General features: G+C 46.3%; 13 protein-coding genes across 13 annotated transcripts; 7 read left to right on the top strand and 6 right to left on the bottom strand.

Moving 5' to 3' along the window:
• Positions 1–2,286: 2,286 nt before the first annotated feature.
• LOC131289199 (protein lozenge-like) lies at positions 2,287–14,790 on the top strand. Its single transcript, XM_058318410.1, has 6 exons — positions 2,287–2,689; positions 4,012–4,251; positions 7,589–7,702; positions 10,574–10,996; positions 13,788–13,949; positions 14,051–14,790. Exons 1-6 carry the CDS (start codon positions 2,287–2,289, stop codon positions 14,788–14,790), a joined length of 2,082 nt encoding a protein of 693 aa, XP_058174393.1.
• A 2,231-nt stretch (positions 14,791–17,021) lies between these two features.
• Positions 17,022–18,581, top strand: LOC131287028 (peroxisomal biogenesis factor 3). The gene is made up of 2 exons (XM_058316042.1): positions 17,022–17,154; positions 17,233–18,581. Exon 2 carries the CDS (start codon positions 17,248–17,250, stop codon positions 18,379–18,381), a length of 1,134 nt encoding a protein of 377 aa, XP_058172025.1. The 5' UTR covers positions 17,022–17,154; positions 17,233–17,247; the 3' UTR covers positions 18,382–18,581.
• Positions 18,582–19,208: 627 nt separating this feature from the next.
• LOC131286445 (actin-interacting protein 1) lies at positions 19,209–22,623 on the top strand. Its single transcript, XM_058315393.1, has 5 exons — positions 19,209–19,334; positions 20,468–20,589; positions 20,669–22,078; positions 22,228–22,378; positions 22,459–22,623. The coding sequence occupies exons 1-5, from the start codon at positions 19,319–19,321 to the stop codon at positions 22,569–22,571; spliced, it is 1,812 nt and encodes a 603-aa protein (XP_058171376.1). The 5' UTR covers positions 19,209–19,318; the 3' UTR covers positions 22,572–22,623.
• Positions 22,624–24,835: 2,212 nt separating this feature from the next.
• LOC131289197 (uncharacterized) lies at positions 24,836–32,321 on the bottom strand. Its single transcript, XM_058318406.1, has 7 exons — positions 32,201–32,321; positions 30,700–31,800; positions 30,330–30,460; positions 26,891–27,389; positions 26,047–26,820; positions 25,870–25,961; positions 24,836–25,783 (listed from the first exon to the last, which is right to left on the bottom strand). Exons 1-7 carry the CDS (start codon positions 32,319–32,321, stop codon positions 24,836–24,838), a joined length of 3,666 nt encoding a protein of 1,221 aa, XP_058174389.1.
• Positions 27,521–29,290, bottom strand: LOC131288212 (cilia- and flagella-associated protein 157). Its single transcript, XM_058317329.1, has one exon. The coding sequence runs from the start codon at positions 29,288–29,290 to the stop codon at positions 27,521–27,523; it is 1,770 nt and encodes a 589-aa protein (XP_058173312.1).
• Positions 32,322–50,965: 18,644 nt separating the features above from the next.
• LOC131287813 (protein FRG1 homolog) lies at positions 50,966–51,945 on the top strand. Its single transcript, XM_058316897.1, has 3 exons — positions 50,966–51,080; positions 51,148–51,729; positions 51,797–51,945. The coding sequence occupies exons 1-3, from the start codon at positions 51,022–51,024 to the stop codon at positions 51,942–51,944; spliced, it is 789 nt and encodes a 262-aa protein (XP_058172880.1). The 5' UTR covers positions 50,966–51,021; the 3' UTR covers position 51,945.
• Positions 51,946–52,013: 68 nt separating this feature from the next.
• On the bottom strand, positions 52,014–55,149 carry LOC131286428 (DCN1-like protein 4). Its single transcript, XM_058315376.1, has 5 exons — positions 54,704–55,149; positions 53,934–54,031; positions 53,462–53,715; positions 53,169–53,376; positions 52,014–53,093 (listed from the first exon to the last, which is right to left on the bottom strand). The coding sequence occupies exons 1-5, from the start codon at positions 54,793–54,795 to the stop codon at positions 53,026–53,028; spliced, it is 720 nt and encodes a 239-aa protein (XP_058171359.1). The 5' UTR covers positions 54,796–55,149; the 3' UTR covers positions 52,014–53,025.
• Positions 55,150–56,262: 1,113 nt separating this feature from the next.
• Positions 56,263–57,283, top strand: LOC131287802 (uncharacterized). The gene has a single exon (XM_058316886.1). It carries the CDS (start codon positions 56,446–56,448, stop codon positions 57,016–57,018), a length of 573 nt encoding a protein of 190 aa, XP_058172869.1. The 5' UTR covers positions 56,263–56,445; the 3' UTR covers positions 57,019–57,283.
• An 86-nt stretch (positions 57,284–57,369) lies between these two features.
• LOC131289193 (MAPK/MAK/MRK overlapping kinase-like) lies at positions 57,370–58,475 on the top strand. The gene is made up of 4 exons (XM_058318401.1): positions 57,370–57,388; positions 57,462–57,666; positions 57,740–57,956; positions 58,017–58,475. The coding sequence occupies exons 1-4, from the start codon at positions 57,370–57,372 to the stop codon at positions 58,473–58,475; spliced, it is 900 nt and encodes a 299-aa protein (XP_058174384.1).
• Positions 58,476–59,109: 634 nt separating this feature from the next.
• LOC131290034 (uncharacterized) lies at positions 59,110–63,104 on the bottom strand. Its single transcript, XM_058319414.1, has 3 exons — positions 62,844–63,104; positions 59,611–62,764; positions 59,110–59,475 (listed from the first exon to the last, which is right to left on the bottom strand). The coding sequence occupies exons 1-3, from the start codon at positions 62,938–62,940 to the stop codon at positions 59,394–59,396; spliced, it is 3,333 nt and encodes a 1,110-aa protein (XP_058175397.1). The 5' UTR covers positions 62,941–63,104; the 3' UTR covers positions 59,110–59,393.
• Positions 63,105–63,755: 651 nt separating this feature from the next.
• LOC131287844 (nuclear receptor-binding factor 2-like) lies at positions 63,756–64,755 on the top strand. The gene is made up of 2 exons (XM_058316931.1): positions 63,756–63,779; positions 63,849–64,755. The coding sequence occupies exons 1-2, from the start codon at positions 63,756–63,758 to the stop codon at positions 64,548–64,550; spliced, it is 726 nt and encodes a 241-aa protein (XP_058172914.1). The 3' UTR covers positions 64,551–64,755.
• Positions 64,756–65,074: 319 nt separating this feature from the next.
• On the bottom strand, positions 65,075–71,097 carry LOC131287973 (delta-1-pyrroline-5-carboxylate synthase). The gene is made up of 6 exons (XM_058317068.1): positions 71,011–71,097; positions 66,625–67,615; positions 66,307–66,548; positions 65,758–66,241; positions 65,406–65,687; positions 65,075–65,337 (listed from the first exon to the last, which is right to left on the bottom strand). The coding sequence occupies exons 1-6, from the start codon at positions 71,095–71,097 to the stop codon at positions 65,075–65,077; spliced, it is 2,349 nt and encodes a 782-aa protein (XP_058173051.1).
• Positions 71,098–79,804: 8,707 nt separating this feature from the next.
• On the bottom strand, positions 79,805–81,634 carry LOC131289189 (probable G-protein coupled receptor No18). The gene has a single exon (XM_058318398.1). It carries the CDS (start codon positions 81,632–81,634, stop codon positions 79,805–79,807), a length of 1,830 nt encoding a protein of 609 aa, XP_058174381.1.
• Positions 81,635–112,467: the final 30,833 nt, after the last annotated feature.

Raw genomic sequence — 112,467 nt, 5'->3', positions numbered from 1 at the left:
ATGGTTTTTTTCACTTCGCTTTCACTTCGCTGCTCCAATCAATACTCTGGCGAAAAAACCAATATGGCCTTCGCGTGCGGAATTCCGGAGAAAATCTGCCGACGTTAGCAAAAGGGGGCGGGGGGGTGGGGTGTGCAAGCTATAATCTACACCTTTTTCACTTTACACCGCAATAAGACGCCACGACAATCAGCAAATGAAATGAAATTCCGATAATGCAGCGTATTTCAGTACACTAGAAATCGTTCTTTCGTACAGTTTTTCACTCACCAGGGGGATACACTTTTCACTGCGGGTCCCCTCCCTTCCAGCGGTGGAAAACTGTGCACCCACCTCGGTGAAAAGGCAGAGAATTTTCCGTCCGCTCGGCTCGAACACCAGACACAGTTTGGCGCCCGAGAGGCCACACAGCGTTTTGTGTGTCGCGGTCGAGGAAAATCCGAAAATATCCGAACGCGGCACGGGCATGCGCACATCCGGGGGAAATATTGTAAACAAACGAACTTTTCGTGGCAGCGCAACAGATGAAAATAATACAGGGTGGCCCGCGAATTGGGGATACACGCACGTGGCGTCCGGTCTTGTGTGTAGGGTTTTCCCGACCAGGCGCAGCTGCGACACGGAAAGCTACACTGTCAAATGAACTGGGGTGGTTTGGGGGTGTTTTTGTATTGAAGGAAAACAAATGGAATTCGACAAATGCGGTTGAAGGGGGGCACATTAATCAATGTTTTTGTTTCCCTTTATCCTTTGCAAACATCTTATCATCTTTGCTTATGAATGAATGGTCCATGTTGTGCTCGACTTGATTACAAATTCAGCTCTGATGTTGAGGATTTAAAAAGTATAAGAAAAACTTATCAATAATAAAATTAATTCTATGGGTTTGCAGTCATTTGAAGGCATTTTGTATTGTTTAAATTGTTAAAAATAAACTAAAAGACATATAAAAGTAAAGCACAAAAGGGCCAAAAGGGAAATGAGAAATGATGCTTATGCTGATTCCTCGACCAAATAAAATAACGAGGTATTTCTACGATAACAAAAGTATTTTAGTAACTTTATAACTGTTCTTTTTACGTATGATTCCATTGTTTCTGTTTTCCTTGCGTATGGCTATCATATTTTTCCGACACTCCTTCGAATTTCTTGAGCGAATTAGGTGGGAGAGAGGGAGACAACTAGAGTAAACACATTTTCTATCGCCAATTCGATGCCTTTGAATAACCGATTCGGTGACCTTGATCCCCACAAACTACCGATTCCGAATCGGTTCGAACCGGTGCGCTCCAGCCAATCGCAGCGCCCGAGGCGTGTGTTGGTCATTCTGCCAACATAGTGAATTCCCAGAATGAATGAAAGAATGGAATGAACCGTTTTGTTCATGTCATTCATCTCGACACACCGCGGGTTTTTTCGCGCGCTCGTCAGTATCGTGTCGGCTTTGAAGTGATCAACACGTGCTATCGGGAGCTTGATCCTAAAAGATCGTCTCGAGACATCTGATCGATGTTGGTGCGTGTATTTTTAAACTTGCCTCATTCGGTTTGCCGTGTTTTGCGTGTCGATAAAAGTGTGAAGTTGATCAGACGCAAACAAGAGATAAAATAAGTGCGGAACGAAAAGTGCAGCAAACGAGGATAAATATGAGAGCAGCGCTTCACCCGGGATAAGTTTGATCCGTCGACCAAAGGGGGGAAAGCACAACAGCAAGAAAAACTAATCGAATAAATATAATACACCTTGGGAGCGTGTGTTTCTTTGCCTGATTTCGCGCATGACTGGGTAGGTGATCGTTTCTATTTTATTTGTTTGTGCTTTTACGCCCGACTGGGGCGATCAGACGCGAGTGGACATTCCGCGGTGCAGCGAGATATTAAATTCGTCATCGACCGCCAAGCAAAATAAAGGTACCTTGGTGTCTGGCAGATCGAATGATCTTCCGGCACAAGTTCAAAAGAAAAAAAAAGAAGTGTTATTTTACCGTTGATACGAACGCTTGTGGAGTGCGCATTCCGAAAATTTAGAAGAATATGATTTGAATAAACATGTTCAGTTATCTTTCTGCTTAAGCCGTTTGGTAGAATTTGTGTAGTGATTGCATTACTATTTTTCACTGAAATGTTCTCGCTCATTGCAATGTGTTTCAAACGGTTTATTTGAAAAATTGTGTAAAAATAGTGCTTCTAGTGCGTCTTGTAAATTGATAGTGGGAAAATTTGTGATCACTCTGTGTTGTGTGTGTGTTTGTGTGTTGGTGTGGCGTTCGATCGTGTTGGCTCATTGATGAGTTTGGTTACGTGTGCAGCAAGATTGCAGTGCCCGCTACCGGAGTCCGGGGAGGTGGCAGAAAACCCCAAGTGCACGCTCGACGCCGGTGGAGGTCGGTGGCGCAACAGCACGGGGACGTACGGGACCGGCCGAAGGAAGCAGGTGGCGGTGGGGGTGGCGGGAAACATCATGCTGGAAGCCAGTACCGGCGATGGAGCCGGAAACTGTCGCACCAACACTTCGTCGTCGTCGGTGACTTCGACGTCGGTTGCCAACAACGGCAGCAACAGCAACAACAACAACAACAACAACAGTCACTCGAGTAACCTCAACGCCGATGACAGTTCCGTCTCGGCCGATCTTCGCTGGATCGAGCGGATGGTGATGGACGCCGAGCAGCAGTACCCAGGGGAACTAGGTATGAGGGTAGAGGGAGGGTTGGGGGCACGCACACGTACACCAGGCCAGGAAAAGCAGTGTACCGCAATTCGATCCCATCTTATAGGTTAGATTTTCATACTCGAACTCGGGGTTCTCGATCAGATCGAATCCGGCCGGGGAACTCGATCGTGCATTCATGCATAATTTCCTCCCTTACCACTTTTCCACATCCCGCCCGCTTGCATCAACTCTGGCATGCTGCCACTGGCTGTACGTATCATTAGAAACACACACACGCGCGCGTGCACATACCACACACAGGGCAGGTTTCTGATCTCCGTGCTCGAGAAGCCTTAAATATTGTTCTCGGACCGCGTGAAACACTCCAGAGAGCGAACGGTGTGGGATAGGGTTTCTGATTGACGGCGATATTTTTAGTCCGAACTTTTCAATGAACATTTTTTATTACCGTCTTTTTCCCTCTCGATCAAAATTCATGTTTATCATGAGCTCGGCTCTGATAGCCTCCGTTTTTTGGCAGTAGCACCGACCGAATCCTGGGATATTCGGTCGATGACAGACTTCCCTTGCCGACGGATTTGGTTTTTTTTATCCTGGTGATTCATAAAATGTAACTTATACCTCGTCCTCTCATGTGATGCACGAGAGACTTTTTCCGGTGTAAGAAAATGCCATCGTTATCTTTCAGTGAGAAAAAATAATGGTTCCCGCTTTCAAGCTATATGTTCATTCGATAAAATTTAAGTTAAAAAAGAGGTTAAAACGGCTTTCGAATACTTCTTTGCTGATCAAATAAAACATCAATTATTATTTTATACTGCACCTAAAGTAACGGATGTATGGTCAGCGCAGTTTCAGAGTATTATTTTATAATACACAATAATACATTTCACAAAACATTCTTATCTAAAATTCCTTTTACACAATGATAAAATGTTTGTAAAAATGAGAGTTTTAAAAGACAACCTTAATATCTCATAAGTCATAGAAGTTTTTACAAACTCTCACAAGGAATTTCATTTTTCTATGTTCTATAACTAAGATAATTACTCAGAATTTACACCAGCAAACAGCAAATGCCCGATCAAATGTTGGTTTACTGCTTACAAAAGGTACTAATTTTGTATTGAGTATATACCTCGGGGGTGTCTAAGGTTGATCAATGTTCTTTTACAATGGAAATTCAAGAATGGACATGCAGCAAATGAATTAATAATCGACTGGTTGCGACAAATGTGTTGTTTCACAGGCATATTCGAAACCCCTCCAATCGTATTTCGCCACCTCTTATAAATAATGATCGTTTTTTGGCAATGTATTTTTCATTTGTCTTTCCAGTTCGAACCGATAGCCCGTACTTTCTTTGCTCCGCACTGCCTCACCACTGGCGCTCGAACAAAACACTCCCGAGCGCCTTCAAGGTGATCTCCCTGGGGGACGTGAGCGACGGGACGATGGTCACCATACGGGCCGGAAACGACGAGAACTTCTGCGCCGAGCTGCGTAACTGCACGGCCGTGATGCGTAATCAGGTGGCCAAATTCAACGACCTCCGGTTCGTGGGTCGCAGCGGACGAGGTAAGCGGTTCCCTTCTCTTATCCTCCCTTTTTGGAGCGCCCCTTCGAGCGTTCGGTGTTCGTGTCCGTGCGCCGTAACATATGTTCTAGCGACGGTAATTATGCCACCATTCAGCGCAACATTGCAATTATATTTTATTGAACATGGTGAAACTCCCTGGCAGGTCCCTCTAATTCTGGCACTCTCGGGTCATTTTCTGGGGCTTCAGCCCACGGTGTCGAGACTGCGACGCCATGCAAGGATCGCTGCACGAGCTGCATCTGTTATCTGAATCGTGGTCTCATTTCTTCGGGGTGTTTTGTGTCCGGCCGGGACCGATTAGGAAGAGTGTTTCTTTTCAGAAGCACCTTCAGGAACCTGGTGCAAAATTATTGTTCCACTTGCATCAACCACATGTTGGCTGTTATCCATTCGGCAGTAAAGAGACCGTTTCAGAAGCTTCTGTAAAAGATAAAACATAATTGTTTTGCAAGGTATAAAAGACACGTCTTCTTTCTTCGACACGTGCATGAAATAAAGGTACAAAGGACAACACATTTTAGAAATTTGGTTTAATATTGGAAATATCGACCCCGAGTTTCGGTAGGAACTCAACAAGTGATCCGTTCGTTCGTTCCTATGGTTTCCACACTTACCTTCCTTAAGCCGTCAAAGAAGAAGCCAAAAGTGATCACATTACTTGAACACGAGACTTTTATCCCTATGGACAGAAAAAAGAGAACAGGGAAAAAGTAGGCTATGCCGAGGCCGCATTCGCGTAGCGCATTTCAGGAATGCCTTCGCCCAATTTATCAGAGCAATCTAGAAACAAACAGATCGGTTCGAGAGCTCTGGAAGAGCGATGAAGTTGTTCGTGTGTTATTCACCGGGTGATAAATCGCTGCACGCTTCACGAGCCGAGAGCCAATTTAACCCCTTCGTTTGGCCCCGCGGATTTCGGGGCTTTGAAACCCAGGGCTGAGGGGTTTGATGATTTCCAGTATCTCAACAAATACTTCCGACACGCGTCATTAATAAACCTCGCGCCCTTCGTTTCACTTCCCGGCGGCGAATCCCGACGACAACGACGACGATGACGACGACGAGGTTTCAAGTGCTTCATTGCGCTCATTATCGGGTTCTTTGCCCGTGTTCCTCCCTTGCCCAGGAGGATGCTACGAGATTCCCTTCTCCATCGGTCGTTTTTGTGTGATGTTGTTTTGTGAAGATCATGTCATCGCTCATCAGCCGTTGGTTGGTCATTTTTATCTGCATATACATAAATCCGTGAGCGGCAGTCCGCGAGTCCTTGAGCCGATTAGAGAATCACCAGCTTAATATCTGGTTCGCCGTCGGTACAAATCTCCACCAGAGCCGGTGGACACAATGATTCGCCCCAAAGGCAGACTAGCACGGGGCCGACCGATGGACGAAACTCCAGGCATCGTCAAGGCGGTCGATCTCGGGGTCCGTTTCGAGTGCCTGAATAATATTAATGAGCCATTAGGAAGCAAACCTTTCAGACCGAGCGACTTTCGTCTCAGTCCTTTTCTCTGACGTGAAGACGTTGCATCGCCTTCTACGATGGCTTCTTCACGTCTCACTGTGCAATGTGTTGACGAGTCAGGCGAGTGTGTGGTGTTCACCCTTTTTTTCTTCTTTCTTTCCGTTGTTTTGTTCCTTCCACCAATGAGGCGGGGAACACCAGCATAGAACTGATGGACATAGGTGACGGTGTTTGTTGCCGCTGGCTTGCTGCTGGCGGTCAGGCTATACAGCCCCGCCACGATGGCTATAAACGAGTATATTACACAAAATATGTCATAAACCCGTCGGACGATGGATGGGATCGCCTGGAAGAAGTCCCTCCAGAGTCCAGGAGTCCCCCCCACCTTTGGGTAACCACTAAAGTGAGCCACAAACCACCCTCTCTCTCTCTCTGTCTCTTCTTCTCGTACTCTGTTTCTCACTCGTCAACGATTCCGGGCAACATTAAAGGGACAACATTGTTGTGCAGAAAAAGGCCACCCTCCGACGCAGCGCGGAGTCGAAACTGCTGGATTCTCGAGGCACAAGCCTTTGGCTCTTTGGCACAACAGGCTGGAAGCATGCAGCTAAAACATAAATTATAAGCGGTGTGTGGCGAGCGTCAGTTCGGGCGGTGGTAAACCTCTAACCAAAAACCAGATGAAGAACAACACGTAGGGCAACGGAATGGGTTTGAAGAAAATCGTTAAAAACGAAGTGTTAATATGCCTTTAATACATTTAAATTGTCGGTTAAATCATATTTATGACAGCGGCATGCATCATAGGCCCGTAGAGATCGGCTGAGAGAGAGAGGGAAGCCTACGGATCAGCGAAACGCCGAAGGTTCGGCTTGGGATTGAAATGCACAATGCAAATTAATTTCCTCGCATCGTCGTTCGGGTGCATGTGAAATTAGGCAACAAATTAATGATGGGATGAAAGTATGTTATGTTTTCAAAATTGAAAAACAAAAGGTGAATCATATCGATGCGGACTGGGAAACATAATGCCGTACATTTATCGGTCCTAGACGTCAAACATGTTGGACAGTTTTGTCAACGACGAGGTACAGCAGGGCACATTATTAGCATCAACATTTTGCCTTCTCGAAAGGCAATCATTGGCGCAGCTGGACAAAATTTAATTTTATCCTCTCTCGACGCTTCGTTGCGTTCGGATGAGTGGGCGGTTGGACATCGCCATCGCCTAGTTCTTGTTTTAATTGTATCGTCAAACCGATCAGGACACCCCGGTGCGACAGCGCGGGCTCTTTAAGGGCTCACATTCGCAGCCGTGGTTCTTTCTGCACGTGACATCTCTCGGAATGGGCGGAATGTAGGGAGGGGGGAGGGGGCTGAGGACCTTGGGCACTCTTTGGGCGTACGCCCGGTAACATAATCAGTTCATTAACACAGCTTCCACAGGCCACCGGGTCGCTTTAACTTTTCCATAATTTTCCCCGCTTTCGGGACAGTTTTCAGACGGCCGACGGAGGGGAGGCGGAAAAGGGGACAGTTCTTGCGGTGAAGGAATGGAAAAAACAAACAAACAAACAAACGCTCTTAAATACTTATCTCTCATTTGATTTCGAGTTTTGCTACGGGTTGTTCGTAAACCGGTTGACAGTAAATCGGATTACATTTTTGATCTTCGTTTGACTGCCAAGTGTGGTTGCTGGGCAACGGTTTCACAGCCTCTTATGATCGCTTGTAGTTAATAATACATCTCTCATGATTTTGTATTTTGTAGTTCACAAGTATTTTTTTTTATGACTGCACACTGAATTGTTTTACAACATACTACATGGTCATTTCTATTGTCATTCCAGGCAAAAGCTTTACACTTACCATCACCATTTGTACGACCTTGCCGCAAGTGACCACGTACTGCAAGGCGATTAAGGTGACGGTGGACGGACCAAGGGAGCCACGATCTAAAACAAGTAAGTGTAGTACGAGATTGAACTATGAATTTTGAAATTGATATTTAAAATTTAAAATTGAAAAGAATCCAATAAAAATGTTGGCATATGAAGGTAACATAAATTTATGGGAAATTTATATAATTTAATAAATAACCGGATAATGACAGTTTTATGCCTGAATATTAACAAAATTATTACTACTCTGTGTCATTTTAACTTATATTTTTGGAAAACGAAACGTTATTTCCAAATTCATTTACTGCCATACAGTTTTTCGATTTTTAAGCCAAACTGAACTTATCATCCCTCTGGAATAAGGAGTTCTACATAAAAATCCTTAAACAAATAATGTAAAATATGTTTTATTTAAATATGAGGTATCTATTGGAGCAAACAAGCAAATTCCCGTTCCAATGTTCCTAGAACGTTCCTTGTCCAACTAACTCCTGTTTACTGGTACACTTTCGGATTTGTCTCTCGTCTCCCATCATTATCAGCGTAGATCTTAACACACTGTTTAGCGATGCAGTGTGACCACAGAGTGTGTCCGGGATAGGAAACCCCGGGGGCAGACGGAGCGGGGTGGCGGAGAAGTACGGGTAATGCACAGGGCCGCGGCGAAAGCGGTCCCTCGCTTTAGGGACGAATCTGGCGCCCGGAGACGCGACGCGGAGTCGAGCCGAACGCAAGGCAAGACGGAGAACAGATATCGTACGTTTCGTTTCTTATCGTGGTGCGAATGCGTTGCGCTGCGCCTCTCGGCCAAGTGAAGAGTTATCAGTGACGGACGGCGGGATAAGCGCCGGGACGCGCGGAGACTGGAGACTGGACTGGGGTCGAGAGTCGAGCAAACGTGTAAGAACTTGTTTGGCCTTTCGACCGGGACACGACAAAAAAATTCTCACGGTGCAAATCGCATATCACGTCGTCGCCTCTCCACAGACACACGGACTTCGGCGATCTAGGATGGGAAGGTTCGGAACTACATTACGGGGGGCTCTCTGCCATTTTCGTCAAAGTGCCCGGGGGTGTGAAAAGTGTCAACCTCTCCCGGGCACCGGAATATGGTAAGATGGAAACGGAAAACTGAGGATAAGAGAAGCGAAAACTTAATCTTCCAAACCGGCAGGGCCTCTAGTTTATCATAAGAAAATTATTTTAATTATCAACCGATATAGGGCGAGACACGAGGGTTAGAGGCTGGGCACGCATTGTTTTGACAGGTTGTGATTATGATGCCGTGGATGTATGTTGTTGGGGAAGGATAAGCCAGGGAACATATGAGGCGTTTTCAGGAGTGTGAAGAATGACGGCAGAAGGATTGGGGTAATTAACGCATGTAATTAATTTTCAGGGCCTCATCTAGAAGAAACCAGCTGATGCAAGAGGATTTTCCATTTGGCGATATTTTTACCAAACTGATAGCTATTTCCAGCCCCGGATATAAACGTCCTTTTGATGTCTCCTTCTGAACACCAGTGCAATTTCCAATTAAAGTCCAATGTCTCGTACCAGGCCCTGCGTTCGTCTTCGATTTTCTATCGAGTGTTTAAACTAAACATACACTTCCCCTTCCCCGGTGGTGGCCGAGTGCCATAAAAGTATTTATTAGCCTCACGGAACAAACAAAGGCACACGGGGCCCTAGGGCTGCAGGCATAAAAGTCGACACGTTCCTCTGGCCGCCCTGGTCGTTTGCATGTTTAGGCCTTTTGCCAATATGTCTGCTTTGCCTCCGAGCACACACACGCACCATGTGTTGTTGCAACTCGAGAACTCGGTGCATTGCGTGCGGCCAGTTGGAAGATGGCACGAGCCATGAAGTGGCACCCACCGGAACTATCCCGAGTGTTCCATGTCAAAACATTGCGCACCCAATGGCCAATTAGAGACACAATTACATAATCTGCCGTTGTCGTCGTCGTCGTCGTCGTCGAAAACGAAATCGTTAGAAAATTTGTGTTCCGTCCATTCGGGCTTGGAAGATGAGGCCAATTCGAAGCAGCGCTCCCCCGGGTTCCGAAAAAGGGCTCCAATTTAGGACCGAAAAGTAAACGGATAGCCGGGCGACACACGATGTACGAGAGCACGTAAAAATAAATGCGAGTCATCCAATATCGTCATCTCCACGGCATTATTCGGAAGCCTGACCCGGTCCGGCTGCTACTGGTTGCTGGTTCTAGCAACATAACCCTACTTTTCAGAGGGAAGCCCATACCCGAACATGGTCACATTCTTTCGAGCTGCACGTTCAACTGCAGTTGCCTCTGCCGTGCGATGTGGGGAGGGGGATGGGAACTATGCAGAGGTATGAAACCCGGTGGTGGCCGAGTTTTGCCCGAGCTAATGATCCCTTCACTCAGTCCGTTCGTTCACCCACACCCTCCTGGGGTCGTTCCGAGTGATGTTTCTCCTCTTGCGGTTCCCGCAAAAGCGAAACCGCAACCGAATTCCCTTTTATATTCCCATTTCTGCGCTGCTCTGCTGCTGCTGCCATCCACGTGTTGTTGTTGTTGTTGTTGTTGGGTTATTCTACTGGACCGTAGAGCAGTTCGTCGTCGAGCGAGAAGGAATCAGAGGCGATCTCGTCGTCGTCGTCGCCATCATCAGCATCGTCCGAGTCGGCGGGAAAAGTGGACGCGATTGTGCAGTTGGTTCGATATTTTGGGAGGCCGCATGTTCAGAAGGGTTTAAGGGTAACATGAGATCTCTTTATTTTGTGATGACGACTCCCTGCAAGCCCAACGATGCCCCGTGACCCGTGGCTCCTAGTTTGTGTGTGTGTGTGTTAGTTGACTACTGTAAACGCGCGTCCTTTTTTCTGTCCGATTGTTCTTTTCTCGTTTCTACTCGCTTCATTTATTTCTTGTTGTTGTTATCCTTCCGATAGACACTCCACAGATGCGTCCACCGCCGTTGCATCGGTTTTTGGAGCAGCCGGCCTTCAACCATCACCATCACCACTACGCGAGCGCCCGGGCGACGTACGGTGGCTCGAACGGTGGCACGCCCGGGGTGGGCAGTGGTGGTGGTGGTACTGGTGGCGGCGGATCCGGCGGCGGTGGACTCGGCGTGGGAGGAAGCGGCACCAGTAGCGGTGGCGGCGGCGGCGGCGGCGGAAGCAACAGTGGCAATGGCAAATCCTCTTCTGTCAACTACAGTGCGTCGGGCACGGGTCTCCATTCGCATCACCATCATCATCATCAAGCTTCGGGAGGCAGCGTCGGGGGTGGAGGCGTAGGAGCGGGAAATATGACCATCAATACCAGTGCCGAATCGAGCAGTGATTACAAACCTAATCTCGCGCTTTCAGGTAAGTGTGTGTGTGTGTGTGTTTAGGGGGGTTGGGGGTGCACATGTATGTTTTCTTCCAATGCAAAAAGGGGGTTTATTTGAATAAAAAGGGGTGACGGCCGCTTTTGGACGATTTGTTCGAGAGTGTTTTCAACTGGTTGTTTTCTCGGTCTCGGGGCCGAGTTGTTTTCCCGTTTTGGGAGCATACGCAATGGTTTCCGTGTGCGGCATCTTCATCACTCCCTCTATAGGTCGAAATCCGAACCGAAAGGGGGGACGATTTAATTGTGGTGAATTATGATTATGAAGTGAGCAACAGGGTATGTAACGAGTTACAGGTTTTTTTTTTGCCTTCAAATTGAGGATTGTGTTTATCTCTTTTACGGTTTCATATAGAAATTGAGCTGGGTCATTAGTTTTAGAAACTAATGGAACAAAAATGCAAATAAAATGGTTACTTCTTTTCAAACACTCAGTTCAAACTTGGTGGAACTGGCATCCAAATGTGCTTAAAAATTAAAGGTAATTTTCACTGATTACCAAATTTTAAAGCTTTTCTTACAAAATATTACATGATGAACCCATTTTCCAATTGGAAATAAACTTTAGAATTGTTAAGTAAAGGGCTTTGGACACTTGAGACAACCGGGCTTATAAAATATTTTAAATTATCGATAATAACAGAATCATAAATTACATCAGTTTCTTGACTACTCCAAATCCGTAAAGGATGCTCAAAAACTTGCTACAGGCTCTAAGGTCTTTAAAATTTTGAAAGAATTATTACACTTGTTATGTTGAATTAGCTATGCAAGCTTTACAAATTAGATTTTTCCTTTCTTATTTCAAGAATGGTTGAAACTTCCGTCAAGAATGATTTCTCGGGCGCTTGTGAATGGAAGGTAGAGAAAGAATAAACAGTAATTGAAAATCACTTCACAAATGCACAAATGGCAGATCAATAAAGTGCGGAAGAGTATGCAAATCGCACCGGCCGGCGGAAGATGGCGATGATGTGATGATTATGATGAGGTGATGAGGGACCTTTCGGTCCCGCCCGATTATAGGGATTTCTTTCATTTCCTTCAGCTGCAGCCCCCATTTCAGGCTGGGGGATGGGAAAATTACTCTGTGAAACGCACGATTGAGCGAACGAACAGAGAAAACGCTATCGAACAACTACTGTTGGTGTGTGTTGCTGTCCGCGCTGCTAATCATAACGCGTCCGTCGTCCGTCCGTCCGTCCAGGCCGACATCCGTCATCCGAGGCAAATCGATTTCAGGTCCTTCTCGCCCCCCCTTCCCCACCGATCGATGGATTGCCGATGGTAGCATGGGAAGTGAATTTAAAATCGTAACATAATTTTCTTCATCGGTAGGCAGGTTCTTTTCCAGCAGAGCTTTTCCTTCAACTACCGAAGGAATTGGAATTCACTGAATGCTTAAGAACTGTGTGGTGTGTCTGCGTTTGTATCAATAATCGAAATAGCTGGCAACCGAATTTGGGAAAACAATTGAAACACGTGTTACCGAACATATTATTTTGCCCCCAGTTCATTGCACTTCGCGTGGCAAGCGAGTAGATCGCCATCATGGGAAGAATATAGAAAATAAACAGGAACATGATAAATTACAGCAGATTCTCGGCTCGAATAGTTTTACACTCACGAGCGTAATTGCTAGACTCGGTTTCCAAATTAATCTTCCTAATTAATCATCCAACATGCCAACGGAAGCGTGCAAGAATCACAACAACGTGTCCCATCCGAGGCGCACGTGTTTCCGCTTCGTTCCACCGACGACTTTTGTGCGTTGTTTCCGCGACAAAATATTGTCAAAACATTGTCAATCAATTTTGGGGAAAATTACTAATTAATTAGAAGACCTTGGCAGGAGCAGAAGGGGTTGGATAAACGACGGGCTTGGGGTGTGCCAAAGTTTGTCTCCGATGTCTAAAGCAAGCACTCACTACCAACACGCTAGAGACACGCACTTTCCCAACGAGAGTTCATATTTTCCGATTAACTTTTCAATAAATCCCTCCAGCCCGGGCCCGGATCTCCTAGACCCGCGTCTAGGTGCGTGTTTAGGAGTAGAAAAATGCAGGATCGTTCCCATCAGCACCACTGGGAAAATGGGGTTGTCTAAAAAGGGGATCCATTCCGTTGGTACTCCCCGGACCCAGAATAGTGGAGAAGGTTTTCCATTTAGTTTTCTAACCGTTTTTTCCCGCAACCCTTCCAACTCACATTGAGCAATGTGGATTAGATTGTGTGGCGTTTATTGCAAGCCAATGGCACGGCACTGATGCAGATGAATAAGTAAGTCCAAATCAATTTGGAGTGCAGGTGCCCGCCCGGAAGTGCTGCATGTCTGCCCGGAAGTGCCCGACCGGATAGTGTGCGAATGAGGTATGTGTCCTCATCTAGACATTTAGAGGCTTTTGCTAGAAGGCCAACTAGATGCACACCGGTGCATATGATGAGAGTTCGAGCAAACGATTAGTCGGATATTATCGATTTGGAATGTACGATGGCCATTCGTTACATGAACTGGGATGGGGTGCAGTCCTTGAATAAGCCTCAATTTGAAGTGGGATAGCAAAGTGTCAACCGGACGGTTAGAGAATGTCAAAGAACCCTTGGCGAAAAGTGAAGAATTAGATATTGCATTGGCCTATTACAGGTTGCATCGTTGCAGACTGCAATGTCTCATAACTCCCCTACTACCCAGATTGGTCTTTAATGATAGTCTTTCATTTCATGATCTCTTTCTCGGATATTTCTTTCTCCAACACTCCCTTTTTGTAGACTACACCAATACGACCGACTGGACCAACGGACTGGGAGCTCCTTCGAGCACGTCCTATATTAACACGTTTTCTCCGTTGCAAACCAGTCCTCCGTCTTACGTGGCGTACGAGTCCTGCCCGATGGTGGACCACCCGAACTACGGCCTAGCGGCGACCGGAGGTAAGCTTAAGTTGCCGATTTACCGTCATTGGGAATCCAAAGCAGATCCTCTCGCTTTCTTCGAATGGAAACAAATGTCGTTCACTTTAATAACTTTACAGTTCTTATAGATAATACTCAACCGTACCAGGACTACTACGCACTATCCGGCCCACCACCGCCTCCGGTGGCCGCCGTTGTCCCATCGGCTGCCAACTCACAGGCCCAACTGGGCGGCACAGGTCAGTACGTTGGCAAATCCGGAGACCTGATGGAGGCTGGTTCCTACTCCTATCCGCATCATCCGGCACAGTGGACCAACGGGTATCATGGCGGGTATCACCATCACCAGTACCAACACCCGACGGTAGCGACCGCTCCTGGCTGTACGCCATCGTTGACCGTGGCCACCCAACCGGCCGCTAGTTTCCACACCCCGGCCGCACCTCCGCCACCCCCACCACCGATGGTTCTCTGTCCGCAAATGTTTAGCACGGTCAATCAAAACCAGATCCACGTGCACCTGCATGGTTCCGGGAGCGAAAAGTTCGAACACTACTTCGGCTCGACGGACAACGGCTTTACGATTAATTCGTTCCCGGGTACGGGCATTCGCTCAGTGGCGGCACCGGTTGCGTCCTCACTGTCCGACATTGGTATCGGCTCGCATCAGGACAGCGGAGCAGGTGGAGCGGCGTCCGATACGCTTACGGCGCTCCTATCGGCACACCACGAGGACTCGTCCGGAGCGCATCAACATCAACCGCAACAACAGGCATCCGGCCAGGAGCAGCTGCAGGATGAGAGTCGGAGCGAGGAATCGGTGGCCGGAGACCCGAGCAGTGTTTGGCGGCCGTATTGATCTTTACGTCGTGCATTGACAGTTCATCCTGGGTAGTGCGGGAAGTTTGCCCACCACGCGGAAATGGCGGACGACGCGGCCGGAAAGTGACCCGCTATAAATCCTTCTGGATGGAATCGTACATTGTGTATCTTTCCACCAAGGTTTACCGTGCTGGAAACGAGATTCATTCGCGAAGTCGAAAGATTAGGACCAAATCATTTTTCTTACACGCTTTTCCGTTCCGTTTTACACAAGCCAATGCTGTTGCCAATGCTTTTGTTCACGATTTAATACTCTAGCAATTTGATTTTGTGAAAAATGATGTTCATAGTGCCTTAAACCGTTGTTCTCTCGAGTTTGGTCAATCCACCTTGTTCGATTCGATAACCTCTGTGAGTTTCTCAGTAAGTACTAATATCTATCGTGTAATTCCGCTAGAGTAAGTTGTGCTGATTTCAACAACCATCGATCTATGCTGGATGTATCTGTCTCCCATGGTTTATTGTGCTGAATGTGTACATATGGTAAAATTCTCTTCGGTCTACCAAGACAGAATATAAAGAATTCGTAGCTTATTCGTGGCATTATTTATTAATCTGGACGTGCGTGTGTTTAGTGAAATTTCTATAAGCTAAGTAAAAATCATGGTGTTAATAATATTAAACAGAAAAAATTTATCTTTTCATCAATACGGTTGTTTTTGTCAAATTATTATTTCATGCGTGTGACACGACAATCAGTGCAGAAAAAAACATTTACTTAGCACAAAAGAAAACAACTGCACAAACGTTGCGGAAATTACAAGTAAACTTTCTATCAGTTATTTTCGTTTGTTTCGAAAGGCTGTATTAACTCGTTAGGCGCTGATATATCTGAGTGTATATTACGTTTACTATACAACATCAATTTGAGATTCACTTGACTTGCTAAAGGTAACTTATTTTAAATTGAGCATCTAAACGCATTAGAAACTAGATGGTTTAATTAAGAAGAATAAATGAAAATAATGTAGCATTCTCATATCATTCTATTTCTTGAAAGAAATAAAGAAAATATCAATACAATATCACATATGTTCACATGGTAAATTTAATCCCTATGTTAACGAAGATAAAACGAAAATTAAACAGATTTTACATTTGTAGCGTGTTTGTAGTCAAGTTGCAGAACATCAATGCGAAGGACCGCCTACTTTCTTTAACACCTGTTGCCGAATGGCTGGAATATATACCTGTCTGGTGCACACTCTTATCTATAGAATCTACTGAAAGGAGTGGATTTTGGCATGCAGCAAAAGTATGCCGTTCTTGATAAAGATGATTTAACTGTTTTGTATTTTAATAAACCACAAGCTTGGATCGAATATTGATATTACCAACATTCAACATTATTGAAAGTACACCCCACTTCCCTCCACATGGTGCGTAATAACTCTTGATATTTTCCGTTCCTCATCTGAGATTCTGAAAAAATATAGAATTGCAGAGAACGTTTGAACGAATCTTTGTCGCAATCCTTGTGTTTGCTTCACTCTTTCATCTTTTGTGATGATTTATTCTAAGGGATCAACATGTGCGTGTGTTTTGTGTAGTTGAATTACACACTTTCTTATGTTTCATAGATATTTTTTATACTTCATTTTTTATGAATTTATAAAATAATAGTGCTCAGTGTGGTTTATATACTTAATGTAAAAAACAAATCAGAGAACGAACATAAAAATGATTGCTGGAATTCAACTGGCTGACCACGATCCACAACGATTTGTAGCGCTAGTGGTGTTAAAATCAATCATCTTCAGAGACTCGAATCTTTCGAATCAGACCCCTGAAGAATATGAATCTCAATCCTGCGACTGTTTGTCAGTCGCGAGATGATAAAAACTAATCAGTACTGCAAATCTAATATCCAAAGAGGAATCCCCATACAATCAACAAACTGCAACTTAAAATAGACGATCTGATGTTTTTATATCAACTCGTATCGTAACTAATTCCGCTCATCTCGAGTCTGTATCGAATCACATCGTATAAAATGTCTGAACCAAAAGAAGTTAACATAAAATCAAATCGACTCTCAAACGAAATAAATCTGATTCAAATCTCAAACGATTCATATATGATTCGAATCCTTCAAATGGGATCCAATCCCTTAGAATCCGTCAAGGGAGCGAGTCTTTGAATCTTCTGAATCCCGATTCGGTCAACACTACCTGACAGAACTTCATTTTCCAAACATCGCTAATCAGAACAACTTCATTTATTGAAACAGTGAGTTTTTTTGTATGTTCAGGGCAAAAACTTTTCAACTGCGGATATATCGTGACTTTTTTCTAACCTCGTCTGACCTGCTAGGGTCGCGCTTGCACACAGGAACCTCAAAGTAAGAACCATACCATCGGAGCGGAAGATTTTAGAAGTACTGATAAGTAACATTTCTGTGTTTACTTTTATCTTGTAGGGAGCTTCAGTGATAATGTTGTCGAGAATAAAAAGTTTCTTGTGCCGGCACCGCAGAAAATTCGTGACCACAGGCGTCGTCATTGGAGGATGTATGCTTTTGCTGAAATGGACTCAGTACAAGCTGCGCGAAATGCAAGAACGCCAGGCGAAGGAGATTAGTGAAAAGTTGAAGCGCATGCAGCATTTCGAATGTACGGAACGCACCTGCAATCAGACTATTGCCGGAATTGCTCCCGCTTTATCGGAGAAAATTTTCCAGCTACTCGATACGGACAGTTTGTTGGTGAAGCTACGCTCTAATCCCGGAGACAAGCTAATGCTTTGGGAGGACATTAAAATAGTCGCCTTCACGAGGCTGGTTACGCTCGTCTATGCTGCCTCTATGCTGGGAGTCACTATGAAGGTGCAACTGAACCTGCTGGGTGGCTATTTGTACAAGAACACGGTGGAAGTTGATGATCAACAGAAGCAGCAGATTTCAGAAAACATTCAGAAAGCTTATCTCTCCATGATTCAGCACTTCATGGGAGACGGTATCGAAAAACTGATCGATATCGTGCGCCAAAATGTGACTACCGTCATGCAGCGTTACAGCTTGAAGCAACAACTGACCTTGGCAGATGCGGAAGCCCTGCTATGGTCCTTCCAGATGGCGTTGAACAACGAAGAGGAAAGTCCCACGAAATGCATTGCTCGGTATACGCTACCACCTGCATCTGCCGCAGATGACAGTGTGTTCAAGAGATTGTTTGAGGAAACGCTGGACGTGCTGGAAAGTGTCGAATCCTCCGATGTCCTCCTGGCAAACGTGAGCAACGGGTTCTCGCTTATCGTAGATAAGTTGGCCGATTACTACGTGAAGGCGGAGAAAATCAGCGATACTCCAGCGGAAAACTCCAAATCGAACCTGAACGTGGAGAGTCTATCAAATATCAACAATATAAAAATTTCACTTGCCAAACTTATACCGATCGTGAGCGGACTGGCATGCAAAATGATGCAATCGAATGGTGGCTTGGCATCCAACGGTTTGAACATGCCGGATCTCGGCGATGCAGACATGATGTCGTGGTTAATAATTCGATTCTTGCAGTCAGAAAAACTACGAACCCTTGGGGCCAACGTGTACGAAACATTCTGTCAGTAAAGTAGACACACATTCTTTATAATTTAAACTTTTCTCTAGTGATATCCTGTGAGTAGGTTTGGCGGGTAGAATTAATAGATGAACATGTTTGTGAACAATGAATGTAAGAACTCATTAAAGTGGGTTAAAATAGCAGGAGTTAACTTGATAATTTCGTTAATGGTAGCTTTTAAAGTTTTTACTTGCAAGCAGTGCATGGCGTAAGGAGGGGGCTTTCTCCGATAAAATAAAATGGATTTTAAATGGTATTGCGTGATTTTTTTCTTTCAATCATCCTTATCTATAGCCCAACCCAATTGCGATAACGGTGTTGATCTCTGTCGCTACATCGTTTACAACAACTGCTCCATGTGGAATCTGAAAAACATGAAAATCGTATTTCATGAGAAAGAAATCATACCCAAAGAAGTAGAAGAAACATTTTAAAAAATGCGTAAATTGTAAAATGTCACAAATGTACAATTAACTCGAGTTGAACGCAAAGAGTTGCAAATGTTCCAATCCTTTATCAAATCAGAAAGTTATTTGCTGTTTTTAGTGAGTGTTTTATGGACTGATGTTAGATTCAAAATTGAAAATTTGGGATAACATACAGTAACGTTCGTTTTAAAAATTAACTACAACACAAGTTGACAGAACGGAAAAAACTCTGCGCTGTCATCTTCCTTTCGGTCGATTTGTAGGCGAGACAGAGCGAGATACAAGATCAACAATCAGTCAATCGCAAAGGGGCTGGCTATAAGAGAGAAAGAGTAAGCGATAGTTTTGGCCCTTTCAGACTTTATTAACTGACGCACTTGCAGCAAAGTTTGTGCCAGTGGAAGCCGGGGAAGCGCGAGTAAAAGACGTCGTGTAGTTTCTGTGCGTTTGTGCTATTTTTCCTAGTGAATCTGAAGTGTTTGATTGCCCTGCTGGAATATTTTGATTCTGCTAAATCATGGCCTATACGAACAGTGAGTATTGAATGCGGACATCCCGCGGACACGGAAAAGCAAGGCGCAGTGACTCATTTTGGGGCGATCTATTGTTGGTCTCCCGTTGCGTTGAATGCCGATTCACAATCACGCGTTTTACCGTGCCGGGTAACAACGTTACCAAATAAGGAAATGACATGTCTCCAACGGTGGTCACAACGGACGGTTCTAAAACCGGGCTTCGGTTTGCCTTCTATGGGAATGTGGCAAAATGGTTCAGCTTCTCCGCTATCACTTTCGATTGAAAGTGACACGAATCCCGTTCAATTTCACTCGAGTAGGAAGGTTGCAAAATGGCAAATTTCGCAGCACCCCTCCCCAGCCCACTGCCTTTATCGAATAGACCGCCGCCCTTCCTATCAGATGGAAACAACCGGGGGATGATGAGTAATCAGTTGAAGGTGGCAATGAACTCGCTATTTCTCTGCTGATATGAATGTTTTGTTGTTTTTTTGTAATTGCAAAGGAAATGATCTGGCGGAAGTGATATTCTACGATGGGCGAACAGGGTAATTTTTTTTGGATAGTATTTTTCTCACCAGAGACTGTTCGAAGAAAGCACAAAATAACATGGGCATGTGTGTACGAATAGATGAAGGGATTAAAAAAAAAAGATAAATTGCCACTGAGAAGTTAGTTTTATAAATAAAACCGTTCGCAGTGTGTTCAGCCGGAGCCGGTGGTTTGGGACTGCATTGGCAATGGAATCGGGATGCAGTGCTCTCCAACATTGTAAGGGAAAAAGGGTCGTCGGTACGTCGGTCGTATGTAACGCACCGAGGCACACAACACGGTTTACCGTCGATATATTTTTATCTTTACGAACCCAATACAAACCTTCTTTGATAACACAGGAAAGAAGTTTCGATTGAAAGGAAGGAGCGGTCGTTTCAAGGCAAAGCCTGCTTGATGTTTCTATGCTTTACTGTTGCCGTTAGCTGTTGTTCTTTAGGCTGCTCGGACAAAACCATTCACGGTGTGCACTGAAGCGTCTCGAATGTAAACTTTTAAATTTCTTTTGTGTCCATACCACCCCAGTCGCCTTGCACCGTTATATTTATGCATGCTAACTGATGTTTTCACCCACTTTTACATTAATTCGATACATGCAGAATTTATCTACGCGACACTGCCGCGAACACAGCGAGGCCAACCGATCGTGCTGGGCGGAGATCCGAAGGGGAAGAATTTTCTCTACACCAATGGACACTCCGTTATTATTCGCAACATCGAGGTGAGGACCGAAATTCGAGTGCATTTCCAACATTGTTTTTCAACAATTTTCCTCATTGTTTTTTTTCTTTTCTCTCCAGAATCCGGAGATTGCCGATATCTACACGGAGCACTCGTGTGCGGTGAATGTGGCCAAATACTCGCCGAGCGGGTTTTACATCGCGTCCGGCGATCAGTCGGGCAAGATTCGTATATGGGACACGGTGAACAAGGAGCACATACTGAAGAATGAGTTCCAACCGATCGGTGGTCCAATAAAGGACATCTCCTGGTCGCCCGACAGCCAGCGGATCGTGATCGTGGGCGAAGGGCGTGAGCGATTCGGGCATGTGTTCATGGCCGAGACGGGCACATCCGTTGGGGAAATATCGGGCCAGTCAAAACCGATCAACTCGTGCGATTTCCGCCCGGCGCGTCCGTTCCGAATCATTACCGGAAGCGAGGACAACACGATCGGTGTGTTCGAGGGTCCGCCGTTCAAGTTCAAAATGACCAAGCAGGATCATACGCGGTTTGTGCAGGCGGTACGTTACTCGCCGAGTGGCCACCTGTTTGCGTCGGCCGGATTCGACGGAAAGGTGTTTATCTACGACGGTACGACATCGGAGTTGGTCGGTGAGGTCGGTTCGCCGGCGCATAGCGGAGGCGTTTATGGTGTTGCGTGGAAACCGGATGGCACGCAGCTGCTGACCTGCTCCGGTGACAAGTCGTGCAAGCTGTGGGACGTCGAAACGCGTACCCTGATCAGTGAGTTCCCGATGGGCACGACGGTGGACGATCAGCAGGTATCCTGCCTGTGGCAGGGAGAGCACATTCTCTCGGTGTCCCTGTCCGGGTTCATCAACTACCTCGACGTGAACAACCCAACGAAGCCGCTGCGCATCGTGAAGGGCCATAACAAACCGATCACGGTGCTGACCCTTAGCGACGATCGCAGTACGATCTATACCGGCAGCCACGACGGGGCCGTGACGAACTGGAACTCGGGCAGTGGAACGAACGACCGTGTTGGAGGGGCCGGGCACGGCAATCAGATAAACGATATTCGCGCGGCCGGAGACTTTATCTACACGGCTGGCATCGATGATTCGATCAAGCAGATCAGCGTCGAGGGCAACGTGTACACCGACGTGGAAGCGAAGCTCGCTTGTCAACCGCGCGGCATGGACATCCTGAAGGAGAGCAACACGATTGTGGTTGGTTGTGTGAAAGACCTGACCGTGCTGCAGGACAACCGGAAGGTTTCGACGCTGCCGATCAGCTACGAGGCGAGCGGTGTTAGCATCAACCCGGAGACGATGGATGTGGCCGTTGGCGGTGATGACAGTAAGGTGCACGTGTACACGCTGAACGGAAGTCAGCTGACGCACAAGGTCGACCTAGAGCATCTCGGACCGGTGACGGATGTTCGCTATTCGCCGGACAACAAGTTGCTGGTGGCTTCCGATGCCAACCGGAAGGTGATCCTGTACAGTGTGGCAGATTACAAGGTAAGGATGATGTTATTTTCTACCAATTTAGTATAGACAACATTTGATCAGCACCAGTAAATTATAGAAGTAAAATGCCTTCGGTATTTCCGGTGAGAATTTGCTCGATATACATTAACCTTTCCACACAATCGAATGTCGCGTTTTAGCCTCCGCACAACAAGGAATGGGGCTTCCACAATGCTCGCGTGAATTGCGTTGCGTTTTCGCCAAACTCGGAACTCGTGGCCAGCGGGTCGCTTGACACCACTATCATCATTTGGTTTGTGAACAACCCGGCCAAGCATACCATTATTAAGAGTAAGTTTCAAACCCAATGGGCTTTGGGATGAGATTTAGAGACTTTGAGTATCACTTATCAATCCCCAATCACTTTGTAGATGCCCATCCGCAATCGCAAATTACCCGGCTGGTTTGGCTCGACAACGAAACGCTGATCTCGACTGGTCAAGACTGCAACACGAAAGTTTGGAACATTGAGACTGCCGCCTAAGTCGTTGTCGGGTTGCGCCAGGAAAGGCCAGCTTCGAGCTGAAACTGGGAATACAAACAAGTAAACAATTGCGAAAACAAAAAAGGAAGGAAAGTGAGGAAATTGCGATAAGAACGAAACAGTAAGGCAGGGAAAATACTGTACCCACCACCACCAACACCACCTTACCCCTAACCCTTACCCTTTAACTTTAACTCACAAGTCGTATTTATTTCGTTGACCTTTTCTGTTACCTTATTGTTCGCTCCCTTAATCCTGGATGTAAAGGAGAAAGTCAGGACTTTCAGGAAGTCACTAACAACGTGTGCGGTACGGTACAAAGAACCTTATTTTTGTTTGTGAGTGTGTTTGTGTTCTTCTTGCTGTTTATCTGTTTTTAGACAAATGATTGTATTAGAGATTTGTATTACGTTCACATTTACTATAATTATCCTCATCCTAACAACTTACAAACCATTTCTCATTTGCCGTTACATTCGTTAGATTCACAAGTACAGGAGAAACAAAAAAACACTTTCGAAAAATCACCATTGAGCGTCAGCTTTCGTTTTAGTTTTGTCGGTCCAATTTTAGTTTGTGCCTTTTTCTTGTCCAAATGTATCATTCGCGTTTAAAAGGCCAATGATTACCACACAGTAAAAGTCCTCCACAATAAGAGGCTTTGTGCAGCAGGAAATCCAAATAATTACAGATCGAGCGCATGCATTTGCATTTAATTTATTGTTTTGCCAACCATATACACGAACGCATGCTTTTGGCTGCCTTGCGGGGTCTGCTCTACCAGGTGTGGCCAGTAGAAAAACAGAAAACCAGACGTGGCGATGACGATTGAAGTGGGTGGTTTTAGCGGTGGTTTACTACAAAAACGAAGAAAAACAAAAATGTCTACATTAATATACCTTTTTTAAGCGAATAAAGTGTTTTTTTTCCAAGATAAAATCTCATCGAAATTTTTTGCGGTTCACAACGAAACGTTCCCTTTCGTGTTTATTTCCATTTTTAAATTTGCAAAACGAAACCCTGCTGATGATTACATTCACAATAACATAACGAACCTTTTGCCTAGTTTGCATAAGAAGATGTCGAGATTTTGATTGATTCCCAAAGTGATTCACAACGGTCATTGTATACACCGTGTTTTACGCTTGCCACCATTATCGTGTCAAGAGAACCCCGAGCTTGATCGATAACTATGAACTGCTACTTCTATTACCATTTCAGGGAAAGCAACTAAGAGCGAATACACTTACAAATACTTATAGCTAGAGCGTATTTATGTTTTAAGCGCATCGAAGTAAGCCTGGAAATTGCCAAATCCAGAATCCACTAAAGCAAATGGCGTTGGATTTTGATTTTTTTTTTTTCGTTCTCATATTTGCCTAAACTGTTCCCCTAATACAAACAAACACACACGCACACATGTTCGCTCCTATTGATCTATTGACTACTCCTTACTGATTTACAGTTTTCTTGCTCGCGGTGCTACGAACCTACGAAATACCTGAGGCCAAATACGAAAAGAAAGAACAACGCTTTTCCTTGTTGTTGAAACGAAAAATGGCGGTTCAATTCGCGGCAAGGGTAAAATTCACAAGGTAGAGTTCTTAAAACTTCGATAAATCTATACTCTATCTATGTACAGTTGGTCAGTCTCTCGGAAAAATGTCGCTACACAGTTACAGTTTCTATTTCTAACATTCAACCAAAGACGCCCAAGGGGTAGGTTGGATTTTTCCGTTTGCCGGGGAATTGTGGTTCTGGGATGACTTTTAAAATTGGTTTGACGCTTCATGAACAAGATGTTCTGCATTAAATTTAACTGTCTCGTGGGGTTATACAATTCTACAGGAAATACGAATGTTCTATCTATAACTTTCGGGCTTCTAAAATGTATTAAACGGCGACGAGGTGTCCCTCACACAGGATTGGGCGTGATTGGGGAAAACTGGAATGGATTGTACTATTTATTCTGTTCCTTGGATAGGACTAATGGACTAAAGAATGCAAAATCTGTTAAGGAATCCCTATTTCTACAAGAGGTGTTGTTAGTATCCTGCGTGAAGGATCCCGTGGCATTTTGACTAGAACAGTTTTGAATGCATGTTGTGTTGATTCTATCGTCATTTCCGATCGATATGGTTCAGAAGGTATTATATTGTATTGTACTATTTTCTGTAACCCTGGATTTGGTATAGTTGGGAAAATGTCAACCGATATCGTCCTACGGTGTATTGCCTGGATCAGATTCCTTTGCCGCTAGTCATTTATTGAACCAAATGATCACCTTCCCGCCGAAGATCGCTCGCGATAACGACATTCTGATATTTGCTTTCCTCCTTCGACCCTTCGACCATTCGAGCCGATGGCAAAAGTGTGCCACCCTTTGGATGTTCCTCGCCAAACCCACCGCTCTCTGGCGACAGCTTCCCGTTGTCGTCCTCCTCCTCCTCCTCATCTGCCTCGTCATCGGCGAAGGCAATGTCGGCCATTTCGTAGAAATCACTGATCTGCTTATTGTCTACCGGGGACTTTGTGAAGGAAGTTTCCTTCTCTCGCTCCTCGGTCGACTCGTCGGAGGAACTCTTCCGGACGGACGAACCGGAACCGGAACCACCACCGGAATCGCCCTTCCGCCGGACAAGTATCAGCTCGTGTAGCTTCCGTCGGCGCCGCTCGGTCGATAGCTTCGTATCGCCGTCACTTTCGGAACAGACATCGCTCTTAGAGATGCTGTGCGACACGATGATGTAGTCGTTGCGCTTTTGCTCCGCAAGCTGCCGGATAAGTTCGGCACTCGGAGTCACGCTGGCACTACGCGGTTCGCCTTCCCTCTGCTGGTTCGTCAATTCCCTCAGCTCACCGTCTTCGTCGTCGGACAGGTCCTCCCCTTGGGCGCTCTTTGGTGGGCGATCCTCGTTCTCGTCGTCGTCGTCGTCGTCGAGTGGAGGTATCCACACAAGGAACGCCGGATCCATACCAAGGTACGATCCCGGCGCGGCACCGGCGTTAATGACATTATAGTCGTAATAGTCCATCTCCATGTCCTGTTCGGAGGGAGCCCCAAGTGAAAAGTCTGACCCAGCCAGAAGCTTCTGCAGGTTACGCTTCTCTTTGCTCTCTTTTGCATTTCGCGTTCCGCGCATTGATGACGTGCCGGTGTTGCGCCGCGTCAGGGGACTCTGAACACCCGGATCGGGTGGGGAGCAACACTCCTGTGTCAGGGAAAGATTGATAAACAGTTGATGAATTAGATATGGACCATTTTGGTGAACTAAAACACGCCACACCACCAACTCACCACATCCGAGGGACTCACGTTGGTAAGCGTGGCCGTGCTGGTGCTCGAAGTCGTCATCAAACAAGTGGCACTTTTCACCAGGTGCTGATCGCCTGCCGAAAAAGAAAAACAAATGGGGTTTCGTTAGTGCAAATTCCCAAATCGACAATATATTATGCAAATAATCCCAGCTCTTACTTCGCAGAGTGTCGGTGTCGTGTGGACGATTAGAAGTCCCACTTTTCCTCGTCACGAGAGGAGTTTTCTCTCGGTTTAACGATGAGTACGCCGAACTCACGGTTGTGGAATGTTCTTCGTCCGATTCGTGCGCATCAGTTGGCCCGGGGGAGTTGGCGGACACTTTCCTCAACCTTCGTGGCGACCCCGCACGACCATCCGGATGGTTCAGGTCGTTTAAACTCTGTAAAGGTGTTTCTTCATCAACGTCGTCACGTCGACTCGGATCGCCTTCCGTTCCCCGATCTTGCAGTTCCATGATGATCTCGGTGCTACCATCGGAAGGTCCACCTTCGGACCGACTTCCTGTTGACTCCAGTGTATACTCCACACTCTCCCGGAAGCGCTCATGCTTGATGGTAGTTGTCGCTCTTAGTGGTCGTAGCTTCACGTACGAAACGATCTCCGAGATGAGGGTCGTTGTGGAGACGGCTCTTGATCTTGGCTGCATCGGTGCCACTCCTGCAAGTGACTGACTCGAACCGAATAGCGTATGGGCAGGTGAATCGGCCGCCTCCATACGACTCGTCGCCAGTTCATACTTGCGATAGCGGAATAGGTACTGGACCACGAGCAGGAAGCTTACCAGCACGATGAAGCAGATGAATGCAATGGCACAGACGTGAGCAATCGTGAAGCTGGCGTAGCTCCGTAGACTTTGTACGATCGGCATGATCACTTTGCTGGCGATGGTCGTGTTATTACCTGGCACCATCATAACCGATTGATTTAATTCTGAAAGAGTAAATCATATAACTAATTTCAGTGGCCATTCCTGGAACTATCGAGACAAACGAATACTTACTTATTTGCTCCGCCTGTCCAAGGAACCCAGCGTTGCATGCCTCGTCGTAGTGTTCCGATTTCCGGGAGAAAAACTCAACCAACAGCACGTTGCCGGACGCTTCCGCCGCCGTGCCGGACCCTTCCGATCCTGTTTGCTCTGCTCCGAACTGCAGCAACAGCTCGTCAGCCACGGAATCACCGTCACGGATCTTTAACCATTGGCCGTCGCAGGGGAACTTGTGAAAGTCGATCGTCATCCGAATGTGACACCCTTCGTCCCCTTTGATCAACCACAGGCTACGATCGGGACAGCTGTGCGAGGACGAACCGAGCAGCCGCTTCGGTTTTACCATACCCAGATGGATGACGCAGCCACACCGACACCCGGGACCGATCTCCGTGTTGACATCTTCGATCTCCAGCGGCAGGTTCATGTTACCGATCGCTGGACTAAACATGCATTCCCACGAGTCGCCCGAGCTCTCCAAACCACACCGTTCCGTCTGTACCGATGCTCCCTTAGAGTTTGAATTTAAGAAACAATCCATTAGAAGTGTGAGAAGAAATTTTAAAAGTCCTTCCCTTTTTATTTAATTTCCTATGATACTAATAATTATTTACATTTGTGTCGCATTTGTAATCTTTATTCTCAATCTGAATCACTCTTTGAACCAACAAACTCGATTGTTTCATCCTCGATCGATTCCGGTGCGTCTACGATGACTTCATCCCGTTTTTCGCTGTCTCTAGTGGCTCCTTGCTGCTGCTGCTGCTGACTCGCTTCGTCGTCTCCGAAGGCACTCTCATCTTCCTCCTGTTCCTGGGAGTACTCGCCAGAGTTTTCCTCCTCGTCACCCTCATCATCACCATCATCCCCGTCAGGTGGATCACTTGCTTCCTGCCTGTCTTCCTCCAGGGATTCGTTCGATGCGATAAACACAAGCCTGGAGCCACTGACTACATCAATGATGGCCGCCTCACCGTCCTCCTCGTCTTGACTAGCCCCGTCACCGCCGGTGGACTGCTGGTCTGCCACAGCCTGGGATGCGTTCGTGCTGGAACTAATGATGGGCGATTCGGTGCGCTGTTCGTCGTGGCCCTGTGTCTTACGGAGGATCGTCTCCATCGACTCCCGTGGCAGTACACCGAGATCACCCTGATCGTAGAGCTCGGTTAGCGAGGCGACGATCGTCTCAACCGATTGGTGAGGCTGCGATTGCATCTCGAGCTCGTTGAGCGTATTCAGCAGATCGGCAATCAGGCGCTTCCGTTTAATCTCCTGGTAGGGCAGATCGGAGTCTTCCTCTTCACCCTTAAACGCCGACCGGACCGTGTACCGGACCGTCTTCAGTATATCCGCGATGCGTTCGAACTCCTTCCGGTGGTGCTCGGACTCGCTCCGGAGCGTTTGACGATCGGAGTTAATGTAGTGAATGTACTGCTCCAACACCCGCACCTTCTGCCGTAGGTGGTTGTACTCTTTCCGGGTCGTCTTGTTCTCGTCCTCCAGCTCACCGGCACGTAGCTGGAACGCGTTCAGTTCCCCATTTTTCTGCAGAACCGCCTCGAACTGATCCGTCAGCCGCTGGATCGTTTCCAGTCGCTCCTGGCAGGTTTGCATCAACCGTTGCTTTTCAACAACATCGATCTCAGCTTGGTTGCGCATCTCCGTGTTCATCTTTCGTAACTCCGTAAACTGTTTCTGCAACCGTTCTTGGGTGTAGATCATTCGGTCCATCTCGTTGTTGAGTGCAATGTTCTCCCGAACCAACCGCTGCGTATGAGCGGCCACACGAATCTCCGACGACTTGGTAAACTCCGTCGACAGCTGCAGCAGCTTGTTTTCCACGTCCTTGCGCAACCGATCCTTGTCCAGTATGACCTTCCGCTCCATCTCGTACAGTGTGCTCTTGTGGCGCTTGTTCTGCTCCTTCAGCTCGCTATCCTGAGCGTCGAACTTGGCCATCAGCTCGTCCCGCTGCAACCGGAACTCCTCCATCGAGTTCAGCTTCCCGGTGAGCAGTTTGATTTCGGACGTGAGCTGCTCATGCATCGCCTTATACTTTCCGTCGAGCGTACTGATCTGCTTCCGGCACTCTTCGTTCTCCTGATCGCGCACCTTCGACAGCTCGCTCAGCTTGTCCTCGAGCTCCACGATGGTGCCGACCTTCTCTTGAAGCGTCCGATCCAGGTACGCCGTCACATCGGCCCGGTCCTCCTCTATCTGTTTGAGGCGACTCTCCAGCTCCTCGTTGCGGTCCTCAATTTTCACATTGTGGGTCCTCAGCCGCGCCAGCTTCTGGTTCAAATCATTGATGGTAATCTCGTAGAACTGTCGGTCCACTGCACTCAGCCCATCGACGGGCTGTATCTCCGGGACGGCCTTTTTCGGCTTCTTGGGTTTCTTTTCCTTCGGCATCGTGAGCAAGACTGCAAATTTTGGGAAACCAAATCGGACTACTCGGTCGACAAAATAACACCGCCGCTTGTGGAGGTAGCCTTGACGACGGCGTGTCGAAGGTATATCGATTAAATTTTTTTCCGTTTCCAACACTAGCTTTTAGCTATTTGAAAGTAAAGCAATACAGGGCGTAGGGGCGGAAAAAAAAACTCTCAGCACCGGAATGAGGTTGCACGCGAACGAAAGTTTCCATTTGAACGTCTCTATGTGGCCAGTGAAACTCCCTTTTTTGCTCAGCATGAAAGTGAGAAGTCAACCAGACAACAACGCAGACACCGGAACACACCTGACACCCATTCCACCGGGCGATGGAACGAGTTACTTCGGACCGACACGAAGAGATTCGTGCTGTTCATTATAGGTATTTAGAATGTTGATTACATTAGCAGTGGATTTGGTCTAGGATATGCTATGCTGGAATTCGTGTGTTTTGCTTGGAGAGTCGTTTGCTGTACATACCGGGTGGTGTTCGCGTTACCCGCGCATTTACACTTTTTGCGCCGGGAGGTAATTTCAGCTTTATTAGAATCCATTTTATGACCATTCCTTCCCGCGTCCGTTTTCGTTTCGTGTTGGAAACCCTCATGAAAGTTGCCTCGAAGGTATACGAAGGAATGCGGAAAGCGTTATCCGGAAAGGGGGAATGTAAGGCGGGAGGAAATTAAATGGCTACCGTCAGGCTTCATACTTCGGTGAATTATCGTTACATGTGTTGCGACGACGCCGATGGCTGCACAGGGGGGAGTTTAAAAATTTCCATCGAAAACCTAAAACCGAAGGAAAGCTTTTCGAACGTGTTGCATGTAACACCGGGTTCGGTTGCCGTAGACAAACAGGCTACATCGCTCAACTTCGGAACGGAAAATCAATACTTGCAGCTGTGCTGCTACAACCGTCTAGGATGTTTTAGTGTACACAACACCATTTGGAACTTTTAACTGCCCCCCAAAAGTAAGCTGCTTTACCTTACTCCAGAACCGTAGTCCAGGGTACCTACCTCACAGAACTTTGCACCATAGCGAGGCGGCGGAGAGTCACAAAATCGATAGCGATTTCTTATGCCGCCCCGGCAAGTGGTCGAGCAGTGCGTCCAGTTGCTCCACGGTCCCCATCCACCGGAATCGGAGGCTATGGAAATGGTGGGAGAGACAGGAAGGTAATTAATCTAGCCAAAAGGCAAACGAAAATCATGGTTCGGGGGCGGTTCGATCAAAATAAGATTAATTCACCCGTCACTCATATTTTCGAACAAGCCGATGTGATGTCGCCTCCATCAAATTAAAATTTAATTTTAGACCAATCAACCCGTTCCATCAATAAACCCGCGGTGTGAATTCTCTTCTTCATCGTTGCCATCGCGACCTCACCTGACACTGGGAGCGTTGGTACGCAGTCCATCCGTATGTCGGCGACGGCTCCTGAGATTGCCTGGCTTACGTAGACGAAGCAGTACTCGACGAACTTTTCGTAGAACAGATCGCACTCGAAGTAGAGCGAGTGCTGCCCCTTGGAGACGCGTTGTTCGGCGATGTAGTGGAGGGAAGTTGGTGGAGCGAGCGAGAGGACGTCGGCCCGTAGTTTCGCGTACACCCGCACCCGATCGGCCTGGTTCAGAATGCACGCCGGATACTGGAAAAGCACTCGAATGCCGGGTCCGTGTGGATCGCACGGGAAGATACTTCGCGTGTGCACCGTAAAGACGTACTGTTTGCTCCAGTCGGCTTGTAGGAGGGCACGGGCCTGCAACAGCGGGCCCATGGAAGGATCGGTGGTTTGACTGGCGGCGCTCGGTTTGAGATGGAGCGCGTAGAACCCTGCGAGACCGAACAGATCGCACCGGAAATCGATCACTCGCCTTCGGGGGAGCCCTCGCACTTGCTCGATGTAAAGGATTTGTGCCTTCGAAAAGGGCACGGTGGCGTTCGCTTTGCTGCACGACTCCACCGACTTTCCGCAGTAGATCAGCTCGAGCCACAGCTCCGGTAGGTCGAGCGAATCGGCACCCTTGGCCGGAAGCTGGCAGCGTACATCGGCGAACTCTAGGATACCTTGCACTTTCGCCTCGGGATACGTGTCCGTCCGGTTCGGCACAATGGCCAGCCGCGCCACGGGCCACTCCACCTTCAGCGGCTGCCTGAGTCTCTCGTCAATTATCCGGGCGGGGTTTTCCTGATGTCCCTCACCCTCCTCCAGCACCACCAGCTCGTAGTCACCGCCGTGCAGGAAGTGATAGCACGGCACTTTGATTTGCGTCACGTTGTGGTTCGCGTCCAACCGGATGTCGAGCGTGGTGGCGACGGTGCCGCCCCCACCCGGGAGGGTGCGTGCAATCTGTAACTTCAACCGCCCCACCGTCGCCTGCAGCTCCTGCGGATCGGCATGCAGCTGGATGTCCAGATCGTCTCCGTGTGCTGTGTAGGAGCTCGGAAGCACCAGATTGCCTTTACGCAGCCCACCAACGGAGAGCGCTAAAGGGATGGAAAAACAATGTGGAAAATCTGTAAGCGCAATGCAGGCGGAATGACTTGTATCTACGCAAAAAAAAAGGATGTTTAAATAGGGACAAGGCTCGCCAATTTGTGTGTCGGTTGTTTTTTTGCGACTCACAAGCCAGTGCGAAGTGATAAATCAAAACTCTATGACCCCGTTTTGCGCCCTCGGGCCTACATCCGGTCGGCGGTACATCGTTTTCCTCGCACTTCGCATGGGCCAACAACCAACAATCTCTCCCTTCCCCGCTATGGTCCATCATGGAGTTGAAAATTACGAGTAGAACAATGCCGCACGGACAGACCGGGTCCACAACCAGACCGGTCTAGGTTCTTCCTTTTCCCTTTTTTTTCCGCTCCAGCAACACCCGTTACGTACCATTGTGCAGTAGGACGAGCAGAATATTTATGTAGAGGAATTTTCCGGACGTGGCATGCGCCCACCACCACCATCGCCCGCGCCACCCCGCAATCCACCGTCGGCGTCCGGTGAGGTGCATGCTCTGGCTGCTCGGTTTCCTCCGCTCGGATTGCTGCTCGGGAAGCCGGGAGACGGGCCGGGCATCAGAGAGTACATCAACGGATGGCAATGCCCCGGGTTCTCCTGCTACGCGGCTCGCTTCGGCAGATTTCCGGCAGGCACGGACCCTGGAATGTGTGCATCCCGCTACATTCCCGCTCCTACTGCTCGTCGGTCGCTATCCGTGGCGTGCCCATTGCTTCCGGGACGGGCTGAGAAATGATGTCCTGATGTTCACGTCCAAATGGGTCCCCGGCACGTTGTCAGCCGGATGGTAGTTTTCAATCCCGCGGGAGCCTTTCACGAATCACGGCAGGAAAGGCGGAGGACGTAGCGCAACAATTACGCACACGGTTGATAAGGCACAGATTTAGTCGTAAACCTGGTAAATTGGAGGAAAAAAAGACAGGGAAAAAAAATACAATATTACCATTTTTTCAACAGCAATGAAAGCGTAAAAAAAGGAAACAAATTTTCAGTTCCAAACGAGTGAGGTCGAAATGATAATTATTTGCTTGAAACACAAATAAAAACATATACGATGGTATTCAAAAAAAAAATGGCTGCTGTATTCTCTGTTCAACTTTCTTGTAACCTCGCACGAAGTAATATTACTATTTCTAGTAAAATAAGCTGAGTAGTAAGAGATTTTTTATTTATATTCCAATTTCTATTAGATAAAGAAAAAATGTCGTGCCAAATGCGATGCTTGAGAACGATGTAGCAATTGTTTATTTTTTCTTTTATTGAGCCTAAAAGATAGAGCTCAGACGAACACGAAAAAATAAAATTGATGACAATGTAATCTAAATGATTAATATTTGTTTGTAATATTCTAACAATTTTATAACACGACGGTCCACCAATATTATTCTACTTACATAATTACTTCAGCTTCAAAATAAGTGGGTATTATCGAAACAAGAAAAAAGTAATTTGTGTACTTTATCGTTAGATAAAACAGAATGTTTAGCTAACTGCTATGTTTGAAAACAATGTATTAATTGTTTCGATTTTCTTTTATTCTCATCAAAGTAAAAGATGTTTCCATGTATGCCTCTTAGTTTGATTGGTTTTGCAAGTGTTCGACGGAAGTGAGCAGCACCAGAAGACATTTCCTTTGAAAGCGGAATCCTTATCAACTACACACCATGTCAACTGCAAGTCTAATTTCCTCCGCAAGGTGAGGGGAAAGTATTTGTGTAACGAAAATGGATACTTTTCATTTACGGCGTGCAATCGATCCGACTCCTTAGCTTGGCTTCAAGCTTCTTAGGAACGCTTAACGCAACCGATGGTACATCGAGACCGGAGACCGGAGATTGTTGCGGGAGGTCAAAGTGTAAAATTAATTAATCATAGGTTTCACTTTACCAACCGGTACCTCGAACGTGATCTTGGTCTGTTCTGTGCCAGGGCTGGAGAAGCAAATTATGAGAAAATACACTCGCTTCACTCGGGGTGTAGAAACCGAAAACTCCTCCTCCTGCTCCTCCTGCTAACGATAGATAGTTAGCGCGTGTCTCGGTGACAAATCGAAATAAGAGAACGAACGGGAACCTTTACCATCTATCTTCAATCGAGAGTTTTCCATCCGTTCGGAACAGGCCCCGAACGAAAGCCAACTAAGAATGTTTACTTGTTTGCAGCTGGTAGTGCAAGTTCGGAAGCCATAATAAAATGATTTATGCGTTTAATTTAATCTTACGCAACCGAAGTTCCCACCTCCGTTGGTTGCGATCAAATTATCTGTATCATTGATTTTACACTGCAGCCTTTCGAAAGCGCCTCTAGGCAGTCAGTAAATCTTCATTCTTTAATTCTTAATTAAATTGTAAATTGAACAGATATTGCAAATCCTACCGAAGTCGAGATCTTAGACAATGGAGCCTTGAAACATGCTTCCGAATTGAGGCGAGGGTCTAATAAAATTCAATGTTGAATTTTACGTTTACCGACTGTCAGAAATATTGTTGCGAAATTCGCTAAACATTCCAACGTCTCGGAGTCGTTGGAACTCGAGGAAAAATCATTCGCATATCGATTTCATGTTAGCATTCCTTGGATAGCGCAAAATTGAATTCCGGGAAGTGTTCAACGCTGATGAAAGATTGATCAGATTAGGAGTTTTCTTGACGATGTGCGTGCCGAACGGATTGGATCAAAAGATTTTCGAGGCATTCAACGGACGGGATTTCGCTTTAACCGGATATTTTACATTCTGACAAGTCCCTTTGACAAGTTATTCAAATCGTGGGCAACATTTTAATTATTATTTATTCGTTTCATTTTATTTGCATGCTTCGCATGCTAAAGCGTAAACGTTCCCATTGGTAGTACCAGACGCCCAGTCTTTATCAAATAAAAGTGTGCAAACCAGGTTCAACTAAACGATACTAGTTTTAAAACAAATCGAATAGTTCCAAATCTACAAACTTTTATCTTACTCATAAATATTATGGATAATAACTATAAAAAATACGCTGACAAAAGGAAAGGATACACCGACGATTGGCGATTGAAAATAATTTTGGGGAAAAAACAAAGCTGTTACAAACTTTCCTTGCCATCACAGGGAAAGTGTATCAATTATCCTGTATCAACACGTTCGACAGAAGTGTGGAGCCACCGATCGCTGCCGGAAAATGGCGGAAAAACGGTGCAAATTGTTTACCCGTCCGAGTCTAATTCGTTTACGAGCTCTTGTGTGTTTGGGTGGATTACAAGGAACAAGCGAGGGTGTCTCCATATTATTTGTGTTCCCAAGAATCTCCTGGTTTAATGAAAAACAAAATGAGGAAGAAAAAAAAAACAATCTCATCTTTTGTGGGTTGAGAAAGAAATTGGTTTTCGGTACGGATTCGAAGGTCCATTGTGGGTGTTACAAGCACTATGATACAATCTCATAGTTTCCTTTGTTTGAAAAAAAATGTTTTTGTTTCCACTTTTCGATTGCTTTCATGGCTTACTACGATTCCTCCATCTTTCTCTTTTGCTTGCATGCATTTTAAAAGCCGGAAAAAGGAATGGCAAAAAAGATGTGGAAAAAGTAATTCGTTTTATATTATCTGCTGATACGAAACGGTGCGGAACCTCACACTTTCCGGCGACGAGAGAAGGATGATACCGAAACTATTCGAAGCCCTTGCCAGCGAGGGAGGATGGAACCGATGGAAAGTGGGATCAGCGCAGCGGGAAACCCGTGGAAGGAAGGAAAATCGTGTGACAACACACACCACGGCGCTAAGTGAGTGCAATCATTTGGCGGGAAAACTTTTCCCGGTGCCATAAATTTCCACAAACATCCCAACCATCGAACCACCGCTGGGTGGTGCTGTGGTGAGAAAAGCGGGCTTTAATGGGGCGCCGCTTTTGCATTTGTTTTTTTCTTCCCCCGGTATTTTACTCTCCTTTCGTTGTTGGCGGGTACTTTGGTTACAAGTTTTGGCAACACGCAAGTCAAACAAGGCGGCGCGCGTTTTCGGCTCGGCGGTGGTACCGGTGGGCGAGAAAACACCGGAGTCCGGACAGGATAATGTCGCTAGCAGGCGCGCGGCTTGTCCTTTGCAAGGAACCGTGTCTGTTTCTTTTTTCTTTTCACGTGGTTTTGCTTCATGCCAGCCAGTGGGTACATTTCATCCACTCCATCAATTGAAGAATTGGGCGACGGACGGTGTATGTGCGTGTGTGTGTTGAGGGAAATATACGAGGCCTTGGAAAGCGGCTGAAAGTGAACCATCTGAAGGAGATGGAGTCGTTGCCGAAATTCGTCCCCATCCTGACGATCTCTCTCGCTTTTCCTGTGGGGTTCCTTTCAGGCCCAATAAATTATTAATTTGGGACCAGAATTAACACAAATATTGCGTTACAATTTGCGACGCACGGACTAAAGGGCGTAAAGACGAACGGGATATATCGTCATCCTGGGGTGGTGAGGGAAGTCACAAACCATCCCCGGGAAAAAAGGGGACTATCCAGCGAAGGTATTGTCCTGGAAACGGCCCGTCCGTGGATTCGTCCGACGGAATTTGTGTGGATCTTTCATGGAGACGCCTTCGCTAGGGGGGAAGGTTTGCTATTATTCTCCATCCAAGAGGCTAAACGTTGGACAAACAGGGGAGCTTCCGCATGTGGCGTCAGAAGGTCGCGTAAACCTTAAGGTACAACCCCCGAGGGGTTGTGGAGGCGCTGTGGAGGTGGACGATTTCAATAACATGAAACAACGCCCCACAAGTTTAGGGGAGAATGTTCGTACTGGCAACGTTGAGGGGAGCAGATCGGAGGCATGTCTTGCAGGCGGCATGAGGGAGCAATCAACAGCGCGACACAGCGACACTTCCTTCCGGTGTACTCCGTCGGGAAATGGGGGACCGGGGCTCCAGCGCGTCTTATTCCAGGCTGTACACTGAAACACTGAACACCGGGAAAAGGATCAACCGTTTTCAGAACCGTTTGGAGGGGCGAGCGCTGCGGGGCAAGGGTGGAAAGACAAGATCACTTCGAGCCACCATCGTAGATAAGACAAGGGATGCAAATTAAATGAAATGGCCCTCTCTCGGTGTGGTGCTCCTTGGTGTGTAGATCTTGTCTGGAAGGTAATCTCTAAAAAGAGACTTTGAAGAAGGCTCTTTGAGATCTTGGCCAAGATTGCATTCCCACTCGGCGAACGAACGGGGTTTTCCAGCACACTTCAGGGAGGCGAAACCGCGGACCACCTGAAGGCAATAACTCGCAACTAGGGAGGACCTACATCACCGCGTACTTGACGTGCGCCAGGACTTCTCCAGACTTTTGGGTGGGTGGACATCGAATCGATAGCGTGGGCTGAACCCGTCGCAAACTCGTCAAAGTCGAGTACTTGCGCGTCCATCACCCGGCGAAACTCGGTGGAATGGAATGAAATTATAAATCCTCCCCTAAGCAACTCTAGGATTCCGTGAGTCCCCACGGGAAGGAGAGGGTCATGGGCAGAGACGCTATCGAACGTCTGTATCGCCAGCCGTGGTGAAACAAATAGAGACGAACCTGCAACGTTGCCCAAGTCCAGACATAGTCCAGAACTTACTTCCTCGGACAGGAATCGATTGCCAAAGGGGAAATCCCCACCTTTTCTCTCTCTCTCTCACTCTATTTTTCCTCGGGGTAGGAAAACACCGGCGCGTTTGGAAGCGGAAGACAGCGTGGAAAATAATGGCCAGCCTGGTGTTCTAGTAGCAGCAGTACGCGAAGCACGGTCGCTTCCGAAGGGGGATTATTTCCGATGGAGGGTTTTTGGTTTGCATTTCGGTGTGCGCTTGCAGTGCGCGCGTCTGTGTGCGAGTGGGCGCGGGTAGGAGTAATTTCCAAACCTCCCGCAGCTACGGGTTTTCCTCCTACGCTTCTTCTTCTTTTCGACCATAATTTTCCACCCCCCTCCCTCGGGGTTTTGTGGGCTCGAGATTGCATGCAGGCCCAGATTGCATGGGCCGAATTGTGCACTGCAGACTGGAGTACGCGACACTGTATATCGCTCGCTGCGTAATGCGTTCAATTTGTGTCTGTGTGTGTATCCGTGAGTGTGTGGTTGTAACTTCCACCCTTCGCTTAAAAAAGGACCTGCCAGGACCGTTCGAAGCGTTGGTACGCTGCGAGATAGGGCTAAGCCGCCAGACAGCGTCCTGCTGTGAGTGTATTCAATTCAGCCGAAAATAAAAATTAAAAGAGGAAAAAACAGTCCCATGAAAAAGGTAGGAAACACTTTCGTACTCTCTCGAGTTCCCGACCCTTTTCTTTTTCATTCAGTCTGTGAAGTGTGTGTTTTTTTTTGTATATTGCGTGTCGTGCTTGTGGTAGTACAATTGCGACGCTAATGGTAATGAAGCTATCATTAGCTGGAAAATTGCTGCAATCAATAAGAAAACAATTTTCTTTTCACCCCGTGACGCCCCCCGACGGCCGAGGAAATTCACTGCCTTCGCAGTCCCTCAGTGTCTGGGAAACCCGTAGATTATTTTCAAGATGGACAAAGTTTTCCACACACCACGCATCCGAGCCGAGATTTCCTCACACACTCCAGATTTGTTTTGTTCTATTTCGAACCATCTCGTTCCGTTGGTTGAATAATGGTAGCGCATAAAAAAGCACCACCACCTCCACACGGTGTGGATATCAAAAGGCAACGGGCGGACATTTATTTTAACCTTTCAAGCAGGATTTTCCTCTTGCCCACGCGGTGTGTGTGTGTTTCAGGGAAAATTGAATATTTGTGTTCTGTTTAAAAGTGGCGTGGAGTAAAAAAAAAGATACAGCAAGGAAAGGAATAAAAAGAACAAAGCTGCACTTCACTCCGGGCTCGGAAAAGCTAGCGATTGGACGGAAGTGAAGGAAGTGAAATCAAATCCTGTTCGCACGTCCCGTCCTGCAAAAACCCTCCTCCCCCCCGCCCGCTCGCAAACGGAAAAATGGTTTCAAACACCCGGAGTAGCTTTCCACCGAGGGTTTGCAGATTCTCACCTGATACGGAAAATCCGCCCGCACGGCGATTCTTATCAACTGCTCCGTCGACCGTCCGTATCCTTCGCCATCTGAGTGGGTGGGGTGGGGAAAAAAAAGGAAAACAAATCGTACCGTTCCGCGAGTGAAGGAAAAGCGCTCGTTCGTTTGGCGAAGGAAATGACACCACGAAGGTTTTCCCGTCCGTTTTGTACGGAGAAAGGACGGAACCGGGCAGGGAAAGGGGGAGGCGTACCAAATTTCCTTATCTTTTCTTCCACGCGACCACCACATCAACTTCCCACCACGTGCCTCCTCCCTTGGTCCCCTCCTTTCTTATCATGTATGATTTTTAACCAACAACCCTCGTCGGAAGTCATCGAACTCTCTCCGGTCCTGCCACCTTTTCTCGTTCCGCTGGCCCTCTTCTTAGGCCCACCCCTTCGTTGGGTGTTTTTCCCTTTTTTTCGGGGGCAATTTCATCCCTGTCAGCTCGCGTAGAACGGAGCCAGTTCAGTTTCTTCTCCTCCTGACACACTGGAGTGATATATTTTTAATGGGTAAAACAACGCGCACCGAGCGTGACTCACGCTCGTGGGAGTGTGTGTTTGTATTGGTGTGTGTGTGTGTGTGTGTGTTCGTGTGTGTTTTAAGGGCCGGATGTAGACGATGGGGAGGACAACCCATCCCGAGCGCTCACTCAATATCACCGGTGAAGGATGTATTGGAAAATAGAGATACATTGCGGGAAAACCCCTCCGGATTTCCATTCCCGGGTTTCCATCGACGGGCCAAATGATGAGGATGGTTTATGTGTATCGATACTTTTCGGGGGGTTCGTTCAGCAAACCGAACGAGTCGGCGGCGCCAGCCAGTCCACCACACCCCTCTCCTCTGCCCTCGGGGATATGATAGTTTGTTGAGGAGTTTGGGAGATTCCATCCCACGCCGGTAATGCTGTGCAATCGAGCGTTCGGGTTGAATCTCGGCTCTGTTTTCTGTATTGTTTGGTTGACATTTTGATTCTTTTCCTATTGCCGTTGGCTTGTTTATTGTTGTCTACCCGGTTAGGGGTCGGCCACAAAATGGAGTCCCTTTTTTGAACCCCCCAAAACCGAACCGAATTCCTTACGATCGAACCCCGACCGAACGATCGTGAGGCGCACGAAGTTTGCACGTCAGGCTCGGGTTCCGGAACGGTGATCCGGTAGGCCACGAGAGAGGTCAGCCTTGGGTTGTGGCCACAAACACAACATCCCCCCTGATCCCGTGGGTGGGCTTTTCAAACGATTCTTAAAGAACCTACCCATCATCGAGTGGGAAATGCTTGAGTTCAAATTGGATGTGAAAGCAAAATGGGATCATAGTTGGCACGGAATAGCCATAGCAATGGGTGGGTGTATCTTTTATTGCGAACCCAACCAGATTTACGATTGTCAACACTTTGCAAACCTTGGTTTGCTAATGACCTCTGTTGGTAGCCGAAACGCATCAAATGAGTAGTCATTTACACTTTCATGGAAGTGCTTATGTAAGAAATATGATAAACAAAGCATAACAAATATGGACATACTTGTATCGACGAGAGGAAAAAAATACACAAGATTACTGAATGAGGTAAATTAGATTGTAAAGTTACGTTGCTTAAGCTCTTTAAAACTGTGTTATGATCGAACAGCCTTCAACATTTGTTCTTTTCGAGATAAAGCTGTTAGTGAGAACAAACCATCGGCCCTTCCTTTACCATTTTGGTCAAAAAGGATTCAATAATGATGTAGGATTTGCTCTGAACACACAAGAAACACTACTTTTGATAATGTTTGCTTTATAAAGTTGTTGGCATTTTAGAATTTCGAATGAAAAATTGTTTTAATTTTTCCTTTATTGAATGTTTACGATAATACAAGAATGTAATTAACAATTTAGGATTTTAATAACAGACAATCGTTATCGAATGAAAATCGTTTGAATCAATGATACATCCTGTGATAAAAATAGAATGTTTACATAGTTTTTGCAAATATTTCTTTAAGGCGTAAGTTACTCAACATTGAATGGAAGTTTATAAAAGAAATGCGACTCCGGGGAACCGATCAAATTATGTTCGAATGATCACAGAGGGGTTCGTTTGAAAATATGTCCTCTGCTTTGCAACAAACGTTGTCGTTTCGTTCAACCGACGCGAGAAAAATCATCCCTCGTCATCGAAAACCATCCTGTGGCGCTCCAACAAAGGGCGGGGGAAAATCCCCCAAGGAACTGATTTGATGTTCGATGGAAAACACCTCTCCCTCTCTCTCTTCTTCGTCAAACACCTTTCCGTGGTGTTCCGAAAAAGACTCCCTCCGTTCCTTGTTCGGGTTTTGTTGCGTTTTTAGGTCCATTATTTGATCTTCAATGCACTTGTCCTTTGGCGCGCAAACAAGTTCGACTGCGGGACAAGTCGGGTGGCAAAGTGTCCTTTATGTCTCGACGGTTGCATAGAATGGCGAACAAAAACCCCCCCACAGCGCGACACCCTTCCTCCCAGTGGAGCAACGTTTGATCATTTGTTACTTCGGCAACAAAAAGCGGAAGACGTGCTCCCAGGCAAAAGGAGCCTGGTATCCTGCCTTGGACAAGCTTCTTGGATGAAATTGGGCTCAACAGCGACACACGACGTTCACATTCGTTCCCGGGAAGATGAAACACGTTTGACAAAGCATCAAAGGTACATTCGGCGGGGGAGGGGAATCGGGGAAGCCACAAGGGGAGAATGTTTGATAGGAATGTTGTTGCGTAGCTTTGCGCCGTGGAAATTATGCTCTGACCCAAAATCGGCGCCAAGGGAACACTAACACTGCCTCGGTTTGTAGTTCGCTTTCATCGAAGCCGATGGAATTTCTTTCATTTCGGTGGATTATCGAAAACTCGAGCACTCGGGATACCCGGGAAAAATCCCAAACCCGGTTCGTACCTCTTCAGACGGAGCCAGCAGCTGTGGCAGCCAGTGGCTTTTCAGTGGCCGGCTTCGGTTGTGGTGTGTCGACATCCTGGAGTTCTGGCAAGCCTATTTGTCTAGCTGGAAGAAGTGCACACGCTGTGTGTGTGTGTGTGTAAACATAACAAGCACGAAACTACACGGAAGTAATTTCGTCCTCGGAAAAGGGAAATGGCTGTCGCAGCGAGAAATGCAGAGAGAGAGAGAGAGAAAGATAATCGTATACTCTTCCCGGGGTGAACCACGGACTGATGCCTCCTCAAAGACGTCCACCTTCCTGTTTCAACAAATTACGATCTCCCGTCCCCGGGCTGACCACTACCTCTCCTTCCCGGCGGCATCATTCCCGGTTTTTCCTTTTTTCCCCGGAAAGGGACGATTTGCTATCCCAGCCTCTTGAACGTACGTACACGTCCGGCCCAAGCAGAAGACGATCATCATTTTTCCTCCAGCCTTTAAAAACCACGAAGGGTAAAAAAACCGCCCCCCAAACCCCAAACACCCCAAGCCTTCTGCGTAAAGCCGGGCCCGTTTTATGCCATTTTCCGTCTCTTCGCCATCACTTCATTTTCTCGTTATGTGTTATTTTCCAACGTGGCGGAACAAACGGGCGATCCGGTGGAAAGTGCCATTTTCCCTTTTATGCGCGCCTTTGCCGTTTTTTTTTTCCCCTGAACCTCGCCCGTCATTTGCATACACCCTCGGAAGGTGGAGGACGGGGGTAGACAAACACACATGTGTAGGAAATGGCTCGGTGATGATTACTTGTGGCTGGGTGGGTGGGTGGGTGGGTGTGTCTGTGGCCATATATTGACCGTTGGATTGAGGAATCCCATAAAATGGACAGAAATGCGGCCCGGAGCCCTCGGGTTTGATGGTTCAGTATCAAATGAGTTCAAATCGAGGCCGAACCTTGGGTCATTTCCCATCCGTACGGCCGTTGTCATTTGATCCGGTTTCCTTCGCCGGCCCGCGTTGCGTTTCCCTCGCCCTGGAAACCTCGCAAAAGCCACCCAAATGCCACCCGCGAAAAGGCCTACCGGTTCAACTATGCGCAACCCTTGGAGCAACGACGCGACCAAGCGGTGAATATTTGTTTCCACCGTAATCGTACAGATTTATTACATTAAAAAATACTTGAAACAAAGAGTCACGATTAAATGCATTAATATTTTGATATAAAAAACAATTCCCGTAGAGCTGTTACAAATATCGGACATTCTTTAATTTAAAGTGAAGGGATCAGCTTTTCACATGATTACAGTTTTACAGTTTAGTATTTCCAACGAAAGTCTCTTCTTTATGCCATTATGTGCAGAAGGAACTTAAAAAGGACAAACATTTCATAATAAGATGCAGAAAAAATATGAAAATACTCAACCAATGTGGCCGGGCCCTCCCAAATAAAATGAAACAATACATTTGTAAAGAGTTTTTCAAAAACTTAACGTTACTGAATGATCATACAATGATCTTGTAACACTTTACATTCACATTTATTCCATTCCATTAAGGGTTAGGGCCATTTGAATGCTTTCTGGTGCGTGGAAAAGCGTAAACGCCTTTCCTAACCAATCGCCAACGAAGTCTGGTTCGATTAATCAAATTTTGCTGCAATGATATTGAATGTCTATTCCCCTTGTTTTTCTCTCTCCTTCCTTTATGTCCATTCCCAGTATTTGATGAAACTCAAGCAAAAAATCAAAACAATTTCTATCATGTTTCCACACCGAGCGCCGCCGAACAAAACGTGCCCTTTAGCTTTGGTTGCATCGATTACGGTGTTATGTTGCGCCGCATTCCCGGAAAGTGGAACTCAACCTGTGCCGTATCAGTTTCATCGGTGATAAAGTGGTTCAATTTGTTTGTCACTGCGAGGGAGATGAAAACGGTTGGTGCAAAGCGCTGGAAATTAACGTGTCGAAAACAAACCAGCACTAAATAACAGCACAATGGGAAAAACTAACCCAATCAAATGTAGTTGCAAAAAACACCAAAGATCGGACGAGTGATGTGATGAGGAGAGGAAAGAGAGAGGGGGAACAGGAAGGAGTAGGAGGTGCTCCACGTGTGACATGAAGGAGAAAAGTTAATCTCACGTTAGTCACGTACAGAGACCTGATGCAATTTCCGTCGTCATGTGAAAATTTCCCCAACAGTTTACACCCTTTGTTTTCCTTTCTCGCCACTCTCGTGTTCTCTCTCTCTCTTCATTACAACGTTTATAACATTTCAACTGAAGATCAAACGATCCTTTCTCGATGGCAGCATCCCCATACCGTGGGGGGGATTTGATTTTCCTACACCTGGAAAATGCCACACAATACGCCGTTTTTACAGTCACCAACGCGCAAGCAAAGGACGAACCGGGGAAAAAAGCCGCAGGACAATGTGCTTTTGCATAGCTTTTGCATTTTAATATCAAATCAAGGAAGGTAAACGGGTTTTAATGGGAGCCTTTTTACGGGTTTTCCCCTTTTTTCTTCACCTAGCGGTCACTTCAATCGGCCCTCGAGGGAAAAAAAGGGTAACACAACCCTTAGTAGTAGAAAATTGTCGGGGACCGAGTTTTCCCACAGGGTGTTTTTTTTTCTTCTATTTATTCCTAAGAAAACTTCATAAGTGGTTCTTTTTTGTAAAGTGTTTCATCACACCAATTTCACTGCCCACTCGGCTTGTTTTACGAAGGATAAATCATCTACCTCGTTCGCTTGGTTGAATTGGTTCTTACGATTATTATCTTCATCCTAGGGGCTTATCGCCATCTTCATCCGTCGCTTATCGAGAAGCGACATCCATTTGAATAATGGATGCGTCGATAATGATATGACTTTGTGCTTGCGAATGGATGTAATTTTGGTATTTCCACTCCATTAATTGCGGATTGGTCGCATTATCTTCAGACACCTTCACTGCAGCCTTTTCGGAGTGCTTTGGAGTGCTCGACATTTGAGGTTCAAGTATGGCAATAAGCAACGAGCTCTGGTGAAGATCCAACGTTTGAACGTCGGTGATGACTTTGCTTCCATTTCCATGATTGCTTGTAAGGTTTCTACCAGCTCAAATGTGACAATCATATGGGTCAACAGCTTAGTGCATTTTATCGGATCGGAGCTTTTGGAGATTCTGGCTTTGATGTAAGAATATTAGCCTTTTTCGTGCCCAAATTTATTTTTCAATTGAAAAATTCCACCTTCGAAGAAATTTGAGGTAGCTTTTCCGACTTCTTTCGCCCACCTATAGGAAGCACATTAGTTGAATTGTATCGAAAACAGTAAGCCACATTAAGCCCCTATTTATCCAACGAGGGATTTACAGGGTCACAATCCATCCGGCCAGCTTTCCATACGACCTGCGTTTGTGTAAACACATCGTTGCGTGAGGCGCTTGAAGGAAAACAGGACATGAGCTGCCCGCCCGTACACATACAATGTAATGGATCAAGAACAACCTTCCGTTACCTTCCGCCTCCCACCGCGTTCCTGGAGGTTCCGATAGCCATTAGCTGGAATTAATGGCAACCCTCTGTTTCGATCCGCTCGATTATGGTGACAGTTAGTGAGCTTCGACCGAACTACGGCCGGACTTTATTGGCTTTCGACCTGGGGTGGGCGGCAGGACAACAAGGGACCAACCCGTCGAATTCGGTTCGTTCGCTTAATTATCGAAACGAAAGGCATGTTTAGGAGTGGAATATTTTATTCCGTAGATAGACAAAAAGAGGAACGATAGTGTGTGCACTTTCGTCTGATGATGGTTTGGTTGGAACACCCTCAATGTTTGACGTATTTTGTGTGTTGTGCATCGCCAACCAAATGGTTCAAATTGTATTTACTTATTCATGTTTCTAGGAGAATTTATATCTCTTGTTTATGGCGGAAAAGGTGGCTCCAATGTTGGCCAAGTGTTGGGAAGGTAAATGTTTTAAGGATTCTTCATTGCTGCGGCTTTGCAAACCAAGGAAACCAAGAATTCGTTCAATTTTGCACATCCCATACCAGTAATGGCATAAAGGCGAATCTTAGTGTCTTTAAGAATCAATAAATAACTAGGTTCAATTGATTTGAAACTTCGAAATTGATCGACGATTTTGTTTGACGTCAAGTCCGTCTTGAGATTGGAAAATAACAATCCGAAAATCGTGAGAATCTAATTTAATTTAAACGTGTTAATCTCGTTTGTCATATCAAAAGTCATTAGCAGAAGGAATGACACGACGCGTTAGGACATTTCATGTCTTCAAATTACATTTTTTAGAAGTGTTAATTTCAATTCCCTTCCATACCAGCACCAAAATGGACGTAAAGCAACCGTTCGAAAAATGGTATCTACATAATTGATGCTTGTACTTGGCTCGTGACTCTCGGAAAAAAAAAAAATTACAATCCACCCCCTCGTGCATTGCGGCACGTACTGGAGGTTCCGCTGTCGGTTGGCCTCTAACTCCCAGAAGCCGAATTTTAGTACCTCAGGTTTCGGAAATGAGATAAAACCAACCAGTAGTCGTCGTCGAGGTACGCGTTCTTGCCGAGGTTGTCGTTTTTCGCGTAGCGCTCGCACGCAAAACGTGAATAAAAAGCACGAAGCGCCTAAAACAGAACCAAAAAAAAGAGTGTGTGCCGGATTGGTGTGAGGAGGCTCCGTAAACGTTGTTACGTTTTATGATTTAATCCTTGCGCGGACTTTGTGCAGTCCTCGGGAAAGCGCGGGAGGGACCAGGCACACGCATGTGTTTCGCATAATTCTTCCATTGGCCTCCTGCGTACCTCCTCCGCCCTTCTTCCTCTAACCGACCCTTTGTTGATTTGTTGCTGGTCTTCACACAACAAACAGCACACACGGCGGCGACACGATTTCCTGGTAAAAAGGATAACGGCCTCTATTGGGGAGGATCGGGAGAAAAACTCAAACAAAGAGCCCCACGTGAAGAGGAAGGAAGGTTTGGGCTGGGAGTGTGTGTGTGTGTGAGTTCGTGGAAAAGCACGTTTATTTACCTTTTTGCCTTGCCGATGCTGTTTCCTATGCCGGCTCGCTCGTTTTCCGGCTTGGGTACCGCTTTTCCGGAGGTTTCTGCTTTTCACGCCTCAACAGCTCTTTTTCGCATTAACGTCAAATGAAGATTCTCGGAATGTTTCACTGTTTCTTTTTATTTTGTTGGCCACTAAACTCAGCCCCCCAATTTAAGTGCATACAGCACGCAAATCAAGCTGGGAGATTCACTCACTCACTGCAATGGGAAGAGCACACACTTGACATTATCCACTTATATTTGCTGGAAAATTTACACCAGTTTTAATGGCACTCTTGTGACTTTAAGTATCACAACCGTTTCCACGTGGCTGTATTTTACAATTTCACCGTAAATTTCACTTGTAACGAAGCTAAGAAAATAGATCAGAATGTACGATCCATGGGCTTTTATCTGATAATCCTCACTTTAAATCATTAATGATGGTTTTAATAAACCAATTAGGTTGGTAATAAAATCCCTTCTGCTAACACTGTCACTTCTCGTGTCGTTGGAATCCTTCGTGCATTCGGTTGCGCCGCTCGACAAAGAATGAATCAAGCAGCCCAGGAAACCGCCATTGTTGTGCGGCAAAATATTGCCGAGCGTTCCAGCTAGCGTTTGCTGGAATGCCTGGTGCCAGGTTTGATGAATGTGAAACTACATGGTGCTGCAACGGTCACACGGAAAGGGCTAGACGGCTACGAACCGACGTACCTACAAAAGCCAGCGCCAGGTTTGAACGGTGGAGCAGCAACGTGCGTCTGAAGTTGGTCCGGCATGGTGGAGTGTCAAATTTCCAATTGTTTAAACGAAATCACGTAACACGTCGCGCCCCATCCCATGTACCGTGTGTCCTCCAGCAGCTTCTCCATTACAATGCTGGCCAAAGGGATGGTACCGGTTGTGGTAAAGGCAGTTGAATTTTAAAACCCAACCACCACATACACAAATCTCGGCACAAAAGAGTCCGTTCCGTTTCAACTCGCGGGTTGCCTCATTTACATCTTGGCCATTTTTGTACCGCAAATCGCGTAAATCTCAACGCGAAGCGGTTACTGGTGGACTTTTTCAAATCGTAGCTAACCACAATCGCACGGGACCGATAACCTTTCCAGCTTAACTTTTGCACACACTTTTGCAAACCAGCAACTGTAGGATGAAATGTTCTGTTCTTACGGGCGGTTAATGGCTCTGTTTTTTTTTTCATTAAAAGTTAATCTTGTTTTTCAGTTTTCTGGTACTCAAAATGCAGATTCCTTCATTCACATTCTATTATTTAAAACACATGAATTTGCATATGGTTATCCATAGAACAGAACGCATGCGTTCGTACAGAAATATCATGCTAGGGATAAATATAATTAACAGACTAATTACAATTTAAACTTCTTCGTCGGCTCTCATCAATGAAACGGCTTTGCTTACAAAGGAATTTTACTGTGGTTTAGATTCTTTCATACAACGAATGAATGGAGCAACGTTTCCAAGCCGGAGAATACTTTTTGCTATTGGCTTGTCTGGCGTTTCGGTTGAGTTACGGTATGAGGAGCTGGTCGCCTAGCAACTTCACACAAAGTGTACGTAGGTTCGTCAAATTTAGCCACACACCGGCACAACCCGATGCTTTCGAATACGTATGACTAACCCACAGTTCTTCTTCTAGCACCGTTGGAGGATAAATATGAAACGAATCGACAACGAATGTATTGTGGCGTGGAAATCGACGGCTCGAGACTAACCGCTTGGTACGACCACTGTGCACGCCAAGCGTGGACTGACACTTGCGCTCACGTTGCTACGGGGCAGTAGCGTCCTTTTAGTACGTACACACACGCGAGGCGAACCGGCACCGAACTGCGAAAGTGTCCGGATGGATGTGCACTGTGAGCTTCCTCGTGAAATTTCACTCTCTACGTGCTGGCGTTGATCCTTCTTTGTGGCTCGTCGGTGTCCTTTCATGTTCGTTCCGCGCTCGTGCCACAGCCCTCCTGTATTTATGAATGAGGGGGGAAAATAGCAGGAGGGCAAAATCGTGTCCCGAGTGCCGAAAGTGAAACAAATTTGGTCTCGCGTGCGCGTTGGTTGGCGGTGCGCATGTGCCCGAATTTAGCACCCCTACTATGGACTAACACACATCAGCAGCAGGCGCCTAGGGGACCTGCCAGCAGACAACCAGGAAGCGTGCTCAGCAGTCCTTTCGGTGTGCAAGCATCATGAGGGTATCGTGGCGCGTGGTTAGGATGCGTTTTTGCCGCTTGAATGGTTCGTGCTGAAAACACCGGGATAAGGACACGGCACGTCGGGCAGTGCCGACAACTGCATTCATGGTGGTCCCGCGATGAGCTTTGGAAGGATCCTGGAAGAAGATAAAACAAACATAAATACGGAAAGAAGCTCAATAAAATCGTCATTAAACTGAAATGAATAAGTGAACAATGCTCAAAGAGTATTGAAAAATGTTTTAAAAATTTATCACAAATTATGTATAACAGCACACGTATTTCTTATGATTCGTCGTTCGGGAATAGTTCAGGACTTATGCTTTGTTTTATTTTTTCATTTTATATTCCGCAACAAGTGTCTCTACTCGTCAAAGCAGTTTTTACTATTTATTTTCCCCAGCAGAGGCGATGAACATAACCTTGTAGTACAAACCCTTGCTTTCGTTTCTTCGGAACAGCTTTGAAAATCCTAAAAAAGGACCATAATGAATAGAGCGCGGGACGGCCAAGATAAGATGAAAGGTCGACGTTAGAAGATGCAAAAAAAAACTCCACAAAACAAAGCCCAGAGATAACATAATGCTCGCTCCTTCCCCTGCCCTGGTACAAAATGCTCGCGCCTTCGCATATAACTCGCACCGCGCAACGAAGGCGTCGGAAGTCCGAAGTCAAAGTGTCCTAGACTTAGCTCCTTGGGTACGCGGTAAAATGGACTAACAACTCAAAAACAGGCACACTTCAAACTGTGCGACCAACTGGATAAAATTAATGGAAGCGCGTTTTCCGCTTCCCCGCGTCGTCCGTTACGGATGTTTTGTTATTCTGCTTCACCGGACTTTAAAAACGACACTGCGTGCAAAACGGGAACAGCATGGTGGTGGGTCGGCTTAAAACTCTGACCAACATTTTTGTTCCCACTACAAAGGAACACAGTTCCATTGTGCGTGATTTTTCGCATACCAGGCGCATTCTTTTTTGTTTCATTTGGGATTAACAAACTTTGACTCATCAAGTAGCAGACATCTGAGGGCTTAGTGCCTTTCGGAATCCATGATTTTCGCTTGCACACCAAAGATAAACAACATCAACAGAGGCTTGAAACAATGTAAGTATGTTTTTGAGCTTCTGGGACATTTTTGTATTGGGGATGAACAGAGAACGATGTTTATGTTGTTTCCTACAGGACCCAGCTGTTTCAGGCAGAAACAATAGAAGCAAACCACAAAACCACGTCACGTGATGGCATTTTCAATGTAATTGGAATGTTTTTTTATCATACGCTCGTTTTTCTCAGACTTCCCCTAATCTTACTGGTACAAACTGCTTGGTAATGAGATATGATGTGTTCCGAAACAGGATCCTGATTTCCGGTTATAGAGCCCGTGAATGAAACGGAGAGTTTGAATTGAGGCGCTAGAAAAACGCTTAAAATGCATAGCTTGCATGTCGTGATTTCGAAGCAAATGTCTACACCTTGGTTATTGGCCTTGTAGTGATGGGGAAACTGAATTATCAAATCTTCAAATCCGAATCCCAATCCGTCAAATCATGCGTGCTTACCAAACTTACCAGTTTTTCATATCATTCGTGAAAGTAACAATTAGACAATCAATGGTTGAATTGATCCAAAGGCAAAATCGATTCTGCGAATGTTCCCCAGGACCATCAGGATCGCTATCGCTATCCGCTCCCAGGGGGAGTTGTTTCATTTCAGTTCCGAGGGAACTACCCACGACTATGCGCCAATTTGAGAAAAGAGAATGGAGAATTCTCGCAAAATCGCAAAATCTCTCTTTCGAAGAGAGAATCCGCGGATCGGGAGCTTTCGAAATGGATTTTCAAAATGACATATTGATGCGGAATCAATCCTTCCGATTCTACCAACACTATACAGCAAATCGCATATGTAAACATAAACAACTAATCGTAAGCGAGAAGTCGTTCATCTTGGAAGCAATTCTCAATTAAATTGTTCCGAAGAACATCTTTTTAAATCATGTCGGAATATACTAAGGCAAAATCGAGCAAATTGGTGTTAAAGGGAGAAAGTTCGAAGTATGTATTACCTAAACAACAACGATGTGAAGGACAAAACAACAGACTAATTTTGCTTCTTTTACAGAGGTACAAAACGCAAACACAAGAAGGATAAACACGAGAAAAAGGCTAAAAAAGCCCTTACCGTGGATACGGATGCAGTAAAGCATGGCGGCTGGTGGATGGTAACGAAAACGACGGACATTACCGGCTCTATCGCACTGCAGTTCGACAAGCAGGCCTACGTGAAGGCACTCGATAACGGTCTGTTCACCCTCGGTGCTCCGCACAACGAAGGCGATCCTCCGGACCCGGAGGAAATCTTCAGCGCAGTGCTGATCAACGAAGATAAGGTGGCATTCAAATCTGGCTATGGGAAATACCTGAAGGTCGAGAAGGATGGCATGATCACCGGCCGTTCGGATGCCGTTTCGGCATTGGAACAGTTTGAGCCGGTGTTCGATCAGGGTAAGACGGCACTGCTGGCGGCCAACGGATGCTTTGTTTCAGTGGACCCAGAGGACGACGCGCTGGTAGCAATTAAAAAGAAGGTCGGCAGCAGTGAGGTTTGTGTGATCCGAAGTTCTTCTGATAGGGAAGACGTATCCAACAAGGAAATTCCTATCGAGGAATCTGGTGATTTGGACCAAGTTGAAATCAACTTCGTGTAAGTATTGAAATATTGTTTTAGGACAGCACATACAATTGTACATCGCGCCCCTTACTTATTGCAGGAAAAAGTTCCAAAAGTTCCAGGACAAGAAGCTACGCGTAAGCAAAGAGGATAAGCTTTCGCTGAAAAAGGCTAAAGAAGGTGGAACACTTCACGAAGCATTATTAGACCGACGAAGCAAAATGAAGGCAGATCGATACTGTAAATGAGATGTCTTAACCTTAAAATAAAACCATTTTGAGATCGGGTTGGTATTGTATTCAAGATAGTTTGGACTTTTATTATGCGTATGTTTTCGAGCATCGAATGGTAGTTTCTTTCTGGTTTTGTTCTGTTCCTCTCAAATCATCATTCGTTTTCAATTAGAGTTATGGTGAGTATAGTGGTTGGGTTGTTGCGATTATATTAAGTTTGTTTTTAGTTTTGCCTTTGGACATATGAGTAGTGTAATTTGGAACCTAAATGGTTTCAAGACAGTCAACTTGCCTACTACCGTCTGCATCTATCGTTATTGTTTGATTAGTGTTTCCATTCCATTTCGACGATTTTCAGGGACATGTATCCCTTGCGAGTACCATTCCACATTACAACTCGTTGCCGATGCACACGCGTGATTCAAAACCTTGGAACGTTGGCTCACTCAAATTTTTGTTGTCTAGATCTGGATCACTTTAATGTGCTATGAAAGTGGAGTGTGTGTATGCAAAAATTACATAGCCTGCTAATTCTCTTTGTTTCTAGCAACTTTATTTACCTTCGTTCTACTAGTCAGCCCTATTTTTCAAAGTTACGCAACTCATCACCACTCGGTTTCGCATTAGTCTTTGAGGTATCCCTAAGTTTGCTTTTCTTTGAATTTGTATTCGTAGTGTGGGACCGTATTTGTATGACCGTGCATTCTCGTTTTGGTTTGCCATTCAAGCACCAAGAAAGAATGGTGAAATGTGGGATTTACTTTACTACAAAACTTATGATACTTTCAAACGAAGTGGCGACAAATTTTAATTTCGCCGAGTTTTTTTTACGGTTGCATCAAACTAGCCCAGATTAAAACCTAGATCCAGCGGAAGGGTGTGAAGTGTGTGGAAGTTTTTGACGGTTTTGACCTTACTTTCTGCCGGTCGTACTTCATTCATGCCGGTGTTTATCCATTATAAATCCATTCCTACCACGAACAGTGTGTGGTTTACGCACTGTTTTTGTTTTTCTTTACAGTTCTCAGATATTGCCCTTTGCTTGCTGCTCTTATCATATCGACGCCATTCGACCGGGTATCTAGTACAGTAGGCCTCAGCTAATAGTCGGTTGGGCTCGTAATTGTCTTAGCCATTCTACAAACTCGTCGAGCATTACGGGCCCTGTATGAATGGAAATCAAATGAAAAGATTAGTTATCAGTCAATTAGTGAGTGAGTACATCAATGCGAAACTTACAGGCTCCATCGACGTCATAGTTTGTCAGATCGTTGGAGATGGTACGAGAAAACTCTAGAATATTACACCACTGATCTTTGTTGATTACTTTGTACTTGGACTGCTCTAGGAATTGGGCGAATTGTGCGTACAGTGGCCAATGTTTGCCGAGCATCAATTGAAGCATCCCCTTCGCAGTTTCAATGTCCATACTGCGTTGGTCTTTATCCTACCATGAGATGGAACAAGATGATTAGATACATTTTTTTAAATCAGTTCGATGTTCTCCCTACGTCTAACATAAATTATCTTACCCTTGCAAAGTCGTATGCATATCTGTATATGATTTTGAATGTATTCGGGTCGTTCAGAAGGCTTCTGAGATGTTCCAGCTTACACTGCACTTTCGAGGGGGTATCGCATTGCAGGTCAGTCAGGCCCTTAAGCCACTCGCTTTGCGTGAAGAAGCCCATCTGTTTTGCTCCCATCTTGTACGCTAAAACAAGCATCGCCACGTTCTCAGGCTCTACACCGATATCCTCGCAAAACTTTTCCATTCCTTCCGGACCTAAAACAACAGAAGCGTTTATTTAGTATGTAATTGGAATCACAACGGCAACATCGTTATTTAGCATTATGTACCATCCCTCTAAATTTAGATCCATTGTTCAGATACCGACACCAATTAGCGAGAACACAATGAATTCCACCTTCCAATTCTATTACTTAACACAAGCCACCGTATTCGAACAATGACAGGTGGTTCCGTCCGCTTCAAACACTCACCTAAATTATCCGGATCATCTGGTGTCGTGTACTCCCGAAACCAGGTGAGGCATCGCTTTTGACTGAAAGCGTCATCCGTTTTGCTGTAACGCCGTGAGCTGTTATCACCCGACCAGGGAGGCATTGGAAAGAAAGGACAAAATAGACAAACGCGTGAATTGCTGCTCCCTTTTCACCTTTAGTGTCGCATATTTTACATTCCGTCGCCCATCATTGCACCGAAGATTATGTCGTTCAACGATCAACGTAGGGAAAATAAACAGAAGAAAGAAAAACTCCACACGTTCAGTACTTTTCACATTGATCACTGGATCGCCTAGCGCGATTGAAGAGGCAAATTTCTGTTTTCTGTTGATCTTGACTTAATGCACAGGATGTGGTGCTTCGTCCGCAGAGTCTACTAGACAAATGAATGTATGGCAAACATCGGTAGGAAAGCATTTGCCCGTTGCGGACCTGTGCTAAAAATATCTTGTTGTTCTTTTTTTAAAAAAGATGCAGTAGACACACAGCTGCCCACGACGTACAAGACGTTGGACTTGTGGTTCAATTTTGGATGGGAAGACAGTCCGGAAACAGTAGGAGCATGTGGACTTGGAGGCAAGAAGGGTCTGTCATTCGGCATCCGTATGACGTTTAACCAAGATGTGGTGAACCACGCAGTTTCCTTTTACTACGACTTGTACGTTTTCCAGGACAAAATAATCATTATGGGTTTGTCCTAAGTCCGGTACTCAATGATAATGTTGCTGTTAGTTTAACTGCCTCACCTTTGATAACTATTTCGTTGCCTTTTGGTAGACTGTTGGTCGTCCTCACTTGGCCTCATGTCTATGGCAAGGCGACGTTTGCCTCTGGGCATTTGTAAACTTTCAATTTTGTAAGCGTGCCTGCCCGCTAGAGATGTGTGTTGATGATGGAACAGGTGTTCCGGATACGGGCTTGCGTCTTGCTGAGAACACAAATATCTTTTGCAATCAGGCGCAGCAACTATTCACTGTTTGCCGAAAGCACAACCCGAGTATCTGCACAACAGATGTACAACTTTACACTTCGATATCGGCGGTTCGATTTTGTTCGTTGCCACCACCCACTACTTGCTTGTGTCGTCGAAAGTCAGTCTTCTCGGATTTCGTTTTCGGTGCGCAGATTTCCGGGACAGATGGGAGATCGAGGAAGAAGTAGGGGGCAAACGCTATCAATGGAGGCAGCAAATTGCAACTAGAACGAAAAGGAGAAAGCAAAGAAACATTATCACTATGCAATCGGTGCAAAATCGATACGGGCACCTTAATCAATAATAAAAACACACGTTGATAAAATCCGGCCACCGAAACATCCACCATGGGAAGGTGTTGGCATTAAATTAGAATAATGTGTTTCGATTGGTTGTTATAGTGCTGGCTTATTTATGACAGTCGGAACAACGAAAGCTAAAACACCAAGAACACTCGCACGGCACACAGCAAAGAACTTTGGCACGGCTGAAGAAAGCCAGGAAGTGGCACCACTTACCGTCAATCGGCGAAAGGAGTATTTTAAAGCACGGGACACTGTTGGCGGATCAGCAGGGGCAGCAAAAATGCAAACGTTTCAGGATGCCTTACGGATGCTGTACCAGCAATGCCTACTGTTGTGGTTTATGCATGCATGTTTTCAATGCAATGAAAAGATGAGAAAGTGGCCACTGTGACGGGTAATCACGGACGGCCTAGCCCAGCTGTAGAATGCGCAGTTGGGGTGATTGGAAACGGTGTTTGTTGGTACGATCTCTTTTTCACTGTAAATCATGCACTGATGCAGGCGAAGTGATTAAATCCAGCAACGAAACACAAGCAACGACTGAGGAAACGCATCTGACAGCTGTTGACAATTGAACAATGCTGAGAAATGTGTGGAAGTTTTCGAATCCCCAGAGGCGTTCTTTTGGAGAAAAAAATTAACACGTTTCAGTCTCATTTATATTTTTTTTAGAAGCAGGCGAAACACTGCCAACGACTACAAATTATAAAAACATTTTTTTAAATGCCGCTTTTGTATATCAAGGGTTAAAAAAAGTTGACAGCTCATTGACAGCTCGTTTATCTACTTTTAGACCAACGATCCTTTGAACTTTTGCATATCCTTTCCTAATTTTACTAGAAAGTAAAACGATCAATGATGGGATTGTGGAAATGGAGAGGTTTAATTTGATTTATTTTGTATATTTTAAAGTTTCTTTTCACTTATGAACCATTGAGCCTATTGAGCCAACGCATGGTTGGCCCGATCTTTACGATAAGCAAGAAGAAAAAGGAGTGAGCGAGATCAAGTAGCAGATCGACTTTACGCTGTCAAACAAGTTGAATGTTTACCTGCCGAACGGTACCGAATTTGTTTGTGATGCTTTGCCGGACGGATTGTTACCTGTTCTGTGTGTTCAAGTGATCGTATCCTGTGGTGATTAAAGGCCAGCGCAAATCATCTACCTCACAGCTGAAGAATTAGACGAAATAACTACCTCAAGCACACAATGAGTGAAGTTAAAACTTCCTCGAGGACCGCTACCAGCGTAACGTCAGAGAAGGAATTCGGCTCGTCCTCGGAGGAGGACGGTTATCTTTCTCCATACAACGGGTCAGAAGATGGAAGCGTTCCGTTCAATGCAGCAGACGACGGAAGCTTGATGGACGAATTGCCACCGTTTTCTGCCTTCACTCTGTCGCCATCGGCTCGATCACTATCGCCGATCGAATTGGAATCGTTTGAATCGTCGGCACACTCCACACCGCACGCCCGACGGGAGTACATAGGCTGCAGCACACCTGTTTACAACACGCCACCCGCCATGCCGCACCATGACGACACCAGGAATCCGAAGGAAGGGTTTATTTCGCTGGACGAAATACATGCTCGCATCGGTTTAACACCCCCGGATGTGAATGGGAGCCGCAGTCGCTTAAACTTGGAAACCATTTTCGAAGGCGTGTTTCTGGAGACGCCGCCGAAAAAAGAATTCCAATCGAAGGGGAATCTGTTACGCCGATCGATTAAAAATCGTGCGCTACAGTACGAAAAGTCTGAGGAAAAAGAGAACATTGCATGACAGCATTAGGCGTTCCGAACATTTCGAGTTTGGAATAATTTTAGTGTATACCTTTTTAAGGATTAGAGCAACGAATATGTACTAAAATTGCCATAGTATAAGGAAAGGTAGATAGACAGTTTTTTAAAGAGCAGTAAAACGTGACATTAAAATTTGGAGTTGAAATTCAGCGCATTCCAAAAATTAATTGCTGATCGATTAGTTAGACACGTTAGATGTTCTGAATAAATATCCAAGTGCACTGTGGAGTGCAAAAGCGGTTACAATTTAATCCAGACAGCGCTGTTGTGCTTTTGTAAAGTTTTATTCTGTAATTTTTATTTTAAACGGTTGTAGCTATTTGGAAAGAAAATGAGTTTTCATCTTAAAGGTAAGTGAATCTTGTTCAACAATTTTGTGAGCAAAATGCATTAAATATATTTTTTTTGTTTTTATTACCCAAGGATATAAAATAATTGCAAAGATTGGCAAAGGTACATTCTCAGATGTTTATCGGGTTAAAGACAGGCAAATTGGTATCCATTATGCGGCAAAACGGCTCAACGAAAAATGTGAAAGTTTAAACGATAGCCGGTTCTATGCTGAAGTTGACTTGATGAAAACGGTCCCATCTCATCCGAATATACTCAGTATATTAGGTCTTGTGCAGTAAGTTTGGAAGAAAAAGAGTTACACATTGTTGTCTTGATCTAATCATGGAGCGGTCATCTTTCATTTCCAGCGATAATGATTGCCTCACGTTTATAATGGATTTAATGGACATGAACTTGTTCGATTTAATCCATACCAGAAAGCGAGGTTTATCTGAAAGCCATGCTCGTAAAATTCTGATTCAAATTATTCGTGGACTGGAGCATCTCCATAGGAATGGATTGTTTCACCGGGACATAAAACCAGAGAATATATTGATAAAATTCGTGGATGGACCCCATAGAAAAGTAAGATTTGGTTCGAGTTTGCCAAACAAAGATGGTTAAAAACAAATGTGATATTTTTAGGAAATTGTACAGCTGGGCGATTTTGGATTGGTAGCTCGCATTACTGATCCGCTACCGTTGCAGCCGTACATCTCGACACGTTGGTATCGGGCACCGGAATGTATGCTAACGATGGGCTACTATGGTCCCAAAATAGACGTCTGGGCTGTGGGTTGCTGTTTCTACGAAATGGTAACCCGCGAGGCTCTGTTTCCCGGGGAAGACGAACGGCATATGCTCGATTTGATTCACGAAGTGCTCGGAACGCCATCGCAAAGCTTGTTGGCAAAGTTTAGGATGAAACGCGAAAGTTTTCACTTTGAACGACGACAACCGAAAGATTTTCGGTCACTTGTTCCGCTGCTCAGCGTAGGAGGAGTTGATGTGTTGAAAAAAACGATAGTTTACCTTCCAGAGCAGAGGATATCTACGAGGAAACTATTGGAGCACATTTATTTTGAAGATTTTGTGTACGTTTGAAGCGATGGGGTTTTGTAATCATAATTTCTCGTAACACACTTTCTGTTGCATTTTAGGACACGAAAGCCATCATCGTCATTTTCCTGCAGCCAATCTTTATATGAAAGGATTCCCCAAAACCGGCCGGCGGTTCCCCGCAACGCGAACAGGGTAATGAAGCGAAATGTGCCCTCTGGTGACGCTTCCGTGTGGAGTGGGGAAAGCCAACTTACTTTTTATTATATGAATCTAGAAGATCAAGATAAAAGGAATAGAGTCATGAAACGCACAGATCGTGGAAAACCCCAATGACGATGACCGTAAATGAAACGTATTGAAAATTAAAAGTAATAATGCTCTTGCCAGGTGGTGAAAAAAGACTTATGTTTTGTAATAATCAGTATATTCTTTATTGGCGTAACGACCTTGTTGTTGGTCATGCCTGTCCCCACCCCGTATGGGGTTACGAGACTTTTTACCCTCGAGATATTCCGTCCTCTCGTACAGGGGAGGGTCCGGGTCTCGGTTGGGATTTGGAACCCACGCCGTCGAGGTCGCCGGGCCGTTTTTCTAACCGGCGCTACCGCTCGGCTGTCGCGGACCCCCAAATCAGTATTTTACATACTGTATTAAACAGTATTTTCAATTGAAACTAATTTAACTCAAACTATTAGTTCCGGCGGTAACTTATGAATCTGTGATGACTCATGACTCTATTATCAGGTACATCGTGTTGTAATGTGACTCATCTTTTGTGCCTTTCGCTATTCTGTTCAAAGCAATTCCTCAAAGTGTTCTTTTGCAAAGCTTTCCGGACGTTGTTCAGTTCCGAGATTGTTCGTCTATCGCGAATTTTAAGTACACTTTAGTCTTTTTTTACTTTCTGCATCTCTTGCATCGACGGTTTCTGTGCTTCGATTTTCTTCTCGGTAAATTACGTTAGGACGTTACCATCAACTGTTCCAGGTCATCCCGGTTGTAGAGCTTAATCTTGAGGAAGCCCGGATTTAATTCGCTATACCTGCAACAATGAAAAAAAAATTAGGTTATCAATTTTTTTTTCAAAATATACAAATGAACGCAGCGCAGTGAAATTGATAACCCTTATCGATCACGACTTTATCTGCTGGGGAGGGGGGTTTCAACCAATATTTACCTTATATTCTTAACTCTCAGCATCGCCTTCACACGCTGCTTGATAATGGGTTTACCATCGGCCGAATGTAGGCCACGTCCAGTAATGATGTACAGCGTCTTGAAGCGTTGTTGTGACTTGAGCAGCTTAGAGGCATGTTCGGCAAGGAACATTTCCAAACAGCTGAGTGCTTCCTGCGAGTGAAGATAGTGCAGATCGAGCACGTCCTCGTTGTTTAACTTCAGCTTGTGCACCTCCATGATGCAGTTCGATGCTCTGGTGTTGTACATGTCGATCTTGGTCTTGTGTAACCGCGCAATCTGCGAGTAATAGTCGGCCAGTCCGGGCACATTCCGCTGTATTGCGGCGCGTGCCTTTTCGTGACACTCGTTCTTGAGGTCCAGATGATGCTGCGCCAAATTTCGACACTCTTCGGCGGTGATGAGATGGAAATTGATCGCCTCTTCCCCGGAAAGGCTCGGTGAACTGGGCGAAGGAGTCGCGTACGAGGGCGTGCTGAAGAGATCCACTAGCTTCTGTTTCTCCGATTCGGCACGTTGCTTGAGCAGTTCCTCTTTCTCCTGCATCTGCCGGAGTACCGTGTCGGGGATGGAGGCGTTAAGGACCTGCACCGTTTCGTCGAACCGGTTGTTATGGGCCGCAAGGATTTGTAGTAAATCGGCACTGTTCACCTGCGGGAACATTTGCTGCAGCTTCTGTTGGGACATTTGTTGCGCCATATCCTGCGACATGGACCTTTGCCACGTTTCGTTCGTTTCTTTTTGGTACGCAGCGAGCGCCTCCTCCATTTCGATGATGTCCTTAAGGTTCGGAATGCCCGAGGGGTCCTGCGGTTTGAAAAGGGCGGGATACTTTTGTTCCGTGTCCATGAGTCGTGCCATCCGGGCGTCTTCTCGCATGTTGAATAGCTTCTCCTCCTCGCTGTAACTGTACATCGAGTCCAGGAAGAGCAGATACAGCTGTTCAGCCATTTCGGTGGCCATGAAAACACGGGTACGTTCCGCCAGAATGTTCTCGAGTTCGAGTGATTTGGGGCAGTGTTTGTCTTTAAAAATTGAATGCAACTGCTGCACAAGTTCCACACCGAGCCGCAGTTCTACTACCTCATTATCGGCGACCTTATCGCTTGCCGTTTCGGTTTCCACGTCCAGCAGTTCATCCTCGATCTGCTTGGCAGTGACAATGCCTCGAGCGAGGCGGATTTTCTGAACATGTTCGGAAAAATGCTCATTCCCCAGTGTGACGCGGCCCTCAATTTCCTTCTTGGCTGCATTCGTGCTTTCCCGCTGTGCTTGACCTCGGCGTATTGTTTCCCGGGGAGATTGCGTCGAACTGGGGGTGGAGCAGGACAGAACGTCCATTTCGTTTCCGTCCACTTCCGGAACGGGATAAGGCACTGAATTGTTGACCACTGTTGTGGACGCGCCAGCAGTTTCGTGGCAATTGCACTCCAATACACTCCAACCCCCGTCACCAGCAACCCCTGCCCCATCTTCTTGCTTTTCCCACGAGCTGATGCTTTCAAAATTCTCAAGCTTTTGCTCTTCAAGCAGCAAATTGGCCACCCAATCGCCATCGCCGCTGCACTTTTCAAACAAATCCCATAGATACGAATCCGGGACCTTCGGGTAGAGGTTGCATATTTCCGCAAAGCTGGCATTCTCATTCGAACACCCTCGCCGATGTTTGATCATTGCGATCGGTGCTTTGTCTGTCTTTTTTGTGTGCTGTTTCAACTTTCCTGTTCCTTTTGGCGCCATTGAGGTGGGCGTTTCCTTTTGAGCCGGCTCTTGATAGTTCAAACCCTGCGTATGCTTGACGCTGGAAAGTAGAAATTCTGCTATCGGCTCATGGTTCGGGTTCACTGGAGTACGCTGTGGACGTGCTTCTCCCATCGACACATTACTGTTGCTCGTTTCCGCAACCGACCCTGCCGGTTGACCCCAGAACTGATTGCTTTCGGTATCGTACGGTTTCCAGTTGGTATCGGCTTTACGCCAATCTTCGGTGAAATCCCAGGAAAAATCATCCTCCTGATTGAACCCACCGACAGCATTCGCTTCATCGCCTTCGTCCATAGGCGTTTCGCGTCGAGGTGAAAAATATGCGCTGGCCGTCGAACCTTTCAAACCCTCGCGGGGAGGTTTTGGCGGCGGAATGCTGGCCAGGTTCATGGTGGGCTCATTTAGTCTTCCCGCTTGCTTGTCATTTTTGCCTTGTCGCATCGCGTCCTCCCACTGATCCACCCAGTTAACCGGTAGCGTGGACGTATTGGGACCGGATGGTTGGGAAACATTGCCCTCCGAGGGCATAAAGAGGTCTTGCGGAAGAATGGGATAATGGCGCATCTTTGGAGGAATGTATAATGCGTCTTCGAGTTTGCACAATCGGTACAGTTCTTTGACGTCAGCTAGTTTCTCGTAGTTTTGAAGCATACTCTTAATCTTCGGTTCCGGGACGCCGTGGGTGTTTCTCATTGCAAGGCTACGGCTATTGTTTCTCCAATGTGTTACTGGTTCCAGTATTTCCAGATGATAGCCATGATCAGCGGCAATCTGCACATAGTGAGACATCTCCCACAACCGTATGTGAGTGTTGTCCACCACGATCGGGCTCCAACCGTCGCGTGCTTTTGCCAGCACTCTGCTCTGGTTAAAGCGATGCGCAGCGTCGAGTGCATCAGGTTGGAATTTGTACTGCCCATTCACCATGAAGTAATCGTCTGCGCTGAAAATGTGATTACGATAATCTCCTTCCGAAGTGTGGTCGATAAGGGTGCGTGCCAGATGCGACTTTCCGCTGCCGGGAGCCCCTCGCATAAGTACCATCACACGATAACCGTTGCCCACCATATCGAGTGTGTTTTGATAGTTCGGCGGCAGGTTCTGAGGCTGATGTTTCCTGGCCACCTGCTGCTTGGGCTGCTGGAATTGAATGGGAAAATTTCCCTTCTGCAGAAAGGAAGCAAAACTTGCAACCTTTTCTTTCGGTTGGTTTTCTTTTGCATAGGTCGTCTTTCTTGTAGCACCAGTGGAAGGATCAGGCCCATTGGACCGATTGTAGGTGGGCTCAGACTTTTCTCTGCTTTCATGCTGCACCTCAGGTTGCTTGAATTGCTCTTCGTCCTTCAAAAGCGCTTCGATGCAGGCGTCAACTGAAAATTAAATATTTAACGCGTATTAAGAGTTGACCTTGACAGCGCCTCTTAACCTTAACCATCCACCAGCACATACGATCATTAAATTTCTCGATCGTGGCTATGATGCGTTGTTGATCGATGTAATCGCCAAACAGCTCCGTGAGCTGTGCTAAAATTTCGTCACGGCACATTGTTACGTCGCTATCGCACACGATCCTAACGCACTAAAAGGCAGCTTTGCTGTATGGCTATTAAGAACTTTTACATTAAAACCTAACTACCGATCGTCTTAGGGTAGAGAGTTAAGCGAACACTTCAACGATAACGCTACACGAAATAATCCATATCACGGAAACTGTTCTTCATGGTCAAAAAACGCGCAATTGCTAGCTGTAGATGACGAAAACAAACTGCTTCGTGATGTGGATGCTGTCAAACGAAGAAGCAACACTAGGCCACGGTTGTTTCAAGTGTAAACTTTAAGGTGAGGTTAGCTGTCTCTTCTTCGTTCCTGAAGAATTCTCCAAATTTCCGTAACCTCACCATTTGATGAAATTTTAAAAATCCCAAATCGCGTCTAGCAACATCTCGTGATGACTTCATTTGTGATACGTTGCAATGTGACGAAATAAATCTGATAACCGGTTTTAGGTTAGTTTGATTATTTTTGGCAGCACTGGTATCAGCTGTTTTCTGTAAACAAGAGTGAGGCTGAGCAGGTAGCATCATTTAGTGTTGTTTAGCGAAATCATTGAAATTGGAAGTAAAATACCTGTGCCTAAAATGAATTTTATTATCCGCAACACTACCTGGTTATAAAATGTTAAAAATGTTAGTTAAACATAAAACTAATTGGAACGGCAAACATAAATAAACTTGCTGATACCATTTTATTTGACCTCCTCCTGAAAGATCTTGGGCTGGAACAAAGCAATTTTGCGTTGTTTTGACGGTTGTTTGTCGTCGGGAACGGGAAATATATATTGTTTACGATACTGTTTGTTCGATGGAGAATTCGCACCTAAATAAGGTAAGTAGATGAAGTTATTGATGCTTTAGTGGTAGCCTACAATTGATACGGGATGTTAATTACTTTAAGGCTCATATGTATGGCAGAAGGGCCGAGCATTATGCAAAGAATCGGCGATACGACGAATCTATAGAGTGCCACAAAAAGGCAGTGTTTCATTTCGATGAAACGTTAAAGATCAAAACTTCCGCCGTGGTGCTGGAGTCTTTGCAGCTCCAACGAAAGTACCACCAGAAGCAAATCGACAGCTTACAGATGAAGAAACTGCAGTACGAGCGCTACATGCGAGCCCTCGAATATCAACGGCGTAAGAATCCCGAATTTCTGGCGCAGCAGATCGAAAAGATGGACAAGTATAACGAACTACAGGTGGCGATTTACCACAATCTCGACGATACCGATGGGCTACTGGAATCGCTGGGTAAAAGCATCGCCGGACCCACCAATCATCCGACGGGAAGTGGCGACGGTACGAAGGTTGTTGGTGAGCTCGTGACGTTGAATCATTCGCTGCACATATTGATACAGAAAATGTCACAAAACATCGACGAATATGCTACGGAAAATGAGGAACTCCGAGAAAAGCTACGTTTCTATGAACGGGAGAAGGAAACCGATGGATTGGCGGGAAAAGAGGGTGACTCTTCGAGTGTAGTGCATAAAGGGCTTGGTGCCCAGAAGAATGACGGGGGCTTGAGACACGACAATCTCTCCACGCTGGCCCCATTGGAGATGCCCGTGTTCGATTTGTCCGAATTTGACAATCACTGAAGTGAAGGATTTGTGTGGTACTATGTGATAAGACTACTCATAGGTAATATTTACTTTAAAACTGTTTAAGTTGATAATCGCGTGGAACGAGGGCAAGTATAGATAATCCCATGTGGGTGATCAAGCAAAGTGTTTTCTGTACGTGCTTAAGTGTTATTGTGTTGAAGCAAATAAAATTTGGAAACATAATGTGGAACATGCGTAATAACCATAATAATTTAAAAAAACATGTTATAGTTCTTTTATGTATTGCGCTGAACTCGCTGCAGAAACTTTACCATTGCATCAACCCATAGTGATTGATTTCAATTTGTTTTCGGATTAACATTTACCGTAATGTCCCGTTTGATACAAGTATTTGTAAATTAACTATTTTATTTTATATATTCTACACTATTTCTCTTCAAAGGGTTTTTAACAACAATATGAGACTCTCACTCACGTTATACAGCAGAAAAAAAAATCGGAAGAAAGGAAGAATGCTGACCATGTTTTTTAAAAAATGCAGTGATGGGTTTTCCCTCCTATTCATTCGTCGGTAAAGCCTGATGAAGCCATTTGCGCGTACCATCGGTAAATTCTGACGCCGCATGGTCCACACCACTTAGGATCCATTTCGTCGTCAGCAGCCCTTCAACGCCGACCGGACCGCGTGCATGTATTCTGGCGGTGGAAATGCCCACTTCTGCCCCGAGACCGAATCGGAAACCGTCAGCAAAACGGCTACTGGCATTGTGGAACACGCAGGCACTGTCGACATTGTTTTGGAAGTACTGCGCCGAGGAAGCTAAAAGAGAAAAGCAAATGTAAATTGTTACGGCTGGGACGCCACAGAACTCCACCATTGCTACTTACAATTTTCCGTTACAATCACATCCGTATGGCCACTGCCGTATGTATGCACATGGTCGATGGCCTCCTCGAGATTCTTCACTACCTCTATGCTACATTCGAGGGCCCCATATTCGAATTTCAATGACTTGGCTTGCGGTGGTCCAAAAGTGAGCATTTGGTTCAGCTTTGGACCAGAGTTTATCTTCACCCCTTCACGTTTGAGCATATTGCAAACGTCCGTGAAGAAGGCACTGTTTTGTAAAAGGTCCTCGTGAATTAGAAGTGTTTCCATTGCGTTGCAGGCTATAAAAGGAGGAATTTAAAGGATCGTTAAAAATGGTTCCCTAATCAGAATTGTTTTTAGAGCTCTTACCAGCCGGGTAGTCACACTTGGAGTCGCGAATAATCTTCAGGGCCTTTTCCAGGTCCGCCTCCCGGTCGACGTACACATGGCAGATACCTTCGGCGTGTCCCATCACCGGAATGTGCTGCGCTTTCTCCTGTATACTGCGAACAAGCTCACTGGATCCGCGCGGAATGATAAGATCGATATGTTCATCCATCGAGAGCAGATCGCTGATTTCTTCACGCGTCGATACCAACGAGACGGCACTCGCTGCACCCGTTGAGGCCAGCGACTCCTTAACCAGTTCCATCAGCGCACGATTGCTATGGGCTGCTTCCTTGCCACCCTTCAAAAGAAGTCCGTTACCGGAAGCGATGGCGAGGGCTGCTACTTGTGGCAATGAGTCTGGCCGGGACTCGAAGATGACTAGCAACACTCCGATCGGGACAGTGACTTGCTTCAGCTCTAGGTTGTCAGCCAACCTTGTGCGTTTAATCACACGGCCAACGTTCTATTGATGGTAATAAAAATAGGTTAATAATAAGCAATTGGGTGGATTAAGAATGCAGTAAATACCCTGTGGCTATCATCGGCGATCTGCTTCAGTCCAGTAGCGAGGCTTTCCAACTTGGACGGATTGAGTGAGAGTCGTGAGAGAAGCGGTTTCGCGAGACCAGATTTTTTCGCTTCTTCCAAATCTTTGGCGTTGGCTTCAAGGATTTGTGTTTGGCGCGAAATGAGCAGATCGGCCAGCTTGTTGACGGCTTGGGCGCGTTCATCTGGCGTCAAGTTCTGTAGAATTCGACTCCCATTGCGAGCTGCAACAGAAAAATAAACACATTAAATAAGTTGAGATAAGTTTAGAATAATTTTGTTGTATCTTATCGATCGCACCATTTTCGGCAATCTGCTCGATTGGGGTCGCCTTTTCGGCGGTAGATTCCGTGAAGAATGTGCCCACTTTACGCCCTGTAAGGATGCTCTTGATCGCTTTGTCCTGCGTTCCGTTGCAGATCACTACGCTGACTCCTCGATCCAGGGCCCACGTGGCGGCCATCACTTTCGCATTCATACCGCCGGTGCCGACTTTGGATTTTTCGCCGAACTTGATCAGATCCTTATCGCTGGCCGTGTACGTGTGCATCAGCCGTGCTCCGTCCTCCCATGGGGGCTTGTTGTAGATACCGTCGACGTCCGACATGAGGATCAGCAGGTCGGCATGGATTTCCGCCGCCAGTAGGGCCGCCAAACTGTCGTTGTCCTTGATGCGAATGCCTCGTTTTTTGCCGGTGGCCGATACCTCCTGGTCGACGATGAACATTGGTGGCACGACGGCATCGTTCGTGTTGATGATGGGCACAATGTTTAGGCTGATCAGCTCCGTGAGTGTGCTGAAGAGATTCTTGCGCGTTTCCTCGTTGTAAAAATCCGGTTCGGTGACCAGGACCTGCGCAATCTTGATACCATATTGGGCGAACATTGCATCGTACAGGGACATCAATCCGGACTGGCCGACAGCAGCGGCAGCCCTCGGTTCCAGCATGGTACCGGCGTCCTGACGTGTGTGATCCGTTGGGGAAAGAGTTTCGCGCATCGATAGCGACATCAGCAGCTCCTGAGTTAGTTTTTGCTTGCCGAAAGCAACGGCCCCACTCGTGACCATGATGCATTCGCGGCCTTCCACGTGATACTCGGCCACTTGCTCGACGATCGATGCTAGTCGACCGAGGGCAAGACCATGCTCGTCCTCGCGCGTAATAACCGCACTTCCAAGCTTCACCACGAGTCGACGGGCGTACTTGAGCTCACTACGCTCACCAAAAGTGGCCTGTTTCCGTTCGTGCAGTCCGTGAAGAGTGCGGTTTACGTTCTTTGCTTTGTTGGTCTACGAAAACAATAGAGGACGATTAAAGTTCTTGCTTTACTACTATTCCTTCTTACAGTTTGTTAGAACACAGCTTGATAAAGTTCTCAGTCGAAAGTTCAGTCGAAAATCGTGCCGTTACCTTTCTTGAACGTTGAACTTACAAATTTATTATAATGTGTTGACGACTATACACAAGGTAAAAGATGCCTGTTCTGAATATTTAATAATAAGTACACATGAGAAACACCTTAATAACGGAAATCAACAAGTTTTTTTTCTAAGAAGACGGTGCAAACAAGGAATTGAGATGCTTCTTTTAAAATTCCGTCGTCGTAAAAAGGGTATTCCGTGATATAAAACCCTTAATGGGAGAAACGCAACATCGGAAAACAATCAAAACTTTTTTCATCACGCCGTTGAACATGCTCCAGGTTCCGGCGCATTTTTTGTTGTTTTCGATGCGTTGAGATTTCCTCGGACCTTTTTGTTTTTGCTTATCATTTCATGGAAGAAGTGAAAACTTTGCATTTTTGGGGCATTTGGCGACCATCGTTGGCGAACCATTTTCGATCATCCGGGACTGCTGGGGGATACTGAACTGAACGGATCGCACGAAGCAGGCCCCCTTAAACCCTTTTCTGTAACGGCACTGGTTTCCGGCAGAACTTTAAGATTTTTTGTTTTTGGTTTATCGTTGATTCTTGGAGGAGCAAATTGCGATGCTGGAATATTTTATGTAAAAGTATTAATCGGGCCAAGCAATTTCCATTATTTATTTTGATGGGAAACATTTTTCTCGCCCCGAAGCCAGATTGGTTTGTTTAGCGCAGGAGAAAGGATGTTTATCGGAAAACGATTTTTGAATCTACAATAAAAAGCTCGTTGTCCTTCTAAACGGACCCAGGCGAAACACGACGTCATCTTTTCTTTATCGGGGCCGCCTCGTTTTGCCATCTTTACTGCCATATAATCAGCTGATACGTTTAACCCTGAGGTTTAATTTTAATTGGAAAATTGACCATAATTTTTGTGATGGATCCCAAACAATCATACGCCAGGTTTTATATCATAAAAGTTAATTACTGCTTGATGTCGTCAAGAGCCATCGGCAATTGTATTTGATTTGCTGCGTGGCATATTTTATTCTCGGTGCATTTGCCTCCTTGCGTCGGTGAGAGTTTTCCACCCTGGATTAACGTTCGTAGCGTTCAATAACGTTTCGCTCACAAACCATTGCGGAAATGGTTTTTTTGCCCATTGTTTGATTTTCCCCCCTTCTGTCTTGTGCCGCACGGCACATTTTATTTTAGTCGGGGCGTTTTGTACCATCGGAGGTTGGATGAATTATAATTACATTTGAGTTCCGTCCCCGTAGTTACGTATGTGCACAATGGAATAGATTGATGCTTTATGTTTCATTGCAGAATGAGGGGGTAATTGAAATTTTATTTCATTTCCTCACAATATGCGGATCATTGCGTTTTGGTCGTCGATTGAGTGTATTTTTTTGCGTAAAAAAGGACGCAATAGTTTCGTTTCAAACAGTTGGAAAACCTTTTCAAAACGATAATAATATTTTTCTGTTGTTAATCCGAGTTTTTCGTTTGTATTTGAAGCGAAACATGCTGCACAATTTGTAACTATTTTACGAGGCAATATTTGTAGAAGACTTCTAGATCGGGCTGTAGATAATTTGATTAGATGTAAACAACTTTTCAATTTGTTAGTAGATGCCCTAGTTGGTAGTATTTACCGAACGCAAGGATTCTGCTCCAGAGCATCAAAACGACGTTAGAGCACGTAGAAGAACTTCTCGTCTGAAAACTTTCGAAATTAGATTGACCATGACTTAGGTTAATCTTGCCAACCGCCATTCAGGAAATCAAAGCTCGCTCGCTATCACCGTCCGGAACGAAGTCTGAAAAGTACGGAACGTGACCTCCTGTATGTGTGTGTGTGTTACGTGTACGAGTTCCCCTCATCTCAATCGGATCTGGCTTCCTGTTTTGAGCAGCAGGATCGTTTGTTTTGTAAGCGAACTTAAGGCTTCGGCCCTTGTACCCTTGTGCCGCTCGTGCCAATGTTTGGCGTTCCGACGGCAGTTGCCTATTTTGTAGCCGAGGTATCAGTCCGAGCCCGCTCCGGGCCCCAGCGGGATTACGATTCGTGAGGGCGGCCTTTGATGGGGCTGCTGATAAGACATCAATCGTTGCTGAGTTGTTTTCAATATAATTTCAAATCAAATAGATTTCCACATGCCGTGGCCCCCTTCCCTTCCTTTGCCAAGTGCTTCCGGCTTGGAAAAGGGTCAGAATCGGAGCCTCAACCGCTCGAGACGAACGCTTCCATTTCCAGCCAAACGAGTTTCTTGCGAACCCAACGAACTTGTGGCTCTTCCCGGGTCTTGGAAACCGTTCGGAGCTACAATGATTACGTCGAGATTACCATAGGGGACACAAAGCGGCTTACTCCTAGCAGCTGAGGAGAGAAGACTTTGGCTGGAGGCTGTTTCGATAATTAGCGGTGACTATTCGGATATCCGAGCACTACTGAGGCGCTTTGGATGTCCCGATGGCGACGACACTAATCAGTAAAGGTGGTGTGTTGTAATCCGTGTGCGATAATATCAATCACGCCACGACCCCCGCGGCAAGTGATATATCGCCAATCAACATTGATTAGCCGCCTCAGTTGCTGTTTCCGGCCGAGGCGCGGTTATTGTTTCGTGCAAATGTCACGCAACGGTTGACTTTCGCCGTAAAGTCACAATGTCAACACATCGTGCATTTCCTGCATTGTGCTTCCTTTTATTGGTGTATAATTGGAATTGATTGAATATTCCGTTTACTTCCCGCCAAGCGCCACAATGTGCCCCGTTTGTCCACCGGTCGTGTTCAATCGGTTCACGCGCACCCGAGGTTATCAGCGTGTTACGGTTTGTGGCAACATAGTGAAAACCCTGCGTTTACTCCGAATGGGGCAGTATTTCGAAGGGCATTTTATAAATCATTACAGCCTTGTCCGGTCCATTTCCAGAATTCGTCAACTTACTCAACGCCCTAAATCCTGTACCATCTGATGGAAGAGCTAAAAAGTATCAAATTTTAAATCTTCCAGAATCACTATGGAGTTTAATTTTGAACACAATGAAAATTTTCATTTTATTCGAACAGTGGAACTCAAAATGTTACCGGTTTGTTGAAAACGGCATTATTTATGTGACCACGATATTTTCATACGTGTGGTTTTGTTACTGAAAACTTTGATTTTCTTGCTTTTATCCTTTTCTATTGCAAAAAGCTGGTACGTACACTGAGCTAAAAGTCGTACAACTTCCCTATTACAACCTTCCCACACTCTGCTTGCGAGGATTAGATGTGTTTTTCCTTGCATGATGCACGAACTCTACTCACCTGCTGCATAAGGTACGCGCTTACACTGGGGTTGCCAACGATGGAAAAGTTACGCCTCGCCGACACAACGTTGCCATTGCGAAGCATCAACGGCAGAGCCGCTTCACTGTGCCGTAACGCACGAAGGAAACTCATCCTAGCGATCCGGTACGGTATCACCGTCAGGAGGTTTTAGTTAGGATCGGGGAAAAAGAAAACTAAAAACCCCGTCGCAGTCAGGTAGGCAACCTGTCCCGCCGAAAGGGCAGCTGAATGGTTCTCCGCTGGTGTAAAGTTTCGGTAACTTTAACTCCGATGTTTCTTTTTTCACAGATTTTTCCAAGCACTCTGGAACGATGGTTACGAGCAGGTGAGCGCGGGAGGGTGGGGGGGAACTGTCACAGCATTTTCACCAGCAAGTCGACGATCGCCAACGTCGAGTACACACGGACAGGACCACCGGAGAGGCGCGGGTGTTCTTCGCAACGGCGAGATTTGTAAAGTCCGGAATCCGACAGTGCGCGTCCACCCAATCGCTGGAACACAGTTCGACTGACCATCGGTCGGTCCGGTGACCGTTGAGGAAACTTTTTCCTGATTCCCCGCGAGGTGCGAGTTGGCCACCACGGGCACAGCAGCCCGCAGTTAGTTTACTTTTACAACTGGTTCACTGATAAGCCATCGACTGGGGCATCAGAGGCATCCCTTATCGCATCCCTTCCCGGACAGCCCTGACTCGCCGGACGCTGTCCAATCGAACGGTCTACCGCTTTCGTTTTTCGCCCTTTACTTCTCTTTCAGCGTGTTGTGGCTTTGTGTCTTACGCCGCCCGTCATCTCACACACGGCTAATCTTGGCAAAATCTTGTTTTACTTTGTCACACAGTGGTGGGCGCCTGTTTTCGAAAGGTCCAGCTGTACATGAACTTTGTACCTATGGCAAACTGCGGCGGTCGAAACAAGTTCAGGTAATGAAAAACCGAAAAAAACCACTCCTGATAAGTCAATGGCTATAAATAAGCCGAGCCGATGTCAGCTGGAAGCTAGAATACAACAACCGTTCTCGACCGGCGTTGCCTTCGCGTGCCGGTTGGAATCCTTGTCCGGGCATGACGCACGACCGTCACTGACGCATTGTTGGCCGCCGATGCCGAAGTTATCAGCTAAAGCAGCAAGGACCAGAGTTTTCAAATGGATGGTCGATCATCTTTAATCCGTTGCTGATTTGCGTACCCAAGCCAGAAGAGGAGCTTCCCGTTTATGGCCGGAACGTCGTCATGCGTCATAAGCGGCCGGTATGCGGCCGGTTCGCCATTGTTGTGCGCGCCTTCCTCAACAAAACCCTAACCACAACTGTGGGTTCCGGGGATTGATACGCGTGAGTCACGTGATGTGGTAATGATTATGGCGCATTACAGTCTTTGGGAGGCGTTGATAAGCCCTGGCATGGCCATTCTCTGGGGATTGTCGGATGATGGGGATTGTGCAGCAGCATCCATGAGTTGGTAAACGTTCGTTTGGACGTCGGTTTGATGACGGTATGCGTTAGTGCGTTTCAGAATATCAATCAGCTGTTTCTTTTGCTCCAAACGATGCAGCTTTGTTTTGCCGTGTCTCGTAGACTCTTAATATTCTTGCTTGTTTGCTAATTGTCTGCCTTTATTCCAGACATCATGGTTCATTAGTAACCTTTTAATTTCAATCCTTTTCAAAAACAAACGCCTCCGTATGCCCTGGCTTCCACGACTATGAGCGTCCAGTCGTCTCTATGTGAAACCTGATAGCGAACCATTTGGAGCGTGATTGATTCGGCCGCCCGAGAAGCTGATCGAGTTACCGCGAATATTTGGTTTTCGTCGATTCCAGAAAGGCCGGGGTCCTGTAGGTCGGATGATAAACAACCGCACCTAACCTGAAGACATCGATGCGCCGTTGTGGTGTGCGATGGTCGTTGAATGGCCGTTGATAACCGGAGCAATAAGGATTCATCCATCGAGCACATGGTTTCCTCGCCGAATGATTGAATCTTACCGCCTTCGTCGACCCGCTTCACCCGGCTATATTGATGTCAGCGATAACAGGTTATGTTTTTGTGGCTAAACTCGATTCAAATATCGGCAAAATAAAACCAACGAAAGATGACGAGGTCGGTGCGGTCGGTGCGGAAGTCCTGCCGCCGGGATGGAAGGTTATTCTATACCCCAATTTATTTCTCCGTTCCCAGTTTCGCCCGGGCAGCTCTGGGGGGGGATGATTGTTTTACTCCTTTTAACCGGCTAAAAAGTTCCCCAATCTTCCATCGAATAACAAGGATAGGATCGGATCGGGGCAAGGGGGGGAAAAACAAACGCTGACCGTAAGAAGTCAGCCCCACTAACGAGGACGATTATCGATTGGTCAACCTTTGAACTCTTTCCGGTGTCGCTTTCGCTTGCAGCAACGGGGCTTAGTTATACGGTTGCCTGGGCGTTTATCTTCGCTCCCTTCGTGTTCGGCCAACGTAAATACCGCTTTTCGCCGCACGTGGCCTGTGGATGAAGCCAAAGTTTTCCTTGTTTGTGTTTTCCCTAATTCCAATATCTTTCCACCGAACGCAACGAATCAATCGGGCCCAAAAGTTTACCATTTGGATATCGCGGTTAAGTGAATATCAATAGGAAAGTTCGTGATTTGCTTTCGATGGCGCTGCGAAAAGAACCCGGTTGCCTGAGGGGAGGGAGGGGGGGAGGTTAGGGTTAGGTCTTCAAAGGCTTAGCCGAAGCAGACCGGAAAGGTTGTTCTAGTTGTTGGACAAAAATTGCTATCACCATGCGGATCGTGTTCTTTTGGGTTGCTCTCGAGAGGGGGAGGGGGGGGGGGGGGGTGGAGTGTTTGAAATCATCCAACTTTTGGGTGAACTCGGACCGGGTCACCGTTTGCCATCCATCCATTGGTTTGATCTGTTCAAATGGACGGTAACATTGTTTTCTCCTATGTTTCGGATCTTTTTGCAAACATATTTTCCATGGGACCAGATTTACCTTTTCTATCGACACTTTGACCGCTTCGCTCGATACAGTCCGTTTCCGATCCGATTTGACGGGTTGACGATGCGAGAACCGAGGCAAACGATGTGGAAAGCAACTTTTCTGCGCACACTTTTCCGCTGGCACGTGGACTGGGTTTCTATTTATCTTGCATGTTGGCCGGATGGCAAAAATATTGATGTCCCCTCGCTGAACTCGTTGGACGCCGGTCGTAAAAGCGGGTTGTAACGCTTGCCCGTTCTGCTCTCGCTAGAACTCTAGCGACTGGGACGAATCTAATTAATTTTTAATTTTCCTTTCTAATTACATGGTAATTAAATCAGAAAAGACCGACCGTTTCCCATTGACTCGTGCGAATGTCGGGTTGAACGATGGGAGAAAAATAGAAATACGGATTGAGCAACGCAACGCGACTGAGCCCGACGACGGGGTTTGACGGGTATTAAGCTGGTCCTCGTTGCCGGGATTGGAAGAGCGTGTGCGGGAATTACAAAACCACGAAGAGAAAACCAAAACCAGCCAACACCAAGGACGACCTTCCGGTTGCCGAAGCCGGATTTGTGCGACATCATAATCGCCGCTTGAGTCACTAATGGATTTCGGAATCGTCCCCTTGCAAGACACGAAGCAGCATGTCAGCGTCTTTTTCCTTCAAACATCTTTTATTGCACCGATACAAGGACTAGGCGTTTCTTTTTCATTTTCCATCCGGTTCCACGGTTTTCTTTAATGCGTTTCCGCTGAGCTTTTTCATTTGCAATTTCAATTTGATTTACTTTCGGTTTCGTGCGTCGTTTTCTTGCGCTTCACCTTATTGGTTTGGATTGATCAAGTACAATTTATTATTTTGATTCATTTGAATGGTTTTGCCGCCTTCCGGACAAATGCTAATGTTAAAATTCGACCTATTTGCTTTCGGATTTAATGGCCTAACGGTGGAAGGGGAATGCATTTCCGAGACCGCACCGTTGGATTTTCCTTCAGGAAGGATCGTTTGGGTGTTACATTGAGTTCACGTAAGGGTTGCATTCGGCCGAAACAGAGGAATTTAGCGGTTAGCTTAACTGTTTCTGGGTTTTTAAAGTTTCAATTTGATTTATGTCGTACACATCTAGAACTGTGAGTAACGATGGATTGTTTGCTGATAAGTTGTGTTGGAGATGAAGTACAGTTGTCTTACTGCTCTCATCGCCTCGTACCTTCTTTTCCGTAAATATATATATATATATACTTTTGTTAAATGTTCAACAATGTTTTGCACTATCATTCTCCTCCATATATGTACATTGGCAAAATTTTTTTATTGGTTTCGCATTGTTTAATGCTTCTTGTTTTTTACGTCTTTTGACAATCGTTTGACTCCGTTTTACGTTACGGCAACGAGTAAGCACGACATGGAATTATGCTCTACAAAAGAAGTTTGTATTTCTCCGACGAAAAGCCCTTACCATAGCCTATAAAGAACTACACCTGCTTCTGTCGGGGTTTTAACTCGTCTATTGCGGTCTCGAATTCTGTTTCTACCCGGCAAGCTTTACAATTAACCCCGCTTTTACACTCGATGGTGCCGGGGTTTTCGTGTGTGGCCCACCTGTGTGCTGTGAGCTCGAGTAGTTTGTTGTGAAGCCGCCCGAACAGAACAGTCTCGGCGTCATAAAAGCGCCGGCAATGATGCCAGCTTGCCGAGGGCTCCTTTCTCTCTATTTGATTCTACGTTACATCCAATGTTTTTTGGTTTTTCTTTGCTACCACCTAGGTAGTGTGTTTGTTTACCCTTTTTCCCCGAACTGTACGCGGACTAATATACACAGATGCGCCAAGGGTCTGGTCACGAACCAGCCCGTAAGCGGACCGATATGAGGACGCTTTTTTCTCATTTCGGAACTACGGCACTACACAACAAGAAACAAAACGGAAAAGAACAAACACCTCTACAACGCATAAAACAAATTGCTAACAGGTACGTTATGAAATTCCTACATGCTGCTGCTGCTGTTGGCCCTTTTCGAGGGGTTTTCCCTTTCCTAAAACACAGCAACGGCAGCAGTAAATTGTAACACCATCATCCTATACTATACCTTACTTTACTCACCGCTTGCGCGAGTTTTTACTCTAGTTTATTTTTCTCCTAGGTTTCTATTCACTCCCGCGTCCAGGGTGTAGCATTTTTATATGTTACCTTAGCTACCTTTTTTTGCAGGGGTCACCTATATTCTCGCGGACCATTCTCGTTGACGAGCGTGCCGAACGTACAGTGGATTTTTCTACCGTTTCATTTTCCGATATCATACGTATCTATTGCACTGCAATGAATATCGATGTGGCATGCTTTTGTCACTCACTCTCACTGTCTCTCTGTCGCTATCGCTTTCCAAACATTTTTTCGTTTAAACTTTGTACAAAAATTTTACCCAATAACTCCACCCCCGTCCACCCGAGCGGAGGGAAATGGAAAATGGGCTTTGAAGTTGCTTGATATGCACCGCGTGTCCAACGGATTCTCTTTGGGCTCGTAAAAGAAGCGGTTGGAAGTTGTGTGCATATCCCGAAACGCACGCGGTTTGCCCGGGGGGCCGGTCACAGTGCCTGTACATTTATTGTGCCATTTTCCCCGTGCCGAGATTCAGAATTTGTTACCTAACTCGATTTCGCCTCACAGCGAGCGAAGGAGTGTTTTTCTCTCTTCAATCGGGATAACCGTTAACAGTCTATTATTATTATTTTATTTCTACCACCAACCCTAGTTGCATCTCGCTTTTCGAGGGTGGAAGGATTCCCTTCGGGGGGTCGTGAACGTGAAGAGCATCTATTTTCTTACGATAAAATGTAACTCTTCCTGTCACCCTAATATATGATGTTCTTGTGTCCATTTTACGATCCCGCCGGGGAGAAAGATATATAAGCCCTAAGGATTTAAAGTCGGATGAAAGAAAGATACGAATTGCACAGTTTTCTTCCTTCCGTGGAAAGACTTGAACTTTAACTATGAAGAATAAAACGCACGGTTTGGTTTGGAAAAAGTTGAATTTCAACGATGAAAAACAGAGTCAGTAGTTGTATGTGTAAAATAGGATTGAGCTTAACAGTAAGTACCGAAAATAGTTAGGAAAAATAATTCGTCAACGAAAAACTGAACTGTGGAACGAAGCGTCGATAGAGTACTGAACAATCGGTAGAGTTCATTACTGACATTGGGGTTTATTCCATATAACTTTGGAACACTGGAAAAAAGTGAAGGGATGGAAAGTTCACCTCGAAAGGATGCTGGAAAAGTCCTTCCGCTCAACGACATTGCAAAAGAGCTTTCAGTCATAGTTATGTTGTGTTGGAGGATCATCTTCGTTCCATACCCAAGTGTTCTCTATTTTAATGACGTAAGAAAATATATATTAATTAGGAAAGTGGTGGTGAGTTATGGGCATAACTAATATGTTTTTGTTTGTTAGTGAAAAGTTGGACGGGAAAACTGAGATGCTGGTAGTGATGGTAGTGACCAGAATAATTTCCTTCTACAAAACAACAGCCTTTTTCTTTACAACAAAGCTTTCAACAATTTCCCACATCTAGTCTATGGCTTATGTTTGGAAACGGAAGAATCATTTGCATGGCGTCGCAAGTCACCGGGTTTGAAGGAAATGCCAGTGAGACGCGGCTCGCATTCGTTCGGGCCACAAAATATCACAAATCATGCTTTCCGCGTGAAGGAAGATTATAATTTTTCATTCAACCATTTCCTCCGGGGCTTTTTCTAGCAAGGGAAGAGAAGGGGAGAGTCGGGATTGTATTTTGTCATGAACTTTTGTACCATCAGAATTCGTGTCGGGCTTTCGAAGAGGAAAAACTTTGGGGGAGGAAGGGTAGGAGAGATAGGCTTTTCCCGTGAAATTTGACATAGCTTAGGGGGTTGTTATTTTCCCATGCGCAAAAGTCTTGGCATTGTTCTGATTACACTTAAGTGGCTCCCGCTGCCACTCAGCGCCGTGTTTGAACTCGCCCGATCCCACCGGAAGGAGAGCTTGCCACTGTTTTTCCGGCATTTTCGCTTCCGTTTGGCCAGGGACGGGGAGGTGGGAGGTGGCTTTTGCGTGGAAAAAGAGTGGTTTGTGTTTTGCGAGGTTGTGTGGGTGTGTATGTGTGTGTGGCCGGGGGAGCACCGAAACGGTTTTCGCCGGTTTCCGGTGTGGTCCCCGTTTTCCCGACCTCTCTCGCGAGCTGGGAAAAGCGATGAAAACAGTTTTCTTATGTTTTGCGGCAACAGAGTATACACAATGCGGCGTGGCGATTGTCTTGTGTGGCAGCCGAGATTCTGTCGGTCTGCATTCATCGTGTCTTCTTTGGGGAGTTTATGCCACTGGCGGGGTTTCTTTTTTGCTGCTGTCCCGAGACGCCCTGACGACACAAGGACGATGTCGAAGAACAACGACCTGCGGCCAGCTTTCCTGGGTCATTCTAGAAATTGTCTTCTCAGCCCGTTTTGGGGCCACGCTGTGGGAACGAAAAAAGTGGCTTGTTATTGCTGCCGTAGCCGGCGACTGCAGAAAGCTGGCCGTTTGTTCCGGATATACCGTTTTGTATGCCTCACGAAGCCACCAACATGGTGGCTTTGAAAATCTGCTGCAAAGAAATGGTGTGGTGGAAAGCGGGGGGGAAAAAGCACAAAAGTGAGCGACGCAATTCACAAGAAACACTGGAAACATTTGTTTTGAATCACAAACCAGAGCAATTCATCTCGTCTTCCTCCGGAAGGATGACGATCGCGATGAAACGGGGTCATCTATCTGAAGCACAGGGCAACTTCGATGGTAAAAACAGTCCCCTCCCCCACACCCACACACAGAAACAATATGGCCAACGTTCTCAGCACAGGATAGCAGGAGCGAGAGTGGGCAAGCTCCTTCCAGCGGGAAGATTAAAAACGAACGATAAAAAAACAAGTGCAATTGTGCGAATGGGTCAGACAGGCTAAGCTGGTATTTCACCGGAACCGGCACTTTTCCCCCACTTTCCCAGGCCCAGAATGCCCAAGCTCCTCATAGTCCAAGTTCCATTGTAGGACGGGTCTATCTCTAGGAGGAAATCCAATTGGACCAGATCGTGTCCAAACGAAAGGACGAAGCATAAGCTCGGAGGAAGTCGGATCGAGCTGAAGGTTTTCCGGTACGAATGGAGGCGCCTGGTGGCCCATCTCCTGTGGACGAAATATTATATGGTGAGTTTGGCTGAGGAGCACCTTTTGAAAAAAAGAGATTGCTTTTAATTCCCCTGAAATGGAATTTATCTAAAGATGAAGAGTTCCACGAACCATGGTTTAAGGATCGAATATGTTTGAAAAGCAAGGAAAACGCCCCCCAATGTTTCATGAAAATTGCTGCTACACACACCCACACACACACACACGCACAAGGACTCGGAGCCGTTTTGGTGTTTGGCGATCGTTTTCCGAGCGGGGCTGGAGTGTTTTTAATTTTCAATTGGTGCTTACCGACACGCGATGGCCTCCGCGTAAAGTACAGCGGTGCACGTTTTAAGCCCGAGCTCTCCCCGGGGGAAGTGGCTTTTGAAACCGTTATTTATCGCCACGCGATGGATGGGCAGGATGGAAATTGGTCGATTTTTCCGTTCCTTTTTTGCTGATGCTGTGCATAATGGGCGCCACTGAAGGCGAGGTTTTCACCCACGTGAAAGCGTAAAGTGGACACGTTGGTTGAGTGAAATTTCCCGGAAGCAAAGGTCCCTTCACCCCCTCCCCCCTGCGCTCTTCCGTCCTCGCCCAAATACCGCCCGACCAACTTATGGTTTGATACCGAGCAGCCGCTTGAACGCACGTCGATAGTCCAAATTGAATATGGTATAAATAATGGGGTTGAGCGCGGAGTTGATGTAGCCGAGCCAAGTGATAAAATTAGTTAACTTGTTCGTGGGGCAACAGGTCGGGCAGAAGGGCAGGATGACGTACATGAGGAAGAACGGCAGCCAGCACACGACGAACACGCCCATGATGATGCCGAGGGTGCGCGCCGCCCGTCGCTCCTTCGACAGCGAGATCTTCTGCTTCTCCTCGATGAACTGATTGATGCCGCCCGGTTTGCGGAACGACTGCTTGAGGCGGCTGGTGGAGCGCGCGGGGCCGGTGGCTGCTGACCCCCGCACCAGCTCCGTGGTGGACGCGTCGAAGCCGACCTCCCGTGCGCCACCGGGATTGTCCCCCATCGGCCCACTTCCGGCGTGCGTGCTCCCGTTCTTGGCCGGGGCAGGAATATCACAGTTGCTGGCCACCGCCACCACCACCATCATCGCACCGGGCTGCTGCTCCCCCTGTGCGACCCGGGCACTCTCCCCCGACCCCGAGTTGTCCGGGTTGTCCGTCACGGAGTCGTCCTCGCGATGATGCAGCGCCGCCAACCGATGGTGAGTGCCGTCGTCGTCGTCGTTCGTCGTCGCGCCCGACTTCCGGTGATTGCGGTGCTTCTTTTTGCCATCCCCCCCACGCCCACCCAATGCCCGCCCGAAGTAGGCCCCCAACCGCCTCATCGGTGCCCTGCTGGCCTTCTTCTCCCCCACCACCACCACCTCGCCCCCATGTTCCGTGGTGTGTTCGTTGTGGTTGTTTGTTTCGCTACTGATCGACTCCTGGTCGTGCTGTCGCTGGTGCTTCCGGTGTGGCTCGTGCTGGTGCTCCTGGTGTACGGTGGTTTGTTCCTTATCTCCCGCCCCCGCCCCCACCATGCCGATGCTGCGCGTCGCCAGCGTGTTGATCTTGGAGGCTTGCGCTCGCTCGCGCAACCGGCGCCGGGTGGCGATGTAGATTTCGATGTACACGATCGTCATGATGGCGAGCGGGATGAAGAACGAACCGAACGACGAGTAGATCACGTAGCCCGGGTTGCTCGTTAATTGACAGGGAAAGTTGCTCGAGAACTCCTCCGGCCAGTCGTTCCAGCCGACGAGCGGCGGCGAGCTGATGACGAGCGACAGGACCCAAACGCCGGCGATCAGCGCCAACACCCGCTCCAGCGTTCGCTTCTGGGCGTAGTTGATCGGGTCCGTGATGGCCCAGTAGCGGTCGAGTGCGATGGCGCACAGGTTGAGGATGGACGCGGTACAGCACAGCACGTCCGAGGTGAGCCACATTTTGCACACGTGAATACCGAACTCCCAGCGACCGAGCAGCGAGTAGGCGACGTTCAGGGGTAGCACGAGAATGGCCACCGTCAGGTCGGCCACCGCCAGCGACACGATGAAGAAGTTCTGCACGATCCGGAGCGGCTTGTAGGTGAACACGCTCAGTATCACCAGGATGTTGCCGACGATCGTGATGATGATGATGAGCGACAGGATGAGCGCCGTCCCGATCGCTTCCCATTGCGGCACGGCCAGGTCAACGCCGATCATGCTCGGGTACAGCGTGTCGTCCGGCTTGGGGCACATCGAACCCGCCTCGCCCATCTCGGACCCGTTCGCCCGATCCCCGCCGTTTGCCATCGTTCCCAGTGTCGAGGAGAGGCCAGTCAGTAGCACCGCACCCGATCCACCAGCGTCGATTTCCACCAGCGAACCCATGGGAGGCCCACCACTTCCGGCGGTCTCTTCCACGGCACGAAAGTTTAGTTGAGTTGCCATCCTGCCGCTGGGTGTGTCTCGGCCACGACGTTCCTTGTCGTCGCGGCCTGCCTTCGCGGCACGCGCATCCGTTTTCTCCCGCTTCCAATCGTCTGACTACTCTATCGGAGAGTTCTGCCTCCAATCACGTCAAACTCGTCCAGGTTCGACGAATTTAGGGTTCTTCCTAGAAAAGGGAAAGCAATGGAAAGCTATTATTAACCGGAAGGTCGCTGTGGAGTAAATGGCGATGGTTGATAAATGCGGGAGTCGCAGAGAAGTGGTGCTTGCATTTTCTCACTCAAAAGTAGTGATTCTCAAAGATCTCTGTATTTGAAGCTTATCTCTACCCGTAGATCAGATTTGATGTATTGTTAAGTGTTTTGTAAAGTAAGAATTATTAGTTTAGTAATGAATAATCACTCACAACTGAAGCCATTCCGTTGATCCAGATTTAACTTAGGATATCTAGGGAACTCAATATCGGACTTTAAATGTGATAGATCCAGATCACAAAAGATCTGAAATCGGATTATGGTTCTAACTCCCAATCCTGATTCTTGATTTGGGTTCCAAGGGATGTAAGTTTGAACATGGGAGGAGTTTTTAAAACTAGGATCTATAGGATCTAAACTAGTGATGAGTCTTACGAATCTTTTCATAGATCGACCCGGAATCGAGTCTGTCCCTAGAAGAATCGATTCCGACCCGTAGGTGCAACGAGTTCGGGTCGACCCGAAACAACGGGTCTTTGCACCTACTGGGCGACCCGGAGTCGTTGCAACTACGGGTTGACCCGAACTCGCTACACCTACGGGTCGACTCGAACCAACGAGTCGAACTCGCATATGGGCAGCTGCACCTACTGGTCGACCCGGAGTCGTTGCACCCACGGGTCGACTCGAACAAACGGGTCGAACTCGCATATGGACAGCTGCACCCACGGATCGACCCGGAGTTGTTGGAATCGGGAATACGACCCGAACCGCTCCGGATCGCTTACGGATCGCACCGACCCGATAGGTTCGGGACGACCCGCTCATCACTAATCTAAGCCTAGATTCTCGATCGAGAGCTCCGGATTTGGATCCCTGAGGTTCTTGAATCCGGATTGATTCGAATCGAATTCCAGAATCCTATCTGGATCGAGCTTCCCAACTCTACAGAAGGCGTCCCAAATACTATCGTTGAGTTTGAGATTCACTGGCCAGACCGTGGCGAGGAAGAAAAAAAAGGTTTCCCTTTGTCAAAAGGGTCCACGTGGGGTGTTAAGGAATCAATCAAAAGTTTATCGAAAATGGAGCGACAACCTTTCGCCGCCTTCTCTACCTGCCCGGACGACCCGAACCTTATCTTCGACTCGATTCAGGGGGTGGAGGAAAAACATAGCAATAAATCTGTGCTTCTGCACAGCGCGTTCAAGGTAAACAGGCAGAAGGTGCTTCGGGAAGGATGTTATCCGGGTCTGTGTTAGAGAATTGTTTGCCAACTTCGATTGTGTTATCAATTCATGGGTGAGTCGTTTCCATTAACACCCTCAATACGTTTCCCTCACGTGGAGAGTTTATCACGGGGAACGCCGTTGGACCGGGTTTTTCCCGTCGGAAAGATAAATCCAACATCTTCCCCTACTTCCGGGCTGCTAGTGTGTGTGTGTGGAAAAGTTTTTCATCGCCCGCTGGTTAGGTGTAAATTTAGAACCCACATGTGCTGTCAAAAACTCTCTCTACACGTGCCACATACCGAAGAAAATGGAAGGCCCGGCTAGCCGATGATTGTTTTGCTGCGGGCCATAAAATGGCGTCCCTGCGGGCCATCGTTTGTAAATTAAAATTCCGATCGGAAAAGAAAGCGTTTCCGCCCAGCAAGGACGGCTCTTGGAGGGTTTCCAACATCCTAAGGAAACATTTCCTTAGGATGTGTTCAAAAATCACTCCACAAAAGATGATGGCGGGTGTAAAAAAGATTGTTTGATGAAAAATCGCTAGAGAGAAGGAATTATGCTTTTACCGGACAAACGAATCTCGACCGGAGCGCCGGATGAATCCCGGAAGTGTCTTTAGGGGGGATTAGGGTGAAAGGAAAACACTTCAAATCATGTCGAGCGTAAGCGTTTGGGTGGTGACGCTTAACTTCACGGATCTTTGTGGAATCGCAAATATTTGATGAGTTCGAAGAATCGAGATTTTAATGGTGGTGCCAAGGAAATGAAACTAATGGAGTAAATGGCAACGCTAGCCGTACCCCCCGGATGCTCTTGCGAGGAAAGATCGAACCGACAAGTAGGGTAGGAGGGGGAATTATTTTTGACATTATCATCACGATCACGACCATTATCGACGGCATCATCATTGGCATTTATTGGCCCAACTTATCTGTGGTTTTAATTAATTGATACTGGCGTGAAAATTGGGGTTGGCTTGGGTATTTGGATTGTTTTGAGAATGATCCCCGCCATTAGCAGCGCCAGCTGAGCCGCCGACCTCGATTAGAGCATTCCATTAAGCATTTCTGTCGATTAGCCGAGGTTCACAGATCATTCCTGCCGTGGTGGTTCTTTGTGCCTCGATGAAAAGTGGCTGCTTACACAGCGGTATTTGTTTTCCATCCATTCGGCAAGCATGCAATTGAGTAAAATTTATTGATTATTTTATTTACCCGTCCGCATTTGGTAGTGGAGGTCGGCGTTTAATTCGCGTACATACTGGGCAAGGAATGGTGAAGATTATTAGCTGCGAAAATGCGCGCCATTGATGGGCACGGCTGTCGGCTGTGGTTTACTCGGAAAACACGTGCGTGCTCGCGTAACTCACATAAGTAGATGGATCCGTATTGGGTTTCTTCTGCTCGAGGGGTGTGAGTGTGCGTGTTGACTCAACAGCGTCCCGGGGGAGGAGGGCCTCGGGAAAAACGGTAAATAGTAAACACGGGATCGCGCGCAAAGACTCGGCTCGAGCCCGTGTTGAAAATAGCAGCAGCCGGCACTTTGGGAGTAAAACGAGATTTTGCCACGCCTTGGAAAACGAGATTAGAGTATGCCTTTTTTCCTAGAAAACGCCGCGCCCAGCACAGATTCTGTTGTTGACGCCACAGTTGACTTCTGTCCGGGGAGGGCCTCAGGTCGGGAAAGGGTTTCTTTCGGGCTCGAGAAAAATATTTGATCCTCACGCGCGTATATGCTCAACTCAATTTGGAAGGGTCTCTTCGGGGGGGAAAACACCCGTCTGGCATGCCGGTGAAATAGTGGAAAACGGCTGGCGCGCCACGGCCCAAGGGACGCAATCTTTCGTGACCTTTATGGAGGCCATAATAAAATCAAAACGAAGCATCTTCTACGCTGGGCCGGCGAGACGACACGAGACCGAGACGGCCGACCTTTAAATGGACCGTTCGATGTTGGAAAAATCTCGAAGCGGCGCGTTAAAGTTTTAACCAAGCGCTCGCAGGAAGGGAAAATCTCTGCTTTGCGCGACAAATGCCAGTTGAATTTGAAATCACCGAAAATTTCCATAATCCTCCCGCATTCCACACCCAACCCGCTCTGAGCCGGTGGAAAATCGTGCGATAGTTTCCGCCGCAAAAGATGATGAGTCGTCATTTCGGGGTCGGTGTTGGTGGATGATTCGTTTTATTGACGAGAGTAATCAGAGTGTTGAGTCAATTTGCACTTAGTTTTTATTGCCTGGCCGGGGGATGGAAATGGTTCGTCTCGCTCTGGTTGACGAGTGGATTACGACCCGAAATGGAGTTCTTTCGTTTCCAATCATTTACCGGTTCGTATTTGTCTCGCGATTCTCGTTCGAGCGTGACACTAATGTTAACCGTTATAGGATCCCACAATGCCAGTTTTGCGATGTCTTTATTGGGTTGTTTAACAAATGAAAACTAGATATCGCGTGGTCATAAAATGTTGTAGGAGATAGTGGGGCGTGATGCACCGGTGAGGTAAAATTTGGCTGGTTAGCATATTTTGCCCCACAATTTAGTATGACGCATGGAAAAAGGCGTTATTAAGAATTTTGGTTTTAGTACTAATATGCGGGATGGTTTTTTTTGTAACAGAAGAGATACTGGGAAATGGATCTGTGAAAACTTGTGCTATTTTCCTTCAGCACTTTAATGCGGGAAATAAATTCTTTCACTTTAAAGGTGCATATTGCCCCTCCATACCTTATCCATAATATATTTACGTTGTAATACAAAATCGGTGGATTAACTCATAATGATCTGGTTTTGAATTTTGAGAGCACATAATGCTGTTTGCTGACATGCGGTTGCATTTGCAGTGCTTTTATTTAATTGCGATAATAAACTAGACAAAAAGTGTGTGTTTTCTGCATGGGAAACTTCAGATGAGATGATTTGATTTACGTCGAATGTTTTTTGCACCGAATGGGACATCAATAAACAAAGAACCAGAGAGAAAGGGGGACTGGGGGTGGGTTTATTTAATTAAACTCAGTTTTCCCGTAACCTTTTCCCATGCAGAAGGGCTCTCCAATTTGCTGGGAGCGTTGAATAGGATATGCTTCCATCCATGTCCGGCAGATAACATGAAGGAAGCTGGTGCCAATTTTATTAGATCATCAGAGTGTGATCAAACGAAGCGCAACACCAACCCAAAGAGCTTGCACAGCCTCCCAAAAGGTGACCGGGGTTCCCGAACTGGACGAAACCTTTCGGCATCGTACCGATATTGGAGCTTGTTTGCTGATGAACCGTCGACCCACCGGAGATGAGCCGTCCGATGATGAAGTGTTTGCGATAAAGGCGAAATCCGTCTTCTTTCGGGGTCGGGGTGAGATTGTCTCAAGCACGGCAACATTTGCTTCGAGCACGAATTAGGAAAGTCCTCCTAAGATCGCGTTCCTTCCGAAGGGAAGCGCAAGGTGATGCAAGATGCCGGGAGGGGGGATGCCAAAGTGCATTGGCACACTAATGAAGTTGTTCGCATCAATGGTTGCCAAAAATGGACGGCCACTGATTTGATCACGGAAAGTGTCGGCCGGCGGTGAAAAGTGGTGGTGGGGTGCACACGAACGTCAGTTTTGACGAACCGGGGCAGTTTTCGTGACAAGAAGCAATTTCGATGTTTTGCAGCATGCACCGGTCAGTTTCTGCCAGAGCGTAACGCATGGCACGTAATGAAGTGTTGTTGTCCGCCACAGGACATCCCGCCCCACCGTCCTGAATGTGAAAAATTGCATCAAATGAAGCGAGTACTAGCCTCGATGATGGCGATGATGATGATGACGATGGTGATGGGGTGAAGGAAACTCAATACGAACACTTCCCCCAGCCTTCCCTCGCCGAGCGGATCGATTAGATCACGTAAGTAAGAAATGGATTTTCGTGTTGGCAACTTTTTCGCAACTCATCATCAGGCAAGGACCGTCTCTCGGCCACATGGTCGGTGTGCCGTGGCGTGACGATGATCCGTGGGCCGGCTAATGAAACGGATCGGTGGCCTTTACGAGCGTCGTTTGCGGTTGCCTTGCGGCCGTCGATGATTCCGTTTTCGGTGAGTAAGTTCTGCACTCCCTCGCCAATCCCGAAGCCGGCTGGCTGGTGGAGTAAATAAAACATTACGATCTAGCAACCAACCAGTCAATCAACACCCTGGTTAGCAGGAGAACGTTTGGTGGACGGTGGGGAGGTGGGTTCTTTGATGGGTTGACCAGGTGGCGAACGACAGCGAGTTTTTTAGCAAATTCTTTCAACTTCCGCAACCGAAGGTGGGATGGTGGGAAAATTGGCCCGCTTAATGTGATTGGGCAAACATTCTGAGGTTTGAAACTGCTGTCCCTTGAGTCCGGGGTTTTCTGTCATCATAAAAAAAAAGGAATCGCATCGCTTACGACGCATCATTAAACGTAAAATATGATTTATGGAAGGGAAGGGAGACATTTTGAATGGACAGTAAAAGGCTAAACTGATATACTGTAGTTATATTGTTTTTTTTTCTCGGGAATCAATTGCGTCGCCCTAGGAACATTATAAATCAGAGGCCAAAAAGAAAAATGGGGGATCGTTTTTATTTAGGTTTGCTCGATAAAAGGCAGGAAATCAACGTTACAAATCGCTGCGTACGTTATCGTAATCGTTAACGGTCTGGGTGGGGCAGGGGGGGAAAACTCTTTATTGTCCCCGAGAAGAGATAAAAAATGGTCGTCATCACGATTTGTCGTAAATTATATGTGTAATGATCACCTCACACGCAGATAGACAAATAAAAATGGGTCGGTCAATAACAATATATTTCTAGCCTATGACAACCGAAGGGAAAGCTAGGGGTTTCCCACATACTTCATCATAAATCGATTTTCAAATCACAATCGATAACCATTTTTCAACGATATTGTTGAGGGAAGGAGCAGTGTTTGTAGGTAGAAAAATTGAAAAAGAGTGAAAAACAGATGAAACATAAATCGTTTTACCATTTGTTGGTAGAACAATATTTTCCACCATCCAAAAGTGGTGGTTGAAAGGTGGAAAGGCTTGACTTTTATCGTCCCCGATGATTAATATGCGTCAACTCGATTCGTAATCGGAACCGAATCAATGCACCGACGGGTTGTTTCCATGTTTGGTAATTTCTTTTCGTTCTTTTTCGATTTTTCCACACTCATGTCTATTGTGTGTGCGCTTGTTTATGGTATAGGAAGAAAAGCTCGATGTACACAACCGTACCGAGTACTGTGGGAACGGTAGCAGTTGGTGGGAATGATTGCGGAACCGCCCGATAGGAGAAAGAACAGGCAAGCCTAGCAGGAAAAACAAACCCAGACAGAGTAGTTGTCACGCATCGACAGCGTGGCGCAGTTTAGCGTGGCGTGGAAAATGTTCGTGAACGGTCTTTTGGGTTTGTTTAAAAACATGCGGTGTAACAAAAACAGAAACTTTCATGTCGGTCGTTAACTGCTTTCCTGAGCAGAACGTAATTCGTTAGGGGGGGTTTCGGGTTGTGTTTTGTTTTTTACAATTGTTTTAATCCTGTCTGATGGATTCCAATGCAGCATTTTCATTTGAGGCAACTAAACACATTTTTTGTGAGCAAGATAATCCTTGTTTAGGTACGAAAACAGTACCTTTCAACAGTAGTTTTTTTTTAGAAAACCTCTTCTGAAAGCATAACATTTTTCTGTTTTTTATTTCAAAACGAATGTCTATAAAATTTTTTGTGACAACCTGGGTGGAAAAACAAACTCATTCTGCATATTTTACCGAAATAGATAGCCTGCCTGGTTCCATTCGCAGGTCCTTAGGTAAATGAAAACCGACATTAAATGGCACAAACGCTCCGCCCGTGGTCCTTTTCTCAAACACAAAGCCAAAAGGAAAAGGTAGGAAAATTGAGCGAATGATGTTATCCCGCTGGAATTGATCGCTGCTGCCTCCATCAATTTAATTTCGCCCTTCACTTGACGAGCCAGCGGCGAACTGTGAGCCGAGATGCCGGAGTCTGCCGCCAACAGCTTATCAAACACTCCACATAATATGTACAGATAGATCTTCTCTCTACGGGAATTTGCACATCGCGCAGCAATCGGTTGGGACATCGCGTTTGGGGAGGGAAGGAATTTCCACAGCCACACGCCACTTGCTACTTATCGGAATGTCATTCCTGCCATTCCGCGGCCGAGTGCCGTCTCTATTAAATGGTCTCGGGAACGGGGGAAGGGTCTGTGGCAACCGAACGCAATTGGTTTCGAAATGAGGAAAAGTGGCACGGAAATAGAGAGCTATTTCCAGCAAACACACTCATTTTCGCATTGCTTAGAAAACGGGGCACGGTGGAAAATGGAAGGAAAAAAGGGAAAAGTTTAGTGACATTGGCCAGGCCTGCCGCCGAGGGGACGGAAAAGTCTCAATAGCTGCAAAGCACTCGAACGGGGATGCCCTTTGAGAGTTTCGCGTCGAGTGTCGGTGCAATTGGAAAAGATGGGAAATGATTGGATTGCAAGATGATAGATGGAAAAAGTTTGCGCCACTTTTTCTTTAGACGGCGCGAATTGCTTCGCAACCTCCAATCGATTGGATGCTTCAACTTTTCGGTTGCCCCATTCGGAAATGGTTGAAAATGAGCGCGAGTAGTATTGAGGAAAAGTTTTTCCATTTACTGTCCCAATCTTAAACGCGAGTACAGATGAAATAATTTAGCACGAAAGAATACACAATCGGGAGCAGTAAATGAAATCGAGTTTCGAGTAGTTATGGTAATGTTCAATTCCGAAACGACATCGAATTGATTGTATTGGCGCAATTTGGAAGTCGTGAAATGTCCACCGGGGCAAATTGAACATGGACATCCCATTACTGACTACTATTGTCACGTTTCTCCGATTTGTCGTGCCAGCGAATTACTTTAAAACTGTCTTGTTGTGACAACGATCTCTTTTTATTTCATTTCTATTGCGAGAGAAGGAAAAAACATTTTACAGGCAAATTGTTTTGTAGAGTTTTTACTGAGTGATGTTCTTAACCAAACCTGTCTTGTGTAGAACTTTTGATGTTTTATTTAGGCAAGATTGGAGTGTTGGAAATAGATTTCACTATTTTGTAGATCAACATTCATTAGGCAGATGAGAGAGCTTTCTTCCCAAAGAGTGGCATTTTCCAAAGTAGCGTTTTATGTCCGAAAATTCGCTTCGCAAATTGAAGCGAGCCCTCTCGAGAACTACTTTTCTACTCTTCCATTAAGCACTTCAAACGGTGTAATCTGTTCGCACCGTGACCAAAACGCAAAAAAAATGGCATAAATCTGCACTCCTTTCGAGGAGTAGTTGTAGAAGAAAAGTATTTTATCATTGTGTCATCCGTTTTTCGCTCCGCGTTCCCTTTTGTCTGCCCGTTTGTTCACGGAAAACACTTTTCCCGCTGCTTAAAATAAGTATGAGCTGCATTTAAATGCGGAGTCCGTCCACCGGCCGTGCCGTCCGGGGGAAAGTATTTTTCCTCTCTTTGCCACCGAATGGTAGAAAAGTTGAGGCACGATTTTCCAACTTTTCCTTTGGTGGAGTGGAAAACCGGGAGAAAAAATACATTGCCCGAGTACGCATTCGGCGGTTGCTGGCTGGCACAAAGCGTGAACATGTAATAAATGTGTGTGTACGTGTGTGTGTGTGTGTGCATTGGTAATTGCATGAAGGATAAAAGTGCCCACAGGGTGGAGAGCAAAACTCGTGCGCTTGGGGGGGTGTGTGTGTGCGTGCGGTTTGGAGGAGGTAAGGGAGGAACAGGAAAATGGCTAAAATAAAACCACCACCGCGTGGGTTCAGTCCCCCCCCCCCCCCCCCCGCGCCTCCTCTGGGTTGGGTGGAAGTGCCGCTCACCGGTTCACACGGTTTAATAGTAGCTTTTTGGCACGTTTCCACGACCACAGTGTGTTCTTCGTTTCGGCATAGTTTTTGCCCAACCCGGGCATTCTCCCAAATTCCGGACCCCGCCCCAAATGTGGCCATAAAGTTTGAACCCATTTGTATAGCGAGGAAGTGGAAGTTTTCCTCTTTTTTCCAGCTAACGCGCTCGCGTTGGTCGACGACGGATGGTTTTTGGGTCCGGATGCTGTTTTTCACGGTGACGCCTAGCGCCTCCAATGTTGCGACCGGGGAAAATAGGGAAATACACAGCTCGCACAAAACTCTTGACCAGCGGCCAAACGACAACAGTGGGCATTGCACTGATTCGGTTTACACAACGTCATGTTTTTCTTTTTACGCCACCGCCCTCGGAGTACTTTTTAGGAAACTTTTCCCTCCCTCCTGCGGGTTTCCCTGGTGGTTTGGCTCGTCCTACCGCACCGGGGAATGCAGTACGAATTTCTGCCATGCACGTCCGACCGGAAACGCTCACCTCTCGGGTGGCCTCCCCCGGGGGAGAGATTATGCGATCGTCCTGCATTAATCGACCGGGCGGGCGCGTTGGTTTTTTGATGGCCCACTGCAGGGGCTAATCCTCGCCTTTTCCGAGAAATCATCAGGCCACCACGAGGGAGGGGAGGGGGTGGGGGAAGCTTTAAATCCATCGTCCGTAACCATAGGTAGGCACTTGCTAATCCTCACTTCGCCCAACGATTTTTCCTCCTGTAATCTGCTGCTGAGAACATTATGCGCTCTGCGCCGATACGTGCGAATCCGTGCATTCTTGTGTAATCCCATTAGGATGTTAATTCCCCTACTGCTTAAACTTGGAAGAAAACATATGTCCCGGAGTGGACGAGAGCGACTGCAGACGAGTGCGATTTTAATACCGTCGCCTCCAAACCAAGCAATAAGCCCGGTGGAAAAGGTTTGTTTCAGCAATTAATTTGTTTCCGGTTTTATGAAGTTGGGAAACTTTCCGTTGTGCCAAACGAAGGAGGCGAAGGGGAGCGTGCGAGCGAGAGGGTTGACACTCAAATTATCTGCCAGACGCAACGAAGTCGTCTCCCCGGGGTGGAAAAGCATCGACCCGTGCCAAGCGACGCCGGGGTGTAATTTGATGTTTTAGCAATTTCATTAGGGGAGTTTTTAAATTAGAACCTCCGTGTGCTTCCGTGCGGGGTTGTTTTGTCCCCCCCTGCTGTCTACCTTCCGTCGGTGGGCCTGCCAAGGGCAGACAACCGGTTGACTATGGTCGAAGGTCTCCCAGACCCCCCGTCGTGCTCTGCTTGTATGTCGATCGCAGGTATTGAAAACCGTATATCTTCCGAAGGCCCGGACAGTTGCCGTTGAGGCGATGGATTTTCACTTTCCGTAGCGCGTCAATCTCAGGGTCTCAGTTTTTGCTCATCTGACAACACAAGCTGTTGCGTGTGCTGTCAGTGCTGCCGTCTCGCAAGGGGGGTGACACAATATTGGATAAAATTTTCCCGGCAGAGTAAAGCTGGAGTTCGTGGGATGGTGGGGCGATTAGATGAAACTTTGTCTAGGATCGGGAGTTCGTACAACGGTCGGGCACGTGTCTTTAAGACATGAGAGCGCAGCTGGAAGACCGACACATGCAGGAACAACCTGATGCCTGAGCGTATGGATTTACAATGGTCGGTTATTGCTTTCTGATAGCGCCAGTTCTGGTTTTAGTTTGTCCGTTCGTGCTCATCACGAACATTCCTGCCATGATGCGGCACCCCGGGGGGAAGCGAATATTGGTTTACAGTTTACCGCAAAATCCCCATTAGGATCAGCACGCACGTTTGGCCGCATCGGACCGGATCTACGTACGTTTGAGGTTTCATTTAGATTTCCCTCTGTCACTGAGCCTTTCATTGGCTAGTTCATACATTTTCCCCCCGATTGACCGACATTATTTTCCACCTAATGCTATTTTTACCAACCTAACTGGTTGGTAGTAAATATATTTCAAAGCTTAATTACTCTTTCACTTCACTTCGGGGGCGTCATTACTCTCCGCCAGTGAATCCTTTCCATTGTGCGTCTTCATCGATAAATTCTGCTCTGGTCCCATTTTATCTGCATGAAATATCATTTCCCAAGCGCCAAGCCTCACCCTCCCCATCAGTCCCATTTGACCTACTTCAACGCAGGGGGGAGGGAGCATAAATAACCGGCAGGGCTGACCTTTTTCCCCCCCCCCCACGACAACGACGACGACGACGGTTTCAACTCCCATGCAATGCCATTTAAGGATGTTCTTTTTGCGCAAAAAAGGCGAAAACCCCTCCGTACGCACGTTTCGCCAAACACGGCACACGGGGTTTCGTGTGGGGTTAGTTTTCGGAAAATGTTCGCCAATCCCCCCCCGGATCGAATGTTTCGGTAAGGCCGGGATAGGCATTTCTCGTCCGTTGCTCGTTTAACCTTTGATCTGTTACGCCGTAACGCCTCTTCAGTGTTGGCCCTTTAATAGATTCTTTCTTTTTTCCCTCTCGTTCTCTTCTGTGGGCGAATGGGTACTATCGCACTAATGGGAAGAATTAGGTTCAATCGATGCGATCGATAGCCGTTTGCACAATTGATGGGAATAATCCCGGCACAATGATTTAGTGTGTTGAATTTAATTTTCATGATAAGGCGTTTCGCTTTGGTCCGGCTGACCTCGGTATGGTAATACAATATTTATTACGCTGAGGCCCACTTGCTACAAGCCCAACACGGTTTTCCGATTTTACAGGAAATGAAAAACAAGCAAGTGTAGAATTTGGGATTCCATAAACATTTCCAGACTCATTTTGGATACAATTTCAGGCTGTCCAAAAATGTAGGCTCTTCTGGAACGTATCTAAAAAAGGGAAGGACATTTGGGGAAGGAAATTAAAAAGCCTTGTGGGCGTTTCCAGTCCTTCCTCTAGTATCCCCTACAGGAGTCACTCGACGCCTTTCTGCTCGTGACGTATGCAAGCACCGGACGAATCCCTGGGATCCTGTACCGCTACTCTGGATCAATCAATTCCCTTGATAAGGGTTCGACTCTAAGACGACTCAAAGCAGACCATCATCGGTTAATGAGGAGAACAAACTCCCTCTTTGGTTGGAGCATTTGTTTTCCTATAAATACATACATACACACATACATATGCTTTGCGTTGGGTAGGTTACGTGCAAATAATTGGGTTACCGACAGTCTAAGGCTGGGTCTGATTGAAGGGTGATGGTTCATCGAGAGAAACGTTTTTCCTCTACTGGGTAGGGTTGATCAAGAGATTACAGACCGCTAGCGAAGCACTTGAGCGTAGCCAGGGCTATGGGAGATTTTTCTTCCAGGAAAAAACATCTGCTTCCAATCCCATCGAGAAGGCTTGTGTGCGAGCTTTGAAGCGAGAAGGTTTCGTTAAGTTTCAATTTGTTAAACCTTCGTTAAGTCTTTTCAACAACAAGAACGATACAACCTAGCGTGTCTCTGCAGTAACAACAGAGCCTGTACGCATTTCCCGAGCTTCATGGGATAGAACGTTTCATAATCTGCCCCTGCCATAATCCAGCTTCGTGACATTATTGAAATATTCGTGGCCGTAAAGTTTGTCCTTTTTACGGCTCATCTTCATTGCGGTACCGCTGCTGCCGCCGGTGACGACGATGATGATGAAGAAATACGCACAAATAAACGGATCAAATTCAAACGAGCTAACACTGTGCGAAGCGATAACATGATCCCGAACGATGTGATGAGTATCGTCTGCGGAGTGTGCGGTTTTTTACGACACTGTGTGTGTTGGAAATGAGCAGAACCCGCTCATCGTCAACAGTCTGACTGGAACGCCTTCGTTCGAAAGCTCGAGAGGTTGAAAAATTGATTATATTTTATTATAACTCCAAAACATGCCGTACGAACCGGTGGTGAATAAATTATTTTACTTCATGCCCGGAAGATCCCATCCATTGGCGAAAGAAAATAAACGAACGCAGGGAAGCCGGCTTTACCGAAATGACCTGGAACTGGGGCAGTATTTTTCCGGTAACACCGGGAGGTATCTTCTCGGAGTTTACGAGCCATGTAAACGAACGGAACGTGACTTGATCCGAATGTCGCCAAAAAATGTCCACACGACCCTCTTCGTCCTCCTTCCAGAACTCGCAAATGCACTCATGCTGATGGAAATAGCCATTGATTTCCGGGAAAGTAGACATAAAGCCGAGATGTAACGGAATTCATCGCTCCGTCTTGAAGTTGCCGGTTCTGAGGAAAACCGGTCACCGGTTTCGGTTCACGTTCTGTCTGGTTTCCCGCGAAAACCTCGTCCCTCACTGCAAGGCAGGGAAAATGTTTCTGCCCAAGCGTACCTGCAGCTCGGCGAGTGACCGGTGAGCGAAAACAATTTCCTCGAAAAGAAATTCTTCAATAAATCGCCCGGGGGAGGGAAGATGCTTCATAGCGCCTGTGTGGTCAGTGGGAAAAATGGGGGTGGAAAAATGCTTTGCATGCTGATCGGTCACGGTTGTTTGATCTCGTTACCGGACGCGATAACGCAGACCGGTCCGGGTGGAGTAGTCCTTCGAGGGATATAAATGAGGGAAACTGTGCGTAAAATGAATTTTTCTCAAGCCCTCAAAGAATCGAAATGTTTCTTTGAAAATGGTCCAATCAAAGCCAACGCTAGTGTTAGTCCTGCTGCGCTCGTTTGTGGCATGATTTTCCCGGAGAAATGTGGATATAAAACTTTCTACGAGAACCGACTCGATTGTTGTGTGTGTGTGTGTTTCGTTGGTTTACATTTTTGATAATGGTTTATTTTCCGAGCCTCAATTTTGTTTCCCGCTTTGTTTACTTACCCTCGTTGGAGGGTAGGTATTTGTGAAATGCACGCCTCCGGTCTTTAAGGTTGATGTAAATTTTCCAATTTATCTTCCGTGCCTTTCGTTCCGTGACCGATGATGCTTCTTGATTGTACCGTGTCCACCGGAAACAGGTACGCAAATGCGAAAATGAACCGAACGGCACGCGGACTGAACAGAAACCCAAACGGAACAACAGCCTCGAGGTGGAAATCGTAAAAATTATTTATACTTGCCCTCACCCGCGCTTGTTCTACGGCCTGCCTGTTGTCCACCAAGTGTGGGAGGAGGAGGAGGAGAGTAGACGGGCCTAGATCGCGTCGTGACGAAACGCCACGGAGACACTACGGAGTCGTCGGGCGGCGACGGCGTCCGAGGAAGCGAGTAATGATGTAACGGGCAACGAAAATAACCCACGTTGTCGGTGTTTGCTCCAATCTGCCATCGTTTTATCGCGCGCACGTTGGTACCGACTCCCGAGTTGCACTGTTCAAACGGCTCGGACTCTTAAATTAGTCTCGGGAAACCTGGTCTCCGGTGTGCGGCTTATCATACGGACGCCATTAAGCTTCACTGACCACCTTTCCGCTCCGCCCCCTGGAACTGGACCAGCAGTTTGTGTGGTGATTAATTTTCTACACTGCGCACATTTTTTCCAACCATTCGCCACAGTTGGTACGGTTTTTTTCCCCCGGTTCGGGAAAATCACATCTGGCAATGTAACTGTAACTGCCCACTGCTGCTTGGCCGACAATTGATTTGAGAATATTTTTCACGCCTGTTGCACTGTTTCGGTCCGTCGTCGCGTGATCTCCCGCGTTTCGTTTGATTAAATTTCGTTCATCACTTTCGGGAACTGAAGCACAACGAGTAGCAGCGAGTAACCGCAATAAGAAGCACGATTTTTCCTCTTTTCTTTTGCACTTTCACTTTCCCCATCTGAGGCGCATTCTATGGCGACACGTACGATGAATTATTCAGCTTCTATTGATAAAATGTGCACCCGACATTTCAATCATCCGCCAGACGGTGTTTTCATGCTTTCACGTTCGCATGGAGATTCGTACCAGAAGGAGGGGAGGGGGAGTGGGATCGAACGCTGCTAGCAATATTGAATCTTTTATTACAATTCACACGCTCACAGATATTTCGGTAGCAGGGTTTTATATGAATTTAGCTCGTTTATTTCTCTTGCAAAGTTAATTTAATTACATTATGTCATATTTATTTGTAACTTTTTGATCTTCAACATTGTACACTCTAGAACAAGGAGTATCGCTACGTTTCTCAAGTGAACATGTTAACAAACAACGTGTTTGATGTTATATCACTCACAATCTTCGCTCGATAGTCACAGTTCCTGGGAAACGAAAACCAGAAGCGGAACATCACCAGACACCGGGCGCCTCCATTAGACGGTATGCCAAGATTTGTAACTTCTTTTAGTAAACACTGCCCCCGGCGTGCCCGCACCACTTCTCCATTCGCACGACTCCATCGAGCAGGGGCCATCCTGTGCATGTCAAAGCGCGCACCGACACCTGGCAGGACATTGTGTTTTCCCAAGCGGGAAAACATACAAAGCCAAACGTAAGCCCATCCATGACGCACACGCCACGGTGATCGATGTACACCGAGATCGCTTACTCTTTTTCAACCTTCGTTCCGTACACGCGCCTACTTTTCCGTCCGGTTGTTTTGCGTCGCGTACAAGAATCACAGCAGCATTCGAGCAGCTTTCGAGCAGCCAGGGAAGGGAGAGCGTACACCTGCGTGCATCTTGCCTCGCTAACGCACCGGATTCAACTGGCCACAACGGTGCTTGGATGGATGGTTGGCTCTGGAAACGGCTGGCGAGTTCAGCTCAACGGTTTCACGATCGTGCTCGGGTTGTTTACACCTTCGGCGCAGCTGCGCAGAAGACGAAGGCTGAAGCGGTAACTCAGCGGCGGAACTCGGCTGCTGTGGTGAGGTGGTGAGAAAAACTGTCTCACCACGGGCCTCACCCAACACGAAGTTGAGAAATGCTTTCACTTCTTTCGCCCCTTTTTTCACTCGAAACATTTGAAACGCGCGCGGATGGAAAGGTGAAGTGAAAATAACTTATACATTCCCTTTTGGCTGTTTTCCTCGGATTTTCCCACTGCTCGGAAGGGAAGAAAAATCTCACTGAAACTGACATTGACGAGTGCGAAGTGCTTGGAAGCGAGTAGACTTTCGCCACCGATATGGGCAACGGAATATTTGCAGGGACACACAGGGCGGAGACGTTCGGGGTAAATTAGAAAACCATGTTGCCAGTTGCACGGAACTCGTGTTTTCCGCCCTCGTCCAAAGCAAAGGCCCACCACAACGAGTCCATTTATAGCCATTGATCAATCCATTACGCTATTGAAGCGTTAAAGGCTGGATGCTTGTAATAACAATCATAATCAATCGGAAGGGATTTTGGGCATGTCTGACTTTCTGCAATTTTGGTTTGCGGAAATGGAGACGCCTGGTGGGCCATGCGGTGCAAAAAAACTGGGACAATACTTACACTCTTCTAATGTCGATGTTGATCGACCACGTGTGGCTTGTGTATCTTCAGTACGTCACCTGAGTGTTTGCTCCTTTTTTTTTGGTCAACGATGGCACCCTTCAAGATTCACCTACCATCGCATCAATTATGTTCACCTCGAACGTGATGAGCTTTCCCCGGGGCGGAAATGGTAATCGTAATTAATTACAACATCAGCGATGATCAAACATCGAACCTTTTCGGCAAATGAATTCGATCAGAATAAATCACGGCCAGTGTGACGGTGAAGACTACGTGCCGATGATAGATGAGACCCTGACGGTGTCATCTTGAATGTCTTGGCACATGCCGGGTAACGGTGAAAATAGTTCGCTTTCGGTTGAGAAATACCCGATTTTGAAGGAATCGTATGCGAAACGGAACCCCCTTACATACCTTGAGCACGTGGAAGCGACGTGAAATCCTAAATAGAAAATCAAATAGAGTGTCAATGAACCGAATGATAGAAAGATCAAATTTCCTCCCGCCGAAGCACTTTACACAAAGTGCATTTTATTCACTGGGCAACCGAAATGCAGCACTGAGCTGACGTCAAATGGAAAGGGAAGTGTGTGTGTGTGTGTTGTGTTGTGTGCGGGTCGCGTTTTTGGTATGCAAGTGCACGCTTTCCCAACCCCATGCCGATGGTGGTGTCGGCACTTCGAGAAAGGAAAGGATGAGTATTATTTACGATGCATTTTTGAATTGAAAATAAATTTCAATTGAAATTTCAACTAAACGCGATCGTGCGTGGGGATGAAGTTGTGCACCGTGGGGAGGGGAGAAAAACTACAAGAACGCGAGCGCTATTTCCATTTGTTACGTGGAATGTTTTTCGCCCTCTCAGTGCTTGCACTAACTAGCGAGTAATAGATAAAACTTACACGAACCTGGCACAAACTGGCACGAAGGGGCTTACAGAATAATATTCATCATTGCATTCAGTCCGCTGTTTTCTTTCCACCTCCCCTCGCAAAACGCAAGTGGCTGTTACGGTAGAGACAAGAGGAACTTGCAGTAAAGCTCAGGTTGGAAAGCGAAAGAGGAGAAAAGGCGCTTACACGAGAAGTTCCTGGGAAACCACGTACAACGCGCCGTAAATATGGCCCCCTTCTTGGCATGGTTGCGTTTGAAGCTGCCGTGCGGAAAATGAAACTATACGCCGTAATGGGTACTTCCAGCGCTAGGCGACGCAAGTGAAACCGGAACTCCCGCCGCACTCTCCCACTAAGCGCCACCAGCCGACCCCAAAAACATCCTATTCGGAGGGGGGCAACACAAGCAACGCATCCATTCTGCGCCCGCCATGCCAACCAGACATCATTTTAAGACATCATTATCGTAAAAGGTGTCGGGAAAAGCGCCATTTCATCTTTCTCGTTCCCGTGCGCAGACGAATGCTCGACATAATTGTCTACATCCAGCTCGGCGGTGGTGGCCTTTCCTTCGGTGTTACTGTTTCTTTATTATTTGCCAGTGATGTCGTGGTTAAGTTGTACATGTCAGACGAGTTGCCACCGTAGCTTGTGTTTTAATTTCTATCCACATTCCGCTCGGCTTTTGGTGTGAAGTACGACTTTCGCCCTAGAAAGCAAACGGAAACAGTTTGAGATGGGGAAAACATAAATTATACTTGCACTAATAATACCCAATGCAGTCGTATGATCGACGTCATAATCCGCTTGCGGAAGTAATTAGTATCTTCACACTGAGAGAACACACTTGCAACATAGTTGATTGTCAAGTGCGCATTCGTCTGCTCTCGATTTGAACGACATATCCTCAAAGTCTGAATTAGAAGTTGCTAGAAAGTGCTACCGTTTTATTGCAAGAGGGATGATGGCCCAATGGGAAATCTACATTGGCTACAAAGATGGGCTACGTTTCACTGTTTTGGATCCTTGGAAGGATCGTGTTCAAGTTTGTGTGCTGCTTTCATTTTCATGTGTACAACAACGTTTTCGGTATCTTTCCTACGACTTTTGGCGAAAAACCACAACCGTTTTAGCCCTGGTCAATATTTGGAAATTTATGTTGTTTTTCTTTAAGATTATAAGTCATGTTTTTTCCCTTTTTCCGGTCAACAGAGGCAGCTGGCAGTCGTTCTCATGCCTCGCCCGTAGGAATCCGCTCATTATGGTAGCCGGAAATCGTGTTTTGTTCGGTCGAGCATAACGATGCCATTTTGGCCATTATGCTATAATAGAATAAACAAAGCCTTCGCCCTGCAGGGCGTCGGTGGTTGGCTTTTTCGCCGGGTTCGGTATGATTGGAAAAGTTTAGTTTTATTTGAATTCATTAACGGGGCCGAGGCATGTGGGTTGGTTTTTCCGGTTTCTCGCCCCAGGGCGGAAGGGAAAAGGCCGTGCATCGTAGGGCATTTAAAAATGCAAATAAAGCCGTCTACGATGCGAATGCTGACCCCGTTCGCACCTCGGGACACCCGGGAAGAACTCTGTTGAAATCGGTCCCAGTTTAAGGGATGGGAAGAGTTTTTCCACAGGCAACGGGATAATTTTACGCTCCACTAGCCAACGAACCCGGGGCCGAATGTTTGCTGATATTCAAATGAGGGTAGCAAATTAGTGCTGATTAAATCAAACCTTTTTATTTACGAGACGAGTTTAATGGCGCCGGAGGGCAGGCCGTTCTATCTTTGGATGCTTTAAGGGCTAGGAGCAATAAAGCATTGCGGTGAACCACGAAAAATGAAAAATTAGCATTGGATCCGTACTAGTGAACGAAACCTCCATAAATCCGTACGATAAACAGCAAAAGTTTATACACAAGGAAGGTACAAGTTATGCCAAATTTATTCTCTAAGATTTGTTGGAAGATTGCAACGCTTATTCGACATCCTGACTTGAATTCGTCGAGATTGGGTGGACGATATGTGTGTTAGTGAATCGATCTCGTTTCTTTGCTCTGTGAGGAGAAGCATTAAAGTGGATTTCCTTTGCGTAACGATAAAAAAACAATAAAGCAACCTTAAAGCCTTCATTTGAGCCGTTTCGAAAATTGTACTTTAAGTCCATCCTTGAATGGATTGTTATCGTGCTTTCCCGAGAAATTCAACAACACCACGTTCGCTGATGGGGCCTCTGTTTTCGTTATCGACTGGAAGCAATTGAAGATCATTTTCTTTTCGGAGAAAATAGCCGGGTTTTCCTTACTCATACCCCACCCAAGTATCAACCACAGCGCTGTTGAATGTTTCCTCGGAAAGAAGCGATCGATGGAAAAAAAAACGAAAAAGAACCTACACTACGGAAGCCTTCTCCGATGCGTGGAAAACAGATTGGTTCCGTTCCAAATAAAATGCTCTCTGTTTTCGGTTGCGGTGGTATCAATGGATTGGGCCAGAAATAATCGCGACGAACGCGAAAACGGAAAGGAAACTTTCGCTAACGCCCTCTTGCACGGGGAGGAGCGGGGAGGCGGCAGGTCGCGGGGGAGATTTTCGGCCGCGACCTTTTTCCTTGAATGGTGGGAAACGTCTAGTAAACATTGCGATTGGGAGTAGAGGAAATGGTGAGCTGAGAGGGAAATATCGGTCCACAAGGTTCGCCCGCGTCTGGGTTTTATTTACTCTTTGAGCCGGGGTTTTTTTGAGAAACAATAAAATGTTGTGTAAACAGTATCAAGTCGTTTGGTTTGGTAACAATAATATTGTCCAACTGAGTTTGTTATCATGTTTATCAGTAGGCGAAGATAGAATCAAACATTAATAACTACAAAGCGAAGCCGTTCAATGCAATTGATTCGAAGGCCACTTAACTATAAATTTAGATTAGAAGCTCTCTCGGAATCGATTGCAACATGAAGTTGAAGAATTAATTTACGCATTAATACCAATGTCTTATGCTATGTTTCCATTTCATAGACAACAATCAATGATTTATAAAATCTGCTATGCTTAGTATTAGATGGCTTTTTATGATGCAAGAAACCAATTTTGTTACTCAATGTTTTAATGTGCTCACCGAGATACTCAAGTCACATCAAATTTTATCAAGTTACTTCGGGCAAACAAATACTAATTGATGTACCGAATATCCGGGCAACATTCCCAACAACAGTTTGTAGAGTACTTCGGCAGTTGCTCTAACTTTATATGATAAACAAAGCGGCAAGAACTGGACCAGTTTTATATTAATTTTAACTTTGTTGTATCACAATTGAGTATCCATGTGTCTGGCAATTAATTTTCCACTCAAATACCTCCATTTATTTAAGTTATTCGGTGCTCAGCAGTTCCGCCAGAACAGTCCTCGTTATTTCCTCGTTCCGAAAAACAAACGAGTAAGTTCAACATTTTTTATACACAGCGCTTGTCTGTTGTCGGTATGCTGTACCAACTCGAGCTGAAATAAAATATAATGTTAAAAAATATCCTCAAAAAACTGAGTGTTTGCGATGCGGCTCATGCGGAAATGGAATGGATGGAATTTGTCTTTCATTACCGGAGAGCGTCTCCAGGGGCTCGGAAATCGGAAGAAATGTGCCGCTAGAAGTGAATGTGGGAAGAAACGCGGAGAAGGAAACGGAAAAATTCTTGGCACACATCAAAGCCGGAATCTTTATCACCTCGCTGGGCTGTACTGAGATTTTTGTTTCATCTTCTCATTTGCTGGCATTAAGTTTAATTTTCACTCACATTACGCTTATTAGTAACTTATCTAAACTTTTTACTCATTTTTACTAGTAATGAAAAGTATGTCCCGTAAAAAGATACATTAATCAATGTTACTGCTAGCTGCATCAAAGATCTTAGAGGACTGTTCTATAATTATTTCGTAGCGAGCATTGTGAAAATTTGTTGACGTTCGTCACGATTGAAATAGGAACCATTCATTCATTTGCTAACAGGAAAATCCCGGCCCAACCTAAGGTCCACAACCGGGCAACGAATTCGCGCGCGTCTGGAGTAATCTTGAATGCTTGAGCAAACGTGGTTTTCCGTTGTTTACGCGGCTTACGGCGACAAAGGGGAGGATTTATTTTCCAATACCAGCCAAATGGCAATGTCCCTCAACTAGGAAAAGAGAAAACCGGCAGCTGCAGACACGCTGGAAAATAAATCGCACTGTTGTGTGTGCAGTGTAAATATTTCATCGCTTCATTCGCCCACTTAACTCGACGTGGGGGTTTGAACAATATCGGATGACAGCTCCGCACCGGTAGCCAGCAATCCGTTTTGACAGCTCTGTCTGTCCGTCTGTCTGATGGAAGGATTTTCCACTCCACCGTCGATTGCGCGGCCCTGGTAACATTTCAAATTCAATTGATCAATTGAACCAGTCGCCGGAGAGGGTGGGCCGAAAGAGGAACTACCTGCCGCTGAAGAAAGGTAATCGATAACATTATAACAGGCGGTCGATCGTTCAAAGGAATGCACTTTGAGATATTATCAGCGTAGAAGTGTGCCTTTCGATTTCCTTCGGGCTTTTACCACCTTTCCCGGGATACTGCTTCATTAGTCCAATCATGTCGCTAATTGATTATGCCAACAGAGGCGGGCAGCATAAAAACGCCAAAGTCCAGGGGCGTCGAGTTTTCCTCACGCACACGCCCCCATTTTCCGCCATGAATAATTGACAAAAGGAAGATTATTTGCGAAGAAGATTAGCAGCAAATATGATTGGCCTCCGGTAATATCGCACTCATCCGTGTGATTGTCAAGCTTGTCAGGCAGCCGGGACGAGTTCTGCAATGGATTGACAGTCGGTAATGGAAATGGAGAAGAAAATCCACCGACCTCCCCCTCGCTCGTACTCTCTTCACTTGGGGGAGGAGGAATATAAATGTTTGATTCAGTAACTCCTTCACTTTTCGAACGCGTTCAACGATAATCTTGTCCGAAGATCGGCTCTGTGAGATCTTCTTAGAATGCTGCTGCTTGTTAAGTTTTAAAGGGAGAACTACGGGACACTTTTCTTCAGGAGTTTCATGACTAAGCGACCGACATGGAAAAGCGGCAACGGCACAAAATGGGAGCACAAACCCATTTCTGCCCCAATTAACATTAGGCACCTAGGAAAACGGAGCTCCCAGCCCGGCCTCGGTCGCTTTTCACTCGGGGACCCCATTTTCCCGTCCATCATCTTCACGGCCATGACCGTGGCGTGACAGAACGGGTGCGTGGGGACGAAATAAGACAGATTTCTTTACTCTCGAGCGCACTCGAACGGGAGAACGGGAAAGTGCGCTCGGGAAGGGTCGGAAAAAGGCAAAAGCGAGGGGGGGACAAGGGCGGCAGTAGAACGTAAATTTGCATACCGAGAAATGAGATTTCCGGAGAGTGGAAAGTGCGAATGCCACAGGGAAATTTTACTTATGCTTCGCTACCGAACGCTGCGGAAGGCGACGCAGGCGGGAGCGTTAAAAAATGGAATACGTTTGTCTTGGTTGGCGAGGCGTTGAACGCCGCCTTAAGGACGAGCTGATTGAGACAGAGCAAAGCTGGGAAGTCCCTGAAGAGACCCCGGGGCCATTCAGCAAAACCATCTCCACTCTTTGCTGCCAATGACGGGTGAGATGATTGAGCTGGTGACCCTCGAAACATTCTCTCTATCGCTCGCACACACACACTTCGTCCGGAAGCACACCAGGGCCGAACTGTCAGTCAAGTGAAAATGTGTGGAAAACGACAGGTCATTTCCACCGAGAGTGACAGGACGCGCGACGTCCCGATGTCGACGAAATTAAACCGGCGATCCAGGGGGGGAAAACCTTTTTCCTTCCTCGGCGGAGGCTCGACTGTCGCCGCAGTCCATTAGGGTGCCAAGACTGCTTATGTAAATCACGGCCATTTAATGAGAACATAAGACGACGGAGGTAGACGTCGGAGAGGACGGGGGGTTGGGGAAGCGTAACCAGAATAGTAGCATTTGTCGTTAGCAATGTCGTTTCATGGGAGTCCGGCGGCAAATCTAAACGATTTTCCTTTTCCTCGCAGATTGTCACGTCCACATCCTTTTTTGGTACATTAAAATGTTTGCTTAACAACTCCATGCTCAGTTTGTTTTTTCGTGTAACGAAAACAATCCATTTTTCTTCTTTAAACGATTGTGAATTATTTATTCCGAATTTTCCATCTAGAATTGTTTGTATCATTTTGATTATTCACTTGTACCTCGGAAGATATGATCGTTGGTTTCTAAGAAATATTTTCCTAATGACAGAACCACTCACCCTCACTTTCCATTGGGTTTTGGTATAAACATTCAAATTTCTCCGAAACCAATATTTGTCACGGCTCTAAGCTAACAAGTTCTTGATCTATTTACAGAAAAGAAAACCATCTCTTCATGCTCGTGAAGGCAATATTTTCTTTCTGCTGCCTCAAAGCCAAAGTTTTTGCGCGGTTTTTTTTTACCTTGTGGCACACACACACACCCATACACATTCGGGAGCTCTCTCGTTGTATCCCTGGAGCTAATTTAACGAAAAATGTTTTCCCCATCAACGTCCCGGGACAAATTTTGGTTCGCAAAAAAAAAAACCGAGCGCCCGGGCGGAGCATCGAAACGAGAAAAAAAGGGACGAAAAGTAAAAACGAGGTGGAACATGCATGGCGCCCAACGTCGCTCGCCCATCAAAACGTGCTTCTCGCCGGAATTAATAATGAATGCCGGGGTAGGAAGCGCCCGTCAAGTCATTTTAACGATCGCATTGGGAGTTTCCCGCAGGCTCCGGACACTTTGAACGCATCTTTTCCGTAAGTACACGCGCACTTTGTCTAAGAAAAGGTGCCTAGTAACCGACGGTGGCTCCATCGTGCGGAATATCCGTGACTTTGAGGTGATAAATTAGCTTCTTTCCGACCGCTTCGGTTGATTGTTTCCGCAACTGTTTAGTCGCTGAAGTTGCTGCCTGATGAATATGTCGATTATGTCAACAGTAACAACTCGTTGACTACATAAGGTAATATATTTTATTATTATTCTCCTGCCTTCGTCGCTGTGTGAAATATTTGGGTATTTTTTGGCGAAGCACACGATTATGATTTACTGCAGTTGCAGTTCACGTGAGGTTGGGTGGGAAAACAGGAATGAAAGGAGTGATAAATAACCGACGTGATAGGGATGATGAACGGGTTATTTTCCACGCGGGTTCCCGCGAGGCAATGGTTTTTCTCTTCCCGCTGGTGTATTATAACTGTGCGTGAAAAATGTCTGAGTTTGTTTTTCCCTCACGGGGAATGTTGTGTGGCGGTAACAGTGTTTTCCCTCCTTGTGGTTGTTAGAACATGACGGTGTTGATGTAGCAAAATGTTCTGTGTTTGTTCTTAAGCAAAGTTTTCGCCTCGTTGAACGATCCGTTTCGGAGCGCGTTCATTGCACTTCAAAAGATTGGAGTTTGTTTAAGATTGATTTCTTTATTCAAACGAAGACATTGCGATGACAATGAAGTAGTGAACAACCGTTTCTCGTGGGGAGTGAATATCTTTTTCGCTCCGGCTCCGGGGAGGGCAACGGCCCATCGCAAAGCGATGTTAATAGGAAACAACTCACGAAAAGGGAGCGCACCAACCAACCAACCGAGCGTACAACGCAGAGGTCTTTGTAAAACTTAACGAAAGCACCCCCAAAGGGAGATCTTCCAGGCGATAATCAGCGGTTTGCCTCCGGCCCCCTTGGGATGGGAAGGTTGGATAATTTTCCACCAACCCCGGGGGCAGGGACGCAAACGAGTACCATTGTTCGGTTCTTCAGTTCCCAGTTCATTACGACGATGATAATGATCGCAATCCGGCTCGGGAAATGCCCGGCGGGAGAAGGAGGTGCCGCTTTGCGGCTGCAAGTGTTCTGCTCGAGGGATAATGAATCGGTGTGCTTCCTCTTTCCCCTTTTTGCGCTCGGGTGGTAAGTTTAAAGTGTTCACCGCGGGAAAACAAGATGTTTTTCCCCTGTAAACGGTGGTCGCGCGTGTCGTGGTTGATTGATAATTTTGCATGTTTGCAGATTCGGGGTTCTGCGGCGCTTTTGGAGGGAATACATATTTTCCCAAACTTCTATGATCGGAATTTAATAACTGGCAGTCAAAAGTCTACAAAAGGTACAAAATGAAACATACCAGAGGTTGGGGAATTGGGCGAATTATTTCAGCAATGCGACACAACGCGCCATAAATTCTCTTTTTCCGGCGAGTTTCATTTGGAAACTCATCTTTTGCGCTGTTGAACGCCTTGAACTTGGATGGCAGGAATTACCCATAAAACAATCTGTGCCTAGTCGGACGATATGAAATAGCTTGCGTGACTCGTCGCGAACGCTATAACAAGTCTTTCCATTTGTTTTGGGCGAGGAAAGAGTTGTGCATTTTGTTCGAAAAATGCCATTTGCTACTGTCCTCTTCAGTTCTCTTCACGATGGCGTTCACGGTAGAGGAATAAATATTTCCCCATTCGTGGGAAAAACGGGCGAGCATCACAACGAATAAAACATTCCAGTTTCGAGTGACCTCTTTGCTATGTTGCCCGCGAGTTATCGGGAGTTGGGAAAAAGGGAAAACCACGTCGGCTTAGTTCGCGCGACCAGCAGTTCATCATTGTCCAGGCTGCAAAACAGGCTTGTCAACGTAGTGGAAATGTAGCGTGGCACAGCATGGTGGGTGCAGATTGATGGAAAACCGCAAGCCCTCTCGTTGGCAAATACGTGCTCGATCTAGCTTTCGAACTTGTGTCAACTCGCCGTAAGTCCTAGCGCCGGCCTGCAACGGACTTACTGGACTTCCGAGCCCTTGACGGGACATTTTCCGTCCAGCGAAGTTTCCGCCCAAGAGTTGTATCGCTTCATACCCATTTTTCCAGCATAATTGATGCACGGTAGGGCTTTGCATGATATTCGTTCCCGCGAGATTTTTCCGTCTGCTCCTTCGCCAATGGCGTAAAAGTGACATATTGACCGAACGAGCCGAACCAGCAGGCGTTTCCTTCATACATCCTGGCCTGGTTTTGGAAAGGAAAAACGATATTATTTTATCGCCCGAGGCTCAGAGAACACGCGGCCGACAGCTGTGGACCTTGCCATCGCTAGCCTCCCACGATCTTGCACCGCTGGGAACGGAAAATGGGCGTCACTTAGAAGGAGAATCGCGTCGCATGAGTGACATTTTAATTAATTTGTAATTATTTGCGCACACGTGCTGGTTCGCGTGGAAATAGCGCGCGTTCGTTTCCACGGCTGGGAACCGAATTGAAATGGTGGTGAAATGGCCGGCTTGAGTCCCATTCGGGGGACAATAAATAATTATCTACCGACTGCATGCACATGTATTGGTTATAATTTTCGTTTGGACAAGTTAAGAGTCGAAAATTTATACAAACCATTTAATTTGGAACGCTTTTCCGACTGAAAATTTGTTGTCTCTGGAAATGATATAGATTCCGAATTTTTATATGTTAAAGTATTCTGTGACGTGTTCAAACTGAAAGGTCAACGACCCTTTGAAAAGAGGCATAATCGTAAGTTCAGTTTTGTGCTTCGTACTTCCAAATGGCAAGGGAAAGGCCAGTGAAAACACCATGCCTGCAGTTGGCCTACAATGTGTTCTCATTTCGCTATTCAATCTGGCAAACACGATGCATCCTCGCCTAGCTTTTCCGTTCCCTTCCCCACCCCCAATGATTATGCCGCCTCGTTGGTGCAGATTTTCCAAATAGCAAATGGCAGTTCCGGCCACGAGTCCCGTAACGGCAGGGCGAAAGGGGGGGGGGGGGGGGGGGGGGGGGGGGGGAGGTAAAGGCGCTAATGATGATTTATACTATTTACATTTTCTTCGTCAGCTCATCCCGAGAAACGCGATTTTTGCTCCGTCCGTCCTTTCGGCTGGCAACCGGTTGTTGTCGGTGGAAAATGTTATTAATTTTAATGTATGCAAAAGCTCATTCGCGGTCTTGCAACGGCATTCCGTTTGCAGGCCACTTGCCTTGGCGGCCTCCCCCCCCCCTCTCTTCCCACCATTGGTGAGCTTCCGGAACGGCGCAGACCTCGTACCTGGCAGACAGTTATTACGTACTTATGCTTTAATTAAAGCTGATATCAGCCTGAAGTTGTTAGAGAATGTGCGAACTAGCGTGATAATAAGATTACGACACTCTTCCAGGCCGTGTCCAACCGGGGGTTTCTGCTATTTTGTGGTGTCTTATTTTTGCAGCTGCTTCCGCCTGTTGACATTCTTCCGGTGATGCTGTTGAGTCCCTTGATGACCCTCTTAAGGATAAACGATTCGCAGGATGTGGCGGTGGACTCTTTAACCACGGTGTTTACGGATGCACCTGAGCTCCATTCTTTTGTGTAAACATTTTCTTTGGTTTATGTATAAGAAAGTCATATCTTTAATCTGTTTACCATGCCAAACACATCAACACGTTACACAATGGGGCATGATAATCACCATTTATTTAAAAAACGTTCACCTGCGTTTGTAACCCTAGTTGTGAAAAATTGACCGTAAATTGAATATTCATGGACAAAACAATTACTTCTCGGCACCCGTCAGGATGTGGCCGCTTTTCCCGATAAGAACTTGCCCATGTTTCCACTTAAGCGCCCGACGTTCACCTACTTTGTATTTGGTTGCTCGTTCCGCCCAGTTAATGTCCTGTTTACTCAACGCGACTGAGTGACATTAAATCGAGCATTGCATGTACCCTTGGGTCTGGCGTTTGATTGTGTGCGTGCGTGTGTGGGACGGGAAGAACTCGGACAATGCGAGGTCACTTTGGCACAAGTCTTCGGGAACCGCACGTCCGGTGCAGGAATCATTCCGTGCCGATGTCACAATTGCCATATGAGGTCAGTGCGTGTGTGTGTGTGTGGGAGCAGTGTTTGTTCGGCGAAGCTGACAGCAACAAATGGACGGCACATAATTAATAGCGTACATTCACGACAGCAGATGGCTGTCCCCACGTAACCACCGGCTCGCCGGTCCGTCGTAATTAGCCTTCCGGGGCGGGCCTCAACCGTGAGGGACGGAATCATAATTACGATAATAAACTTACAACATCAGAAGCTTACGCGGGGGTCCGGTTTTGTGATGGAAGGAGGGCCGTGGAGGGTGGGAGGGTCGAGTGGAGACAGGTTGAGGACCCAGGGAGAAGATTCTCTGTGCCGGACATTCGTCCAACCGTCCGTGCTGATATTTATCCTTCCATACATCTATCAATTTGTCTTACGCCTCTTCGAACTGTTGTGCGAAGGTGAACGCAATGATCAGGTGAATGTTTTATGTCGACGAAATTTTTCTGACTTTGATCGATACTATATGTGTGAAAGTTGTGTCCCAAAAAGAAACATTTACCATCATCATACTAAAATAATCAAACAAAATTATCAATATGCTGCAAAAAGATGAAAATAAGCTAAGACAGAGTTTAAATATATGATCACACAAGTGTATCTTAAGGAAAGTAATACGCTAACTGAAATAGAAAATTAAGTATAACTTTCAGAAAAAAAAGAAACTTTTTACGGTAGTTCAGTGTTAATGTGTAAGGAAGCAGCCAACCCCTATCATCAACGAAAACAAAACATATAACAACTCTGTTTGCAATCATCGTCGAAACAAACAAGAAAACTTCAACCGTCTTTTGAATGTGAATAGTTTTCGGAATAGTCTTCTGTAGTTTGATACAATCAATTACGGATTTTTGCTCGATAAGCAAACTCAAGCAATATTCACTAAAGTTGCGTGCAAAAAGAATCCCCCCGAAGGCAGAAAGTAACCACGAAATGAAACTAATAACAATATACAAAACTTGCGTTTCCCGGGACGATACAGTTTGGTAGATTTTCATGGCCAAAGTTTTTCCCTCGATGGTGGGTGGAATTTTTCTCCTCGAATGTGTATTTTGTGGCCAGTGGGCTCGTGTTGTTGTTGTTGTTGTTTGGATTCGTCCCAAATCCAACGCATATCATCATTTCCTGTGCACAAATTTGGCCTCGGCGGAGTGAACGATCGATGGGCTTTCCGCAAGATATGATTGATGATCCCAGCGGTTCGCACCAGGGAAGCGGAAGATAGGCACGGAGTTCTTAATCTTCTTACGATGGAACAAAAGGGGAAAAAAGATACTTACAAATTCGAAATGAAAGGAATTCAAAAGGATAACCAATTTTAATGCAAATAGATGAAACCAAAGGATACCGATATTCCCTTAAAAAGAGAACCATTATTCATACCACCGGAAGAATCCTTTAACCGTCCCCCTTTTTTTGGTAGCCATTTTTTGTTTGATCCGCTTTTAATGAACAGAAATGAAACGTAAGCTCTTTCACCAGGGCCAGTTTTAAACACTGAGCGAAAGATTACAGCAACTCTTTAAATGGTATAATTTATAAAGAAGGAAGGAGTTAGTGCAACTAGAGTAATAAACCTGAGCACGAACGTTTACTTACTCATCATCTAAAATTAAATCCGTTTCCATGACTATATCCGTTAGTTACACGTGTTCGTAAATGGTTAAAGTTTTTGTTCTGCTGTGAAGCTCTCAGCTTGATTAGAGCCACTTTTTTGTATGAAAATTTAATTGAAATTAATGTGTTTCTATTTCCGTGTTTTAGTACGTTAATGATAATGTCGATGAACATGCGATGCGATCATTTACCAAGGAACTATGACTAATAATGAACTCTTAATAGACTTATTTGCAATATACATAATTGAGAAGGTTTCCAGGGGCTGTTGAACGTTATTTGTTTTGAATTGTTGTATAACGTTTTCGAATACAGAATTAAATTTTCTCTGACAAATAATAAGTTGTGTGTAGACAATGTTTTAAACCGTATGCAAAACCCTTCGATGCATAATAATCCCATGATGTTGGTTACTTGCACCAACCGCTGGCGTCGTAAATGGCATACGAATCCCGTTGACAGACTCGTTGCTTTAAGTTAATTGGAAACTCGTTCGACTGTTCCACTTTCCTGTTCGACATTTGTTTCACTCTTTCTCCGTGCAATGAAGCAATGGACAATCTGTTGCAAATTGGGACGTGCCCGAAACTGCTCCCACCTGGGCCGGGTTTGATTTTGTTCACTTTTGGCTGGTGCGTGAGAGCGTAAAATCGTACCCGATTT

Source organism: Anopheles ziemanni, chromosome 3 (assembly GCF_943734765.1).
Source record: "Anopheles ziemanni chromosome 3, idAnoZiCoDA_A2_x.2, whole genome shotgun sequence".
NCBI lineage: Eukaryota > Metazoa > Arthropoda > Insecta > Diptera > Culicidae > Anopheles > Anopheles ziemanni.
The sequence above is the reverse complement of the archived record's forward strand: the minus strand, read 5'-3'. Positions and strand labels throughout refer to the sequence as shown.

Excerpts from the sequence above, each read along its gene's own strand:
- LOC131286445 (XM_058315393.1), top strand. Across the intron at positions 20,590-20,668 it reads TTATTATTCGCAACATCGAG|AATCCGGAGATTGCCGATAT; the intron begins GTGAGGACCGAA and ends TTTTCTCTCCAG. Across the intron at positions 22,379-22,458 it reads CAAGCATACCATTATTAAGA|ATGCCCATCCGCAATCGCAA; the intron begins GTAAGTTTCAAA and ends ATCACTTTGTAG.
- LOC131288212 (XM_058317329.1), bottom strand. The coding sequence starts at position 29,290 with ATGCCGAAGGAAAAGAAACCCAAGAAGCCGAAAAAGGCCGTCCCGGAG.
- LOC131287973 (XM_058317068.1), bottom strand. The coding sequence starts at position 71,097 with ATGCTTCGCAATGGCAACGTTGTGTCGGCGAGGCGTAACTTTTCCATC. Across the intron at positions 67,616-71,010 it reads GCGCGTACCTTATGCAGCAG|ACCAACAAAGCAAAGAACGT; the intron begins GTGAGTAGAGTT and ends TTGTTTTCGTAG. Across the intron at positions 65,688-65,757 it reads CAAGTGTGACTACCCGGCTG|CCTGCAACGCAATGGAAACA; the intron begins GTAAGAGCTCTA and ends CTCCTTTTATAG.
- LOC131289199 (XM_058318410.1), top strand. The coding sequence starts at position 2,287 with ATGAGTTTGGTTACGTGTGCAGCAAGATTGCAGTGCCCGCTACCGGAG. Across the intron at positions 10,997-13,787 it reads ACCTAATCTCGCGCTTTCAG|ACTACACCAATACGACCGAC; the intron begins GTAAGTGTGTGT and ends CCCTTTTTGTAG. Across the intron at positions 13,950-14,050 it reads CGGCCTAGCGGCGACCGGAG|TTCTTATAGATAATACTCAA; the intron begins GTAAGCTTAAGT and ends ATAACTTTACAG.
- LOC131287028 (XM_058316042.1), top strand. The coding sequence starts at position 17,248 with ATGTTGTCGAGAATAAAAAGTTTCTTGTGCCGGCACCGCAGAAAATTC.
- LOC131289189 (XM_058318398.1), bottom strand. The coding sequence starts at position 81,634 with ATGGCAACTCAACTAAACTTTCGTGCCGTGGAAGAGACCGCCGGAAGT.
- LOC131289193 (XM_058318401.1), top strand. Across the intron at positions 57,667-57,739 it reads AGTATATTAGGTCTTGTGCA|CGATAATGATTGCCTCACGT; the intron begins GTAAGTTTGGAA and ends TTTCATTTCCAG. Across the intron at positions 57,957-58,016 it reads TGGATGGACCCCATAGAAAA|GAAATTGTACAGCTGGGCGA; the intron begins GTAAGATTTGGT and ends TGATATTTTTAG.
- LOC131289197 (XM_058318406.1), bottom strand. The coding sequence starts at position 32,321 with ATGCACCTCACCGGACGCCGACGGTGGATTGCGGGGTGGCGCGGGCGA. Across the intron at positions 31,801-32,200 it reads GCTCGTCCTACTGCACAATG|CGCTCTCCGTTGGTGGGCTG; the intron begins GTACGTAACGGG and ends CCATCCCTTTAG. Across the intron at positions 30,461-30,699 it reads ACCAACGCTCCCAGTGTCAG|CCTCCGATTCCGGTGGATGG; the intron begins GTGAGGTCGCGA and ends CCATTTCCATAG.
- LOC131287813 (XM_058316897.1), top strand. The coding sequence starts at position 51,022 with ATGTCGGAATATACTAAGGCAAAATCGAGCAAATTGGTGTTAAAGGGA. Across the intron at positions 51,081-51,147 it reads TTAAAGGGAGAAAGTTCGAA|AGGTACAAAACGCAAACACA; the intron begins GTATGTATTACC and ends CTTCTTTTACAG. Across the intron at positions 51,730-51,796 it reads CAAGTTGAAATCAACTTCGT|GAAAAAGTTCCAAAAGTTCC; the intron begins GTAAGTATTGAA and ends TACTTATTGCAG.
- LOC131290034 (XM_058319414.1), bottom strand. The coding sequence starts at position 62,940 with ATGTGCCGTGACGAAATTTTAGCACAGCTCACGGAGCTGTTTGGCGAT. Across the intron at positions 62,765-62,843 it reads GATCGAGAAATTTAATGATC|TTGACGCCTGCATCGAAGCG; the intron begins GTATGTGCTGGT and ends TTTAATTTTCAG. Across the intron at positions 59,476-59,610 it reads CTGAGAGTTAAGAATATAAG|GTATAGCGAATTAAATCCGG; the intron begins GTAAATATTGGT and ends TCATTGTTGCAG.
- LOC131287844 (XM_058316931.1), top strand. The coding sequence starts at position 63,756 with ATGGAGAATTCGCACCTAAATAAG. Across the intron at positions 63,780-63,848 it reads AGAATTCGCACCTAAATAAG|GCTCATATGTATGGCAGAAG; the intron begins GTAAGTAGATGA and ends AATTACTTTAAG.
- LOC131286428 (XM_058315376.1), bottom strand. The coding sequence starts at position 54,795 with ATGCCCAGAGGCAAACGTCGCCTTGCCATAGACATGAGGCCAAGTGAG. Across the intron at positions 53,716-53,933 it reads AGATGATCCGGATAATTTAG|GTCCGGAAGGAATGGAAAAG; the intron begins GTGAGTGTTTGA and ends CTGTTGTTTTAG. Across the intron at positions 53,094-53,168 it reads CTATGACGTCGATGGAGCCT|GGCCCGTAATGCTCGACGAG; the intron begins GTAAGTTTCGCA and ends CCATTCATACAG.
- LOC131287802 (XM_058316886.1), top strand. The coding sequence starts at position 56,446 with ATGAGTGAAGTTAAAACTTCCTCGAGGACCGCTACCAGCGTAACGTCA.